Genomic DNA, 144179 nt, shown 5'->3' on the forward strand with positions numbered 1-144179 from the left:
TGCTCATGGGCCAAGATGAAGTGCTAAGCTATTAAGTGCTTCCTACAATTTGCTCCTACAGTAGCATGTGTGACATGAATTAGAACTTGTTCGGCACACTATGATTACAGAGCAGCTGCTGAGTGTGGCTGGTGGCACATGACCACGGTCTGAGTCTGTGCTTACACATTCTGAGAAGCAGATACACACAAAACTAGAGAAGAAGACATCCAAAAAATCCACAACAGTGTGACATCACTGGACAAGCAGCTCACCACAAAGCACCACAATGAACAGAGAAAAGGCAGAGAGACTGAAATACATTTGAGTGATCTGTATGAAAATGTCATCTGTGCATAAGAGTTTCCTTGATTTACTTTTCAAAAGGACACAATGAGGCTTTGCTTGACAACAAATGACATGTATCTGAGTTGAAAATGCTGGCATGATCCTCTACAATTTTATGCAAGGATGGGGCACCTGAGTAGAGACAAGACCATTTTTTTTTCTCTAAATGGCTGTCTGCACTGAGAGGTATGACCTGTATGAAGAGGATGTCCCTTTAGCCCTTCTCACTGCTTAGTACTAGCTTGTGTGAAAGTGGTATTTTACCAAAAACTGACTTTTAGGCTGCTATTTATTTGGATATTTTCTAGTTTTTCCTATGATTTTTGTTTAACTTGTGTACCAGTTGAGTTAACAACGCTTAAATGCTTTAAAAAGTGTGTTAATAGTTACTTTTGAATAACAATGTAAAAGTCAGCTTGGATCACTTCCATTGACTCCCCTCATTTTTTTTACCTCTTCAGCTCTGGACTACATTTCCCAGGCCACTGTAACTCACACTGAGGTAAAACCAAACAGTTGATCCTGTCCTCCATGAAAAACCTGGCTCAGAAACCAACAGAACGCTAATATGTCCTACTCATTACAAAGTGTGCTGTATTATGAAACTGATTAAATTAAGATGTTACCAACATTAGGTATACAGTTTTAATAAGACCCATATAAAAAGAGAATGAAACTAATTATGATCTATTAATTAAAAGCATGAGTAATTCTCCAAAAAAATATAATAATAATAATATGTTAAATGTCCATTAGAACAAAGTGATGCACAGATGTTGAGAATTTATTTCAGGACACAAGAGTCAAAATCATTTGTACCGTTGTGAGTCTACTTCAGTGCCAAATGGTTGTGGTTTGTCTGCAGTGACAATAGTGGCTTTTTAACAAAATGCTCTTGAACACCAGCTATGTGCAATGCAATGGTTGCTTTTGATTTATTTATGAGAACTATACTGAATATGCCGTGGACGGAATATGAGACCATGGGCTCCTGGGCAGAATAGTGTCTTCTTGGACTTTTTTAAGCCATGTGTTTATTGTTTTTTAGTTGTATATTTTTATATTCCTTTTACTGTCTTGGGTAGTTTTTTGTCTTTTGTAGTAATTTTTGTAGTTGTCTCATATTATGCCTTTTTGTAGTATTGTTGTGGTCAGTTGATTTGACCGTTCACTGGAAAGGTTCACAGTTCTCTCTGTTCAGTAATCCATCCAAGGTAAATATAAAATAAAAACTTGGTGTATTGCAACATTTTTTTTTTTTTTAAAAGCCATGTTGGGTGTGAGACAGCTTCATGAAATTCATATGTCAAATGTTTCTATGAGAGTGAAAAGATTTGGAAAACCATAAGTTTGTATTTGTTACAGCTTAGTTCAAATCTTAACTGCCCTGATTTAGGGATCATTTGTTTGGTTAGGTTTCAGTGTCTGCAGATGCTGTAGTAGTGTTGACAAGGAACCCACATCTGGATGAAGCCATTCTGAGCAACAGCAACACAGTATGAGGTTTCAGCACTTCTCTTCTTAAGATCATGGCTGACCAGGACCAACAGAGGTATGGTATGTTTAAAATATTGAACTGGAATGGTTTTGAGAAGAGTCATGCTTCTTTCTGGAGTCAGGACATATAAGCTTTTGAGGGTGATGAGAAACAGCATCCGTAAACCTGGGTCCAAAAAATACGTACACATAGTTTGGTGGTTTGCTTTAGCTTATAAGGGGAAAATGATTATCAAAGCACAAGGCTGAAAACTGTGACTGCATTCTGTATGTTTAAATTGTCACCCAAGTCATTAATGTGCCTTGAGATGATTTGTATTGTGATTTGGCGCTATACAAATAAAATTGAATTGAAATTGAATTGAATTAATGTCACAGTAGGGGCTTCACTTTAACAGCGATGGAACCCTGCTCAGGCATCACTGATTGGAGCGCGGACACAAATAAAACATGCTTGCCACATTAGATTGATGAGTTCAGTGGTGCAGATGCAGTTCGCTTTCCATATGAACTGTCTGTTGAATTGCTCTTTATGTAAAAGTACTGTTTAAATAACAGAACAGTACAATGGGTGTCAAACATTTATCCAAAAAATCTGATGGGAAGAATATTAATAAACATTTCTGTAACTGAGAGCATGTCAAATCTGACCTCGGATGTGGCACACCCTACTTTTTCAAACCCACAACATCCAGTTGATATTTAAACCCAGGTTTGCTAAGAACACATTCACTACTGTCACTGTATGACTGCTACTGCAGTAAAACACAATTAATCTAATTGTCATGTTAAGTATATACATGGCAAGGCTAAAAAAATAAGACTCTCTGAGGTACCAACCATGCAATTTTGTTCAGAAAAAACCTGTTTGCAAGCAAACACATTTATGTTGGGAAGAAACATGTTGAGGATGTTTCATGCATGACATGATGATCCATTTACATTAATGTTGCTGATGTAGTTGAGTTGAGCTGGTGAGCTATTTAGAGTTGTGGAGACATATGAACAGGATAAAAAGGTTTTCGTCCACTGTATACCTCCCTCCTAACTAAAATCACCTGAGAGAAGATGAGAAATTGTGTACAATCGGGTAGGACTCAAACCTTTGGTCAAATGTCTCAATTTTTAAGAGGATGCTATAATTATTATAATTATAGTTGTTGATCCCAAACTTGCCAAAGTTTCAGGGTTGTACAGGTGTATGACATAAGACTATGTACAGTTTACATCACAGTCATAGAGTAATACTCACCTTTTATTTGCACCATAAGTGAAACTAGTTAAATTAGTGTTAGCATCCTTTCTGATGTTTTAGCACCTGATGGAACCAGCTTGTAACGAACCTACACAGGCAAAGAATGTTGCTGTGATTTTTTTAACACTTGTGTCACCTATAGGCAATGAGTTTTACGCTGCGGGCACCACTGCAAAGTGACATTGGGTCATCCGACAGCTTGGTCAGCATGTGTCAAAGTTCACCAAAGTTGAATGTACATATAACATTCATGTTGATTAACTGTTGATTAGTTTTGTCACCTCGAGTGGATCCTTTAATCATGATAAGTCTATTGGAATTGATTCATTATGGCATGATTTAAAATGATGATGTGACCATGCATTTAAAAGGGAAGAGAAAATGTATCCTATAAAGCATCGAAAAAATAAAAAAATAAATAAAAATATTCAAAAACACTCACTGCCCGCAAATGACACAAGTGCCAAAGTGCAGGAGCTACTCCTTCCTTGCTTCTAGTTGGTGTGTTTGACTGAAATTGGCTGACACTGGCTAGACTGAGTTTCAGATGATCTGCATAAGAGTCTTCAGTGTTCTTTTCTATAAGGTTAAACAGAAACCTTAACATAATACTCAGTGATACAATCTTTCAGAGATCTGAGAGGAAGTTACAATGCACTAAAGCGACATAATACAACAACATACAATCAATGTAGGATGATTATTTCTGCAAATACCAAAGACTGTAAAATCAGGTTAAGAAAATAGTTTAAAAAGGTGCTAGTTACATAAAACTAATAAAACCACACTGAAAACCATCCTGAAAAGAAATGAGGTAGTGCTGTTGATAAGGAGTAGGGATGCACCAGTTCCCCTTTCACACTGCCAAAAATCAGTCCTGACTTACTTTGCTTCGTGTAACGGTTAATTAGGAAAAGCAATCTGATCCAAAACATAATGTATTGAAGAGTTTTGAGACAATGTAAAAAAAAAAAAAAAAAAAAAAGGCAAATTTATTTATTTTTTCTCATCAAATCTTTGTATTGTTCAGCCTATATAGCATTGTGGAAATTTTGTTAAGGAGCTGGAATCAGTTTTTTAGACTGAAGATGAATTTTCCTTGATAATAAAACCAACACAAATGTTTCACATAAAAAGAAAAAAAATTAAATGGATAGCAGTATGGACATTGGTGCATCCCTAATTAGGAGGCAAACCAGAAGAGCAGTCTACACATTGGGTGTTGTGTCATCTCCTCTAGTTCCCCCACTAAGATAATTAAACCAACATGAATATATAAATACTTTGATTCCAAAATGATATATCCACCATGTTTAAAACAGAAAAAAGTTTTACTCTTCAGCTATGTCCCTGGTTTTGAAATGTCAACACCTGGATATATGCCATTCTGGAAAGGAATAGTTCATATGTACCAAATTGTATACTCCATATTTTTAGTTTTTTTTCCTTCATGTCAACATGTGTTTTTGTACTTGTACTGTATGTAATAATGTATAGAAATATACAGCGGTTAAAAACACATCTAGAATAATTAGGCACCTGAGACCTCTACACTCCAGTTAGGAAATATGTGTAAATGTGTGTTTTATGTGTGAGTTTGCTATGCTTTTAACTTTGTGTCTGTGGTTTCAGTGTGTGTATGTAGACCCTGAGACGACAGGAGGGTGGAGAGAGACACAGGTGTTCTGCACTCTGAGTGTGCAGATACTCTTTAAGGCTTATTCCTTGGTGCCACATTAAAGTAGCTTCCACACAATGCCACCCAGGGATCCTTCCATCCACGCTGATCACTGGTCCAAGTGCTCACCAACTTGGATAACGTTCCAGGCCTTTTCTCTATCCTGAGTGGAACAGAGCCACGTGCAACACAGTGGGAATAGCCTCCTTCACTCTACTTCCATCTGCTTTTTTTTTTTTTATGGATAGGAAAGAAACCCAGAGGAAAGTGTGTTTTCAATCCTAGAGAAAGCACAACTATATACAGTACTCTAAAAATATACTGTATATGTATATACAGTGTACTGTACTGTATATACACACATGAAATGATGGATTCAAAGTACCTATAAAAACTTTGTAAGGAAGATAAAGAAATCCAATAATGAGGTGCTTAAAAATAATCCTTAGGGATTCTTCCTGGGTGTGTAAAAGAAAGAAAATCAGTCTGATGTCTGTGTGTGTGTGTGTGTGTGTGTGTGTGTGTAAAGGTTGATGTCCTACATGCTGAGGCTACGGGCACAAATAACTGTGTGCTGCTGAGGTAGAGTGGACAAAGCCGGAGCTGACAAAGGGGGCAGGGGACAGTCCAACAGAGATGGTCTTCCCCTGCGCAGAAGGGCAATGTCTGGAGTCCCCTTTCTCCAGATGCTCTGACCTCAGCACAGACCTCACAGTCTTAGGGGAGTGGAAGCCATTGGTTAGCCCCATGTCCTCCAGTGGCTCGATGTCTGCAATTGCCTGGTCTCCTGTGCCTTCCAGTTTCCCATTGTGATTACACACCAACTTAATTGAGGGAAGACTCAAGGGGCTTTGGGCTAGTGATAGTTTTTCTAGAGGTTCCGCCTCTCCTGGAGGGCTTGGCTGGCTCCAAGGGGAATATCTGTCCTCTGATAATGACGGTCCCCTGGTGGTGTCAGAATCCTCTCTCTCACTGCCCTCCTCCTCTTTGTCCCTCCTGGGATCTGACAGCTCTGAGTGAACGATGACTTCTGCCTCAACCTGGTTACTGCACATGGATGTACACAGACGATCTTCTAACCCCTGCAACAGAACAACTTCTGTTTTTTCTTTTTATATTGAACCACCAGAATAATTCAAACATTAATTGGCAAACACAAGTAATGCTTTTCTCTTGTAATGCTTATTAGTTAGTCTGATCTTACATTTGTTCTTCAAATTGGTGCTGTTCCTTCATTTCTGTTATGAACATGCTGATTTTAGCTTGTAACATGCAACTTTAGCAACAGTCTTTACACAATGTCACATATGTAGCCCCACAGTGCATATTTAAGATCACATTGATAGTTAAATTTGGTAATAAACTAGTCTGCTGGAAATCTTTAAAAAAAATCAATTTCATTCAAAAGTGGAAGTCAGTGCATTTAGATCATTCACTTACCGTGCTATCATCGGTTATTAGCATGTTGAGTGCTCCATTAATGAGTGTTGGAGAGTCTTCTGTTATGGTGTCTCTGTATCTAGTGATTCTGTTGGCCCAGTTATGACTCACAGAGCCATTCCAAGCAGCCTGCAAGATGAAAAACATGGTGGATGCATCAAAAATATTATTATTCCTTATTTCACATTTGATAAAAAATAATAGAATATCCAGAGTATCCCATCTGGAAAAGAGATTTCCCCTTTCAGGTTTTGACCTTGGATTCGGGTGCAGGGGCATCCTCCCCTTCCCCTAGATTAGCACTTGCCATCAGGCTCTGCTCCTCTAGGCCCTCTGCTAGAGGCTGACCAGACTCTTGGCTGCCTGGAGGCATCAGCGTCTCCAGCTCATGGCTCTCACTGGACTCTGGCACACTGGAGGGAATCGCACAGCCACCTCTCCTGTACTGAGGGGTCACAGCTGTGGTGTCCATGCCAACCGATATCTCCCTGTGTGGTGCAAAGATGGGAGAGAGGGATATTACTGGAGCTGATAAATTGTGAAGGTAGATGAATACAAAGGTACAATACAAGTACTGACACTGCAGTTACTGTACCTGGATTTGCCATTACGAAAGCTCAGACACATGCAGAGGAGGATGCACATGAGCCCCAGACACACACCAACTATGATGCCTGTCACTGCATGGATATCCAGATCTGTTTCATCTGTCAGACAAGATGAAAAAGGAGGAAAAAGAGTTTACACATGGCAGAAGTGGTACCAGAAATACACCAGCAGATTTTTATATTTTATCTAATTCCAGTACATATATTTGGCTTATACCTATACCTAACAATTAGTCTGAAATACTAGTTGGCTCGGGCCTAGTGTAAAGAGATTCTGTGAGAATGTACTGATGTCTTCATTTAAAACAAAGTTACAGAAGAAAAGAAATATCATGTAACATTCAATAAGCAATTGTTATTCATTTATGCTGGGTGTGTTTGGCAGTCTGGATGTGAAGAGGAGCTGAAACAGATGGCAAGAGCTCTCACCCACCCACCAACCAGCTCAGTCCCATTCACATGGCATACATGCAACACTATTAACAACAAATAAACCTGTTACTGTCATTTCTTTATTTAGGGTTTTGGTAAAAAATGAATTGCCAATGATCGAGGATCATATATTGGGGGAGTTTAGATGAATGCTGTATGTATGAAGTACTACAGGGGTTGGTGCATAACATGTACATAATATTCCTCTTTGGTATGTGTGAGAGAAATAAAATGCTTAAAATGTACAAAGATTATTTTCAAGGTGATAGGGCTGTTTGTAAGCAGGTTGTAAGGACAAAGAGGTTAACAGGCTCATGTTGGATAATAATTCACTTAGGAGTTAATGGTTCTATGTTAATGACTCCCTCTTTATAAAGGAAAAAAGTAATAATTACAAATAAAAGTTAAAATACATACTGATGGAATTAAAACATTTATAATGAGGGTGCATGGTTCCACACCAAGTGACATGAGAGTAAAGAATTGCTTCTCACAACAATTTTGCCAAGTACAGAGATCAGTAATTCAAAGATCTCCCTTTGGGTGTTGCAGATGATGCCGCCCCTTTGATATTCACAATTAACCTTTTAATGAAAATACACCAGAATAGGAAAAAAAGAAATAAGTTAACTACACAGCTACATGTTTTGCTGCCAGGGATGATTTACTTACTTTAATAGGAAAGACTGTGTGCTAGGGTACTGATGTGTTTGTGTGTTAGCATGTCTTGTTATTTTTGTGAGGAATAGTTTTAGTTTTAATCATAATGCGGACTTTGTCAAAGGACTGTTTAAAGGCAAAGACTTGATTTTATTATTATTTTTGGCTTGATATTAGAATAAGGTTTAGCTGCTATTGTTCATGAGGGTTCTCAATTGCACAGAAAGATAGAAAAAATAAATAGAAATAATAAATACCCTTCCTATTTCTTGAATGTCAAACATTATAAATAATAATTCCAAACTAAATGGGAAATTAAATAAAAAGAAAGTAGAACAAAAATTTAAATACTCGGTCAATTATGTTTTCAATCAGATTTTTGCAAAGGAATGTAGAAGTCTGCTTTAACCATCTTACTGTCTTAATATGAACCTTACACAGCGAGTTCGCCACACATGTAATAAAAAATAAAACCTTTAATTTTTATGTATTGACATTTAAACAGGGCCAGCACAGTGGTGAGCGGTTAGCACTGTTGCCTCACTGCCAGGTTTCGAACCAGGATCCTTTCAGTGTGGAGTTTGCATGTTCTCCCCATGCTTGTGTGGGTTTTCTCCGGGGACTCTGGTTTCCTCCCACAGTCCAAAAAACTTGTATGTCAGGTTGATTGGTGACTCTAAATTACCCATAGGAGTGAGTGTGATTTTGTGTGGTTGTTTGTCTCTACGTGACCCTGTGATCTCCAGGTTGTACACCTGCCTTTACCCTAAAGAGAGCTGGGATAGCCTCCAGCAGATCCCTGTACAGTGGGTATGGAAAGTATTCAGACCCCTTTAAATTTTTCACTCTTTGTGTCATTGCAGCTATTTGCCAAAATCAAAAAAGTTCATTTTATTTCTCATTCATGTACACTCAGCACCCCATCTTGACAGAAAAAACAGAAATGTACAAATTTTTGCAAATTTATTAAAAAAGAAAAACTGAAATATCACATGGTCATAAGTATTCAGACCCTGTGCTCAGTATTGAGTAGAAGCATCCTTTTGAGCTAGTACAGCCATGAGTCTTCTTGGGAATGATGCAACAAGTGTTTCACACCTGGATTTGGGGATCCTCTGCCATTCTTCCTTGCAGATCCTCTCCAGTTCTGTCAGGTTGGATGGTGAACGTTGGTGAACGTTGGTGGACAGCCATTTTCAGGTCTCTCCAGAGATGCTCAATTGGGTTTAGGTCAGGGCTCTGGCTGGGCCAGTCAAGAACGGTCACAGAGTTGTTCCGAAGCCAATCCTTTGTTATTTTAGCTGTGTGCTTAGGGCCATTGTCCTGTTGATAGGTGAACCTTCGGCCCAGTCTGAGGTCCTGAGCACTCTGGAAGAGGTTTTCTTCCAGGATATCTCTGTACTTGGCCGCATTCATCTTTCCTTCAATTGCAACCAGTCGTCCTGTCCCTGCAGCTGAAAAACACCCCCACAACATGATGCTCCCACCACCATGTTTCACTGTACGGATTGTATTGGGCAGGTGATGAGCAGTGCCTGGTTTTCTCCACACATACCGCTTAAGAGTTAACGCCAAAAAGTTAAATCTTGGTCTCATCAGACCAGAGAATCTTATTTCTCATAGTCTGGGAGTCCTTCATGTGTTTTTTGGCAAACTCTATGTGGGCTTTCATGTGTCTTGCACTGAGGAGAGGCTTCCGTCGGGCCACTCTGCCATAAAGCCCCGACTGGTGGAGGGCTGCAGTGATAGTTGACTTTGTGGAACTTTCTCCCATCTCCCTACTGCATCTCTGGAGCTCAGCCACAGTGATCTTTGGGTTCTTCTTTACCTCTCTCACCAAGGCTCTTCTCCCACGATTGCTCAGTTTGGCTGGACGGCCAGGTCTAGGAAGAGTTCTGGTCGTCCCAAACTTTTTCCATTTGAGGATTATGGAGGCCACTGTGTTCTTAGGAACCTTGAGTGCTGCAGAAATTCTTTTGTAACCTTGGCCAGATCTGTGCCTTGCCACAATTCTGTCTCTGAGCTCCTTGGGCAGTTCCTTCGACCTCATGATTCTCATTTGCTCTGACATGCACTGTGAGCTGTAAGGTCTTATATAGACAGGTGTGTGCCTTTCCTAATCAAGTCCAATCAGTTTAATTAAACACAGCTGGACTCCAATGAAGGAGCAGAACCATCTCACGGAGGATCAGAAGAAATGGACAGCATGTGAGTTAAATATGAGTGTCACTGCAAAGGGTCTGAATACTTATGACCATGTGATATTTCAGTTTTTCTTTTTTAATAAATTTGCAAAAATTTCTACATTTCTGGTTTTTTCTGTCAAGATGGGGTGCTGAGTGTACATTAATGAGAAATAAAATGAACTTTTTTGATTTTGGAAAATGGCTGCAATGACACAACGAGTGAAAAATTTAAAGGGGTCTGAATACTTTCCATACCCACTGTATATGGATATGCGGGTATAGATAATGGATGGATGAAATTGTACTATCAGGCTGCAACGTAACAAAACTCAAACAAGTGAAGGGTGTCAAAATACTTTCTGAATGCATTGTGTGTATGTGTGTGTGCTACATGATACATACCATATGGTGATAGGAGAGTACGAACATCTTTTATGGGTGAATAAGGCCCTAGCCCCACCTCAGTAGATGCTCCCATTTTAAAGAAGTAACGAGTGCCACTGGATAAACCCTGGATCTCCACATTGGTAACACTACCTGAGAAAGAGCACCAGATAGAGACACATTGTCAAGGTCCATCACAAGTCATACAGTTTCAGTTGTGTGCGTTTAACATCTTAATCCATATTACTAACACAAAGGACAAGTATATATACATGAATCATATGAATCAAGAACAGGTTCTTTTTTCAAGTTGTGTCCTGCCGTCAACACCCACCATCCTGAGAGAGGTTTTTCCACAAGTGCTCAGGGTGGCTGAGGTTGCCACTGTACAAGATTCTGTAGCTGACAATGATACCATTAGGCTCCAGTGGAGGGCGCCAGCTCACCAGCACAGAAGAGGAGTCCAAAGCACTCAGCTGCAGCTCTTCTGGAGGTGTGGAGGGCCCTGAAGGAGAAGGGAGGACTGGGTCAATAATTAGAACCCAGAAACAATGCTTCACAGCTGGGGAATATATATTGTCTTGGTGGGGGATTTTGTCATGTTGTGTGACAACCATCTGTGCCCTGGTGTCCCCACCACCTGTGTACAGGAGAAAGGGGACAAGCAGGGCAATGAGGGAATAGGCTGCGGCTCAGGTGATGATACATGTTAGCAGAGAGCGTGATGGGGAGCCTGATGATGATGATGTCATTATAAGCAACTCACACTACACTCACCACCCTTACGTGGCTGGCAGATAGAACTGCTTACCAATTTATGAGCAACTACTACTGGGTATTTAATTCCAACCAGTTATCAGCCATCAATCTGCATCTGAAGAGTTTAGAAAATAGAGACAACTTTGCCAGCTGGAGTTCAAGACTAAAATAATGAAATAAAACTGGCACAAGCTCACCATGTTAAATGCAGCTTATCAGTTAAAAGATTTTTTAAAAGCATACATTTGTATTTCAAGAACAAGATTAAGTTGTATATTTTAGCATGCACAAAAGCAGATGCGTGACATGTTAAAACCAACTGTAATGTAAGTCCTGGTTCTCTATTAGCTGTAATTTGAACAGCTTTTCAAATTACAGAGTGACCACTTTCTCTTAAGAGTGACCATTTTCTCTTCCTGCTCTTCCAGAGACAATTTATCACATATCTAAACATCTCTGTACCTTGTCGCTGTCCACTTAGCCGTTTAGGTTAGGTGCCTTGACCCAGTGGCAGTGCAAAAGGTTTTCATTCATCATTATCAAGTGGGTGAAAAAAACAGATCTGCAGTCCAGACTTGAGTAATTTCTCTAACAAAGTACATGCAAAAACTGTGTGTCAGGAAACTCCCACCTGCAGTAGGTGGACTGTTAACTATTTCATATATTTTAAAACCTGGGAAAAAAAAAATCAACAGGCTCTTTGAGCGATCTAAAACAAACAAACAAACAAACAAAAAAATAGAGATTAGATTGACAGGAGCGCAGAAGAGACTCACTGTCAGAGAGAGTGGACTCCTCCACAGTGCTGCTGAAGGGTCCCACCACATCCACTCCATTGGATTGCACTGCAAGCTCGTACTGAGTGAAGGGCCTCAGTGCACTGAGAAGTATCTCCTGAGCAGGGCTGCAAAAAAAAAAAAAAAAAAAAAAAAAAAGTTTAGTTCATGTTTAAGTGCAGAAAGATCAATGGAAAGACAATATTACATGCTGCAAGCTGGTGCCATTTAGACACTTCATATTCTTAAAAATGATGGTTAACAATGGAGTTGATTGAAGCTATTCAAAACAGAAATAAGAAAGTGGATTGTTTGGTGGTGGACAGAACACTTTATGAAAGGCAACACAGACCCTATTTTGCTCTTAAAAAAGCAGTCAACTAAAGAAAATGAGCAGAAAAGCTATTTTAAATGCCCTTATTTTGTAGAACAATTTACCGACTTCAAAAGCCAACTGATTTTGATCTCACCTATCTAGTTGAAGGCTTTAAACACAATTTCACTTTGCTCTGGCTACATGTGGCTGAAAAACATTTTCACTTGCTGACCAGCTTTTCAAAGTGAAATCATGTTATTTTTAAAGGTGTTATTAATTCATCCTACATGGAGGGTTATGCAGTATTGTATTACTGGTATTCTAACCTGGTGTGATAGGAGACCAAGGAGGCGTTGGTGGTTCCTGCTGGGCTACAGCGCACTGTGTAGTTAATGATGCGTACGTTGCTGAACCGTGGTTTCTCCCAGCGCAGCCAGATGGAGGTGGAGCTGTTGGCAGTGGCTTGGATGTGGCTCGGGGGCAGTGGAGGAGGGCTCATGGGCGGTGGCAAAACTTTAACACACACATAAAACATTACTTGAAATTATAAATACTGCCGTGATGTCTTTTTTTTTTCTTATTTAGACACACACAAACACACGTCTCAATTCTTTAATTCATTAATTAATGCATGAACACAAGCAAAAGGAAATCTTACTTCTGTCAGGAGCCTTGTCTGTCCTTCCCTTCCACACTGCGGCTGCTCCATCTATCTGCTTGTTGAAAGCCCAAACCTTTATTTCGTACTGCTGGTCAGAGCCTGAGAGAAGGGTGAGACAGAGTGAGAGAAACAGAGGGAGGAATAGCAAAAAGAGGAAAAGGGAGGACAAACTAACAAGGTTAAGAGATAAATCAATGATTTTTATAGTTCTGTCTCATTCGTGCGCAGCCCTCTGGTCTATCGCTATGGGTCATATCTCCTCTTCGCGCCTGCGCACTGAAGAGAAATTTATTTATGCCCACCCGGGGTGGGCCCCCTCACCTGAACCGAGTATCCACACGTCCGCAACTCCCATATATAAGGCGGTGGTTTGGGCGAGTTCTCCCCTTTCTTTTATTCAGCCTAAACACTGAGAACAAGATCTTCGAACGACATGACTTCGGAAGACTGCAGCGTCACCAGAATGTGCAGCGAGTGTGTTACCGGCTACATCTTCGGGGACGACCTGCACCCCCGCTGCGTGGGCTGCATGGGAGCAGAACACGCTGTCAGAGCCCTCACCCCAAGGATGAACTGTGCGTTCTGCAAGCGGTTGCCCCTCGAGGCACTCAGCCAGAGAGCGGAGTTTTTCATTCTTGCCACCGAAGAGTGCTGGCAGTGCTGTCCTCTGCTCTGCCCTCCACTCCCACGGCTTTCCCCTTCTCTCTCCTCGCGGAAACTCCCTGCCGGGATGACAAGCTTGAACCCATCCTGGAATTAGCCTTGGACCCAGAGTCAGACGACTCTGCCTCCTTGCTATGCCACTCACTGGACGTCTACCCGCATGTCTGCCGCTAGCATGCTAGCTGAGCGGTCTACGCCGGCCTCTTCTACGCCTCTGGCGGCCATGGCTCAGCTATTACAAGAGCTCCCGGGCATTATCACGATAGCATCTAACAGGTGTAAGCTCCCCTCCCTCCTGAGCTGGTTCAACCGCTTCAGGATGCCCACTTCAGCTGGTACAACCCGCGGAAGGCGCCACACAGTATACCTGTTCAGCCTCGATCACCTACCATCTTCGCTCACCTTTCCCCAGGACCGTTGGAGCCAGCCAAGCTAAATGCTCTGATGTTGACCTCCCCCCTTCATCATGCATGTAGCTAACCTAACGGTAAGGGATTTTCACAGCCCCGGCGCTGGAACAGAGCTGTCCTCTCTTTTCGGAGTAAAGTGCGGCCTGCCACCCCGGCTCCAAAGGACGTGCTAGCGCAGGTCCCATCAGTGCGCCTTCCAGACCGCTGCTGCAGCTAATAACATCGCCATCCTGGCTCACTCCCTGTCTGGGCTTGCGCCGGACCCCGAGGATCTCCCGCCCGATCGCTCAGAGGAGGTTAGCAAGATGGCGGGCGCTATTCTGGCTCTCTGCGCCCCCATTGCTGTAGGAGCACTCGTCTCCACGTGGCAGACGAGGGCACACCAGAATATTTGGTTGCACGTTTCTCCCATCCCAGAGATGGTGAGGAAGGATTTGTTGGAGGGTCCCATTAGCCGTGACAGCTTATTTGGACCACACTTTGGTCCAAATGAGGACCAAGGCCCCCCCTCGCACCCCTTGGGCAGGGCGTGGGCGCCACGATTATCGCCCGAGGGCAAGACGTCCCACCAGGACCCAAGCTCCCGCTGCCGGTCACCGCCCTCAACCAGCGGTCGCTCCGGCTCCGATCCCTTCCTCCTCAGACCAGATGCCCCCTGCTCCTCGATTTTTACGGTTTTGAGGAACCATGTTTACATCCCCCTGAAGGTCAAAAATCGGGAGAGATGAGGCCCATCCTAGATCTGACGTGTCTCAACAAATCAATGCAGGTCAGGAGATTTCACATGTTAACAACGGCCCAGCTCCTGGGTCCAGTCATCAAGGTGACTGGTTCACGTTGATAGATCTGAAGGACCGAAGGCGTATTTCCACGTCTCCATCATTCCCCAACATAGGGAATGTTTCCATTTCTAGGGGACCACCTACCAGTACAACTGCCTGCCATTCGGGTAGTCGATGGCTCCCCACACTTTCTCGAAGTGTGTCGAGACGACACTGGAGCTCCTTCGGAGACAGGGATTGACAGTCCTATTCTACCTTGACGACCTGCTTCTGCTGGCCCACTCCCCAGAGGAGTCGTGGCAGCAGACGGCGAAACTAGTGGATCATTTGAGCTCTAGATTTCACCATAAACTGGAAAAAGAGCACGCCAAAGCCCACTCAGTTCATAGTGTATCTGGGGGTGGAACTGAACTCATTTTATATGAAGGCCCGACTCCCAGAGGAGAGGTCGACAACCCTCTCATCCCTACTGCCTCACTTCGCTCCACGCAGACGTGTCAGGGCTTGATCTGTGATGCGCCTTCTGGGGATGATGGCAGCAGCTCACCAGCGGCACATACTATCCCTCCCACCGTCAGTGGGCCTGGATCTGCTTTACTGGAAAAACCCCCACGCTCTGACGCAAGGGGTTCCCCTAGGCCTTCCATCAAATCACTTGTCAGTGTTCACAGATGCTTCCCTGTCTGGTTGGGGAGGGACGTGGCTCTCCCGGACAGTAAAGGGGGACGATCAGGGAGGCGGCGCATATAAACAAACTAGAGCTGCTCACAGTGTTGAAAGTTCTCCGGCACTTTTCTCCACTGTTGAGGGGTTGCCACGTTCGTGCCACAACACGACAGCTATGGTATATATGGGGGGGGGTACGCTCGGCACGTCTCCTCTCCCTCGCTGTTGCTGTGGACTCACACGCAGCTTCTCTCCGTGAAAGCGTTGCACATTGCTGGAGAATGCAACATGACCGCGGATATCATGTCATGCGGCTGTCCTCACGCAGGGGATTGGCGTCTCCATCCAAGCCTGGTGGCTCAGATATGGAGCCGGTTCGGACACGCAGCAGTGGATATTTTCGCAGCTGGCGAAAACACGCACTGTGACCTGTGGTTTTCTTTGCGTGCAAAGGACAACCCTCATCGGCCATGGCCTCGTTACCTTCTCTATGCGTTTCCCCCGATCTCCCTGATCTCTCAGCTGCTGGCCTGGGTTCAGGAGGAGGATCTGCAAACTCCACTAGAGGAGTGTCATCCTCCATGGCTCTTCTGCACGGTTTCTCGCATTTCTTTTGTTTTTCGGACTCTTCTCCTGGATGGCCGGGCCCAGTGAGGCATAGAGCATTTCTGACTATCACTTTGACCGATAGCGATAGCCCAGAGGGCTGCGCCCAATTCACAGAATTGAACCAACGATCTTTATGTGTGCTTCTGGTTAGACATGTTTTGAATAAACAAAGGCAGACTCTTACAAAGACAAAACTTGACAAGAGTTGGCATTAGACACTAGATATAATCTAAGTATAGTCAAAGACAATAGTGGTACAACCTTTGTTTAAATGTTTTAACCTGTGAGACTACATTTGAATTAAAGGTAAAAATTATTAGAGAGGTGCTTGTCTACATCTACTTATTTTTCAAAAGCAGTATTATTTTTTTTAAAACAACATTAAGTGAATTGCAGCAATCTGTCTGCCAAGGACAGCAGTAAAACAGCATATCCCTTGCTCAAACTAAACACAGCTGTCTCAAAGCTTGTCATACTGTAAATTTGCAATTATAGCTGAATCAGTTTCATCAAATATTTTTATTCAATTTAATATTGATTAAATATTGAGTGGAAGTCAAGGTTAGAAAACTAGGATTTATTTTTGTGTGTATCTGAAAAAATGAAATTCAGACTCTTAACAGCTTACCGAGCCCAGTGAGGAGATGATACCTAGCCTTCTTGCGGAGCCTGATGGTGTGGGTTTGAGTAGTCTTTCCTCCATTGGCTGACTCCTCAGACTCAACCTCTCTACAAGAGAGCTTGTAACCAGAGACCAGTGTGTGATTGGGTGAGGGATGCCATGTCACATTGAGTGTGTTCACTCTGGCTCTGACTTTCAGTTCAGTAGGGGCAAAGATCACTGAAAAAGATTGGAAATGAAAAAAATTTCTGACCAACCAGTGCACATGACATAGATTTGGCTTGACTTTATTTTGTATTTTGACCAGTCGTTTCTAGAAACATACAGCTGAAACATATATAGTACTGCCAGCTGACTAATTATCATACGTCACATCAAAAGGTATATATTTTGATAAATTGATATTTAATGCTTCTATGATGATCATTCAGTCTTGATTAGTTGATCAGTAATATCTTGTGCGAAAGGTTTCATGCAGATTGGATTTTATGTTTTAACTTTCACTAACAAACACAAATTTAATCTTTCCTCAAATGTATCAAACATTAACTAATTTGTGATTCATTTACTATCAAGGCTAGTTTTTTTTGTTTCTATCTTTTCTTCCATTTTAAAACAACTGAATACACGTCTGTACACCTAGAAAATAATAAGTAACATAATTATTGACACATATTAAACTTCTTCAGTGGTTATAATATATAATATTATATTATAGTCATTGTAACAGTAAAGCTATTTAATTTCATGCAATTCTATATCAAACTGGTAGCCTGTGTAAAGAAGCTAAAACGGGGGTGATATGTTCAAATCCCCTAATTCTAGACAAGAGTCTAGCAGCTGAGTTGTGAGTGTTTGAGATTTTTACTAAGACAGGTTCAAAGGCATTGCACTAATCAAGACGTGAAGAAATAACAGCATGAATTATTGTTTCAGTGTGTGTAATTTAAAGTTCTTCTAATTTCAGCAATATTTCAGGGATGACAGTGGCCTTAGTGACGGGATTCTCAATAGTCGAGGCAGCTGTAGCTGGTGCTATTTGTTCAGTAAGTCTATGAGGGCCAATAATGAGAATTTCAGTCTTATTAAAATTTAATTGAAGAAAATTAGATGACATCCAGTCTTGAATATCATTCAGACACATCGGTAGAGAACTCAGTGAGCTGTGGTCAGTGGGCATAACAGGGAGGTACCATTCTGTGTGGCATCTGCATAGCAGTGAAAAGAAACACAACGTCTGACATCACCCAGAGGAAGCATGTAAACAGAAAATAGTATTGGACCAAGAATTACCTTGATGTCACCAAAGTTAATATCAGAAAAGAAAGACATAAACGTATTTACTGAAACACAAAACATCCGATTTGAAAGGTCTTATGAAAACCATTTTAGAGCCACTCCCGATTCACCTTCCCAGTGTTTCAGTCTGTCTAAAAGAATACCATGATCTATTGTGTCAAAGGCTGCGCTCAAATCCAGCAGCACAAGAACTGAACACAGGCTGGTTTCTGCTATCAATAAGAGGTCATTGAAGACCTTCAGGAGGGCTGTCTCTGCTGTGAAAGGGACGAGGAGCAGCATGATGGAACAGTGTCAGAAACAATACTAGATCTTTTTGATTTAATTTGGCAAGAAAGTACAATACATTTTTTTTACAGTCAGCATCACAAAGAAGCAGAAGCATGAGTAACAGTGTGATTGACCAATCTGTCCACAGTTTGAAAAAGAAACCCGCTGATTGACAGAATTAAGGTTGCTGGAAAAGTGGCGAGCTCTTGCGACCTTAATCATGGTATTATAAAGGGCCAATGATTTCTTTAAAGCCAGTAAATGAACATGAAGACCAGATTTCTTCCATCTACATTAAGCTCTTCTGCATTCTCTTTTTATATTTTTAGCCATGGTTGTCTCCTGGTTGATCTACCAGGCTCTACCTTTATAGGAGCAACAATGTCTAACGTCCTAGAGCATAAAGAAAGAAAGGAATCTGCAATATTGTCTGTCAATACAGGAACAGGGAACATATGATCACTAGACATGAACTCAGTGCAGAACGTCTCTGCACTCTGTGAATTAAAACCACGAGTAATCCTGGGACGAGGGAAAACAGAGGCGATTGAATGAGTTTCACAACTAAAAATAATACATTGGTGGCCAGATACAAACCTGTCTATGATCTCCTGTCTAAGACCCACACTAAAAACCGGTATATAGGCTGTGATTGTGGGTACTACCTAATATGTGTAGATCAGAAAATTCAAAGAATTTGTAATACTTTGTAATACTTAAAAATTTAGATGCCAAGGAATTTGAGGGATTGTTGATTGACAATGTGAATATTAAAATGTTCACAAAGAATAATTTTAATATATAACAGAGTAAGACCAGATATAGACCAGATTCAGGAAATTCCAATAAAGCTTACTCAGTTACTTAACTTTTTCCATCTGAATATCTTTCAAAAATGAATCATTCTAGAAATAATATAGGTTTTAGAAATGAAAAAGGTCTGGTGTCTTTCTTACCCATGCTGTGGTCACTGTGGTTGTAGTGGGCTAATGTTTGGTGCTGGGCCCACTCTGATGGGACTCCAAAGCCAACGCCTGTTCCAGCTGCTATCCTCAGCCTGTAGGCCTGGTTGGGCTGCAACTCTCTCAGTGTAAACTGAGTCTCATTACCTCCCACCTCCACTGAGAACACAGTGTCCACTGTGGGAACACACAATATATAAACACAGACACAAAAATACATATATGACAAGTATATATCTATATATACTGTTATGCATATGTATATATACACAAATATATAAATATATATAATGTTCTTTACTGTGTTGTTTTTGCAGTAATTCAAATATATTATTTGTGGTTTCTCAAGGACAACCTGCTATTAAAATGGCTCTTTTCAGAGTGAGCTTGATCTCCCTGAACTTTCTGGAGAAGACAACATTTAGGATAAAAGATTTTACTCTGCAAGTATACTTTTGCATTGTCTAAATATAATTAGCCTTATCATACAAATTACAAGCCTCTGCACTTTTAAACTATTAGGAACTACAGGCATGGCTTTGGCTGGGAAATGCAGTGTAATTCTGGTGCACAATTACAATTCCATTAAAACCCTCTCAGAGCTCCTCTTTAGGAGGACAATTTCTGCAGCTTTACTTGGCAGAGGTGCACACACACAGACCTCTCCAAAATCCAAAAAACCATTACAGACAGTTATATCCAGTGTGCCATCTTGATGTTTGCTGCCTTTTCAATCCAGACTTCTTGGAGATGAAATTTTTCTTTCTCTCTGAGACCTTAACCTCTTTCCCTCTGTTGCTGTTTTTAAAATTGGTTGTTTGGCCATTATATAAAAACACCCAGACTCCAGCTGCTAATAATGCATTCCTTCTGTTAATAATGTATTCAGTGCCTCTTTTATGTTGTGCCTGGTTACATTGTGTCCAGTATTCTCCAAAGCTTATGGTCACCAAATATTTTCTGGACACCCCTAAAGTACCTGAAGTTTTCACTTGCATTTACAACTGTCCCTTATTTAAGAAAACATAGAGCCCTTTGTCACAATGATGCAACTGCTTTCATTGGCAATTAAAATCAACTTCTTGTCAGCATTGTACTGTATGGGTTACTAACCCTGATCCAGGGAGCTGTATTCAATGCGGTAGCGGGTAACAGCTCCTCGACTGTGCTGGGAGGACAGTGGATGCCACATCAGCCTGATGTCTGTGGGGGAGGTGCTGGCAATAGACAGCTGAGGAGGTGCACTCGGCACTGTAGAAATGAATGGAAAAGCCTGTCTGATAATGTCCATTTAAAGCATGTCCTATAGATTTGGACATTTTAAGAACATACTACATATATATCTAATCTTTAATTTGCAAAGCAAACAAATAATGTTTACTTTGTGAGTCTATCACAGACTGGCCTTATTTCATATGTGAGTTCTTATTTTTACCAAATTGTTAGTTTGAAAACTCACCGTCCTCTAGCATTTCTACAGTGACTGGCAGGGATGGGCGACTGGCACCCATAGGAGAGTAAGCCACCACGAAGAATGTGTAAGCAGTATGAGGGAGAAGCTCTTTGACATGATACTCTGTGGTGTCATTGTTCATCGCAAACTGATACTCCATGTTATCTGAGCCTGGAAAGGATAAAAATTCAAATGAAATATCTTTTTTTTTTTTTAAACATGGGCATGTTACACACGTTTAACGACAGAAACACACCTGCAGCGCGCTGGCAGTGCACAGAGTAACCAATTATTTGATCTGAGTTGTACTCAGGTTTCTCCCAGGCGAGCAGAGCAGTTGTGCTGGAGTAGGGTGTAACAGACAGGTGACGAGGAGGGCTGGGCAGACCTTCCCTTACGATGACAGTCAGCTTGGCAGTGGCGCAGGCCGTGCCCAGCCCGTTGTCTGCTATGCACTGGTAGTAGCCTGCATCCTCCAGTGCCAGTTGGTTGATGAGCAGGACTCCAGGGCTTTGGGTCTTCACCCGTCTAAATGACCTGATGGGTTGGCCATTCTTCAGCCAATGCAACACTGGAAGAGGCTCGCCAGAGCTGTTGCAGACAAACCTGGCCGTGTTTCCCCGGGAAAGGGACACTGTCTCTGGAGGCTGGAGAATCACTGGAGGGGCTGTGGGAAGCAAGAAACAAAACTTTTAATGTGTACACTATAAAATTATTGGCATCAAATTATATTTAGATTTAGCTTTTGTTTAAAAGCCCTTGCCCATGTGAGATCTAAACCTACAATGAGATATTAAGCATGATCACCGAAGGCACTAGCTTTCAAAAAGATATAGCAACTGGACTACCCACATTTTCAAACAGGAGTAGGCAACTTGCCTTGTTCATTAAATTACAATGAAGTACTAAGTAATAATATAGTCTTTCTAAAACAAGCATATTAAACTTATATTTTCCATCATGCAGGGTTTTCAGTAGATGTTGCAGTGTTTTGGCAGCTCATATTACGGAGTAGAAGTGGTGTGATCCACTATAGGGGTGTCTGATACTGTGTTAGATGTTTACTTGGGAAAATATTGTTTGACAATTATCAGTGAAGTTATGATGAATGTGTAAATAAGTTAACCACCCCTCTCCCTCCCAATACTATTTTTAATGTCCAATCATTAACTACATCATCTAAATAAAGCATGTAAATGCACCATCTAAATAATCATCTAAAGACTTCATAAAAATAAGTCATTTAAATATGTTATACCCTGAAAAATCCATCCATCCATCATCTATACCCGCTTATTCCTTAACCAGGGTCACAGGGATCTGCTGGAGCCTACCCTGAAACGTAGTTCTCTTTATCTGTTTCTTTCTTCCTCACAGTATCACGCTGTATCCTCGGGAAGCTACTGAAGTCTGAAGGTTCCTATTTGAAACCCTCACTAACCTAACTAAAAGCTGCCCAGATATTCTGTTTCACAAGGACGTACTGTTTATCTCATTATAGAAGAACAAGTCTCTCAGTTCATGGTGAGTTTAACATTCACAGAAAGATAGTTATACTGTATCTTTTTTAAATGTGTTTTTTAGGGCCCTAGCAACAGAAGAGACATGACAGTAAAGAAGAGAGATGCAACAAAGGCCCACAGCTGGGATATGCCTGAAATATTATGATTCATGGTTGGGATTGTAACCCCAAAGCACAGGTAAACTTGGCATTATAGATGTATTAAAACAAATTACTTCAAAATGGTGATTTACACTGATAACATCTAGGACACACTGAAATTTGTCAGATTTTTTTACATTACCATCTGACCCTCACTCACTTGGTAATTTAAGAGGAAACTGGTGACAGACTAGTCTCAGCGAACTAGCTCTCAGAAAACAACTCTTACCAGGCACATGTAGCTCAGCGGCAGCAAACACAAACTCTCTGGTCTTGGGCTTGTTGGCCCGGCAGACATAGACACCGGCATGATGACGCCTTGTGTCCCTGATCACCAGGTTTGTTGCAAGGACCATAACATCAGTGGAAATGGGCTTTCCATCTGGCCAAAGAAGAAAGCAACACAGAACAATAGAGGACAGTTTGAGATCATACAGATGAAAATAAAGACACTGGCCTTGAGAAAAGTGGAGCTCATATCTTAGGCTTTCAGTTACCTGAGAAACAGAGAGAGGCAGCACTTTGAGCAGTGGGAAATTTAAACTGTAATCCCACAGGCTGACCAATAGGTGGCTCTGTGACTCTGGGTTACCTGAGGCATCTGCATTGGCACTCCTATGCTGCAAGTGAAATCATTCACTGTTCTCCATATAGATCACTATTGAGTTGGTCTGCCATTTTGTAGCAGTCCGATTTTCGACAGACAATGATAATCCTAATTTTGTGTGACATTACTACCAAAACTTTACAAGTATGTGTGTGTTTGAATGCATTCATGTGTTTCTGTATCAAAGTTGTGGAGATCTTTTCTGAATATTCCTTGATTATAAATCATCATTTGCTTAAAGCATCAAATATAAAGCATCTATAATCACTACAGCAACAGCTACAATGTTTGCTTTTTTGTGTGTAATAGACATACAGAAAAGTGAGGCACAGCTAATTAAATACTACAGGTGTGATAAAAGAGAAAAATAAATAGGAAAAGAACTAGCAAGGTAAATCAGAGCATTTGAAAGTATTACCTTGTCTGCTCCAGGATACCAGTGGTTTTGGCTGGCCTTGTGCCATACACTCCATCACAGCCGGACGACCGAGCACCACTGTGGCGTTCTGAGGTGGCGCAGCGATCAACACTCTATTCAAGGCTTCAGTAGAGCCTAAACCACCAAAAGAAATAATTACTTTAGCATTATGGTTCAGTAAACATTAGGTAAGTCAGTGCTTGCAACTGGAAAGTTTGAATTCTGAATTTATTATTAACCGGCAGCCTGTACAGGGTGTACTCCTGCCTTTCACCCAAAACTGGGATAGGCTCCAGCAGATTCCTGTGTCCCTAATTAGGAATAAGCGGGTATAGATAATGAATGAATGAAAGAATTATTAAATGAAGTATGTAAGTAAATTGAAATAAAACTAAATGACATTGAAGTCTGATTATCAGGCTTTATACCAGGGTTCTCCAGTCTCACCAAGTACTGCTGAAACATTCTTTGAATGTTCCTTGTTTCATCCCACAGCATGCAAATGTTTTATTTTTGTATTAATAATCTGGATCTGAACAGTAACAACCAAATATAGCTGTCAAAAAAAGTTAAATATTTTAGCAAAAAAACTATGAGTACCTCAAAATTGTATTCAAGTACAGTATTTGAATAATTTGGTAAATATACTGAAGTTGCTTTTCAACAGTGAGTAAGGCCTCAAAAGCGTCCTCACAAACTGCAGCATATTTATGTGAACTGCCTTTCTCAACAAAATATTACTGCTAAATTACTAGGTTAAAAAAAAACAAAAAACGCTGAGCTGAATAAAAGAAGGTGGCCACCATTAAGATACTGGTCCATAATTTTTCTCCCCGAGGTCTGATAAGGGTTATTACATTTAAAGATGTGTTGCTGGTGTGAGAGTGCCTTACATCCCTGCAATTCCCAGCCTATCTCAGCAGCACATAATGCTAATGATCTCCAGGAAGAGACTCGGCATTTGGTAAACACATTATAAATGAATCAGTGGAATTACATACAGCAAACCTTCCTTATGCATGAGGCTTTAAAGTGGGTCAATCTGCCTTTGTGAGGACTACACTGCATGATGCACCTTTGTAAGGGTGCTGTGTGTGAATATGCTTGTACAAACCTTGTAAAAAAAAAAATGAAGACGATTAAGCAAAGAAAAATAGAAAGTTGAGATTTAAGGCAGATAAATGTTTCATATTTTCATATCCTCTCAAGTATTTAACTTGACATTAATATCAAACTGTCAAAGCTTGCTTTCAGAGTTGAGGTTCTATGCATAGGACTCTGAAGTGAATGATGGCATTATATCTGTTCTTTAATCTGTTTCATCTACCGGCAGCAGCAAGACCACTGAAGAAAAATAACCTGAAAAAAATCAGCCTCTTTATCTACAGATCTATGTAGGGTGGAGTGGCTGTTGTGCAACAAAAAAAACAAAAACAAAAAACTTTCCTTTAACTTTATAATTTGTACTTCAATGATGACAGAAGTGTGAGAATTCAGATTGACAGACTGTTTCCACTATAATATTTTTTTGCGGGACCACGTCACTGAATTTTTCAATACGTTAACACCAGCGTTACTATGTGTCAGTAATCAGTGTCATTATAACAGGTTAACATAAGTGACCACTAAATAATCGCCACAGAGTAAATGTGTTTTGAAATGAAGATCGCATAAATGCAAGAAGCTTTCCCATAATGCAACTAATAACACTTTGAGTTCAGTTATAGTTTTACTATTTGATACATTTCATTATGTGGATGTTTATGTTTATGTTTTCATTTGTTTATTTTCATTTATCTTTCTTGATGATGATTAAAGATTTTGTTTGTTCTAACTTCATTGACTGCGAGTAATTGGTACCCTTGACAGTTATTTGTGTACAGTAAATACATCTCATTGATATTCTTCTTGTTTACATGGAAATTACCAACCATAAGTTATTAATGTTGCATGAGAAATAAATAACCAAAACTGTGTTAATTTGAATTTCTTTTTGTCTTTCATTAAAAAGACACAAAGCGGTGTCAAAAGAATACGAAGACTAAAAACACTAAACACATGTAAATGCTGTTTATCCATTTCAAATTCTGGGAGCATTCACTCAGACTTAACATCTGTTAGTGCACTAAAATCATAGACCGCCTCTCTAAGGTTCTATAAATTCCAGGATCTCTTGCTGTTTTCCACTGCAACACTGCATCCCCACACATCAGCACCACTGTATCATCTAACACAACGCAACTATCAGTTCACCTCCCACTCGTGCTACAAGGGGCTTAAAAACAAACTTTGTGCTGAAGCAGCAGACTATAAACACTGCAGGGGCAGCTTCCATGGGACAGACTATAACAGAGTTCAGTGGAGTGCAAGAAAGAGTGCAAGAAACTCTGAATGCTCAGGAGTTAACTGATGGAGACAAACAAATTGAAAGAGTGCCACTTTGTTAGCCCTGGTCGTTGTTGTCTTAAAACTCAAATGTGACTTATTTAGATTTGCCTAACTGCTCCCAGTGGGGCCTAGTTAAATATTCAAATGCTGCAATGTACAACAGCAGAACCTACCTGCGGTGACAGTGAGCCTGGCTTCATGACTGATGTCCTTCCTGGCAGAATTGGATGCAACACAGCGGTAGGCGCCCTCATCCTCCTTTGTTACCTCCAGAATCTGAAGCACCCCATTAGGAAGGGAAATGAACCTGGTACACAGAGGGCAAAGGAGAAAAGAGGTGACAGAGGGAGAAAGAAGGTGAATGAGAGAGAGAGAGAAAAAAGCAACTGAATAAATGACACAGTGCGCCTTAGCATGAATCTCTGCCCATCATTATTTAGGTGAGATACTTTTGTGTGCAACCACTACAAAGTGGAATTACAATTATTACAACTACATCTTAAACCTGACTTAAGTACTGCAGGGAGTTAATGATAAATGTTTTCAGAACAAAGACAAGGTAACTACTTTTGACTGAATCTGTATATAAGCATAAAAATAGTGATTAATTTGTGTTCATTATCTTTTTTGGGGGAACACAAAAGTTATTTGTACTGAAAATACTTACTGTGTGTGCTTTCAATCTAAATTACTCTACATCTCACTCCCATGCAGAGGTCATGCTTCAGACAGTATTACCCCTGGCTGCAAGTCAGGTCCACAGCTCCTTGGCAATATAATGCCATCTGACAACCTCTTATCACATTTATCATAGCCTGTTAATCCCACCAAAATGTGTCTAGCGGTAGCCTGTTCAGGAGGGAAGAAATGAAATGGAGTGGAGATGAGGTGAGGAAGAAGAAGGAGCAAGAACAGAATAAGGTAGTGGATGGGAAAAAGAATGTGATAATGAGAGGAAGACATGAAAGAAGAGAAAATAGACAAAGAAAAAATACTGAAATTGAGATGGGAAGGGGATAATAGTGAAGAAAAAGATCAAGAGGTGGCAGAGGAGCCAATAGAGAGGAAAAGGCACATTAGAGCAAGAAAGAACAGAGGGAGAAACAGCCAGTGATGCATCAGCTTTGGTTCATCTTTGTGAGAGGCCATTAACAGCGCCTGAGGTGGGAGAACGACATCCCTCCAATAAGACCTTCTAAGCAGCGAGCTGTTTGTGGGTCATGCAGGGCTACAGTAACCATTACCACTTAGTCCTGTGTAATAAGGCTGGAAACAAATTCAGCAGGGCCACTGTGAAATGTCAATATTGTTAAGTGGCCTAGTAAATGAGGAAATTTGTGACAGAACTGGTAGAGACATGGCAGCCAGGTCTACATTTTGAAAATGTTATCTAGAAAAGCACAGAAGGTTCATACTGAGTAACTTGCACAGAATATAATGTTTCAGTGCTCTTCTTACAGCTGATGAAATCCTGAGTATTTACATCGAAATTAGCTTTGCACCTTTCAGACCCACTTCCTGAAAGATGTCAGAAATAAAAACAGTAAATATACTTGAGGTGAGTGTATATTCTGTTAATTGTTAGTGTTATTAATAATTCTTGTATTGTATTGTTAAACTGATGTGTTTTGCTAATTTTGCACCTTGACCCCTTCACTAAAGCCTGTAATTGTGTGCTCCAGGGAAACACACAAAGAAGCGATGAAGTAATGGTGACCCTGCAACTACAGGACATTACAATGATTTGCATGTACATGTATGTGTAATATCTTTATTAACATAGAAGGAATATTTATGTCAAACTACAAAAATAAAAGGTTTTCTGATTTTCCCAGTTCACTATGTAGCTACACCACACTGTCATTCACCAAAGAGTACAGACAGTTTGAGGGGCACATAAGACATTTTCATTTTAAGAAACACAAACATAATTAAGTCTGTGCAACAGCGCAATGCTGAGCACATGTATACGTGGCACAAACAGGGTTTCAGAATAGAATGAATATAAAACAACAGGTCATTTTAGTATGGCATTTGCATCTAATTGAGATCATTTGTGGAGCTCAGCATGTTGAGTGTTTCCATATGAACTGTAAACTGAGAGTGGCAAAACATTTGTTATTGTTAAATTAACCAGATGATTACATCAGTGCTAGAATTCATCTCTACTGGGATTCAGGGAATAGAAAAAAAAAACTTTAAGAATTTTGATTTAACACATTTGATTGACACCATTTTTTTAATTAACCCAGATTTTAAACCCCAATGTGAAACAGCTTGTGTGATACAGTAGTCTTTACAACACAACACATTCACTGAAATTAGCTTGCATAACAATTCACACTTTGCTTTCGACAAATATGTGTTTTCCAGGTTAAATATGTCACACACCACCTAATTTAATGGACATTATACTAATGAGGCAAGACATAAAGACAAATGTGTTAGGTTAAAAAAAAAAACAGATCAACAAAATAAGACTATGTACTGAAAATAATTGGGTTGAAATTAAAAAAATTCTGAAAACTAACCAGAGTAAACATAATGCTCATTAAGTCTGATGATATAACGTAAGAAAACGACAAGACATAAGAGAGAAGATGGAATGTGAAGAAAATGAAGAGCAACAATAACATGTCAGGAAGGGTCACCTTGTCTCCTCAGGGACAGCCACTTTGTCCTTTTCCCAGGTAATAACAGGTGTGGGTATTCCCTCTATCTGGCACTCAAAGCGGGCAGCTCCCCCAGCAGGCACTGTTTGGGGTGATGGCTCCTGATGGAACTTAGACAGACCTGGGTGTACAGAAGTGATAGAGATCAGGGGGTTGTTTTTCAGAGCAGACATGATGATTTCCCAGTGGGCACACATCAAACATGGCTGGTATCTAAATTAAGTGTGTGCAATTGACCTTTTTTAATGTTGTGAAATCTGAGTGTCATCTTTTCCACCTCTATAATGACTGAGAGGACACAGTTTGCTTGATGTAGGTCACGCATGATGTAACAGACTGCAATTACACTGGAGCCATGATCCACAATTGGTCGACATCTCTCTTTCCGTCAGTACATGGACAGCTTTTTGAACACATACCAGGCACACTGACCATGGCGCTAATCCCATTCATAGCTGTCATTTAAACAGGCCAATCTTTATTTAATTTGGTTTACTTTAAAAAATCATCTTGGGTAGATTCAGAATCTATTTCAGACTTCTGGTTATGGTCTTTTAAATGTATCAGAAGTTATTTCTCTCCAGCTACAGTCTTGGCCAGGCTCCAGTTTTCACATCTTCAACACATTAACATAAGGGAAAGATCCCTACTGCAGGCAAATCCTGAGTACTGGAGGCAGCAGTGAATATTCTCGAAGGGCCTCTGACCTCTGACCTCAACAGACAGAAGAGAAGAGAATAAAACTAGTTGGCTGTCCCAGTCACTTTGCCTCTAGCTCTGACTGAGGAATAGAGTGTGTGTCTGATCAAAGGAGGGAACAGAGAAAGAAGACAGAGAGGCAGTAAAAGGCAGCAAGAAAGCAGTGAGCTAATAAAAGAAATCAAATCCCAACCGATAAAACTGGGATATAAAATAAACTACGTATTTTGTAATAGAAAAAACTGTTTGGCAGAGTCTATTTGGTGTATTAGTATAGTAATATTTCCTTACTAGCACTGAACACAAAGTACAGCTGAGGCTGATGGGAATATCATTAGTTTTTAGATAGTTGGTTATAAGTTAAACATTAGGCAAGGTGAAATTTTTTTTTTTTATCAAATCATGGCACTAACTGAAAGGTTAGGGGATCAATAAATGTATTACAATTCATCATGAAGGGGACATCAATGTCTGCACCAAGTTTCATGGCAATGGATTAGATATTAAGATCAAAACCAGAAATGTCAACCTAATTGTGTAGCTAGAGGAAAAGTCTGGGGAGCACCAAATTTATTAGGACAAATCATCTGGGAATCATGAGTGTCTGTACACAATTCTGTGCCAATTAAATTTAGTTGACATTGAGCTATTGCATGAGTTAAGTGAAAAACTTTGGCCTGCTAGTGATGATGAAAAATCAGGACACAGTTTCATCCTCTGGGCACAGGGCGCTGTGTCACATTTAACACTCCACTAATAACCAAGCATGTAAAGCTGCTAGTGCTGCTAGAGGTAAAAAAAAACAACAACAAAAAAAAAAAAATCCACCAAAGTCAGTAGGCTTCATCCTCTGGGGCCAGAAATGGGACCATACAAAATTTGATGGTATTCCCCCTGATAACTGTGAAGATATTTTGTCCAGTCTTCAGAAACTGGCACAGTCTCTATAACTTGTAGACAGGAGTAGCAACTTTCTGATTTGGGCATGCTTGAATGAAACCAAAACACTGTGTACTCAAGAAGACACAGCTTTAACCCATATCACACCCACTATTACTCATGGCAACAAACTGGTCATACGTGGTTTTCCTACTGCACCGAAGGAATTAAGTTTCTCAATGAGTACACAGATATGCACACTTGACCTCAGTAGCAGAAAGCATTTGATTCATTTCGGAAAAAAAAAAAAAAAAAAAAACTTGCAATAACTGTTATGTAGTCAGCTTTGCAGTGGGAGTTGATGATTAACCTCTGCCACTTCCAGCCATTAGACATTGTGATCTCCTCAAATAAACACAGAGTGCCTGACATGGTGCCAGACTCAGTGAGTGTGTGTGAGAGTGTGTAAATTTGAGGACATGAGTGCACACAGATATATACACACTGCTCTTCATTATGGCACCACAGCCTACATGTTGGGACAGAATGTGTATGAAGGCAGGCAGTCTGTCCATACTTAAAATGATCATAACTCATTGAATTTACAACTGATTTAACAGTTGTTACAATTCCTTACAATGCATTTCTAACACATGATTTCAGTTATGTTAAAAATCCTGACTCTTTTGGGAGTACTCACCACATAGAAAACAAGCCAATCAAAAAACACAAATGTTTTGCAATTTTATTCCACCTGCTAATATTGATAGTACATGGTGTACCCCTGCCTTTTAGCTGAGGATAGCTGGGATAGGCTCCAGCAGATCCCTGTGACCCTAAATAGGAATAAGTGGGTATAGGTAATAGATGGATGAATAGCATTGATAGTCACCTGTTAGATTAAAGGTGCAATGTGTAAAATGTGAAAGAGTTAGCAACATCTTGTGGTGAGATTACAAAATGTAATGCTGCTCTTTATGCAGATGTAAAAGGCTCATTCTAAGATTCAAATGCAAATCGTTGGTATTTTCCGGTAATTAGAGCCAGTCTATGTTTTAAAGGCACACTTTCAGGTAGCTCATTGGGCACAGTTCCATTTGAAGTGTGTAACTCTTCGATGCACTACATAAAAGGTTCCCATCTTGTCTTTCTAAGCTCCCTCCCATTTTTTCATTGTGCCTCTCTGTCTCCTGCCCTTTCCTTTTCCTAGACTCTGTCTGTCTTTGTCTGTCCCTCTGCCTATGCCCCACACTTTGGCCCTGCAGCTATCAGATTGCAGCGTTTTTCCCCTCCCCTTGTGCAAGCAGATAATTCCACTCATGACCTCTGCTGCCCAGCTTTCAGACAGAACCATACCCGAGTCACAGATATTTGTCAGAACTACTGGCAAATATAGGAAATATAAAATTGTTATTTCCTTTTTGCAATATACTAATACCCTATTAAACTGCAGTTCAACAAAAATCTAAACTGATGCAACAGTTTTGCATAAAGTGGATGGTTATGACATCAGCTCTTTAATTAAAATGTGTTGCAAAAGCTGGTAGAAATGAGAAAATATTGACAGCCTCATAATCAGAAAGGTTAATTAGCCTAATTAACATCATAAGCTGTTTTTTTTTTTCAGTATCATCATTTACCCATGGATGTGTTTGGGAAATGAAATATGTGTGCTGGCATTTTGGCAGGAAAACAGTAAGTTAGAGAGTGAAAGTAGTAGTACATTTTTAACCTGTATTTAAAGCTGGGGGCAGATCTTATTCATTGTCTCTCACACACCAACACACTTGCTTTAAGACAAGGCCACATGCATTATACTGTGCGACAGGAAAACTGGAGCAGTTGGCTTTCATAATGTGTTTTCACAGATGTGATCTCTGCTACATTCTCTCTTTAGTCTCATTTCTGATGGTGAGAACACAGTAGGAAATGAGAATGTCTGCTCAATGTCAACGTTGAGGCAGATCAGCTTCGACCTCCTGCACACTGGTCATATCTATCTCATAGACTTTCAGTGCTTATTTTATTCAAAACCTAGACACACATTCATGCACGCACACATACACACATGCAAACTGAAGGTCATTCTTAATGGTCTTTGAAGCCCTTCCTTTCACTATCGCCACAAACTCTCTTCAGCCTTTTGCGCTTTCCAACCATTCATCCCACAACCCCCCCTCCCTCTCCTTTATTCCTTATTGTCCCTCAAACAAGAGATCCTCCTAAATAGGCATGTGATGGCTGACAAAAGCTGGGGCATCCACAGAGGATACTGTCTCATTTTACACAAAGCTAATGACTAAATAAAGACGAGCACTTAGGAGTGTGAGAGAAAGAGGCCTCCTTGGAGGGGTGATTAAAAAGCTACAGCCTGTTCTCTGGCCCTTCACACCCAAATCTTCTTCTTTCCTTTCTCCTGTTTCCACCCATTCTTTCCTCTTTACTATGTGCCGTTTAATAGACTGTTGTTTAAGTGTGTACCTGTCCCCAGGACAGTTGTTAGGACCCTATCAGAGGATGTCTCCTATCTGAGGCAAAGCAGAATTAAGTTCATCTCCATCCATGCAAGGAATTTCCCTTGACAAACCTGACAAATCACATGGTCTGTGTGTGTACTGTATGTGCGTGTCCATACATGCATAGCAAACTGAATGCTTCGCATGAATGAGCCAAGCTTCTTTCAACCATATTACAAACCATTATAAAACATTTTGGCCATGCAAACACAAACACACAAACACATGCCGATATATACATACATATATATATATATATATATATATATATATATATATAATGGAAATAAACAGCAGTAGTTAAGCTAGACACAGAGACCTACTTTCCTCAACATTTTTTTTATTTATACAAAGAAAGCGTAGATTAGCATAAGCCCTGAAAACTGCTGAAACTGTAATCCTGGCTCTGTCCAAAGGTTAAGAGTACATTACAAATGAACAAGTTACATCTTCATTGTGTAACCCATGCAAAAACTTGACATGTTTGTTAAAAGTACCAGGAGTAATACTATCTAACAATGAACTTTCTACTCTATCCTGTTCAAGGTCATGACGATGGGAGCCTATCCAAAAAGGCACTAAGAGAAAGTTAGAGCTCACCATGAACAGATCTATCACAGAGCTAACATACCCACATAGAGAACTACCTACTCAGACTGTATCTATTCACATTTTTGTGTGTCCGGCTCACCTAAACTGCATATGGAACACGTGTGGTAGAAAACCCAAAACCCAAAAATAAATCTTGGTGCTCGTTCTGCTGGACACTTACTTGCCAAGAGCACATTTACGGCCCGGCTGGTCAGTGCTCCAAGGGCGCTGGCGCTGACACAGCTGTAGCCCCCCTCTATGTCCTGGGGAGGCTGCCCATCCTTGGAGTTGGCCAGCAGGAGAAGAGATCCATTGGCCAAATACTGCTGGTTGTCATTCCCCTCCAGAGGCAGGGGCTGACCATCCTGAAACCAGGTGACATTGAAAGGTGTATCACTGGCCCCCAGATTGCAGTCCAGCAAGAGGGGCAAACCTGGCTCCAACACTACATGGCTGGGTCCAGCCCCACAGCTCAGCTCCACCGAAACTGGCTTTTCTGTGTGGAAGAAAAAACAAGTTTGATTACTATGCAATGTGCCTACAACAGTATGTTCAGTGAGCTCATCTTTATTCTAAAAGGTATACCTATATTGAATTCTGGTCCATTTGTCACTATAACTTTTGTACAACATACACATACTTAGCCTCACTGCAGAACCTTTTTACTACTTTGGGAACTTTATCACAACTATAAATTAAATACTACACATATTTTATTCATTGATTTGATTATTGTTATTTTCTTACACCTGCATCATTTGTCAAACATTTTTTGCCAGTTTCAGTCCAATTTGTTATTTTGTGCCATAACTTCAACAGAGTCAATATCGTTGGCAGCACAGATGGAGAGGGGTGGTGCATTCCAGAGGCAGGGGGTTTTTGGGGACAGAGAGGAGGCCAGATTCAGAGGAGGAGGAGCTCTGCAAATGAAACGGCTGTAGCGGCATGAAGGGATTTGTATGTCAGCAGCAGGACATTAAAGTCAGTGAGAAGGAGGGGAAGTCCTGGAGTGAAAGGTTGATGAGCTGGTGTGCAATAAGTGTTACATAAATTACAGTCAAAGGATATGTCTTACCATGTAGAGACTCTGTAGTTCATAGCTGTTTTTAATTATGAAATAAGTCTTCATTAAATACGCCATAATTTTGAAAGAAAGTTGTAAATGACATGAATGCAAATGAATGCATTTGCAAGGCTTTTAGACAACACAAGAACAGTTAGTGCTTCAAAAGACCGTATTAATTTCTTTCTGTCAAGATTGGATAGGAAAAGGGACAAAAATAGAGATCTTAGAAGAAATTCAAATTAGTAAAAAACAAAAAGAGAAAGACCAAGTGAGAACTGGAGATGGGACATAAAAAGAACTAGACATCAAATCTTGACTGACAAAATGGCTGTTAAATTCTCTTTCATGGCAAGGCTGGATGGCATTAAAAGGGAAAAATATCCCAGTTTTAGCTCTCTCCAAGGAGATCACACACACATAGATAGGCATACACAGTGTCCACATTTGACATGTACATCATGAGCTACAACCACCCCCCACCCCCTCCAATAGATGATTTAGGTTTACTTTTTACCTCGTACCTCTACTGATACGGTTTAGCATCTTTGCATCATACCTCATATTGAAAACCGCTCTACTGTACGTTTATCATCTGACCTCCTCTATAGACAAATCTGGAGGCTGATTTATGTGCTCTGCTCTCAAGCGCAGCTGCTGTGGTAGGTTTCAACTGAAAACATCTACAGTGACAGTGAAAGTGGAGATATTTGGTTTGTTAGAGTTACTACTGTAACAGATGATGTTGGTCTGTGTGACTGTTGAAGTTACTGAATCTCAAATCATGAGTCTGAAGTTAGTTTTGACAGAACGTTCTGATGGGGAAACGTTAACATACTGCCTCTGTCTAACCTCCACATTCTCAGTGTAAAAGCACTGTGTGGAGTAGCCAATGAAATCCAAGGAGAATGACTTGCTACCTTATGTATTCCAAATAAACGCATCATTAAAAAACATCGGCCTGACATTGTAAGGGTAAGACATTGTAAGAGATGCTCCTATGGGTCGTATCAGAGACAAGGAACGTGTTCGCTAAGGTTGGTGGACTCATTAGGATGGCTCACCATCGGCCCTGTGTAGGCAGATTGCTCAGTCTAACTGCGGGTGTCATTGTGAATGTGACTACAACATGCGGGTTTAATGGAGTGTGTTGGGTTGTTGAAGCAGTTGATTACAGTGGACCCCAGAAAAGACAATGATTTCAGTTCTAGCCTTTATTTTAACTTGAAAGCTATGTTTATTGTCATTACTTGTAAGTTTACCAGTGCATAAACCAAGATTTCTCAATAGCTGACAAATACTGTAAACTAACATTAAGTCACTTCACGTCTTTTCAATAAAGTCATTATGTGATTTTAACTGTACCTGTGTAAGTCATCTTATTTAAACTTCCTTCCTATGCTTGAAAATCAATTTCCTCACACACACACACACGCACACACACAGACACACACATTATTGGTTTCTTGGTTGCTTTCTTTCAGCTTCTCCTTTTGTGGCATTAGATTAATTAAGTTAATGGGGGATGGATTTTTTTTTTTTCTTTGATTAAATGAGGCCTGCACACCCCCATCACTTCTTGATATAGTGGCTGGGTAAAGCTGAGAAAAGATGCTGTACTCTGAAACCACATAAACATGCCTTGCACTGTACACCATCTTCATCCATCCATTATCTATACCTGCTCATTGTTATTTAGGGTCAGGGGGATCTGTTGCCCCTGTACACTATCTTTTAGGAACAACCTACATCAACACAGAACGGTTCTATGAATCCAGTCTTCCGCACTCCCATTTCAACTAATTGGGTCTTATTAAGTCATTAAAATGTTAGGAGCCGTTGCCCAGCTCACTGTCAATAGTTTCTCTTGGCAAGAGATGAACCTCATCCTGTGTTGGACATGGAAACCACTACACCTCACAAAATTGGATAGAGGTGTGATAAGACCCATTCAAAACAGAAAAGGAAAGTAGAAAAACACAAATTTCCTTTTACTGAGCATTGGACAACTTGCTTGTGTAAAACTAATTACAAAATAAAAAAACATAGAAACTTAGGACTAGCATGACCTACTATCCTACCTTTTGAAAAAGTAGACAAGCTAAGTATATTATATTTCAGGTTTTGGTTATTCCATTTGGGAATTCACACACACATTCACACCAGAAACTCTGACATGCCCTAGATTTATGGCCTTGGGCACCACATGTACACATATATTCACACATTAACATGTACACACACCTACACACTCATTACAACACACAGAGACACATGACTGTCAGTGTTTCTTGAGGACACGGTGTGGTGAAGAAGGGGGGATCTGTGAAGTGGCCATTTTGGCATTTTACTACACAAGTGCGAGCTGCTGTAAAGGACAGTGTGCACTCTGGCATATAGTAGTGGCTGTGCAAACTCGCTGAACTGTAGTGAATGGATTGTGCTGGCGCTGTGCCAAGAGGTTCATAGCTTACTCTAAGTATCAAAAAGACAGCGTTTTTGAGAAGAACGAGAGGATGAAATGAGAGCAACAGCCAACGGGAGCCCCTCAAAAGCAAGCTCCAAAAAAGACAGAGGAGTGATGGAAAAACTCAAGCTTTCAGGTTTAACCATCTTCGGGAGGAGGTAGAGGTGACAAAGAAACAACAGGTAATAAATACCAGGTGTGCTATAGGGTAGCTGGGATTAAACAGGCGATATCACAAGCCTTCACAGCTAGTGAGAGTCAATAAGAGCAATGGCACATTCAAAGACAGTGATCACATTATCCAAACAACTGCAGAGCTTTAGAAGCAAATAGACCTGTGTCCAGGGAAGGTTTATATCTACCAATAGAAAATGCTTCTTTTAGCAACAGTACGTCCCAGCATTTATGGTACACTTATTAACTATTTGAGCATTATTGTAAATTGTCCATAAATAATATGTGCTTTTCATGAGTTTCCTCCATTTATTAGGAAGTTTCTCAATGTCAATTAGAGGTTCAAACACCTTACAAGCTGTCACATGTTCATATGTAACATTGTTATGCCCTTTTTCCAAGAAAAAGAGAGTAAAGCCAGTGGAGATGGATAAGTGAAAAGGGCAGATCTCTCAGTACCATCAACACTTTTTAGTTCACTGCTGTTAATAGATCCCCTGTTCACAACGGGTTTGGGAAAACAGAAGGAGAAAGAGGAGGAGCAAGAAAAGGAGAGTCAACCAACACTGCAGCCAATATTTCACTGGGCCCAGCTCACTGTCAGCAGAGGTTGGACACCCAGTGACCCTGAGGGCACAGCTCAGATTTCCACAGACTCTAAAGTGAATACCCCAGGCCTTTTAGAAACTACAGATACGCTCAGCTACAAGAGATCAAAAAACAGTGCTTTATGTACTGAATTCCCTTTTGCCCAACGCTGACACCCTAGTATAACATAGAGCATATCTTGTCATGCGCTACTCTTTTCCATTGATTTTTTTGTTTTGTTTTGTTGCTGGTACTACTTCGATTTCACAATAAAAATTTCATTTACCCAGCGCTTTTACACTCCTACTCCACTTAAAAAGTACATTTCTGTCAGAAATATGCCTTTTCTATAAAATTGTGTTTCTGTGTTCCACACTTATTATCTTGACTTGATGCTTCACACGATGCATTACAGCCACGCATGCTGTTAAAGATTTTTATGTGTATATTATCAAGAAGGCATCTGTCCAGGATGCACCCCGCCTCTCACCCAGCGTCACCTGGGATTGTCGACAGCTCTTCCTGGGACACTCTACAAGGATAAGCAGTATAGATTATGGATGGACAGATGGATTTTAAAAACAGAACAAAGTTTCAAAGCCATGCTTGTAGCTCTATGAAGCTGTACCTGTGTGCGTTAAACTAAATGGTAACATCAGCATGAGAACATGTTCACCATAACAAAGTCAACATGCTGTTTCGTAGGAAAGGTATTAAAATCTTCACAAAAATAAAACCACACTACTAGCTGGGCTTGAAATTGATGTACATTTAATGTTGCTTGTACAACAACATGGCCTATAAGAGAGGTCACAAATTGAAAAAAAAAAAGGTGTAGAAAGTGAGGTGAGAGAATATGAGACAAAGTAAGAGACTCCAAATTACATGGAATAAAGGACTGAACAATTCAGATAAGATTAAGGCAGCCTTGAGACTCAATTGAATGAGAGCAGTGAAATGTGATTACAGTTTTGTGAAGAGGGACCAGTAAAGCACTCAAAAGCAGTGATAACCAAATTGCCTTGTGCATCTACTAAATTGACACAGCGGCAGTAGATAATTGCAATAAGTTGTACCTCAATCATGTTAGCTACGTATTGTATCTTGTAGGTTGTACTTGTCTTGGAAAAACAACGTTGTAGAACATCACTATGCAGTGAAACCAAACTACAGGCTGGGTGGACAGGGACAGATGGTCTGATTGATAGCACTGAGTAGTTTACAGCAGGGAAGCTGTGTGTGTGTGTGTGTGGTGAGTCTGAACGCTGCAAACCAAACTCAACCAGCACTTGGCTGTTGCTTCAGTGGTGCCTTTGTTTGCTAATTCAGTTATTTCATATCGATAACAACAAGCTTAAGCGGTTACATATGCCTGTGGCTAAAAACTATGCCACAAATAAATCGATATTTTGAAGGCCCAGTCGTGCTAATTTGAGCAGAGAGAGAACGAATGCTAAAACCCTGCAGGGAGATGGAGGCTCTCATGTTTCAGTATTCAGGTGGAAATGCCTGTGCAAAAACAAGAAAACAGAAAGTCTCAATGGCAGACTCATCTCATTGCTGTCTAAACATTTAGCCTTTTATCTCATCAGCTTTATCTCTGGATTTCCATGTTATAGATTTCCCTGGACATTGAGTTCTTTTTGTTGAAATGTAATGCACCCTCAAAAGTCTGAAGTGTGCTATATATTCTACCCACTTTATGAGCCTTAAATTCCTCTGAAGCCACATTAAAACTCTTGGTTTACTACTTAAGAAATGCTACAAAAAGAGGGCTCAACATTTCACAAAATTCACAGTGAGGCTGTGAGTCACTCAACAATTTGAACAGCTGCCGCATCAGGTCTTAACATTTCCAGCTGTGTTTCCTCTCATGACAAAACAACAGGGTTCTGCAAAGTCTCAGTCAACTTAACCACAAACACTTACTCATGTTCACTGTCCAAAAATGGATGTAAATCAATCGAATATATTATTCTGATTTGGGGCATTGGAGGGTTGTCTAAGTGTATGCATAAAAACTCACTTGCTTTGTTTTCTTTAAGGGCAGCCAAAGCATATTACTAACATTTTTTAGTGTAAATACATTTTAAATATTGATTAATGTTGCAGTTATTTTGTCCAATTAAACTGATTAGTTGTTTAGCCTGGAAAATATCAATGATAATTCTCTGAAGCCCAATCAAAACTTGTCTTTCTCTATTTGTCAACCTGCCAGTAACTGACATGAATGTGTATGAGAGAAAAGAGTTGTTTTGATAAGACAAACATGGCTCCTGTGTCGGACTATAATCCTGTGTGTGTTTGTGTGTAAGAGGGAGAAAGGCAACTAAACAGAGAATCAGATACAAAATGAGAGAGGGGGCGTACCGGTGCAGTCCCTCATGCCTCCTGTTCTATGTACACTGCTCATTCATCCCCGTCTGCCTTCCTCCAATCACAGAGCAGCATTCCTGCATGAGGGGTCTCCCAGCAGCATGGGGCCTCCACATGGTAACGTCGAGTGCCAGGCCCAGTTGCATGAATCAACAAAGTGAGCAATAAAACTGCCATGATTATCATGGGAGGTCTGAATCAGAATCTGTTTATTCACACAGGCACTTTTGCTGGGGACACTGATGCATGAACCTGGCAATGCAAAGGTTCCCAGTATATGAGACAAAAGAAAAAAATGTAAGAGATACGATGAAAAAGTGAAAAAAGAGAAGCAAAAATATGAGCAACTTTGAAGTGAGGCACATGTACATTATATTGCTTGTGTATAAAGATCAGGGCTGAGCAGCTTGCGCAAGGTTAGGATGATGAATGAGACTGCTACGACACTACCTGGTACATGCACCCACTAAGGGCATACTGCAATGAGCAGGCTTCACACAGGTTTTTCATTTGCTGATATAAATGTGCTGTGTGTTATGACCTTTTACTAGTCTAATATCCATGTGAATTCTATGCATGTAAATTTCTTAAACTGCCTTTCCCCTCTGCAGCGTGTACTCACTAACATACCATACATTTACAGAAGTGAGACTGCAGTATTTATTTCTGATTTAACCTACACCTACATGGCCATTTCCAGTGTAACTCCTCTGCTGACATGTGACCAAGCAGAGTGCAGGGAGGAATCAACGGAATTTTAATGCTGGTGAGATGAATGACACCAGACTGTTGCTTCTGTCAGAAAAGGCCACACACCAAGAAAAAATACTACACCGGTAGAATACATGGCAAAGGAATGAGAAAAAAATGTCACAATGAAATCAGATTGTACCAGGTATATTGAGCCACCCAGCTGGAATGTTTCGGAAGCCCATTTGGGCTTTTTATGAAACTACTGATATGGTTCACTAGATCCCTACTCACCTAGTGGAACCTACTGGAAAGATCAGTAGGTGATTATCTTTCCATAGATCTTCATTGTCGTCATTATGTAAGGTACATCCTTACATAGCAACAGCTGCTTGGTTATGTTTAGGTATTCTGGTACCGTTGTTTTTATATAAAAGGTCTTTTAAAATGGCCCTTGGTTCAACAGGTTAAAATGCCTCAATTATGTCCAGGCATTAAAATATTTTCGTTAGGTTTAGCAACTCAAACTATTTGTTTATGTTAGGCAGAACTTTAGGTTTAAGAAAAGTCTGTGTGACTTGCATTAAATCCATCAATAAATAAATCAAAAATGTGGGAAGTATAAGTATATAACCATCACCAAATGAAATTAGTTGCCTGCCTCCCTTTAATGTTTAACATCATTACACATAATGTTGTAGCAGCTTCACTGATTGTTTAATGTTTATATGGAGATGATGTTTAAGGCTGTCGGTGAAGTTGAAGCCATGGATAAAGCTGGTGCTGGGTTGTATATGAGGTTATGATAAGACATTAGACTACACAGGATGACAGCCATCCGAGTTGCTTCATTGCAGTTTTACTATCAATTGTACTCCTGGGATCAAAGAATTAACAGAAAGCAGCGTTACCAAAGTGCACCATCTGTATTTGAGTAGGCCCATTCTTTCATTAGTAGTGATGCAAAAGCTGGTATATGTGCCCTTTAAGGTAAACATGCTGTGTTGTGACATTTATGAAGTCGTTTCTACGTGACTTACGTGCCAATAATTTAGCAGGGAAAACACACACAGGATTACAATGCTAGCTAAGAAAGCTGCACTACTTTTGTAAAAAAAAAAAAAAAAATGGTTGGAAGTTCTTCAGATGGCCAAATTAGGGAGCTGTTCACCCTCAGATGCTGAAATAAAGGGAATGCTTAGCAGCATATTGCAATAATCTCTCACCTTATACATGTCATAAAATGTAATATGACTCCCATGAGTGAAATTCCAAATACCATTCGCACACAGAGGCTGTAAATGCATGTTTATGTGTTTGGAAACCTAGAGATGTTCTCTCCCTGTGAGCGGTTCATATATATTGAAAAACAATACAAACCAGGCCTGGGGTGGTCATAAATACACAGTTATGCTTACAAATATTAAATACTCATTAGATCATAATGCCTTATTTTTAGATATTTTTTTAAGAGGCTATGCTATTGAAAAAAGAAATGACAAAATAAATTCAACACACTTCTTTGAGCATCCCAAGAGAGGATATTATCTGAATTCATAGCAGACAAAATTGAGCTCAACACAGCTTCTCCTTCCAAACACCTATGCGGTTAACGCTGCCTCCCTGGCAGCATGAATAGGCACACACAGGACACCATAAAAATCAACATATTCACTGCACAAATATACCCAGCTGAAACTCGGCCCAGGCCATCTTTAAATAATGTGCATCCTAAATTAGCATGGGCTCTCTTGGGAGGGGATCAAGATGCACTCACAAATCGCAGCTGACACACCCACGCTTACACACAAGCAAGCAAGGAAATAAGCACACGGGGTGTATGAACCTCTGCAAACACACACACACACACACACACACACACACACACACACACACACACATATACAGGCAGATACTTAATTTAACACTAATGTGTAATGAACTATTCTCCACAGGCACTGATGTCCTACAAGCTCTGGCTTTTAAGCCTCAAGAGAGCTGAGTATGTATACTCAACACTATGAGTGCAGTAGGTTTGTGCACAAACAATCCTAATAAGAACATTGTGATTAAAAGCTCTGTTTACACAAACATGTAATTTACAATTACATTTGAAAAGCAATTACAATTATTTAGGATAGTGTGCCCATAAAGGGATGATCTCTTAACTGGCTACTAGATATGGAAGATCAGAAGGTGACTCACTGTACTATGAAAAAAGTATCTATAATGTCTTTTTCTGTATATTTAGCTACTGCTTTTACTTGTCAGATTAAGAACTACAGATGCAGTCTATACACAGAACTATTGTTTACTGATGTGAGAGCAGTTTACACACATTACATAAAGGAACACTACAATATAAGGCACAATGCAAGACACCCTGCAGACCCAGTGGTGTAGGCACAATAAAGTGGAGCTGCAAACACTCAAAGCAAGTTCAAGAGAAGAAGTGGGTGGCAGATTGACCTAAAGGTGGAGATAACCCTTTGACTCGTTCATAAAAAGGACCTAGCACAAAATACACTTCCTGCTGAGAAAGTTCAAGCGTTTATTGGACTTTACTGTACATGCACTGAGCTTCATTCTTACTTGCCTGTAACTTTCTGCAATTGCAATTCCAGTTCTGATAACAGTTCAAAATCAAATCTGAAACTGGTACAACAGAAGCAGGGAAATGGAGGAAACCTAGAGCCAGAAACCCAAAACAGGTTTGAAAGACAAATTTAAAGCCAATTCTAGTTTGATAATTGGATTTGCCTCTCTTAGCACCAACAACAGCCAACAGATGAGAAAAACATTGGGCTTACATTCAGAACATGGTGTGAAAAGATAACCTCCCCTGTTTCTGCTGTAAATGTTATCCAGTGTTAGCCATATAATTTTGTCAAAAAGGACTTGCTGCTGACCATAGCTTTTGTTGCACTTTATATGGCAATATCAAGCTGCTTTAATGATGTAAATGCATGAGCTTGCAATCTGACAGGTTTGTGTTAATATCTTGTCAGAACTGTACAAGAATCATAACTACACACATAAGTACATTTAATATTTAGTCTCACAATGCTCTGGTAAAAGGAGACCAATTTTAAAAAAATATGTTGGGAAGAAATTGGTGTTTTGCACAATATACAGTAATTCAATTTAGCTGATGTAAGGTAATGCAGAAAGTCATCCCATTATACCACGATCAGTCATACAACCATCAGTCAAACCTGTCTTCATTATGTTGAAAATAGGAAATTAGATTTTTCTATTTAAAGCTTTATATTTAATCTAAATAACTTTGTTCAGACTTTAAAAACGATATAATGTTTGTAATGCACCAACTTTACTAAACTCAAAATATCTTTCTTTGACTCTATGCTCAGCCCAAAATGTGACCCCTTGTACAACTTTACATCTGCATGATATTTAAGCTAGAGAATGGACTTTGTCCCACAGTACTCTGCTGCAGTGTGTGGAATAAATAGTTGACTCAAAAAACATTTCCCTCCCACTACCATGCCTAACACTGTACAGGGTCACCTCAGCAAGTAGCTTTCCTACAGGCTAACTTTCCTGTTCCATGTATTTGTACGAAAGCTGCTGAGATGACACCATCTGACTTAGAAAGTTGGAGGAATAACAGTGTTTTTGTCTAGAAGAGAGACGGTAAAATACAGTAATTTAACCTGTTCTATAACTAATCACAGAGATGATTTTAAAGCATGACAGAATAAAATATCAACACTGTGGTGTCAGCTGATGGGCTGGCTCACACCTTTCACAGGCATGTCAAGATCATGTGGGCAAACACATTTATATATTTGTCTGTAGGATGTAACATAACAATGTAGTATGAGGATGATGAAGCAGTGTTGAAAACATAAACCAGTCTAAACTTGCTACCCGATGGGACCTCATTTCCTCTTGGCAATTAAGTTGCAATCCATCAATTGAATTTCATGAAATGAAAATAAAATTGAAGTAAATATAATTAGGCTTTAAAATGCATTGACATTAAAATCCACCGTATGAGACAAAAATGCCACTGGGACATAAAGACATTTCAGAGGCAGTTACAACTAACTCATTCAGGCTTAGCATTATTATTATTATTATTCTTATTATTATTAAGAGTAACATGTTAATAATAAAGCAATAAAATGGCACTCTGCTTGTTTTTAAGCCAGACTATTACTTTTTATTGCATATAATATACTGAGCTGTTTGTTCATTTCTACCTCACCTTCATTCTTACTGCTCTCATAGCATCGTTTCTGGCTGACAAAGTGACAAGTATTACTGTAGGCTTAATGTGGTTATCATTTCAGTCATATTTGTGTTTGATCATGTTATGGCATAAGCTTCTTCATTATTTCTGCCATCAACAGGAAAACTTTTATGGAATCTGTTGCAGTGCTCATACCTTGTCTAAGAGTATTAAATTAGTGCAGAAAAGCATTATGTGAGCTCAAGAAACACTTACTGGTACACTAAAAACAAGTGCAACCCCACAGAGCTATTCAATAAGAGTTAATGTGAACTATTAGCCTGTTAATGCAAAAAAAAAAATCATAGCAGTACTGAGAAATTTGGTGCATGAAGGGTAAATAGACTTGTGACAGTCTCATATCCTCTCCTGTGCTTCATCATGCTACTGTTGTGTTCACAAATTTTGTGTGCATATAAAAAGGCCAAAGGCAATGCAATAATCAGTAATTGCTCATAAAGTCTTGTAGGCCTGCAGATGTTTCCTTTATTATGTCCATTAATAACTTCAATACCGTATGGACTGTGAACACACAGACACTGAGGCACATTTCGTTTCATTCATTTGATTGTGTTGTGTTAAATGAGGTTGACATGTTTTCATTTGATCCTCAGAATGGACAAAACAAGCTCTTTGTTTGTAGATGTAGCGACGGCCCTTGCCTTGTATTCGCCCCACTAGCACCCAACCAATTCATTCCTGATCCTTAATCACCCCAGCCCCTGCTCACAACCAGCCTCAGTTCCCACAACCACCAACGCCCACAGCCATTATGCTGCACTTTCAGAACCAAACACACACATACACACACCAAGTCACCCTTAATGACTGTGTTGTTTACTGGTTTTGGTGACTACTAACATCCTTCCATCCATTATCTATACCCGCTTATTCCTGATAGGGTCATGGGGATCTGCTGGATCATATCCCAGCTCTCTTTGGGTGAAAGGCAGGGGTACTCCATGGACAGGTCACCAGTCCATTGCAGGGCTGAAAGGGCTGCAGTGTAAATATGTGATAATAATACATGATAAATAATAATTTGTTTGTTTGATCTTATCACTCCTGTCAAGAGAGCTCATGAATATAAATGTGGCTCTGCCGTTCCAAAGCAAATGACTTTAATGTCAGCTGTTATATATTTCAGCTAATTTTAGCCTGTTGTTTTATTTTCGTTCAATCGTCATACATGTGATACTTCATACTTCATAGAGTCAAAAGCACTTCAAATACTGACTAGACTAGTATTGCCACTCTTGTGTCAGGAAGATCTGTGCTCCAGTCTACAGTGCATTATAATCTAACTCTATATGAACTGTATCCTCTGACCTTCTACCACTACAGTATATCAGATGGAAGGAGGGATACTTCTAGTTCTCTCCCTTTAACAGCCTTTATATGCATAATTGAACAACGAATAATAGAACTAATGCGATAAAATTACAGCATATCACAAAGGGACGTGGTGACTGCCCAGATGTGCATACTTCTAGTTTCTGATATATTCATCCCACCATGCTGTACTTTTTCACCATTGTGCAGCCTTGCTTTATTTCTAGTCACTGCTTTAGCAGTAATCACTGCAGAGCCTGACATACTAGCAGCAGCAGCAGCAGCAGCAGCCCTGTGGTGCATAAGACAAGGATAAAATTCAAAATAAAAAACAGTGTACCTACTGTGTTGACTAAACACAACTTCTCTGGCTGATGGAGAGCAAATATGTATTTTCTATTTATGATAAAGTCTATGTTTACAAATAGCTTGTTTACAGTAAGACTAAGGACATCTTTAAGTAGAAATTTTGGCCAGGAGATGTGGTTTTCTTACATCACAGAGCCTCACTGTGAGACAGAGTGGAAATTATAGCCCAGTGTAGTGATGATAAGACACTCACAGATACATACCAACCTGGTAATAACGTGTTTATGCTTAGTTTGTCAAACTTGAACATTTTCCTGTCACAGTTAAAACACAAGAGCTATGTGAGACTGCTTTAGAATACACTGTTCTGTCTCACTCCCTAAAGGGTTGTCCAAAGACCTGTGGGTAATGTGCTACAGGTACTTAGACTCCTTTCCTTTGCATTACTATCATATATGTTACATACAGCCATGCATGTTTTATGGGGCTCCTTAGTTATAAAGAGGTTTACAGACAAAAAAAAAAAAAAAAAAATCAAATCACGCTCAATGCTTGTATTTCTCATATCTTCCTGTGACATTTAACTATATAACATCCACTGATATTCTGCACAGGTCTTTGTCATGTAAATCCTGTATCCTTCACCCACTCATCATCGCCTGTGTGGGCAGAATTTCCTCTCCAACCAGCCTGCTTCCACTCTTAGGAGCCACCAGCAGTATTTGGAAATAAAACAGCTACTGTTGCTCACTATCAGCTCCTAGACACAAGTTTCATGCATTTATTCATGTAAGATGAGGCTTTCATAAATATGCCCCTATGAATGACATTATTACTCTTTTCACACAGCCTCAGCCAACTTTATGAGCCGGTGGATAAACCAAACGGGTCATGCGCACAGTAGTTCAAGGTTATTAAACAGTGATTACAAAAAAAAAAAAAAAAAGTTCAGATTTTTTTTTTTTTAAACGTGAAAGCAATCAACACATTCTAAACTGGACTGCTCCCAGTGCGCTCCGCTGTTATTAAACACCAAAGGAAAACCCCACGTCCTAATAATGAGCCCCGTATTCTGTTTGATCCCAAACTTCTCCGGTCGGTTCAAAGCCCCTCTGCTCGCCTTGTGGAAACATTCAGGGCTCGCTTGGCTTGTTAGGCAACGTGCGGCCGCAACTTCGTAACGCCAAAGCCTTCCAGCGCGTCCTGCGAGAGACACCCGTGAAGTAACAACACATCCCTACCGCGTGAGCACCCAGAGGGAGAGGCCACATGAGGTGAACCCAGAACACGGAGAGGATAGTGCGCGAACCGTGCAAGGTGCAAATTCACCCCGTAGCTCTCCCCTATGTTTTAATCACAGCACCGCTCATGTCCTGAAGTAACTGCACTTTCCAACAATGTGTGTCTGGGCCGATGTGCTCGCACATGCACTCCACTGAAAACACGCAGAATATTAAAGTGAGGGCTTTACCTTGCTTGGATGGACCACAAAACAGCGAAAGAAGACAGAACAGCCAAATTGTGCTCTCCACCGCCATGTACAACCTTTGATTTCCACCAGCGGGGTAGCGGCGTGCGTCTATACAACCAGCTTTACCGTTATAGCGACATGAATATGCTGGAATCCGCTATAGTCTCCGCCGGTGCGTAAAGGACTCTGCTTAGGTCTCTTTGGTTAACACTCCCCTGGCTTTCCTAACAATAAGGCTGCATTAGTAGGGGGGAGAGCCGTCGTGTCTCTCGGCGCTTCAACGCCATGTTGCGAACGAATGTTAAGTGTCTGTTGGCTGCTAGTCCAGGCTCGTGCGCGCGAGCTCACACTTGCGCGCACATACGCGCACGTTCGCCAGACACTGGCTGGCTGGTCGTCGCTGGAGTCCTGAAAAGCTCTCGGTGATTATTACACACCCCTTTTTTTTTTCTTTTTTTTTTTTTTTTTGTTCGGCTCTTTGCTTTCCACTAACACTTGGAGGAGCCATTCAGATCGGATAAGCTGTAGAAACACTTGCAATACCAAATTAGTTCAAATGTATTTTACCCCGGGCGCTCTGTCCCTCTCTGTGCGCCTGACGTGATGAATTCGTTTGGGTAAATGCTTCATTCTCTGCTTAGAGCAAAACGAAGTGTGGAGAATGGTCTGGCTGAGCGGTTATCTGTAATGGCTGCTAATGCGTTGCCCTGAATGAACCCAGCTGCTGGAGACACTCCTGAGGTTTATGAGCACTCACACATCTAGACACGCATGTTTTCACTGAAAACATTGTCTTCCAGTGATGTCACAGCCACACTCATTCATCTCTGTAATGTGATCAATGTAGCATCGTTTGTTTTTTAGGTTTTCCTCAATGCCTCCGTCTGAGCGTGCACTTTTGTTTATGCACATGCACGTACATATACGCATGGATGCATGAACGCTTGCGAGTGATAAAGCAGGTCTGGGTAACAAAAATGGAGCGCAAGAGAGGGCACATGTGCTCCCCAAGTAAGAACAGGCAAGGGGAGGAGGAGGAGGAGGAGGAGGAGGGATGGGGGCGTTGGTGGTGTGCATCCCAATCAATCAACCAGCTCCTCTCCTGCACTGGGTGCTGAGGGACCCACTGACTTTTGCATGCAGACACATAGCAGGAGCCAGCTGGAGCCCAGCCTTCCCAGCGCAGACAAAAGACTCGCCTCATGCAGCATTCTCAGCATCACTGATACCAGCAGCATCCCCACATTCACCATAAGATCTGATATAGCAGTTGTGAATTTGAAGTTCCAAAGTGCAATATCCACTTCTTGATGATGTGATCTGTGCATACAGTAGGTTTCATGTTTGGGATAAATGAAAGACTATTCCTGATTGGTTATCCTGAGTTATCTTTCACAATTTGAATTATAGTGAATTTATGCTTTTAAATGCACAATCCTTTTTATTTTTAATAATGGATCTATAGCATGCAAGAGTAGAATGCTTTATATATAACCTAGAACATGGAGAATACATGTCATAAAATGCAATAATGAAGTAGTTCCCATTGGTAATAATATCTTGTCCAGCCAGATTTCTCATCTTAGCATACTCATTTAATACTGATATGAAACTGATTTGGGCTGATGAAATGGAATGGGATGGATGCATTTCCCAGGTGTCTGATTAAAGCAAATGTCTAGGCCATCAGATTATGTGATTGCATTGGAAAACTAATAGCATTACTGTGTCCTCTGCGATTGTGGTCAAGCTGTAATTTCCCTGCTTCTCATTTTTCCTCCCCAGCTGCTGTAAAATAATGAACACAAACTACCAGCTGCTCACAAATCACTCTACAAAAGCACTATGATATCTACCATGTATAAGAATGAGCTTCAGTTCCGTTTTGTCATGTTGACACATCACTGTTTGCTGGTGTTTTGGCTGTGTGCCTAGTGTTAATACTAGTGTGCAATGCAGAGCATGATTACACAATGTAACTCTTAAGTTTATGTCAGTCCAGTGCCTAGAACTGAAAAAAATATCTTTACAAAATTTTTATTTGTGGTTCTGTATTATCAGAACCACAAAAGCCGACTGAACGGAATGACCTGCTCCAAACTATGTTCTTAATTATGACTAACCTGATTCCCATAGACTACAATCCAGCTCTGCAGCAACAGTTGAAACCCAATCAGCAATTTGTTACCCCGCACAGACATGTCTGGCCATGCAGTCTAGTGGGTATTTATGACGAGATTGGTGACTCTGTGATTGAACATTAATCTCTCATTACTATATTTACAGCAGGTTTGATAAACAATGCGTTCCAGGACTTACAGCACAGAACACTGTTCTAGCAGCTTTCTTTCCACAGTCAAAGAAGAAAAAAATTAGTGGGCATAGAGCAAGCCAATTGCTGAGAAAATTATTTACACATTTGATACTCCACTGAGACCAATTAGGATAGTAAAGTTGTCTGGCTTGAGTCAAACAGCGAGAGATTTTAGTACTTTCTCTTGGCAGTTAGCGATAGGTTGGTGTTGCTGTTTTTCTTTGACAACAAACTCGATTTTCCTATTACAGACAATATTGTACTTAGTTGGTAAGAAACTGAGCAAAAACACTTTTTATAAATCACTGCGTGGGATTAGACACATTTGATTGCTCTGCTGTTTCAGTTCTTGAGTCAACTGACAAATACAGTTTTATTGCTTTTATTAAAATACATTGTGTTTGTCAACATTACTCTGAAAGTCAACATTAAAATTCAATTAGGTAGGAATATAAAAACTCACTTGCATATTTCACACAAAGGTACTAAAACTTTGATTTCATAGTGGATATAAACTTAGAGGATACACAGAAAACAGACAACTAATGATTAAATCTAAGTATAATTGGCAATTTCTCACAGAAGTAAACACGATGGAACTCTAAAGTTCATAGTTTGCAACAACAAGGTTTTCTGGTATCTTTCTATAACCTTATAGGTCATTGTGTGATTAATGATGATGACATACCTGACCTTTGTGAGCATATTTCCAATGCTTATTGATATTTTGGAATCATTGCTGTATGAGAACTACAGGTGAACTTGATAAATGTAAGCATAAGAATTTGGTGTCAGAACATAACCTCTGAAAAATAGTGAAATGTAACGAACTGGAATCAGATTTATTGCCAAGTATGTTGAACAAAGGGAATTTGGCTCCGGTGCGGTGGCTCTCAGTGTGCTTGTCGTGAGTCACAATATAAACACCAAAATGAAAAAAATAAATAAATATAAATAAATAAATCCAAGTAGAAAAAAATAGAAATAAGTTAAGCAAAGAAGAGTTTGTGATTTTACAGTTATTGCACTAATTAACAGTTGATGATTTTATTATTAGCTACTCCATAGTGCAAGAATTATAATGTGCTCAAACTGTGTGCCAGAAAGGTTTTGTGAATGAAAGATCGCTAAAATAGCTTTCACACGGTCAAGAGAACATATAATCTGATTTAGATTTAAAGTAAAGGGCATGAATTGAAATACTGAACTAGAGAGCTAGAGAAGAGCATTTCAATGATTTAAAAACACTAATTTTAATATTGTCATCCTCACAGTAGTCCTACTGTTTGAGATTCAGGGCTGGATTATATAGCAATCAATGTGACTGGGTGGCAGTCAGTCACTGCCACAATTACCCCAGTAAAATATGTTAATGACCATTAGCTGCCATCTGTTTCTTTGATTCCATTATTATTTGGACTATTATTTAGTATATTTTACATTTCACAATTGTAGGGGAGCTATCATGTTTTCTGTTATAGGCTATTTTGGTAGCGTTTATCCCTGACAGATATGTAGTTTATTGGCATATTTTATAATAGTATTTTAAGAAAGTTGTCCCAAAATGATAGCAGTTGTAATGTGGCCAGAAAAAAATTGAATGCCTCTTCGTGTCTATGTCCTTGTCTCTAGGCCACAACCATTACACTCTTGAGTCTGTGAGGTTTTTGAATTTGAATGCTGAGTACAGTAGCCTCCATGGTCGCTGGCTTTCATCTTCCTCAAGGTCAGAGACACCCAACTCCATCTGACAGAGCAGCATCTCCTGAATAGGTAAAGGAAATACCACAGACTGACTGACAGACAAGACTGAACAGTGCCCCCAGCTGGAAGTGCCGAGGAGTGACCAGATCAGGCCCAAATGCGGACCCACATCATTCATGTCAACAGTACAAAGGGAGCAAAGCTGATCAGCGTGATGAATGACCCCAAAGTACAAAGAAAGGTGTCTTTTCAGTCTTTACTGTAACTTTCCCTCATGTGGCTCCTTTAGCTCTCCTGTGTTCACATGACTTGAGAATAACCTGCTCTGTTGCTTAAAAATAACATTCACATATCTGTCCTCCATTTCCAGCTGAGTTTAATCAACTACTGTGAAATGTTTAGTGAACAAACACTGCATGCTACGGTCCATGGTTCATGTTTGGATATGTAGATGAGGTGGGTGTATGATTGCCATGCCACAATGTTATTCCACCTCCTTCTGCTGGAGGAGTGCCCTCCACATACTTGGCCTGGAGGAAAGCGTCTCCATAGAAACTAAGACAACGGTGGCACATGGGCTTAGAAGGTGACTGGGCAAATGGATTTTCTTTTGGAGGACAATGACTCTAGGGTGCACCAGTGCTGGGCCGCAGTTGAGAGCATCAAGCAGGGATATTGAGTGTCGAACAAGAGACAGACTTATTTTGATCTCATCTAAAGTGTATTTACTCACTCACTGATGGAGATAAATAAAAGTATTCAATATGAAGCAAGTGGACTAACATATGTGTGTGCCATGCCATTGTGTGAATGTGTGTGTATGTGTGTGAGAGCTCCTGGTATTACACTGTAGGGACCAAAACCTGTTTACACGCTCACACTGTGGGGACTCCCAAGACTACTCACCAAGTAAGTCTTTAAATTTTAGGGTGAGGGGTTAATTAAGTAGTGAGCAGCTAAATTTAGGGAAAGGAAATGAATGTAAGGCCGTGAAAAGTGCCCGGAGGGATGAAAACAAACATGTGTCTGGTAGTGCCTGTACATTACTCCTCCTCCTGCCTGTACATTACATTTTCAGTAAGGATTTTAAGCACAAAGTGGACGCATTTTTTTTCAGAATGCTAACAAAATATCTTGAATGTAGATAATGAAACAATGTTCATTTTACTCTAACTTAATTACTTTTTACTTATAATGGATTAGTGGTGGATTAACTGGATCAGAGAGTGAATTCTGACTGATCCAAACAAAATTCAAGAGATAATGTTGAATTTCTGTTTCTAATGTTCATTAAATGTTGATATTAAAATGTTCTCTCACCCTTCTTGCCTCTCTTCACTTACTCATTGTCTTTTCAAAACTTAATATCCTGCTGTCTGTCTACACCCCATCCACGATGACGTTGAAGCGAGCAGCAAAGAGGGCCCAGAAGAGACTCATTGTGTTGCACCAGTGCTGTGTTGGCAAAGCTCTTGGGGGAAATCTGACTTTCCCATTCTAATCTATGCAGAGTGAAGCACTGTTGGTGAGCTGGAGTGGGAGGGGGGTAGATGGGCTGTGGTAATACAGAGGACCATTACTCCCTGAAAGAAGCTGTCCTCATCCTAATTAGCTTTAAAAGCTGAATCTAAATCAGAATCTCAGCTGACGATTGGGAGGTGCTGAAGAAAGGAGCTCATCTGAATGGTTGTGTAAGAGGTAGCCTTGATGGGTGTAGGACAAGAGCAGCAGTACAAGAGCGAGAAACAGACAAAGAAACAGGAAAGAGAGCATTTAAAGTCAGCTCTTCTATAGAATTTAGTTGAAGGCTTATTGCATGTTTGCTTTAAAACAACCTGTCAGAAGCTTGTCTAGATTGAAACTCATTCTGATAAATCATAATGGAGACAGGAGAGGGAAAATGAGATTGTCAGCAGTGACAGTGTGAGATGTGAGGAGTGACAAGGGAGCACTTCACCAGCTTCTATCTCCAGGGGCTTTGACATGATGGTTAATTTGACAGATTATAAACCCATGTATTTTTTACTATCTGTTAATCTATACAGATGTATATACTTCTGTCCAGGGTGTACCCTTGCCTTACACTCAAAGAGCGCTGGGATAGGCTCCAGCAGATCCCTGTGACCCTGACTAGGAATAAGTGGGTATAGATAATGGATGGATGGATGTATTTTTATATTTTTTCACTGGCACGGACTGTGCTGTCCTTAATATTGACATCAGGCAGATCTCTCTTTGAAGCTTCTACTACTCAGATTTCTAGTGGTGCCCTCAGTGTGCTACACTGCATTGAACTTAAAAGTCAGACTTAGAAAAACTGTCTTTCTGTACTTGCCCCTTATTAGGATAAGCAGTTTAGAAAATGATTATGTTAAAATTAATACTGTTACCTAGGCACCGCCCCTGCACAGCTGAATTCACAAATTGGTGTAAAATCAAGTTAAAGCGTATAGAGAATGTGTTCTTCATTAAAATGACAAAAACAATCTTAATTTCTAATAAATATCTTAGAGTTGTATAAAAAAGCAAGCATGTCCTCCCAGCAATAACATATTTTTGAATAAGAAAATTTTGCTTGTGTTGCTTGCTTTGTGTAAAATATCAGGTTACGTCCATGTTACCACCATTTTTACAATATAGTTCATAGAATATACAGACTCAAACAATTTAACATTGAGTAATTCTTAATTATATATCCTCAGTTCTTTGAAAAAAGATTTTGTAATGAAAGTAAGTTTAACATGGTTTAAAGTGTGGTTTAAAAATCAAAGAAAACAAAACATCCACTGGTGTTACTAGTATGTTAATTTGATAATAGAGAATTACATTATCCTTCATATATGCTGTAATTACTGGCAACAGTAATAGGATAGGAAAGGATAAGTGAAATTTTAAATGAACAAATTAAAGTAGTTTGTCTTGTCTTCTCCTACAACTACAGCACTGCCAATCTGTTTGTACCAGTTAACTATAAATGCAGAAAGTATTTATCACAGAGAAGAAGGTTCTGGAGAGTCAATTATAATCCAAATTGCCTTCCCCTGCTCTTCTGTCTGCATGAGAGCACTTCGCAGTTACAAAGGATTTCATGGTTCAGGTCAGTTATTACCAGTTAAATTACTTCATTAGCTCTTATTTACTAGTGAAGCAAAGACAAAATATGATCAACTTAACCCCAAACCCTCCATCTATTCATCATCTACAGTTTATTGCTGTTAAACAGGGTTGCTTGGATGCGGGGAGGGGGTGGTGTTGGAGCCAATGCCAGCTGACATTAGGTGGTATACCCTGGACAGATCACTAGTCTATCACAAATCCTATCAATTATTTTTCAACTTATTCTAGCTCAGCAACCTCATATATATTATTTGCTAAATATTTGCATCCATTCATTCATTTTCTGCTGCTTATCTGAAGGCAGGTTACAGTGGCAGCAGGCTAAGCAAAGTAGTCCAGACATCGTCTTCCCAAGAAATATTTTCTAGCTTATCCTGGGGCATTCTGATGCATTCCCAGGCCAGACAAGATGTACTGTATAATCTCTCCAGCATGTTCTGCGTTTACCTAGAAAATCACATAGAAGATCAGTGTCAAGGGACATCCTCGATGGAGACCAGCACCAACTGGAAACGTGTTATTATATAAGGATCATATATAAGCCCTAAATGGCTTGTAGTGCCCCAGATTCTCATGGTGACCCATTCAAGAGTCTGTACACAAGCAGAAGTCTTCTCCAAGTCCACAAAACACATGTAGATTTGATGTGCAAACTGCCTGGATACCATGTGATATTAGAAAGGCAAGATTTTCCACTGATTTTTCATTGTTACCTAGCCACATACATGTTGGCCCCAAGCAACACTATAGTGGGAAGCATTCTTTTCAGGACCAAGATACGCTAAACAGCTGCACGATGGGGCAGTATGCAGGATGCATTATCCTTCAATCATATCATGAATTACAGTGATGTGTGTCCATGTGAATTGGACAGATTAACAGCCTAAATGACTGATAATTAATTAATTAATTCATTATCTATAACTGCTTAGTCCCATTTAGGGTCACAGGGATCTGCTGGAGCCTATCCCAGCTCTTTTCAGGTGAAAGGCAGGGGTACACCCTGGACAGGTCACCAGTCCATCACAGGGCCACATATAGACAAACAACCACACACACTCACACTCACTCCTATGGGCAATTTAGAGTCACCAATTACCCTGACATACATGTTTTTGTACTGTGGGAGGAAACCGGAGTACCTGGAGAAACCCCACACAAGAACATGGAATACATGCAAACTTCACACAGAAAGGTCCCTGCTAGGTTTCGGTCCAGGAACCTTCTTGCTAACCACTAATCCACTGTGCTGCCTACTGATAATTTATAAGTTACAAATTGTTGTTACTGTATATGATAGTCGCACCATCCATAATTGCAATAAAATGTGCCTTACTGTTTGATGCTATTATTGATTGGTGGATATTATTATTTCTCCTTATTTTTTTATTAGACTATCTCTTGTTAATTAATTTACTTCATTTAGTAGAATATTACTAGATAATGAAAAAAGTGAAAGCCAAGTGAAGATTTGACCAAAAAAAAATGTGTTTAAAATGTGTCATAGTGCTGTGGCATTAATCAAGTTACACTTTACTTCCTGACTCACTTCACAGCAGTAAAACAGAACACCTGGTATGTGGGTCAACAACAAACTCCAGTCTCATATTCAATGTTGGACTGCTGGTGCAGGCAGTGACATGCCTGATGGTACTGTGCTATAGTGGAATTTGCACAATATAAAGAAAATCACTTCCAGGTTCTCTTCTGAGAATCAGGGTTAAATTACCAGTGGTGGAAAGGGTGTTGAGGTCCTTACCTTTAGTACAAATAGTGATACTTTACTACATACTCCATTCTATGCAAATGTCATGCAATGAAATTCTTTACTGCAGTAAAGTACAGCCATACAGGCAACAAAATGCACTCAGAATAGTAATGCTCAATATCCAGAATGTTCCCCATCAGTGTTATATTACTGAAGTATCAATAATAAATTAATATGTAAGTAATTCACTGTACCTCGTTTACATAGAGCTTTATTTTTAAATGACCTTTATACTTTTGGGTAGCTCTCACAATCTAACAATGGCCATGTAACTTAAGCCTTGGAATAAATGTTGTTGAATAAGAAGTACAATATTTCCCTCAGAAATGTAGTGAAATATACTGTTGGCTGTTGTAGCATCTATCAGACAGTAACTATTCTAAGAAATGGCTGAAAGCATAAATGATTTTGATATATATGCTTCTCACTTTAATATATAAAACATGCAAATCGAGCTTTTTCGAGTTACACAGTGAGGGGAAATAGGTAAGCGTAAGTGCATTCAAAGAGCTTTACAGTGTTTTTCCCATTTACACACTCATACACCGATGGAACAGACACCGGGGGCGACTTGGGGTTCAGTGTCTGGTCCAACACGTGGACACATGCGCAACATGTGGACTAGAAAATCCGGGGATCGAACCATCGACCACATTGGTTAGTGGACGACTCGCTCTACCTCTACAGTGGTCCATATAAAATAGTCCGTTTGTTTTATTTACGGTTATCTTAAATGATAAACGAGACTGATAGTTGCACACTACACTTTGAGTCAGAAGGTGGGTCGCTTTCAGCACCATGGACAGAGAGTCAATCTGTGATTGGGTCAACAATACAACGTCAAGGATTAGAGTAATCCGCCTATTGGTCTGAATCAAAGTGACAGGAGATTTAAGCACGGTGATTGGTGGAGAGCTGGGCTAGTCGGGATTTATTATACCAGCCATTCTGTTCAGAAGCAACTATCAAAATCATTTAATAGTTTGTAGATATCGTCTGATTGTGAGTCCTTCGCCAATTCATCGCATCTGAAGCCTTTAATTAGAGACTGTGCCCGGTAAAGGAGGAGCGGCTGCTCTCCGGAGGAGGTAAGCAGATTATGTTTCCTGTGGAATCGGTAATTCCAGGCTATAATGGCCAGCTCTCTGTCAAACTGTGTTTCCATGTAGCGAATATCGCCGGCTCATTTCATCCACCAAATGCAGCATGCATGTGATTACAGTTGTTATGGGTTTCCCGATCTCCTGCCATGTGTGAACATTTTGTGTGTGTGTGTGTGTGTGTTTTCATTGGTTTTTAAAATCCTATCACAACCTCTGAGACGTGCCTGCAGGGCTCTCACATTAAATCCCCCGACAGAACATCTTAACTAACATAAAGCACCGTCTCTTCCAAAGTTTCTTTACATAAAGTTCTGTATAATTATTTTGGCAACAGTGTAGTTGGATGTTCTCCTACCTCGATTATTGCATCTCAAAACAAACCGCAAATTGCCACATATACAGGGGCTGTAATAATAGATCACCATTTATTTTTTATAGCAGCTAAGTCCTGACCTGTATTTTCTCCTTATTTGACAGGCTCAAGAGACTGAAGGAGTAAATCTAAACTTGGCACTGTATCCACATGGCAGGTGAGTAATTATGTAGTCGTGTACTAAAAAAAAATAAAGAAGATAAGTCCTGAAAGCTCTTCAGGTCTAACCTATCTAAAATGATTTGTTGCAGAGCCAAACTTCCCCCCACTGCCTGGATTCATTCCAATCAAGCCCTGTTTCTATCAGGACTTTGATGAGATCCCTGATCAGCATCGCAGCATGTGCAAGAAAATGTACCACCTGTGGATGTGTGAGTGGCTTTGTGACATTATCTTTCAAGCTACTATATAAAGTTTGGGGCTTAACATACAATCCTTTCAATGACGCTCTTTTCTGGAGACGCTCCGTGAATATGAAAAAGAACGGCAGAAGCTCTTAAAGAACACTAAAATCATCTGCGTTTTCCTGGAGGTCTTCTCCTCTGGGGTTACCATATAATAAATACTATCTAACAGAAGGGATATAGTTTACAAGGATTCTTTTTGGTAAAAAAATAAAATAAATAAATCCTTTATTGGCTGTGGCTTTGATACCCTGACTGGTTTATTTGTTAATGAGTCATAGTGCTGACCAGATGGCCTTGGTTTGAGCTGAGCAGTTAATGTTGAAATTTTGTTAAACAATTTTTGCCAGAGGCACTTTCATTACACTATAAACAAGCAGTACAATGATGTTTGTGATATTGCTCTGCTCTAGAAGGTCCCTGCCCATCCATGAAAGCATGCGATGGAGCCAAGGGTAGGGAGTTTAGGAAGGGTCGCATCCTTCTGCAATATTGACATAAGTGTTATGGCACGAACTTGGGCGTTAGAAATAAAACAACTAGCCAAAAAACAATAAAAAAAGATAAAAATAACTAAAACGAAGTTGAATGGTGCAACTGATTTTGGCCAAATGAAACACTTCCAGAAGTACCTCTCCACTCCAATTAACCTGCTGTAAACTACAGCTTGTGTTTGCAGTGTACAATCAGCAAAGCCAACTATGTATAATCAAATAAACATGTCAGGAAATATGTATCTGTCGCTCTATACTATCTTTCATTGGAGTTAATCTCTTTTCTCTCTACAGGTGTCTTCTTTTTTGTAATCGATAAACATAAGCAGGTATTCAAAGTCCCAGTCTGCTCTTGGATGTGCATTTATTTTCTTTCCTTCTGTTGCAAATGTCTTATTGATCCTTCTTGTGTTTGAATTAAAACGTGCATGTACATTGCTTCTTGCGCTTGACTGTTATTCTACACTGTTACTTCAAAACATTACTGAGATTTAATACAAAAGGCCAGTTTGCATGAAACTCAAGTTACCTTGTGAGCCAAAGTATTGCAATTCCATATTTCATCTTTTTCCTGTTATTTTCTGCATGTGCATGTGTGTGTGTGTGTGTGTGTGCGTGAGACAAATAGATGTATTTTTGTACACCAGTTTCTGAAATGTCCTACTGTAATCCTACAGTGAACAGTGCTACCCTTGCGGTGAATCTCATTGGCTGCTTTGCTTGGATGTTTGGTGGAGGTGGAGTGACCAACTTTGGTTTGGCTATAATCTGGCTTCTCATGTTCACTCCCTGCTCATACGTCTGTTGGTTCAGGCCAATCTACAAGGCCTTCAGGTATAATATTATATAATATTATAAATCACTGACATTCTTGTTATAAAATTGTGTCTGGTGTAGTTGTATTTTCACTGCTCAATGGAGACAACAACTGTGTATAATATAAGTAAATATATCAATATATGTTATTATAGCTGGGAAGGATGCTGGCTCTACTGTTTGCCTGCAGCAGTGTGTACTGGATGCCTGGGCCTCTGAGCTGATGCCTGAGCTATTTATGCCTATGCTGTCATCCACTACAGATGGCAGCTGTGGGAGAAGTGATGTCATTGTTACAGAAGCATTTGATTGAATAGTTTAATCATGATTAGATGTGAACAAACCTGGAAAAATTTCAGTGTGTCGATTCCCAGACATGATTTGTATAGCCATAGATCCAAAATGCATGGGAGTGATTACCTTGCAGCGTTGAAACCAAATTCAGATGAATTAAATAGAATGACACAAAATATAACACGAAAATACAATATTATATCTAAACTAGTGTCATTTGTCATTTTCATTTTTTTTTCTTTTTCTCAGGACTGACAGCTCCTTCAATTTCATGATGTTCTTTTTTGTGTTTATGGCCCAAGTTGGCATCAGCATTATCCAGAGCATAGGCATCCCTGGATGGGGAGTATGGTAAGTAGACAGAGATTGAAAATGCTTATAACTTATATTTTACTCACTCTATTCAGAATATGAAGAAAAAAAGATTCAGCATCACATTGTTTGCATATATCAGCATTTCATTCAAATTATCTTTTATTCCTGACTTGAATATACTTGTTTGGGAGGATTTTATGAAATTTGCTAACATAAAAAAGTTTAGCGTCAATTGCGTCAACGTAAAGGGTCTATATTCAGTGATGCAATGTTCTAAAGTAACAGTAAATCATTTGCCATTGCACAACACAAGTACCACAGATATAGTTCCTACATGTTTCTAGCAGCATTTATGGGTGATTAATTCATAGTAACAAAACCTAAAGCTGAAAATCAGTTGTTTTAATAAGACTACAAAATCTAATTTTGAATGAAACATTTTGTGCTCAGGCAATAAATCCAGTCAGGTAGCCTGTATTTTTAAAGACCTGCTTTCATTAACATGACAGTGATGGACCATTAGAAATTGCCCTCATAACTTTTATGATAGTGCTGTTATTAGATTTTGAGAGGCCATTAAAGAGATCCTCAAAATGTCACCTGACTCAGGCTGATGATCAGAAATGAATTTTATGACATCCTTCATAAAGTTTATAAATGTCACCATGTGCATGTACGAGCTATAAAATTTTTAAACTTTATATTGCAGTACTTAAAGTCCACAGAATCATTGGTGTTTAAAATCCAGATGTGCAGCTGTAGTATCATGATGAGGAATACCAGATGATCCAATAACACATGACACCAGTTCCATTCATAGTCTAAACTAAATTTTTTGATAAAAATTTCTTAGTGGTAATTTCTTTCTTTTTCAGCGGTTGGCTGGCTACCATCTCCTTCTTCAGCTATAATATTTTGATTGCACTGATCATGCTCGTACCTACCATCATGTTCACTGCTGTGGCCTCACTGTCCTTCATTGCCCTCACCAGGGTAAGATTTTAATCTGTGCACTTCTACAAAGAAATAGTCATTATATTTGAAAAGTAGTGAAAAGTTTTGGTATCTTTAATTCTAATAATGTTAATGTTAATATAAAACACTTATTGAACTGTTTGAATGAATTTAATATTATTACTGCTATTACTACTATTGCTAGATATTATAGACGCTTGATGGACTTTAATCAGTCTGGGATTTGAGGATCATTTTTTAAAATTTCTTATACAAAAGACAATAGTGCTGCAGAAGATTTTTTACTAAACATAACAGAATTCAAGTTAATCATTTAAAGCAACTGCAACACTGCAAATCGGCCTAATTATATAGATGTGATAACATCAACTAAAGTAATTAAAACTACTTACTTTTTACCAGTGTTGGCTTGTTGATGATAACTTGTGATCTCATCTGATCTGCAGATCCATAACTTCTATCGTGGCAGTGGGGCCAGCATGTCCAAAGCTCAAGAGGAATGGGCCACAGGGGCCTGGAAGAACCCTCATGTCCAGGCAGCAGCCCAGCAGGCTGCCATGGGGGTCGCCGCAGGACCCATGCATGATCAGTACTCCAGCCCACAGTATACTGAAAACCAGATGTAACCGCTTCAAAATGAGAGGTGTCAGAGGAATGCCTGACAGTTATTCAGGTTTATTAAGATCGCACCATCTCCCAGAAGATTTTTGGTTATTAATTAAAAAACATGTTTTGAATTGTTTTCACAAGTTTTACAGCAGAACTTGAGCTATTTCAAGAGGTTTCATCATTTGGCAAATGGTTTTCACCTTCCTAAAATAAAAGGCATAGTCTTTTGTATTACTTTTATGTTGTTTTTCTGTTTGAGTGGTTAAAATGCAGCTAGCTGTGAAGATGAATTACTGTGTGTTGATTTTTATTTATTTAGACACACCTGGCTAGGATTATCAATTAGTCAGGATGGAATGTTTCCATTTTTCTTTAATTTCAGCCAAGCAAAAGGTAAATCAAAGATACATTGCAATTTTATACATTTACTTTATGTGATGCTACTTTCTCTGAATTTTCCACAGTGTAATATCATTTCTATGCAATTTATCAATAATTGCACTGTGAAAGGGTGTTGCCATGTGTAAAATGATGTCTGTTACAATAAGAAACAGTATTATTGTAAGTCTTATAGAAAGAAAAAATGTAACCATACTCTTTGATGGACTTGAAGCTTCCTGTTGACATGTTTGTGTTACACTAAAATCATCAAATTTATGCCACAGTAGAATGAAATCACTGTTAATGAACTCTGTGGTCTAAAACAAGCAGAACTTCTCTTTTATAAACTGTTGTGTCAAATTAAGACCTACCTCCTGCTATATGGTATTTTGACCACAGAGAGGCGCTGATGGTTTTGGTATGAAATAAAAAAGTCCAGATTATCTCCATTCATCTTTCACTTAGACTTCTTTTATATAGTAGCTGTCATTTGTATGTACCACTTTTCTGTCAGTCTCTCTGTCTGTCACTCCTTCGTCAGTCTTCCTCCCCATCACACCCCATCACACTTTAATCACTAAACACTCACAGCAACAACATGGTTATTTTGAAATAGTTGTGCTCTAATTTAGCAGTTTCGCAGAAATAAATAAAATCACACTCACCCAAAGACAAAAAAGGGGGTGCCAACCAAAGTCAAAATCCACAGCACACAAAACTGTCTGCATGCATACCCAAATTAACAAGGTAAGAGCACAACCAAAAGAAGGCATAGCCAAAACATCTGTGCACTCCCCACACTGTGCTCATGTGTAAAAACTTTAACTAAATAAAAAGAAACTTCTTAATGGTTTCAATGAGCAAACCCTGATTTTTCCTCTAACAAGCTGTGTTACCAATAGATATGTCAAGGTACTTTACATAATATTTTATATTATCTACCTAGCTGCTTATCTCCTTCATATTTTGGCAGAGATTAAGTACCAAAGTGCATTAAACATTCTCATTTGAATAAAATCTTAAAACAAGCTGCTATGTTTAATATCCACAGATTGCAAATAGTTTGTTATGTCATTATTATGCAATTACTCGTGCAGGTTGCTTTGCATAAAGCCTATTTGTTTCTATTTTAAATGTTTTGTTATATTTGCCCCATTTAATCAAGACATTGTACTCAATCATTAAAATGTGATTTTAAATTGTTTCCAATACATTACACACAGCAAATGGTACTGCAGCTACATTTAAACTCTGCTGAAGTATTAAAAATGTTTTCCTCCTGGTGGCAGTATTTTCCCTCTACTGCTGTCTAACACTTACACTGACTGTCCACCGGGGGCACTATATGAGTTCTGTTTGTCTTCCCTATTATTTAACTAGTTACAGTCAGTAAAACAACACAGGAAAACTGAAATAATTAGGGTGACTACTTGATACTACTTGAGCGATGAAAAATGCATTTTTTAAAAATTACATGTTATGCGGTTTCTGTCTTGATACTTCATGAATATCATAGATTAGATTCAAAATATACTTTAAACTGATTTATCACTGGATACCACCTTCCCTACTGTCTGCCTTTCCCTGTGTTGTGAGAGTGATAGAATTACTCTGTGGAGAAGGGGACGAAATTATACAGTGATATAAATGCCCAGAGGACCCACCAGAAGCCACAAACACTGTAACTGCCATACACAATCTCTTGTGACAAGAAGTGAGAGTAAATACTTATACCTTGAGGGAAACATGACTGGTTGTCAGTCACAGAACATAATCATTGTCTTGTATGTACATATGTTTTTAATCTTAAAATGCTATTTTGTTCAACACCGAATTGCGTACCTCTAACAATTTCATTCTGGTTAAAAAAACCTGAATACCTGATGTCTCTCAGGTGGGTTGTAGGTTATAACAGACCCTTACAAACCGATGTACTCTTGAGCAACATCTTTTACAGTCTCTACCTGTGTTGGGAATATTGCAGTGGCTTGTTAAGAAAAAAGGACATATATATATATATATATATATATATATATATATACTAATATAAAAAAAATAGATAGATAGATAGATAGATTGTAATGTTGTTGTAATGTTGTTTAAAATCTTTAACATCTTGTTAAATTTGATCTTGTTAGCATCCAGAGGCTTTACACAGGCATGGAAATATTAATTTCAGCAGAAACAAGCTGTAAACACATCCCGGGCATGGTGTCATTTTTCAACTTCAAATGACGAACTTGTGAGCAAATGACTACATGTTTATATATCAAGCAAATGCAGAGCAACCTTAGAATTTATTGGAGTTGTGTTTCTGTCACCCTGATGAATGCAAGTCCAATATTCACTCTCATTTTTGCTCTGTTTCTCATCTTGGCTCACTCCACTTTGTTCACTGGCTCATTGCTAATTTTGGTTGGCTGCTTCTTGCTTCTAGGTAGACTATTGTGGTTTAAGAGCTTATTTATTTTAATTTTGGTCTGTGTTTGGATAGTAAACCAACACAGAAAGGTATTGGCACTCAAAACCGGAACATTAAGCCTAAAGACACCAACATGCTACAATAGGTGTGTTGTGTCTCACTGTGGTTTTGCCATTGCAAGTGACCCCTTACTCTTATTATTCAATTCATTGTTCATATACTATAAAATGTTGATTATACCAGCTTTAAATCATCTATACAAGACAATGTAGTTAAAGTTTAGGTTGTGAATTTATCTCTGTTTTGGAGCAATATTTAAAATGTGTCAAATGATCAACTGTAGGTGAGATATTAGAAAGGATTTTAAGACCTAGTGTTGTGATTAGAATAATACTTGCAAAGATGATATGCAACAATATCATCAGTCATACCAACCACAGAGAACAGAGAAGTTTGGAGGAACGAAGGAGGATGCGAGGTCTACATAAAGGGCACAGTATGACCTAAAGTTGACAGAGCACAGAGGGCCTTTTTGTTTTATTTCTCAGGAGAGATAGAGATAGAGTGCCCTTTCATGCTGTTAAACACACACACATACACACACATACACACACAGCCATGTTTTCATCACTTCACAGGACATCACATTAACTTTCATTCATTTTCAGAACAGTTACCCTAACCTTGACCTTAACCATAGCTTGCCCAACCCTAACCCTCATTTTAACATTTTTCCTGAATTTACCCATATCTTAAATCATGTCAGCACTCTAAAATTTAATCATTTACATTTTGTAAACTTGTTTGGTCCCTATAAATACATCAAGTCCACACAATGTGACTGTGCAAACAGATTTATGTCCTCACAACAAGAGTAATACCAACCTCCCACCCACACACACAATATTGTTTGGACAATGGTGTACAGATGTGGAGTCATGCACTCACACAGGTATGCGTTTATGGTTGTCTATCACAGATCCCCATATCCAGCATGTCTCCTACAAATCTGTTCTCTGAGGTTACAGACCCACTAAGACATGCAATATGTAAAATGCAGCAGAGTGAAGAAGAAGGGCATGAGCATGGCAAATCACAAAGGACAGGAAATTTGGCTAACTCATTAGACATGTTGTCATCCACTACAGGCAACTTGTTAGGACACTCCTCTTTTAGTCAAGGAGATGTTTAAGTTTACTAAGACTAATAGCCATTATACATGACAAGAATTCAGAACAAATGTTTAGACTGAGTTTACTAAATTACCTAAAGAAACAGACTGGAATCAATGTGTGGGAGCAAGTCATTTAAATATGCATCTGCTGCCTGAGGTGTTGTAAATTAGGCAGTTAATGATCAAGCTGGCTTTAAATAGAATAAAAAGTAAAACGAAGAAAGATATAATTATGTTCATAATTGTTTGCAAAACTGTCCATTTGCATCTCTATGAAGTTGTTATTGTTAATTATAGTTCTTAGAGCTAGTGACCCAAGAAGAAAATAAAAACCTCTGCCCTTGAGCTATGACTGATTACACTGCAAAATGTCATTTCAGTAATGACAATAAAAAATATTTCACTAAGATCATCAAATGTTTTCTGTGACTTGAAACAGGAAACAGACTTTAATGTTTCTTTTGTGGTTCATACAATATAGCAGTGTCACTAAGAATTTTGCAGCTATCTTATTGTGAATATTTCTTGAATTTTAAATTATGTTTTGCTCTATCAGACCCAGACCTGCATAACACATGACTGCTGTCTGTGCTTACTCACACAGTGTACATTTAAAACATCCAGTCCTTTATTTGTGGGCTGCACGTGGTTCAGCAAGCTGTTCAGATCAGCCTCCTGTTGTTTTCTGATAAATTTGTAAGCATAATAATTGAAATCATGATAAGCAATGTCTGCCAAGTATTTAGCTTTGCGAGGACCAGCAGCTATCCTATTGGGCCACAACCCACCAGCTGAGAAGTCACATACTGGCTACTGTAAGCTAGCATTAGCAACCTATTTTGTAAAATGTACCATATAATAAGGCATAATTGTTGACTGCAGTTTGCTAACAATGGTGCTAACAAGTGCTAATGGTGCTAATAAGTCTGGTTACATAGCTTGTAAACCCAGAGCAACAGTATCCTTCTGCCTCCTCCTCCCTTGTCTTGTTGTAATGGGTGATGCTGGTGAGTTCTGATGTTTTTGTTATTTTCCACAAATCCCATAAAGATATTAAAAATAACAATGATCTTTAGCATTTTAAACTTGCAGTTTCTGTACTGGTCAAAGTGCCTCTCTAGAATGCAATGAAAACAGCTGGAGGGGAGGCTTACCTTCCTCAGTCAACACAGAACAGTGAGATGATGCTGTAAATTCTCGAAGAGTGCTTTAAGATGTGTGGTCCAGTAGAAGTCGTCTGGGTCTATACTCTTAGGAGCTTTATGTTGTTGTCCCTCTCCATAGTAGTGGCCCTGGCGGTCAGTAGTATGTGGGGAGCATGCATCTTCCTCAAGTCTACTCCTTTGCTTTCCCAATGTGTCATCAACTAGTTTCATCAGGACTTGGAACTGGATGATGCAGTGCAGCAATAGTTCAGCAGTGTAAATAAGAGTGGGCTGAGCACACAGTCCTGGGGAGTGCCAGTGCTGCATGTTGTGGTCTAGGTTTAGGTGGAGGGCAGATATTACTACATTGTTTGTAGAGAAGTCAGGAAGGTCAAGGGAGGCAAGTGTGAATGGGAGTCTGGTTTTATATGCTGGAGGACCAGCCTCAGGAAGCGGGATGATACATGTGATGATGTGTGGTCGTCATTCACAGAGCCCATAAAAGACTTTTTAGGTACTGGGAAGATGGCAACAGAGTTGGAGCATGTCAGGATAAGTGGTTATGCCAGAGAGATGTTGATAATGCTTGCAAACACATTTGGCAAAATCCTTGATTGTGTTTAATCCTGCTGCTTTGTGTGGTGTGACCTCAGACAGGGTCTTTCTCACACTGTTACTCTGTCAAAGTATTTCAAGAGTAAATCAGTGACTTCCTCACCAAGACAGGGCAACAGAGAGGTGCTGCTCTAGGTCAAGGAATGGTCTGGATTTTGTTTTATTTGCATAATGATAGTCTAGTTGTCTCCCTGTCTGTAGCCTAGGTTAAGCCAAGCTATCCAGCTGCTGCCTGCAGCTACTTGACATATGCTTTAAAAGAGTAGTATTGATCTTCTCATTTTCTCATCAACTGCCCTCCTGCTTCAAACACGCTACAATCATTCCAGTCCCCAAGAAGCCATCCATCACAGGATTAAATGACTACAGGCTTGCCGATCCCGACATCTGCGGTCATGAAATCTTTTGAAAGACTGGTGTTGAGCCACCTGAAGGACATCACAGACCTCGTGCTGGACTCCCTACAAATAGATCGGCGGATGATGCTGTCAACATGGGACTGCACTACATCCTGCATCACCTCGAGTCCCCAGGGATGTACACGAGGACCCTGTTTGTGGCCCTCAGCTCAGCATTCAACACAACCGTCCATGAAATCCTCCACCAGAGTCTCAGCCATCTCACAGAGCCTACCTCCACCTGTGGATCACCAGCTTCCTGACTGACAGGAGACAGCAGGTGAGGCTGGGAAGCATCACATCCATGACCTGGACCATCAGCACTGGTGCCCCCCAGGGGTGTGTTCTCTCCCCACTGCTCTTCTCCCTCTACACTAAAGACTGCACATCAGAGCGATATCCTTCTGTGAAGCTCCTAAAGTATGCGGACAACACCACAGTCATTGCTCTGATCCAGGACAGTAATGAGTCTGCATACAGGTAGAAAGTGGAAAAGCTGGTCCACTGCTGCAGTCAGAACCAAGACTGTGGAGGAGTATATATTGTATATATAAAAAATGATCATTTTCTAGTTTTCTAGTCTTTATTTTTTATTCGTTTCCTTTCTTTATTTTAAACCTTCTGCCTTCATTCCTTCATCCATCATCTATACCAGCTTATTCCAAATTAGGGTCACGGGGATATATATTATATACCTACAGTACCTTTTCTTAAAAAGTTTAACTATTTAATTCTTGTACATACAGAGAGCTTACTGAACCGGAGTCAAATTCCTTGTCTGTGTGCACAAACTTGGTCTATAAAGATGATTCAAAGAAATACACAAATCATAAGATCACAAAAGCTACTGGCATCACGCAGCAAAAAATCTCCCTCCAGATCATGTTTTAAATATGCATGATGAGAGTAATCGGAGCATCCAGCCAGCTACTAAGGAGGGGTCACCCAGCTGTCTGGAGTGGGGCCACATTAGTCAGCTACAGAAAGAAGCGCTGCCACAAGCCTCTGAAAATCACCAATCTGATAATGGGAGTTGTCCCCCTGACAACACAGGAAACGGTGACAGTGGAGGTTGAAGAATGAGTCTGATGAAATATGGGGCTGTCAGAGACAACAGAGGCTGAGCACAGTGGCATAGGGACGTAGAAGGGTGGGTGGGGGTTTTGGCGCAGACCCGATTAAATCTGGATCTTCCCTCAACAAGAACTCCTCATTTGTTCCAATTGCCAGTGACCATAAACATGAATATCCCAACTTCAATTTCTGCCTTTCAAGGAAGGAAAGGCTTAATGAGAATTTATTACCCTGTTGTTGTAACCGTGTGGACTCCCAGGGATGCTGGAGAATTTGTCCATTTGCATACTCCTGATAATTGATGAGTGGATAAAGCGAGGGAACTAAGGTGTAAGAAAGAGTGTTGTTTTGCAGCAGACACCAAAGACAAGCCAGATGTTTCAGTGATGAGGCAGGCGGTATTTAAACTGTCAGGCAGTGTACTCGAGTGTGTCTTATGTCTATGACACAAGCTGCTTCTTTGTCTCGTATAACGCCCATCGCTTTCGATGTGAAGTGTTAACACAAGAAGTGGAATGTTTAACTCAGATATATATGGTAGAGTCAGCTCTGCATAAAGCGTGTGCAAGATGAGCTATTATCAAAACAAATGAGCCGGTAACTGCAGCTGCATGTAAATCTGAACACAGTTTTTTTTTCCACTCAAATGTCTTCAACCATTCACTCTCTCTCTGCCAGTGGTTTCTCATCTGCCTCTATTCTTCCATTGCAAAGCCTGCTTTCCTCTTACCTTTCTCATGCAGCAATGTGTTCATCCCTAAGGAAATGACGATTTCTTCACATCTTTATTCATTTAATTAGGTCGCAAAGCAGAGCTACAGCCAGAAGATAAATTACCTGTGGCCTTGATATTGTGCCACAGAATATCTACACAGTAGGCTCTACAGAAATTAGACCTCAAATATGGAGGTGGGCTTTTTGGCGATGTCGGCTCATAGACTATTCCCTATTTTCTCTTTCCACTAAATTCAATTATCCTCACATAAACCTGCTGAAGTGAAATATTGAGGTCTCAAGTCATGTCTTTTAGCCCTGGTTTATAGTAAGCCAGCTGGTTAAATTAGGGGAGAGTGATTTGAATCTTTGTCAACATTTAGTCTTTTTACTGACATGGGGAAAAGTCTAACTAACTTTGTAACTATAGTGGCCCAGGAGAGTGTCTGTAAGTTGAATACTTTTGCTTTTAAGATTACAGGATTTATGTCTTTAAGATTACATATAAAAACAAATCTTGCAAATTACCATAAAATATACAAAACAGCCTGAGAGATAGCCCAAACCATTAAAAAAAGATATATGTATTCAGGTTAGGCTTAATTAAGCTCTTGTATATACTCTATGCAGATTATGGAGGCAAAACGCCCCAGACAAAAAGTCTGATTAAATACAAATATTCATTATAATTTAAGCACAAACACTAACTCACGACGTGTCTTCATCACAAACTAGCACACACACTGACTGGCTGAAAAGGTATGGCGGCTGGGAGGGTGCAGTGGGGGTGGGCAAATTACTGAAGCTGAATGTTGCCACCTTGTCATCAGTGTCACTGCAAACTTATGATTATGCACTTCATGAGTGAAATAAATGTCAGATCAACTAAACTATCTGGTGTACAAGGGAGTAAAAATAGAAAAGACAAGAAGATTCCAGGAGGGATGGCATTTTGTAGTAATACTTTGTGGAGTAAGTAAGGGGATAGTTACAGGTCATTTATTTGATGTAATTATTTTGTTTATATTTACTGTCATTTTCACAGATTTCCTATAAGTATAATCTAGGCTATATCATAATCATGGTTTAGCTAAAGATGGTGATTATCACTTTGATTAGATGATTATGGACCAATGTTTCGTTATCACAGACATCAAAACCTCCACGATCTGTCTGTGTGTATCACAGATCACTGGAATTAAACCTCTGCAAGCTTCATTACTGTGCAGACAATACAACTGTAATGGACCACTGTCATCCTGCTTCAATGGCAAGGACAGAAATTCAAGCCAAAGGCATTCACAATATCTAGACTTAATTTGATCACAACTGACAACTTCAAAACCTGAAAAAGGTGTTTCCTCATGTCTTTTTCTATTTTCAGCATCAACAGCATTAAACCCATGGCTTCCATTCCTGTCTGGGTTTTGTGTATTCAATGGCATCTTGCCGCTGAGAATGCTGGAAGAGCTAATCAGTCCTGCTTCACTTCACTTGATCTGTTTCCTCAATTAGGTTGCAAACTTGCAGCTGCAAAATGCTTGTTGCTTTACATAGGTTGGTAAAGTAAATGCTGCGTGTTGCAATGGGAACTATGTCTTGGGAATTTTTATGGCTCTCCTTATAGAGCTTCTCCTTGTCTATGATCAGACATACTGTAACATTTGTTCCCCAAAGCATAAGGAGCATTTTCATGTGCAATGTACTTTCCTTATCATGTTGCAACCTGATCTTTATGTGGTCTATATATAATGTTTCCTTTTTCTCAAGAAGCTAATACACTATTTCTTGCCAAATGTTCTTTTGATCATGTGCCAGCATGTTTCCTAAGCTCACGCATTGAATGAGAGGGGGCTTGCAACATTCGAGTGTAATTACAACATGAACTCTGCTTCAGATGGAGCGAGAAAATGTAGAAGATGTAGTTTCAAAATCTTTTATGGTACTTGAAGTTCCTCAGGAGGGAGGCAAGAGCACAATGCTTAACCCTGCATAGGGTATCTTGCCCTGTTTTAAAGTGTTGGATCAGGAAGAACAATGACGTTGCACATCCTGTCAGCTAATCAGTAACATCTGACTGCAATCACTGCCTAATCTGACAAGCTGTTATGTTCATTTATACCAAACCTTCCTCCTGCTGCATGTTGCTAGTTGTGCTAATTTGTCCCTCTATAGTCCTCTTGTTCTATTTTCTTACTACCATGCCTGCATTAGCATCTCTGACATTGTGCATGAGGTACACAGCAAAATTGCTGTGTACCCATGCTGTGTTAAATCAACTCAGTGTTAATTTAACACCAAAAAGTGTTATATATGTCCACTGTTCATATATATATATATGTGTGTGTGTGTGTGTGTGTGTGTATCAGACCAAAATTACCAACGTTAAATCAACCCCAAAAAATGTTTATATGTGAACAGTGGACATATATAACACGTTTTAGTGTTAAATTAACACTAAATTAACACTGAGTACAAACACACACACACACATATAAATATCTATCTATCTATCTATCTATCTATCTAAGTATGTATATCATATCTAAGCAATACAATATGTGTTTACTGAGTTCTGTTCTGTACACTCCTTCGGGTATTTTTATGTGCTCCACTCAGAATCTCACATTGTTTGGATTCACTTGTAGGAAACATCCTCTAACACATTTCTGATAAGTATGATTGCATATGCATTTGTTGTAGCAAATGGTCCTAAATCATTTATGACTCTAACTCAATTGTTTTGACAGCCACTGCAGATGCTGCTGTTAGGAATGTGCTGCAGTATGTCCTTCTCATTACCAATAATAAAAACACGAAGCCAACTCTGGAAAACAAGCACCTTGCAGATATGTACATTACAGCCTAGACCTACTTAACCAGCTGCTGCATGAAAATGTGTAGAAACACAAAACAGAGGCAGTCTCATGAAAAATGAAAATCTAATGTAGTGATGAAACTTTTCAACAGGACAGCCAAAGTCTATAGAGTCTTTTTTAGAAAGTAATACCTCTCAGTAAAACTCGTTATGAGTGATCCAGCTGTCTCTCTATATACATAAACAACCAAAGATACAAAAAGGCACATTCACATAAACACAGTCAAAGTTACACACATGCCAGCCAAATAATAACATGAGGCATAGAGATCTGGAACAGTGATGTCGTGTGAATAGCCTGAGCAAACATCCCATACCAAGAGGAAGTCCCATCACAGGAGTCAGCGTTTTGTTAGCACAGACAAAATATGAGAGTGAGAGCTGTGTATCAAAACAACCAGAAAATGGATTCTCATTCCTCTGAGGGACCGGAAATACTTCAACAAGGAATGTCTATGTGTTTTCCAAACATCATATTTCAGGACTATAACTATACTGAGTTTATCAGGAACACTACACAACCGAATGCAATAAAACACAATACAGATTTTTCAACTGATTAATATCTGGTCAACGCCTTATGAGAGAGAAGCTGTTTCACTATAACATAAGTTAGTTACAGTTTAAATTATTTTTTTGCATAATATTGCAACTTTTTTTTGTTCCTATCCTCTTCAGAACCCTTTTTGCAAGGTGAATCCTCATATTTTTATATAAGTTGGCTATATTTTTTACAGTTTGCACATTTAGTTACAAGTGAAAAAATAAAAGCTTCTCACACCTTAGTGTTTATTTATAATGTAATGACTTACTGACATAATTTGTGCACAATGTATAGTTACTGCTGCCAAATAATATAATGCCAAATGCTCATTTGCTGCAAAAAAAAAACTTTGCAGAGAGTAAAGTTGCAGAAAGGAATGGCTTTATGGCTGAGGGGTGACAATGATGGAAATATGACCCAATCAGATTATTTCTCAGGGTGTCTACACACATCTCAACATGTCAGATTACAGAAACTCACCTACAGCATGAAAACTAGCACAACTGATTAATTTATGCTCACCACCAGTGCCACCACACAGCTGCTTATGCATTCACTATTTAGTGTTCTTCTGCATCTTAGGGTATGTGCACTGTGTGTTCTGTATTTGTAAAGGTCAGATTTGCATTCCTGTCTGAATCATGCGAGACAAAATCACATATAGAACCTAGTGCATGGCTTAGTGCATGCAACGTATCACACCTAATCTTTCATGAAGGGGATAATTTCACAAACTTAGCTCTGCTGTCATACAACATTTCCCGATACATATTTTGTGCAAACCTGCACATGTGGGCTCATGTGGGCTCATGAGTGCAGCTTGGTGAATTCCTGCTGTAAGAGTGGTGCATAGCATTCACATTCTATTCTAAGCACACAGCAGATGTGTAAATGTATTTATTGCATATGACATTTTTGGCAGGTGTTCACTGTTAGAGAAATACAAATTTAATCACCACATGTCAAAGATGCTGTATACAGTAATTGTCACCTACACTTCTGCTGTCATTCCACTGAATGCCAGAATCACAATGTTGCATCATTCTCAGTGAGCATACAGTTTAATCATGAGCTACCATAGTAAAAGAAGAATCAGTTCAAATTAAAGTACTATTTACAGTACAATATGAAAGACCTGTGTATTATGGTCAAGTAATCACATTTATAGAATTGAAAGTAATAATCCTTAAGATTTTAATGCAATCAAACACCATTTTTGCTACTGTCTTATATTAGGTGATTTTCGTGCAAAGCCAACCATTGTATTTACATTTAGTCGCATGGTTCATGAATTGAAAGATTCAAGCTGCCTTGGAATGCTTGAGGAAACCATGCTTACATCTTAATGAGAGTTATTGTTTGTAATTATATCTCACTGATAACAGCCTCACTGTTTGCTATTCACTCTCTTTAAACTATGTGACTGTGTTTTGAAGTTACTGGTAACAGAACATAACTGGCAAAACATGGGTTGGTATTTTATTGTAAAAAAGTCACAGGAGATGTAATATTTTTGTTTCTGCAAAACAAGACAATGATCCTTTTTTTTTGCATTTTTGGATAGCAGATCTGTTATATCTGAAATATTGGAGTGATTGATGGGACAAGAAGGACCAGCAACGGTAAGGTAATAGATGAGGAGTTGCAGGCAGCCTATTACTATGTCCTGTCATTGTGCAGCATGAAATGCAGTTGCTATAGCATGGAAGAAGGCCAATTATTGATTGACTTTGTCAAAACATCAGCTTGTCTGATTGCCTTGTAAACAGGTGCACCATATGCTTACATCTAGTATTTCCATAACAGAGATTTTACAGTGTTTGCTGTCCCCACAACCTGTGGCTTTCAACTGCACTTCCTGTTATCACCAACAAACACAGGTGTCACCAATTCTACCAGGGCTGAAATCTTAAGGATTAAGACTCTTCAAGTGTTTTAAAGTATGATTAAGAAATCAAATTGTGTTTTCTTTGATATATTCAGCAGATTTGAGGGGTTTACCTGTGTGCTGCAGAGTTGTAGGAGGCCACAGTCAGCCATCACAGGGATTTACAATGGAAACTAAACACTTAACAGGAAACAACAGCTCACTCAAATTGAGAGGTAGGTACAGAGAGCTTTCTGGCACACTGCATTATAATACCAAATCTGTAGTAGTAGTGTGTTTTCTAACAACACATACAATTTGAATAAATCAGATTGGCAAGAAAAGAAAATATATAGATGTGTTCACTGAATTTCACAAATTACAGTAACAAGTCAAAATGGATAAAGAAAGTACAATCAGTTACAACAAAATTATCTCATCATTAAAGTCATGCATCAGTGGACTATTTGTATATACATTCTTCAAAAGGTATAGATGACCTATGTGCCATCTGACCAGTGTTGGTAATTGAAGAAGAGACCTCAAGGCAGTGTAAACATAACAGCTTACATACTGTGAGTCTTGTTTTCTGGAAAGCACCATTTTCTGCCAGTTGAGTTTCCTGTTTTACTGAAATAAAAAAAGGACAAATGGGGACAGGGTGCAAATATGCAAGGATTTGGAGAAGTACAGTGCCTAGTACTGACAGACTGTCTTTATGCTGACTTACAATTTGATGGAACTGACAAATGCAAATATGACCTGCTGTCTTCCTCTTGCTGTTAACACAACATTAAACAGGATGCGCCCAGAGAATCACAGTATCCCTGTTTGACCCACTGTGGCAGTAGAAAGGAAAAAAAAATATCGTTCTTCTGAGTCACTGGGCATCTCTGTATGTCCCCACAATGCACGGATGAATGCACCTGGGAAGACTTTGTCCCTTAATTTGATTTGTTGGGTTGCAGCTAAACCCTAACTTGTCTGGAACCGCTCATTTCAGCACTGGCACCATTTCACGCTTTATTTATAATTCCAACAGAACCACTCTGTGGGAGGTGTGCACAGATGTGTGTGTCCAAATACAGTAAACACCTCCTTTGAAAGTAAATTCTCTTTCATATAGGGTAAGCAAACCAGACTTGAAGAGTTGCAATATAAGAAATATAGTTGGTAGGACAATACTATGAAGTAAATTGTAGGCATCTGGACTGTTGGTTCATTATCAGGATTTGAACATGCAACGATGTGTGTCTGTGTGTGTGTGAGTGTGTGTTTGTGTGCGTGTGTGTGTCTACCGTAACCCCTCACATTCTCATCAGTGCCAGTGGAGCTCATGTTGCCATGGACCCACATACAAAAACAACACAAACTATTAGGGACAAACATCAACAATGAACCAACAGCAAATGGATTCCATTCACATTTTAATGGAATACCAATCAGGGTCACTCTAGCGTGGCAGCCTTCCAGTACCTGATCAAGACCTAAAAACAAACAGACAACAACAAAAGACCACTTATGAGAGAGGAATTTAGTGATATTCATGAAATATAAGATACTGCACATGTAAGATGTTATTTTCTCTGTCCTCTTTTTCAATGTCTTTAGTGTATTTTAGAGTAATTTCATGTTCATCACGTAATATCAAAACTATGTAAAAATCCTGAATCTCAAATATATCATAAACAATGTGGAAAAATTGTGAGTTACCATCATCAAATGGTAATGGTAATAAAGCATTGTCAAAAATAGTGTTCATTTCAAAATAGCTAATTACACATTTTTACTGGTATATTAAACTATCTTGAGGCTGTCCTCACACACTAAATGACCCCATACGACATTATTGCAAGTAGCTTATTACAATGTATTGTTACATTTTATTGTTGTCCCAGAATAGCAGAACGGTCTATGTTCAAGTGAAAAAAGCCCTCTAGTGGTCGCCAGTAATTATGACAGGAACAATGGAGGAAGTAAAGTTGTTCGATAGCAATAAAGGTGCTTGGGGAGAAAGCTGGGATGGCCAAGTGGGTCGACAAAACATGCTTGTCTTGTGTTTTAAACCCAGTCAATGTTGTTTCTATTAATCATGTTTGAATTGTTCTATAATCTTAAACACATGTTTATTATTGGAACCAATGATGAGATTATTCTAACACAAACCATGTTTTTTTTCCCCCCTAAACCTAACCAAGTTGTTTTTGTGCATAATCCAAACCAAGCCTTTACCAAAGCTTTTAGCACACCATGAAAGTTATTTATTTGCCAAATGCTACCTCCCATGGGTCGTATCTGTTTGCTAAGCTGATACTGATGCTCCGCCAAGCTTCACATTCTTGTATGATGCTAGGTATGATATGTATGCATTTGATTTCTCATTTTTAGCCCATGACTGTAGATTTTGCCTGCACATCAGTTATCTAAATAGCCAGTTAAGCTAATGGAAGTTTCTTAATGATACGTTAGTTTTTTGTTTTTTGTTTTTTGTTTTTTTTTGCTATATACAACAAACAAAATTCAAATCAGAAGGTTTGAATCAAACCTTGCAGACAGATTTTTTGATACAGGTATTAACACAACAATTTAATTACAATGAGAGTTTTGTACAGCTGTCTAAGAGTGATTTGCATCTGTGATATTTACAAAGAGCAGCACAATAGTTTCGGTAATAATCAGTTGAGGAACTCACAAGCAAACATCAATCCATCAGATTTACTTGTTAATCCTGAAGAAGATCGTGCAGATTTTGGAGTTGATCTGATATTAGGCAAGTGATGGCCAAGGCTGTCAAGGCTGACACTTTGAGACAAACACTCACATTCACATATACAGGCAATTTAGAGTCACCGATTAACTTTACAGGCATGTGTTTGGACTGTGGAAACAAAAAACTGACACAGACACAGAGAGAACATGCAAACTCCACAAACCTTTTTTTTTAGAAGACACAGATAGGTCCACCTTTCCATCCACTGCAGCCCATAAGTCGAGTAATTATGGTAAAGTAGAATATTTAATTTATTCAATATTTATGCTTTTTTTTTTGTGCGGTGCAGTGGTTAGCACTGTCACCTCACAGCAAGAAGATTCTGGGTTCAAATCCTGTTTGAACATGGGGCCTGTTTATGTGGAGTTTGCATTTTCTTCCTGTGTCTGTGTGGGTTTTCTCTGGGTACTCCATCTTCCTCCCACAGCACAAAAACATGCAGGTTGGTGACTCTAAATTGAATACGTGAGTGTGAGTGTGTGTTGTTTCTCTCTATGTGTCAGCCCTGTGATCTGTCCACAGCCCTAGCGATCTGTCCACAGTGTGTACCCCGACTCTCGCCTAATGTCAGCTGGCATTGGCTCCAGCCTAATGCAACCCTGAATTGGACTAAGCAGTACACAGGATGGCTGGATGGATGTTTTTTTTTAGCAGTCCTTAACAAACATCACTTTATAGGATGTCAAAGGCCTAACAGATAAGAGCATTGCTGCTTGTAATTTTATTCATGGGAGTTGCAGTTGCTCACAAAGTAACATTTTCATAGTTATTTTGCTTTGAGAAATCACGAATACTTTGCGTTCTTGGATTTCTTTTTGTTGACGATGCTGATTTGTCTTAGAACACAGACAGTAAACCTCAAGAACATGCATAATATTTTTGAGAATGACTGATGGAAAAAAACAAAAGACTGCTCTGAGTTACAGATGCTGATGAAACTGAGGCCTGAATGTGACGTCATGACTTCAGCTCACTATCCTCTGAATGCTTCCGCCTAATGTGGCAAATACTACACAGTGAATGTGCTACAACATGTTCTTTAATGCAGCATCACAAAATAAGCTAACTAGGCTTGAGAGTGATTCATACTTGTTTATTATTTTAACTGTACATAATGCTAATGGCTGCTGTTTATTTTGGAGCAGATAAAGGCACTGTTTTATCCATTTCTAATACTTTCCTCTGGGATTTTTTCTCTACTTTATTGAGTTTTTTAACCAAAGCAGTTTTTCATATTGTCATAACATATTAAATGTAGAAACAGAAAATTATACCAATAACAAAACCTCTCTTTTGTAGTCAATACATCAGAAACAAATTTCAACCCTATATTGAATCTTAATTATATTTGAAGTTAATAATTACAATTAAGGTGTGCTCTTATGTTTGAAATGAGAAGAAAATGTATGTTTAAATATAACTATATTAGTGTTGATATCAGAGAATGATTTAAGCAAATTGCTTTTCCCATAAAAATGCTAAACATCAAACCTAAATTATGGTAATAGTGCACTCAGCATCTGCACTGCAAGTAATTATTATTTACATCAGCTCCTTAAAAACCCACCCATTAAATCCAGCTTTTATTATCTTTGCAAATACTTTCAAACATATTTTTAAATGTATATTTCACTGTACCATTAAAACTAAGGGAGTTTGGCTAGAGCACTTGAACTTAATGATACTTTGTATCCACTCTCCACACAAAGTCATTTCAAGAGGATATAATAGCAATTCTGAGTGCAATGATATACTCCCTAATTGTGCTATTGAAAAGTTCAACACCCTCAGAGGGAAAATATGAAAGTTTCAGAGGCTTTTAATCTTAAGTGGAGATCATAATTCATTAGACCATCAAACATTTCTACCAAGAACCCATTAAGTCCAAAAAGTAACATTGTGAGGTTCTTTGTAAAACTGCATCCATTTGCCAGCCTGTCATGTTCTTCCTTGCAACTTATAAGTGGGAAAATGACATGTATATTCTGTCTTACTTACTGTGTTGTCTTGCAGTTGGTTGCTGTAACATATCGTCCCGTGTAGTGAATGTTACACCTGACCACGTTGTTGGTAAAGTCTGATTCCAGCACCAGAAACTTGGGATTTACTTGGAGCTGGAGACAGGGGACAGAAGGCACATTACAAATCACCATAATTACTAAATCTCAATAAACAGCCATATTGAAAACATTTGCATGAAAATGAGATGTCTGGGAAACCTGTGCCATTGAGCCATGAGGTGCTACACTCTGGACCTAGAAACTTTGAATTTATAACCTGATCCAGTTGGTTTGGGTGACCTGGTCCTTTGCGGTCTTCCATAAAATTTGAGCCTGTGATGTCCATGCACAGCAACTCACTTGACTCTTACCTTTAGTATGTAGTTTCCAGGTTGGACGTCTGTGATATCGATCCACTGGCAGTCAATATCAGCATTGTATGTATCATAACAGCCGGGACTCAGACCCTGAAGAAACAGAGTTGGACACACAGTCCTAAGGAATACCAATCGGAGTATAGCTTAGAGGCTTAGAGTTTATAATACTATAGTCTACATATACTGGTGGAAAAATTCTCCATTATGCAGAATGGCACATTTCACATTAATGATAAAGCAAGAGATAGTTTATTAAAGTTTATACTTTTACTTAACATACTGGTTAGTGTGTGAATTTCTCAACAGGGACCAATAGAGCCTTATGATTATACAGTATTTTGTATTATTAATCTGAATGTGAAATGTAAGTAGTAGAGAGTGAGACAGAGAGAGACAGAGAGAGAGAGAGAGAGAGAGAGAGAGAGTGAGACTCTATAGCATTGTATATTGTAGCATAAGGACAGCAGAGATACAGCTTAGGGATATGCAGTGGATAAAAGCACTGGGTGAAAGAAAGTGATTGCCAGAATTTCCAGTCAGATTTTCACTGATCCATGTTTGCTGAATTACCTGAGTGTGAGCGGTGCAGGCGTAACGCTTCAGGTGACCAAAGTCACAGGTTGTGTCCTCCAGACAGAAGCTAGCCTTGTGTCCCTCTGCCACTTTACGTCCAGTACTAACTTCCAGTAAGTCATAATGGCTGAACTCATCCATACTGTGGTAGTGCCTGTCCGAACAAGCAAAAGGCTGTGTGTGTTTAAACTTAAAATAGAATTTAAGTAGAATTTGAAGTCACTTTATCAAGTTTATATTGGTTTTTTTTGTAACACCGTTATCCAAGTGACTTTTAAGACAAGTAGTGGATTTATCTACTGTATATAAAACCTACTGACCTCATCTGTTACCATTTCCGCAAGTAATGTTCCACCTAGGCTGAACACATTAAGTATCAAAGGACAATGGATACTAATTAATAGCAACAACAAAGTATTGCTGAAGCACGACACTAACACCCTAATGATGTACAAATGCGGTTAATTAGCTTGTATCAGCCACATCAGAGGTGTTTGTGTGTGAAAATGTGTGTGCTGGTGTGTACGTATCTGTACGTGGCATTATTTGCAAGTGTGGATATATATATCTGTGTGAGCGGTATGTTTAAGTCTGTGTTTATATCAACTTGAATGTGTTTGTGCATTGGTTGCAGTTTGTTATTGTGTGTTTGCGCAGCTTTAGTAGCTTAGGAAAGCCATGGGTGCACATGGCCACTGATCAATTGCAACTGAACCGAAATATGATCCAATCGCATCTGTCAATGATCTGGCCCATTAGAAATCATCTCCAGTATTAACTGCTATATGGCTACCAAATGTCAAAGTGACCCAGGATGCTATTACTTTTTTTCCTAGCGTAACTAATTGTGGTACATGTTAACAAGAACATAATGTACTTGAGTAAGATGCTAGAATTCTGTTAAAGGGAAAAGCTCTATTTTTAGTCATCATTTATATAAACCAGTAAAAACAACTCAATTATTGACATACCTGACATACAGACATACCTGAAATTCTTATAAATATAAATCCAAAACCCTATGTGATTGAACGATATTATGCAGTTGCTTTATTGTTTTAACCTCTTCTGCATGTAGTAAAAATACTGCAAATGCAGCAGAGACTGATCTCCAAACCACATTAGTTCAATAAGCTCACACATTATCAAATATCTATGTGAAATACACACATTCTTTATTAAAAAAAAAAAAAAAAATCTCTAACACAGTAATCACACTGTGATGGTGTGTCAGTGTCAAGTACAAACTGTACTGTACCTCCCTTCACAAATCAAAGCCACATGTGTGATTCATTCAATCATACTGTACATTTGTGCATTCAGGTATTGCAACTAAATAAATGTCCGTAAAACAGCTTAGGAATCACATAAAGAAGACTCTTAAAACTCCAGAATTTGTCAAAGGATCACTACATTTTTAATTCAGTAAACTTATTTTTTTCTAGGTTGTGGCACAGTGCTGAACATGAAGCAGGGCTGTCAGGTTTCTGGCCATAACATATTTGCCATAGGCACAACAAATACGTTATGTCAAGAGTGAGGATTCAAATCTTGTATGAGGATTTTAAAGTTTCTACAGTCTGAACTATTTCTGTGTACACACAGAATACATTTTTGCTCTATTGAATACTACATCAACATTCTAGTGTCTAATACTAATGTCCTATAATAAGAGCATATGGTTTGATATGTTTAAGTTGACATACATGCATTTTATTTGGATTTCTATAAACTACCAGCTGCTTACTCTGGGAAAATAAAGGTTTTCATTATTTTTATAAAGCTGTGTGTGTGTTTCATTCAGTGTAGAGTGAAGGGATGTCACTAACCCTGTGCTCTCTCTCTCCCCTAGTTTGTGCTCTCTCCCTCTCTCTCTGTATCTTCTGCAGGTGTCCCTGGTCCTGGAGCTGTATATTGCTGATGTGCAGTTACTGGCCCCACCAACCTGCAGTGTCTATTTGTTGTTTATTGTTGCTGTTCTTTTCTCTCTGCTCTATCCACTCACCCCAACCGGTCGAGGCAGATGGCCGCCCAAACTGAGCCCGGTTCTACTGGAGGTTTTTTCTTCCGTTAAAGGGAGTTTTTCCTCTCCACTGTCACCAAGTGCTTGCTCATAAGGGATTTGTTGGGTTTTTAGTTTTTGTAAAGTGCCTTGAGATGATTTGTATTGTGATTTGGCGCTATACAAATAAAATTGAATTGAATTGAATGTAAGTTAGTTAGGATATCAGGATATCATAGAGAGATTTTGCCTGCCCAATATATAGTGAATATATATGTATTACATATATATAATGTGGATTACAGCAGTTTCATGTTACCAAAGTTTCTTATAACAAAAAACACACATGTACCAGCACAGTAATTCTTCCTAAAGTTGTAGTGACACTTGCAAGCTGATGAGATATAAATGTTTTTAATCCATCATTAATGGTCAGATTAGAAGGTAAAACCTTTTGAATATTCAATTCAATTCAATTCAATTCAATTCAATTCAATTCAATTTTATTTGTATAGCGCCAAATCACAATACAAATCATCTCAAGGCACTTTACAAAAACTAATATCCATCCATTCATCCATTTTCTATACCCACTTATACCTTAACCAGGGTCACAGGGATCTGCTGGAGCCTATCCCAGCTCTCTTTCGGGTGGAAGGCAGGGGTACACCCTGGACAGGTCACCAGTCCATCACAGGGCCACATATAGACACACAAAGACAAACAACCACACACACTCACACTCACTCCTATGGGCAATTTAGAGTCACCAATCAACCTAACATGAATGTTTTTAGACTGGGAGGAAACCAGAGTACCTGGAGTAAACCCACGCAAGCACAGGGAGAACATGCAAACTCCACACAGAAAGGTCAGGTTGCACACCCACAATGTTCTTGCTGTGAGGCAACAGTGCTAACCACTCATCCACCATGCTGCCCACTTTTTGAATATTTAGATGCAAATACAGAAAGATACTGAGAATACTCTTAAAAGCAACACCTATTTGAAATGATAGGCTACGTGATACATTTCAAGTATTTATTTTCATTACCCCTTCATCCTTATATTGCTCCATACAGTATGCTTAAGTGTTGATTGCAGTTGTTTTAGTGGGTGAGGTAAGCACTGGATCTGTTACAGTCAGACAAACCCAGACTATATAAATATTGCCCTTTCGCGTTACTTCATGGCCCATATTTCAACATAGCAACGGCTTGTACTGGAACAGTCATTAAAGATTGAAGGATGACTTGGAATGGAAAGTGGGTACTTTCCATTGATGGAGGAAGTGACCCGGCTCATTTTTTCCATAGGAGACACAACCAATTAGAAGTTACACTCAGGTAGGAACTGTCGTCTGCTGTTATCTGAGGCTGAACACTATCTTTATTGTATCTGTGGGGATAAAGTATTCTCTTGCACCTGTTGACATTTAAAAGTATGTGCCCATGTCTGTTTATAGGTTTATTTTATATGCAGCAAATGGGTACACTATCAATTTCTGAAATACACATGTGAATTTATGTACTGACACATATGAATGAACCAGGACAGGATTTGGAGGGACTGGAAGGTTAAAACAAAGGCTTTGCGTTGCCTGATATTATCATCTACAGTATATGACTGTATGTGTCTGTGTGAAATCAAAAGAAGAAATGCATAAAGCAGAGAAAAAGAGTGGGAGGTACTGGACTACAAGGTGCCTGGAATGGTCCCCTGGCTCCTTGGAATCCTGGATCTCCTTACTGACTATGTCAACTTTAGAGAATGTAGTGTTGGAAGGACATATAACGGATTTAACAAGAAAAGCTTGTAATCATCATCATGTGCAATACATTCCAGTCCTTCTTCGTAGTCATGAGTCATTTTCCACTTGCAACAAACAAGACTTTGAAGGTTTCTCAGATCACACCTTGGGTTGTAAGAGAACTACAGTAGACCCTTTGAGATCTATTAAGCATTGACATGCTACTTATGAAGACATATGTTCAAGCACCTGCACAAATACCAACCATGATCTTGACAAAGGTCACAAATGGGATTACAATTCAATGAGATAAATAAAGCATAAAATGAAGAGCTCTATTATTGACTTTTGCAATATCAACAGTAAAAGTTACGTCGAACAAATCAAACACTGCATGCATCCCACTCTGACTGGAAAAAAAAAAAAGATCCACATGGAATTCTCTGTCCTCATTTGTCTAAAAAATACACCGAATTCCAACATTTTCACAATGCACGATACTCAAGGGGATGCTTGTTCCCTTCCTTTCTTCAAATACTCAAGTGAGAATGATGGGAGTGAATGTAATGGAAAGCGAAACTGTCAACTACACAGCTTTTTTTGACAAAAATATAGTGGAGTACGGTTTTTTGTGATAGTCTGGCTAAAGATTTTCTTCCTTTAAAGTGATTTCTTTGTAACCAAGCACTCTTGTCCCAGTAACCCATATCCATGCCATCATGCTGCGTGATCTGGTGTCACAGATTGACAGAAAAAATGGATTGATTTGTCATTCTGATCACAGAGCCAGTGGAATGATTGCTTTGGCTTTCTGCCTCTTGGGAACCGCTGTGTAAATGCAGACTGTTGTCAGACAGCAACAACACAGCCAATCTCCTAACATCCAATCAACATTCCTCTAAGATGAGGATAGTAGAGTAAAGCCTGGCACTAGCATCAATCAGTGGACTCGCTGAAACTCAGATAAGAGCCAGACTACATGGTATATAATATCATAAAACAATGATAATACACTCAAAAATCACCTCATCAGCAGCCCCCAAGAGATATTCAGTCTGAGCCACTAGTATCTTGTTAAACCAACAAAAATCTATCTACTAGCAAAGAAACATTGAGAAAATGGCCTTCTAAACTGATCAAACCCACACAGCTACAGTACATACCACTATACGTATTGTGATGTAAGATTTAAAGTGTAATTTCATGTACAGTATTTCATGTGACACAGGCATGTCTCTCTAAAAAACTCCATAGGTTTGACCCAGCCAACAAACTGATAAGTACTTAATCAACATAATGGCCATGGACTCTGTGTCCTCCAGCTCTTCCAGGCTGCTGCAGAGAAGCAATTGTGTGCTGGTATGGACTAATAGACTTTCATCACCTGAAGGGCCAACAAACCACAGATTTAAAATATTGCTGCAAAGGTCAAGCCAGTGGAGGCAGCCATCAACAGAGTCATGACAGCCGAACCCTGATATTGTGAACCAGGGCTACATCCAAAATAATTTACTACTTAAGCATTTTCTTCTTCTGGTGTTCACCTGCATAAAATGAGGTCAGCTGGAGTTCTCTGGCTGGATAACATCCAACTCCCAGTGTTGTTTTGAACACAATTCACCATTGTAACATAACTGAATCAGAAGCTTTTACCCCTGGTGGCAGAGAGTGCTGCTGTCGGCTCATCTTTGGTTCACAATACTTTATTTCAACATTATAAGCTTATGAGGATCACAAAAGCCAGAAAAGCAATTACAATCATATAATTTGGTTGTGTAAAATAAGCTACTGATCTATTAACTTTATGTCCACTGATGATATAGGCTAGTATAGTACTGAAATGAACATGGCAGCTTGGACTAGTATCAAATTCAACATAGCATTGAACTGAAGGTGCTCGGTCACTAAATGTCAGGGCTGTATAAATGGTGATGTGTTCACTGACTGCTGAAAGTACAAAAGTGCCTTTATGTGTTCAGTTATGATGATGCAACCACTTCGCTTTCTAAAGTAGTGACAAAATTACATAGTCAGTGACTGTGAAGCATTAAGTGAACAAAGTGAAGTGAAGCTGTAAAATACATTGTAATTTCCACTTCTTGTTTGAACTGGAACTGGACTATATCTTCCCATGCTTTGTGATAGCTTGTCATGTTGCTGTCCCAGTTAAAAAAAAACAGTCATCTAGCCATCAATGCCAGTTTTATGCCAGTGAAGTAATTTAGATGGAAACACCTCAGTAGAATGAAATCTGTTTGTGTTAAGTACTTACTGATGACAGCTATGCCATTCCCAGGTATGACGTGGCCTGTTAGGCATAAAATCTGCAGTGCCTTTGTTCTTCACCCTCTGTGGGAATCGCAGCAGGACCCTTACATCATAGTCGGTGGTCTCAGGGCTATAGGCAGAGCTGAATGGCAGGCACATACATCAAGACAAAAAACAGTGAGGGGAAACTGCACAAGTTGCTGCAAAAAGAATGTAAGCATGTCTGTTTCTCATAACTAAGACAAGAAAAAAGAGCAGAGCTGGAAAGGCTTGGAGGCAGGAACATATGTACTAAATAATTCATTCTACAGATTACAGCCATCTCCCCAAATACACAGCTTCAGCATGGGGAGAGAAAAACCTCTGTTGCAGGATTCACTTTTTTTTCTGTAAAAAGGAGGCACAACCTCAAGTTCACAACACCACTGAAGATCTAACCCATTCGTCTTGTGGCTGTTGTTGACATTGGAGTGTATGGCAAATTATAACAGCCCATCTGTCGGTGATTGCTGCAAACTCAGACAGGATATGAAAGGGCTTTGAGGGATGGCTGTGCTTGTGATGGGAAAGAGGGCAAACAGAGCGGCCATGGGGACAGCACACTTCCATCATTTCAATAGTGTCCTTAGTGCAGAAGCAGTCAAAGGGCGCAGGTCCAGGGCTCGAGGGGATGCAATCCACCAACACCAAGAAATGAGACTAACAACAGCCTGTATCCCCAAAGGTGACCAGGATTTAGTTCACTTATGTTGTGCTGTTGGTCAGTGTTCCTCATTATTTCTTCCCGATATTACACAGAATGAGTACAATACTGAAGGCTATGTAAGGATAGGTTCACTCACTGGTTAATGCTACCCAAAGGTGCAGAATCTTATAGGAAATATTAATCTTTCATAAAAATTAACATTTCATTGATCCAAAGCAGAGTATAACCTGTACAGAACATCAGACCACCAAAGTATCACACTAGGGCAGGAAACTCAATTTATTGTTTCCAATTTACCAAACTTTACACTACCACTACCACAACACTCAGCCATGATGCTGCCATTAAAGAAGTTGCAGAAGCCATTGAAATGAGAATATCTGTCACTAACATAAAAGCAGAACCCATATGAGCAAGAATTTTTGATATTATGACATTACATTTGATACTATGACATTACAATGAAACCACTAAAAAGAAGAGAAACATGTAAATAAACAAACACACGCCAGTAGAGAACATTCAGAATAGGGTTTACCTTGACAGACATTTCTCCTCTGCAGCACAGCGGAGAGAATACATGTGGGCTCTCTGGATGTATGTGGATGCCTGGACATAGTTGGGATCAGGAACCAGGTCGGGCAAACCTGAAATGATAGATAGGCCGCTCACTATATTTTCATTCATTCACTTTAAATAGCACACAGTCTTGTTACAAAAAGTAATTTCCTTAACATTCACACAAATCTGCTGTTATTGAAATCAAGAGTATTTACCTGTACATCATATTTAAACAATGTTGTTAAGTGCTGTTGACAAATGGCAAACATTTAGAGCACTGTTGCTATGACTTCATTTATAACTAAACTTTTCTGACACGTCAACATTTGATCTCTCTGGGTTCCTAAAACTTCCAAAGAGCACTTTTGCATATTTTTCACCAATCTTTTAATTCCATCATATGATGGTGCTGATGGATAATAGGATGGAGAACAATGCAACAGCACTCTGATGTTCAAGATTGGTTAACAAAGAGTCACTGACCAATAATCACTCTGTATTACAAAGTATGGCATATTTTCCTAATAATATACTTTTGTCCATATGCCTGTCAGACAGGTGAGTTTTCTGTGAAGGGGTTACATTTGGTTCTTTACCATAATTGCTAATGTGATGTGATATTTTATGACACAAATCTTATGAATGAGTCAATTTGGCTTTTAACCTTTACATGGCAAACACAAGCTGACTAGTCATATCTGTTGGGCATAAGGTTAAATCTTTCTTCAATATCTGAGCTACAGAATCACATGGGTGCTTATTACGATGCATTCTGTGTTCCTAATACTTTGGTGTCTGCAAAAAGGTGAAAAGATGTAGAAAAGCAAAGGTGCACAGAGATACAGCAAAAGAGCCAGACAGAGACAAAGAGAGGAAGAACGTGTGTGCCAGAGAAAAACAACAGTGATCTCAAACCACTGCTGTTTTTAAAGTGGGCCACCGGCCAGAGTGTCTGCCAGGAAACCTGAGGATCAAGTGAAAAATAGCAGGCCTGACTTGTCAGACTGAGTGCCTGTCCTGTTCCCAGTAAAGGCCATGTAAGCAAGGGTCTCTGGCACAGCTTATCACCCCTCTCAGTTGAACTCACAAAAGCCAGACATGCTTTAATGTGAGCGTGTTTAAGCAACTGAAAAGTCAAGCCGTCTGACCTCTAAGCCTGAAAGCATAAATAAAATAACAAAAACTATGACTAATCTTTAATTTCTTTTAAAGTACGTTTCATTCATGGAAAAAAAAAGATAGATTATTAAATAAGGCACCCCTTATCTTTACATTTTGGACTAGTCTGAAGGGCTTTAGTTATGGTCTGTTTGTAGAAACCACATAGGAAGTTTCTTCTTTTATATTTGTCAAGCGTTTAACACTTATGTGAGTCTTTTCTCCCCAGCTGCAAGTTTAAATAAGGGTATTGCCATTGCGGCTGCTGTGCAAACATTCATCTGACAACTCTGTCTGAGGCAGTGGTATAGGACATGTGGAAGCTTCCTGGGCCAGACCAAGTAAACAATGTAAGACCAGTGTGAAATGCAAGTTTTCCAACAGCACTCCCAAACCCATTTTTTCACCTCACCCTAGGAAGGCTTTGTTCTCTGCCCTCTAATCTTTTGAAATGTGAAAGTGGGTCTCTTTCACAGGGATAAAGTGCATTGAGGAGCCAAAGCTGATCAGCTCTCGACAGCATGTGACAAAGACACACATTGCACTCTAAGTGGGGCACAGAGAGAAGAAACTGAATCTTGTCAGGTTTTTTTTTATTATGCCATCTAATACAGCATAATAAAAGACAAGAGGGCTTCCTCTCTAGGTACTTTAAACTATAGACTGGTTAGCTGCAGAGAACTGTTAGACTGGAATGCTTGGGACTCACTGAGGTCACTTTTTAATGAAAAACAAAAATGAATACCCTTCAAAGCTTCCTTTGTCAGTTACAGTCTCTACTTTTAGTCTTGCAATAAACACTATTCGCGTACATCATATCCATTTTCATGATTGTCAACCATTTTTGTTTGGTGGTCAGTTGATATATTCTAGATTAATTTCAGAAATTTTGAGGCAATAAAAATATTTCTTTTAATTTGAAGATATGGTAAAACTAGTGAGTGAAAAAAAACAGTGGTGTTGTCTTGCAGCTGCCTTAATTAATTCATCTCCACCAATTACACTCTAATTATTTTTACCTACAACTGCTTGTGGCTTTGTCAAAGAGTGAGAGAGTAAAAAAGAGAGATAAAATTACACTGTAAAGGATTTAATTGCATCAAAATGCAGAATTTGTTAAACACATTTTTGCCACAACGCTTTAATAAAGACATTTTCTTCACTCACTGCATGTTTCAAAGGAAGAAAACATGCCGTCACCAAGGCTGCACAACCCATGCCAGATTCCCTCAACCATCAACTGCGTGAGGGTATAGATAACACTAGGTAAACTTCCCTTATGAATAGATTTTCTCCATCTCCTTAAAACAGTTTGCAAATTACACTCCTAGTTGATCAGAATGCATCCTTTGTTCTTGGTCTGGTATTAGAAATGGACTTTTAGCACCCGTCCTTGTCCCCTAAAAATGACATTTATGTAGTCTATAACTAATATGCCACAGCAAATACATTTGGTGCCAGCAGGATTCCTCTGTCTTTTGTACCAAATTAAGGAAATGTTGGAAATGAAGGTCTCTTGCAAGTCACAAAAACATTCAGTGTGAACATATCCGTACAATGTGACAAGTATAGCATTTATTTTTGGCAAAAGATTTGATCCCGCAGTACGAAGGCAATGCAAAGACTGTAGTCTTGGATTAACAGACACTCTATGCCTTATACAGGTAGAGATAAGCGACTTATATAGTATGCCAGTTTAATTTAGAGGACTTGCTTAACAATAGTCTGGATGCATACCACAGGCTCTGGTATGACAGTGCTTTCTATCCCCACTGTTTACCTGAACCACCACCCTGTGATGTTGGTGGGGTGTAGCCCTTCATTTACTCCAAAAAAACCTAGCCTGTGAGTATAACCCTGGCAGTGGACTGTGTTTGTCCACACAACATAATTGTAAAAACAATTTAGTGCTATGTGGTTAGCATAATTTCTAAGAAACAGAGTTGGTTTTACATCTCAGGTCAAGAGGAAAGAGGTGGGGTCACTGTTCCATTACAAACTCTAGGTCTTTAAACCAATGCAGAAAAGAAGTCACTTGTAACATCAATAAACTGCTCCGATTTTGTGCAGGTGGTCAAAGTATTTGTTTGGTTAACACTTTGAATACACACTACAGGGAGTATGCCTTGAAGAGTTCATGCTCTCTTAATACTACACTATGCTGTGAGCGTCAAGCCCTATTTACAATGTGTTAGTGTGAAAAAAAAAAAAAAACTTGTCTGTGGAACCACATGGGCCACTAAAAGCAATGACTGGGCGGTGGTTCTGCATTGAAACTTGTTTCATGATCTTAATCATTGCAGTTACTGTATCTACCTTGGCTGCCAGCGGTAATGCTTGCCGCCTTGTTCACTGCCTATACAATCACATTATTTGTGCTTGATATAAATTTATTTATATAGTTGATTGTTCTTTAAAAATAGTGGTATAAATAGGCTAGTCTTCTGACTTCTGTTTTTAGTAAATTTTGAACTTGTAGATCACAATAGTTATTACAGTACTGTAACAGCTTAATCCTGTGCCATGAAGCAGCGCAATAAAAATGTCAGCTTTTCAACAGCTCCCAGCGGCTGAATCTTTATCACAATGATTACCGAGAGCACTAAGGCATCTGCACACATGTTGGCTTTTTGTGCTGTAGAAATAGCTCCCAGCTCTAGAGTGTCTAATGAATGATAGTTGCAAGGCATACGGCACACCAGAGAGACGTCTGCACAGTTAGACAGATCACTGAGTAAAGCAAAAGTTAAATCTGCATCTTTAAGTGTCTGAGTAACTCATTCGAGGTCCCCATCTCCTCTCAACTCAGACCAGACACAGCCTTCAGCAATCAGAACATAAAAAATACTTCACCTTTGGTTTACATTTAGCTATCTTATTTTTTTTTTTTCCTCAGCTTTAACAATAAACTTAGGGAGAACTTATTTCTCCTTAGCAGGGTGAAATGTTATGGAAATAACCATGATGAATTGCTAATAGAGTCAAAGAAATTGCCTGCTTAGTCACAGAAACCTTTACTAAGCCCGTGCATTGTATTTTGTGCCACTCCACACTTCCCTCTAGAAATCTGGCAAAATATTTCTTTGATTTCCTGTAGCTGAAGCAATGGACCCCATGTGTTACCGGGACTTTCCATGCTCTCCCTCCCCCTCAGAGTGGTGAAGTACTGTAGCCCCTTTCCCTGTTTACCCTGTTCTTACCTCAGGCCCAGGAGGCAGCCACTGCCCACCAGCCCCCATATGAGGTCACCACCGCATTACCGAACTGCTCAAGCCTCATGAACCAATCTACTTTCTTGTAGCACAGAACTCTGCACACAAAACACAGTGGTTCTTGTGTGTGCTTTCTGTGCATTGGCAGCGCTTGTTCTACACCTGGTTTCAATAAGCACACAAGTGGGAAAAGATGAACCTTGTGTCCACTGTACTTTGTTTGTCAACTGAAAAAGAGGCTGGAATATAGGCAGCTATTTCATTCTGATTACTCCAGGTATCTGACAAACATAAAAGAAGAATATTTAAGAAATATGTTTTGTGTACTTGAGGTGGTGGTGAGCTCTCTACTCTCCGGGGTTTTACATATTTCAAATCCTTACGTCCAGCAGCAACAGAGATCACACAGCAAGGTTTTCATTTGCTGCCTCGCAGTGAGAAATACCTTGGGATGAATGCTTACATGCTACCTTTTTCCACTGACAAGCTGAAATATTTGAAATGTTTAAGAATTAGAATGAAAAGCAAAAAACACAAACCTCCAAACTTGCGTTTACTGCCACTCCATTCAGGTGCCACAGTCTCCCTTATTATTATTATCAAGATTTGGACAAACTTTCTGAACAAAATGGGTAAAACAGATTACACTGTGCTCACAAACACACAAACAAAAAGCTTACTGTACCTCTTTGTTCTGCGCGGTATACACTTCCGACATTCACACTGGGGTTCTCAAGGGCCGAGTTTGGAGAATTTCTGCCTGGTTGAACGGGCTGTCGGAAAGGAGGCTGGGGTCTTCCAAATGGAGGAAATTGTTCATACTGAGGGCTCCTAATAGGTGGCTGATTGGCTGGTCCTGTCCTCTCCACTGGCATGGCCTGGTTTGCATCGGGGCTGCTGACGACAGGAGCGGAGTCCTCGTTGTAGATACTGTGGGTGTATCTGTGGTCCAGACCATCTGTAAATGGTGGTTGGGCTGCACGTGCAGGCACCGCAGGATTGGGCCCATAGTTGTAAGACTGGTAGTAATGGTAGCCGTCATCAGTAAAATCAGAAGGGGAGCCTGGGAGCACTGGGGCCAGACCAGCTCCATATCCTCCTCCAGTATAAGTCCGACCACCACCATACCCTCCACCAGCAACTGGCTGAAAGGGTGGCTCAAAGCTCCTGAATTGTCCCTCCACAAAACCAGGGTCATAAGGTACTGGCTGAAAGGCAGGTTGTTGTGGAAACGGGTACTGTGGGTAGGATGGCACATTATATGAAGATGAAGAAAAGGATGATGAAGAAGATGAGGATGAAGCTGAAGAACCTATGGATGGTCTCAAGCGAGTGCTAGTGGATCCCTGGAACTGGCCACCCCCTGCGCTGCCTGTGGTTTGTCTCCAGTTATCAGGTACTTGGCCAAAGCCAAAAGGATGTCTGGCCTGCCCTCGGACAGTTTCAGAGGATCCCCTTGATGGAGCCTGTCGGCGGACATTGCCTCCCTGAGGTCTGCGTGAAGAGCGTGAACGAGCATCCGCCACGACTACCCTGGGACCTCTGTGTTGGGCCTCTGCCCCAGCAGGGACGTATTCAGCTCCACTGTTCAGCAGGCTAAACACCCGGCCATTGTTTTCCCATTGAATCACCTGCCTCCAAGGGTTGGCAGAACTGTCTTGCCCCTGTCCTTGACTCTGGCTTTGACCCTGAGATTGTGTGGCAACCTGAGCTTCACCCAAGCTCAACAAGACAAATACCAAACACGCAACAACAACAGGCTGCATACTGGCTCCAAAGATGTTACAGCTCCTCACAGAGGCAAAAAAACCCTTCCAGTCAACCAGAAGCTCAAACTTAAACCACCTGTAGCTCTGTCAACATGTGACTGACATGTGTATCCTCTTCCTGCGGGTACAGCTTTGGTGTCAGTGTTGAGGCAGGGTTAAAAAGTAAGCCTGTGGATGAGTGCATCTGCAAGTCTTCACTGCCAGCAGTAGAGGAGGTTGAATATGCATTCAGGACCAATCACACCCAAGAGAGTGAAAGTGGGCTTCAGAAGACTCTGTTAGTGCTATGAGAATATGTCCTGACTTCTTGTCGGTCTGCTGGTTTGCCTGTCAGCAGACTGAGCATTACCCTCTGCCTTCTGGAAAAAAGTGCCTGTTCACTGCACAACTGCAAGCTTCTATTTGCCTGATTGCCTACAATGGGCTGTGAAAAAAATCTCAAACTTTTTTTTAAGGAGAGGTCCCACATGGCCCTAGTGCTAGTGATGTTTCCTGGCCTGAAGCAGCCAGGGCTCCAGAGTCAACATTACTGTCTGCAAAGGCATTCAGATACAACACATCTCACTTTCAAAAGCTCAAATACCTTTCTCATCTTGTACAAGCATTAAGGGACGATATGATCTTGGTTTTTCCCCAGGTGTTTATCACAAACTTGTTATATTGTTGCCCTGAGCTTACAACTTTAAAAATTACAAAAATCACATGCTGAGGGGAAATTATCTAATTGGTAACAAAAGTAAAATGTCACTGAGCAGTCCTCATGCAATCCACACAATAGGCAACAGTTTCCTTTACACATGATTCTACTGTCAACTACAACACAAAACACTTCAGATAAGAAGTAAGAAATATGTTTACTCAAACAATGAGAAAAAGTTAGAATAACTAGAACATACTGGTGTAAAATGTGCTATAATGTTGCCTCTTCAACAGGATTTTCTGTTTATTTGCTAGATATGTTGGGAAATGTGTTATGCACGCCCCACCCTAAGAAATATCAAACTGTGGTCAATTAGGAAAGTGTTCAAAGCCCTCCTCCCTCCAAAAAATACACACTTAGAAAGACACACCGCCTTTCTCCACTCCTCTATTCCCTCGCTGCTTGTAGTACACTGAATGCACAAAAGACATCCATACACGCTGAGCTCCCCAGCAAGAGAACACTATGTGTGTTGTTGTCTGTGAATACTGTGAAAGCAGTGTTGCACTCTGAGACCCTAATCTACACAAATGTTCTGATAGACAAGTCATTACTAAACACACTCATGTGGGATTTGAAACAGCTTGGTTTCTGCATGCCTTGATAGAGTGCATGTAGACAGAATCAGATTTCCTTCTATTATCAAAGTCAGTATTTTCCTTGGCATGGCCAAAAAATGTCAAAAGACTGAAAAAAGGACAACATTCCTAGAGCGCTGGAGCAGTCAATATTCACGTTTGTCTCACTGAAACTCAATCCTGAAAAACAACCTGAAACACATGCTGATTTCAATACATATCTTTCCCGACAGAAAGGCAAAAAGCATTGGCAAAGAGACGCTTCAGTGTGATCATTTTAGAGGAAATGGGTGGATGTATACAGATATATAAACAACACATTTACTTGGTACATAATGGAAACTGTGTGATCATGTGAATAAAGTCACCCTTTTTCTAAAATTCATCCTGCTCACTGGTTTCACTTGCTGTGCAAAAAAAAAATATTAGATCTATATGAGAACTTCTCCGAGGTCAACAAGACCACTGTTTTGCTTGTACTGTATATTCATCATCAAGAGTACACTACCAGTGACAGCTATTCTATTCTATTGTCAAGTGATAGGTTCGATTACATTATAGTATATTCACTTTATTTTATCTATTTATTCTTACTACTTTCTTCTTACTACTGTTTGTAGACCTTTTTGTTGTGATGCCATGCGAGGGGATTTTGTGTCAAAGTGACAACAATGGTGAAATTCCTTGTGAAAGTACATAGTCAGATTATTCAGAGTTTACACTCTCACATTGTTTTGTACTTTTTAAAGCCAAGATTCTGTCAATCTTTTGGCTCAGCTTTGTTTTCATATCTTGCATCCATGCATGTCCATAAACATTTCTTTATATTAGGTTTTTGAGTTTGAGGTTTTGTTTTTTTTTTTTCTTTAATTTCAGATTAATCCCAGGGGCTTTTCCTACAAGCCAGAAATATATGCTTTAAAAAGATATAACAGTAAGGAGCCTCAAAATGCCTTGAAATCCTGTGACTGAAACATTCCACAGAGATTAGTCTAAGTTATAAGGCAAGGTTGGTTGTTTTTTGTGTGACTGCTGTGTGTGCCTGCTGTCTGCTGGAAACACCATGTACTGTGGGAAGTATAGTGAAAGAACACATTGATCTGAATGACTATGCAGCACAGGAGGAAAACCCAGGGAGTAGTCATCCTGCTGAGAGAAACCTTCAGTTGCACAAAATCAGAGTTAGGGATGTTCTTATATAACTTAGAACTATAGCCATCCTCTGAGTCTATTTCTATTTAGATAAAAGATACATATATGACAACATTATCAGTGTTTTTTGTACAAGATTCTGTTGAATAAAGTTTTCAATAAAGAACTGAATACAATATTTTGGTTCATTATAAAACAACAGTTCTATACAAACTAGTAATTTGGCCTGTGTTCTGTGTCCTATAAAAGGAAACTCAGGTCTATGGCATAGTGTTGATTGTAGCTTGGCCCTGATTCACCTTGAATCAGGGCCAAAACTCAAAATGACAAAGATGCCACATTTTCCTCTGTAAAATGAGATGCCTGTTCACCATGGAAACAGGTTTAGCATATTGCAGATTTCATGGTAATTCAGATAGCTGACAACACAAGATCACATAAAGAGAAGAGATGTAATAATTACAGAAACAAATATACAATCTTACAAGAAAACACTCTTTCAATTTTGCAGCTATGAGATGTTAGAAGAATTGCATTTTGCAATATACTTATTTCATCCTCCCTTATTACAAATAGAAGATATGCAAATAAAATATACATCAAGAGTACACACAAAAACTGCAACGTTTATATTGACTGCTAGTGTGAAAGTTCTCTTTTCCTGTATTTACCTAATACATGGTATATTTGTGTTACATTTTTTAAAAATGGAATAATGCTGTTACATTTCAGCAAACATATTGTTAAAAAACTGAGACCTCAGTAAAGGCTAAATGTGGTGATTCAATGTCATGGTATGATGATAAACCACTTCCTGAAGTTGGGGAAGAATTTGACACATTCAGCGCTTTGTTGGCCTACAGCTTCCCTTCCCATCTGTAATCTGCTAGAAAAACATTAAAAGATTGCCATAGTTGCATTTTCTGTGGAACATTTCCAACTATTTTGCAAATGATTTTTGGGTCATGGCGAGGAGTTGTTTTATTATTATTAAATATGAACAATAAGGAATATTGTGCCTTTGTTGTTTAAGAGCATTGAATTGATCTGTGTGTTAAAATAGGTCAGTGTTCAAATACTGCTGCAGTAAAATTATTTTTAATAGTGCTGTGAAAGCAGGTTTGTAAGTGCAACAATACAACAGACATCAAGTTCTCTGACTTTAGCACTATATCCTTGTTGGAAAACACAAAACATGGACACAAAAAGACATGAAGAAAATGATTGATGTGTATACAAAAACGCCTAACTGTAGATATTCAAGAAACACATTTTCATCTGAGAGCTAGCTAGTAAGCACTTTGTTATTGTAACAGTCATAAACAGGGACCAGAGGCAATGATATACCACAAACTGTATCTGTATCTGACCCAGTAACAATCTTTAGTTCCTGAAAAACACATCATATTTCTTTTCTTTTATGTGCTTTGTGCTGTCTCTAGTATTAAATAATTACTTCCATGCACAATCCTAGCATCAACTCCTCCTTGGCAGAGATGCAGCAGCTGAGGGTGGTGATTGCAAGCACATTTGGTCATACCACTGGAGCAGACATACCCACCTGCTTTCTATTAATTTCATTTTCATTCAAGGGGAGTCAACAGGCACCTCAACTCTGTGGTTCAGTATCAGAATATTCAAATAAACACAGATACAAGGTCTAATTGTTTAACAGCAACAATGTGTATTCAGGAGTTACTTATGAAGCTCTAAATGCATAGAATGAATATGCGTAATGAGTAAAAACCACTTACACACTACAAAATACAGTAAAACATAATAATCCTGCAGCTAATGAGGCTGAGATCTAGAAAACACACAAATAGAGAATGCCAGCTGCTTCAAAGTACATCATAGCAAAATACATAGTTTTGCATATACCAGGCTGAAAACCCCTGGTGTTTTATATGGTGCTCTCCTGTTTAAGTCAATTAAATTGGACCTCCAACTCTCTCCCCACAAAGATATAAGCGCCAAAATTGTCTTGATTGCTCCCAGTGGGATCATTTTGGACAGTAGTCCCACATCATTTAGATTTTTCTGGAAAGCAATTGGCTCATCAAAGAGGAACAAATGTGAAGCAACAAAAAAGGTTTTTGGGCAAAAATTCTTACAAAGTTAAAGACATGTTGCCATATTGTCATGTAATTAGGACAACAAGGCAAGTTTATTCATGTTTATTCAAGTTTATTCTTGTTAATTCTTGTCATTAATATGACAAAGGTAAATGAAATGGGCTTAAAAAAAAACCCCACACAGGATGTACATACAGTGCTGTGAAAAATTTGTCCCTTTCCTGAATTTGTAATTGTTTTGCATATTTGTCACAAATGATTCAGATTATCAAACAGATTTTATTACTCAAAGATAACTCATATAAATATAAAATGCAATTTTGAAATGATGATTTCATTTATTAATGTTCATGATTCTGATTGTTGAATCATAAACAGTGACCATTAACCATTGTGTTTATGGAGTCATTAATCTGGGAAGGTTCACCACTGTTCCAAGTTTTCTCAATTTGTGGATAGTGTCTTTTACTGTGGTTTGTCCCAAAGCCTTAGAAATGGCTTTGTAACCTTTTCTACACTGATACATGCCAATTATTTTGTTTTTCATCTGTTCTTGAATTTATTTAGATTGCGGCATGATGTGTTGCTTTTTGAGATCTTTTAGCATGCTTCACTTTGTCAGACAGGTTCTGTGATTTTGTGACTGAACAGGTCTGGCAGTAATCAGGCATGGGTATGGCAAGTGAAATTTAACTCAGCTTTCCTAAAAATGTGGTTAATCACAGAGTTCATGGTTACTTTTTCAGACAGGATTATACAGCTTTTTTACCTTAATAAATGAAATCATCATTTAAAAACTGCATTTGGTATTTACTGGAGTTATCTTTTAGTAATATTCAAATTTGTTTGACGATCTGAATCATTTAAGTGTGATAAATATACAAAAAAGGGGCAAATACTTTTTCACAGCACTCTATGACTAAAATCTATATGGAGATGTGAGAAAAGGGTATTGCATATAAAAAAGGACATGAAAAATTAAAAAATAATAATAAATAAATAATTAATCTGAAAAAAGTTTTACCCATTAACCACATACTTCAAGGTCACATAACCTTCAAAACACATTGTACCGAGGAGGTAAGAGTATTCCTCCCCTGTATGCCATTGACCTAATAAAGTGTACATGTACAGATACACAGCTTTGACAATGGCTGCTCTCTCCACTGTGCTGAGGGAAGCCAGGGGAACCAGGAGTTGTGGGGAATATTCTTGCTTATTTTGTGCCAATGATTATGTTAATTTAATCAGTTTAATAGGCTGACAACAAAGACTGTAATTAAGCAAAGCACAGATGTGCATTAACACTCATACTGGACTCTGGGTTTGATACACATAATACAGTTGGTAGTATGCATTTAAGGATCCAAAACCAGATTTCCTGAGTTATAAGCACTTTCACTTCCCTCGTCCAGATGGATCTTTAGATGGTGGTGTTTACGCCTCACACACTGTGACAGAACTCAAATGGATATTAATCTACTCGTCTGATCTGTCTGTTTAAGGGTGAGGTTGTGACCTGTAACCCTTCATCTCAGATGCAAACTTCAGGGGCAGGTACTACATTGAGCTTGAATCCTCAATCACAGGGGCCTTTTGCACACACAGCTCAAGGGAAGAACACAGAGGTAACATACAATCTAAATCAGAGATTATAATGCAAACAGCCCTGAGGGCTCACTAATGACTAAGGTGAGGCTGAGATGCAGCTCCAACTCTGCTTTGGAATATCAATTAGGTCTCTCAGGGACATGTAGATAGAAGGAAGTGACTGGCATAGTAAGTGCCTTTTTCTGTGGGCACCTCTAGCAAATGCTGTGCACCACAATAACTGCCGGGAGATATTAGGCAAAAAGGAAAAGAGGAAAAACAAAATCGAGATGGGTAAGGTGGTGAGGGTGATGCAAAAGGTAGAACTGCATTATCATGTGTTTTCCAAAGAAAGAGGAGTCTGTAAATTTGTTGGAGCAGCCTATTCAATTAGCTCCAGAAATCCACAGCTGGTCCCCAGAGAGTCATCTCCACAGACGTGTTCTGTGCTGTTGTCTCTACACCCCAGAGGACTCCCCCCTCTCTCTTTCCTCCACTCTTTGTTACATTCTCTAGACAACACAACAAGGTCCTAGTAATCAGATGCTGGCTGAGCCAGGATACAGAGCATAGAGACAGACAACAGGCTGAATCTGAAATCATTTCACACCTCTGCTTGATATTGTTCAAGGAGAAAGAGTCATCCAAGGCCCTCCTCTGTACAGACCCAATGAAAGCACACTCAAACACACCTACATTCAGAATAATGGAAAAATAATTGAAAAGCCAACTTTCACCTGATTTGTCAGGTGTGGAGCGAATTATCTCTTACTGGGCAGGGTCCCTACCTTCAAATATTACCCATAGAAGTCTCCAGCAACATACTTACTGGACCTTTGTCAGAATTCTGACAGGCACAAGCAAGAGAGATCATATTTCTCCAATATTAGCCTCTTTTCAGTTGCTCCCTGTAAAATCCAGAATAGAATTTGAAATCCTCCTCATACAAATCCCTTCAAGATCAAAGTCCTTCATACCTTAAAGACCTCAGAGTACCATATCATCCCAATAGAACACTTCACTCAAAGAGCACAGGTCTACTTGTGGTTCCCAGAGTTTCCAAAAGTAGAATGGGAGGAAGAGCCTTTAGCTATCAAGCTCCCCTCCTGTGGAACCAGCTCCAAGTCTGGGTTCAGGAGGGTGACACCCTCTACACTTTTAAGGTTAGACTTCAATCTTTCCTTTTTGACAAAGCTTATAGTTCAAACCCTGAACCAACAGTGCTGCTATACAGCTAGACTGCCAGAGGGATTTCCCATCATGCACTGAGCTCCTCTCCTCTCCTCTCCTCTCCTCTCCTCTCCTCTCCTCTCCTCTCCTCCCCTCACTTCTCTTTTCTCTCCTCTCCTCTCCTCTCCTCTCCTCTTCTCTTCGTCATATGACACCATTGAATGTCACTAACTTTGTGCCTTATTTTGCCCACTGAGTTTATACTCTCTCTCTCTATACCATCAGCAAGTATCCATGGTCTTGGAGCTGTATATTGCTGATGTGCTGTAACTGGCCCCATCAACATGCACATTGATTATTTGTTTACTTTTGTTTTTGTCTTTTCTCTCTCCTCTATCCACTTATCCTGACCAGTTGAGGTTTTTTTCTGTTAAAGGGAGTTTTTCCTCTCCAATGTCACCAAGTGCTGCTCATAAGGGATTTGTTGGGTTTTTTGCAAAGTGCCTTGAGATGATTGCTTTATGATTTGGCATCATACAAATAAACTAAACTGAAAAATTGAATTGAAAATTTAATTCAAGGAAACAATTATAAACACATGGGTACAGTTAAGGAGCTGTCATGGTTTGATTAGGCTTAGGCACAAAACAATTTAGTTAGGTTTAGAAAAGTAGTGGTTTGGGTTAAAATAACTACTTTCATGAGGTTACAGGATTTTTGTCGTCATGACAACAATACTGAACATGTCAAACACTAATGAATAAAAAATGTTTTTCATGTAGCAATTGAGCATCAGTCCCCTGTGTCAAAGTCCTGTGTTTTCTGGCCCATCTACACACTCCATACACTCCTGCTTGTGCTGACTTTGCTGTTCTATAAACTACACCACCTTATTTCCTCTCTTGGTTGTGTCATAATTACCACAATGACTAGAAGTCACTTGACTATAAGACTTTGGCCATAATAAGCTGTGACACAAACAAATAATGGAATAATTTTTTATAGGAAGATGTTCCTGTTAAATGATGCTACCTCTTCTACCTCTTGGCCTTGGAAGTAATGCTGTATGGTAGGAAGCTAATTAGCTAGACATGGTAACATTTTTGTTAACAAGTCTAGCAGTGGTTTGCAGTGGTTTTATTCCTTCACTAGGCTTAAAAAACAACAACAAACAAAAAAAAAAACAATGTGCAGTTTTCCTTGCTGCCACCAGGTGTTGCAAAACCGATTAGCCTGTTTCTGGATGCTCAAATATACATACATGCCACAGATAGAAAAAAAATATATAATCTGTTTCACTGGGTTTCATGTATCTAGTCAATGATCTATTAAGCATGGAGCAAAATGCCATAAGTTAATAAAATAGTAAACACTACAGTTTGTTGGAATTAAAATATTGTGAACACCTAGTTCAAATCTGATATTGCTGTTGCAACCATATGTTGTCTTTAATTTTACCAGCAAAAATATTGTCAAATGGGCTTTGTTAAAACACAATATAGCTGACCACACAGACCACACTATACTGTCTTGTTTTAATCTTATATGGTAAATTCACCGATTATACCTTTTTGACTATGTACATTTTTATTGGAGTAAACTTTTTTCTACATCAGTAAAGTCTCCCCACTTCATTCCTCTCTCCCCTTCTCTTCTCACCCAGACAGAGTGATTGATCTGATACGCCATTGAGTCAGATTACATTATGCAGTCTTCACTGATAAGAGAATGGCGAAACAACTATTTTCCTTCCTCTTATCGCCTCCAAGAGGCTGTGTTTCTAAAAGGAGATCTAGCCTCCCTGACCAGATATCATTCATTTTGATCCAAGGCCTTCAGTACTGATTATATTTTATAAGGCTCATGAGTTTCACACATATTGCCAATAGTAAGATGCTCTTTTTGAATGAAAAAAAAAAAAAAATCCAAAATATAACATGAAACTGAGTTACATATGGAAAGAATCTGCTCACAAATTTGAAGCATCTAAATCATTTCAGTCAGGTGTTGAATGTTGAGGTTCCTCCTGAAATTCTTCCTTGTTTAAAGTCACGAGTACATGGAGCGTGGGAATTTAAGCTTCGTCACATTCTCTCACCCTTTGGGAACAACCCAAATCCTTACCCCGCTACTCCATAGAGAGGTTGAAGTCATCTTTTGTTCATTATTCTGAATGATTACAGAAAGAAATAAGCTTCAGCACAAACAAGCCACCACTAAGTCAGTAAAATTACCACGTAATATAAAAATCTAATTTCACATTGATTTAAGACTCAAAATAAGAACATGTGGAATCAATCTTAAACTAATAGATGCTGGATAGTCCCAACAGTATGACAGAATCTCTGTTACATATACTGCAGTGTGAAGCCAATGCTTAAGTGTGTGTGTTTTTTTTTTAAAACTTATTTATCCTGGGAGGTTTGTGTTGAGAACATGTGCTCTTGTGCAATAACGCCCTGTTTCACAGTCACATGCAGTCATGCCTAAAAAACCACCCTGTCCTCTACTATTGGCTTCTGAAGCCGCTCAGAGGCCAAAAGCAGAGAAGGGATTGGTGCTTTGCTCAAGATCTCTGAAGCTGAAGCAGAGGTATGTTTCTCATTGTAGAATATATGTAATAAATATTTCACAAACACATGCTGCCTTGGACCAGTGGAATGGCAGAGTATTTCTGTAATGTATGCTGCTATGTGAGGTCAATGCCAAAGTACTTCAGAGAGGAGAAAGAGAGAGAGTGTGTTGTGCAAACCCACTGCAGAAGCAAAGCCAAAAAATGACTGGAATATTTGTTCTGGGCTGCCTGATTTAGTGTTCTGGCATTCTGGATTAAGATGGGCAGGTTAAAACACTTCCCAGACACCTCCTGATGATTACATTGTAGGTGAATAAATGTTGGCTGCCAGTCAGATCTATGCACATAACCTGACAGATACGAAGCTGTGAGGTCATGTTCTCACTTTTAGTCTTCCACTGTACAGGACCTTAGAGAGGACTCCTACATATCCATTTTTAAACCATTTTTTGTTTTAGATGATTGCTGAATTAGACTGATGTATGAAGGTGACTTTCTCATTGTATCCATGGCATACAATGGCATCAGAAGGTGCTGTGTTGTATTTAATTTGAAATGGATACCACTCTACATTCAGTAACTCATAATGATGAAATGAAAAGATGTTTTTAGAATTGTTTTGCCCATTTAATAACAACCAAAAAACTAAAATCTCTCTTATTGTTCAGACCATTAATTCAGTACATTATAGAAGCTCCTCTTGCAGCAATTACAAATCTGACCCCACTGTGAGTCTTCTACAGACACTGCACACTGCCATGCTGAAAAGCTGAGAAGCTCCCCAGCATGATACCGCCACTGCCATGCTTCGTCGTAGTATCCAGGTGATGAGCAGTGCCTGGTGTTCACCAGAAAGTCTTTGGAGTTCTGCCCAAACATTTCAATTTGACCAGTGAACATTTTTCTTCATGCTGTCCTTTAAAGGATGTTTGACAAACTTCAAGAAGAATGCCATATGCCCTTTAACTCAAAGTGTGTTTTTGGGGAAGCTATTTTACCACAAAGGCTGACTGATGGAGAGCTGCTGGGATAATTTCCCTGTAGCAGGTTCTCCCATGTATTCAGAGAACTTCGAAAGCTCTATTAGAGTAACTATTGGGTCCTCGGTCAACTCCTTGAAAAAGGCCTTTGTTATACAGTTACTCAGTTTGACTGAATGGTCAATTCTAGGAAAGGTCTTGGAGGGTTCCATAGTTGTTATATTTTACAGTTTTACAATTATTGAGTCCACTGCAGTCCTGATTCTATACCCTAAATTGTAGGATCTTATGTACACAGGTGTGTCCCTTTCTAAAATATGTTTAGTCATTTCAATGTTTCACAGCCAAACAGGATACACTTTACCACAGTGTCACAGCAAAGCTCTTGTAAATGAGAGATTTGAGTTTTTAATTTTTAATCAAATTGCAATAACTTTTAAAAACATGTTTTCATTTTGTCATGGTGGGTTATTTAGTGTAGGCTGATGGGCAAAAACGGAAATGTTCTCAAATTAAACTTGAATATACAATATACAATAAAGTGTGCAAAACCTTCTAAAGCAATATGTGGTGAGACAAATCTTCTCAACTTACATTGCTCCTTGTCTTTACCCATTTCTGGTGCAGTATTATGCTCCTCAGGATTAACTTTCTCCTACAGTCTAAACTGACAAGGATATTAACAAATTATTGCCCCCTTCTGGGTTTCTTTATGCATAATGCCCCCTTCACATCTTAATAAGTGCTTGACAGACAAGGTCGTCTGAATAATATTGGTTGTAAGCATTTTTAAAAATCAGAATGTGGTTTAGCAGCTTGATTGGTTCCTTGAGTTACCTTCCAACACAAATACACATACTTAACCTTTTATGTTACACAGTTATCTCATTTGTAAAAACCTTAGTCATGGATAGAAAAATCCTATTTGTTATCCAAAAGATAATCTCAAATAAGTGAACAGAATAAGTACCATTATTTTCACCTTAAAACTCAGATAATGCAGAAGCTTTATCCGTTAGAAGATAGTATCAATTGCAGTGTATGCTTAAGGACAATAAGCTCTTATTTTTGCTGTTGGTGAAAGGTAGGCACATTGCCATGATGACGTGATAGCATGCTGCCTAATGTGGCTCCAATGTGGTGGGGGTAAAAGTACATACTGAGGCTTTTTAGTGTCACTGAACACTTAGTTTTTATGTGATAGCTATTAAATCTAGTTTATAGTATACTACTATACAGTATGTAAACACCTCAGCATGGAGATGGTGTACTACTTTAAAGTTTTATTGCGTATCAGCTTCCCTTGGCAGACACAATAGCTGGAGAATGCTGACTTGAGATCTGTTTTGCCTGACCTTTTCCGTGTTGTCAACTATTTTGAGTCCAGGTCTGAATTAAAAAGCGGTTTCAGCAAAACGGCGATTCTGATGATCCATGATCTCTGTTTCCTAAATACAATGATATTTTCAAATATCATTTTGACATTTTTAAGTAGGTCCAGTTGTAAGAGTTTGGGATATGATCAGGATTCTTGTGCATATCCTCAGTATGCCCTTTGGAGGAGGCGTGAATCCTTAACCAAATAATAAATATACAGACAAAGGGATCAATGTCAGGAGTGACTTATTATTCTTGTCATGGTGTACTTCTTGCTTCTTTATCAAGCTGCAACCTCCCACCCCTATTTTCCAATACCGTACCTCTCAGCCCTTTCAGCCCAAGTGGCTGGATTCTCCTCTTTTTGTTAGATAAGTAGACTGCACTTTTCACGGGGGAAATGTGAGAATAGGAATGTAGGATTTGTCCTCTGTGTAATAAATAAATAAATAAATAAATAAATAAATAAAACGGGACCCTGGATCCTTGTCCTGCAGCTGAAAATGTCATCCTGGCGCTGCAATAAATCACATGGGGTTGTGATGTGTTTACTTATTACAGTGAGGTGCATCACTGTCATCCACGCTCTTATTTACTCCCCTGGCCCTCTGTACGCCCCTCAAACACACTTCCATTTCTGCTGTTCTACAAAACTGTTCCTCTCTCTCTCTCTCTCGTTTATTGCAGATCAATCCTTTCATCTATATTATCCCACACATTTGTTTAAAATCACTAATGCATACATGCTCACAAAAACATTTTGTCTGAAAAAGTCAAATCTAGCTAATACTTTGAAACACCAGACAATAAAACGAAAAGCCTTTACCTATAATGCCTCAATGAGAATTTGCTGCCATTAAGAATGGTGCAGTCACTGTGTAAGTGTTGTAATAAATTGGTACCAGACACCAAAACCAATTCACAGTAGAGAGAGAGAGAGAGAAAATAAGGCTGCTCTCTTTTCTGGGACACAGACACTTTTGTCAGAGCAACACAAAACAAAATGTGTAGTAATAAGCACAAAACCATATTTCCAAAAGAGCAACTTCTAAAGAAACTTTGCTTTGTCCCACAGACCAGTGCTAGTTGGCAGAAATGGCATTGAATATCAAAGAATTACATAAGCCCATCAATGGCAAACACAGTTTCCTTAGACTCTCATTAGTCTAACTCCAATGGTTAACCCACACTGCATAATGAGTGTGGAATAATAATAACTAATGCACTTTCCTGTTGAGCTCCCTTTAAGCAAAAGATCTGCATTATCCTCGCATTTTTAAGGATAGGTCTGAATGTAAGACATGGCACTTGGTAGTGCTTCACAAACTCTTTCCCTGGGTAAGAAAACATAAAACGACTGCTTTGTTCATGTAATTTCTGTTTACACTGAAGATGTTCTCAGGGGTTAGAGCAGGGCAGCAAAAGGAAGTCCGACGTTAAAGTGGCAGGAGTTTGATAAGAGCACCAGAAGGCAATTACAGTACAGCAGCCCACCAGAGAATTGGAGGCTATAACCTGTTGTTGGGACAAAGCCATCATTACATCTGCGGCAACGGACAATGCTCCCTGATCTCCGATTTGCAGTTTCTTGCTTTTAAAATTTTTTCTAGTCTAGTCAAACACTTCTCAGGTTTAGCTGGGACATATCCTCTATCCAATCAAGACTTCTAGCTTTGTACTTTATCTGCAATTTATTTGATCAACATATTCATAGATAAATCTGGTGCAATCATCACAGAATTTTTATTTTTTTTTCTGCAACAGCAGGTAATTTAATGGAATTTAATCTTCCACACCCTCATGTCTCATGGAGAGATTTCTGTGTAAACACTAGTGAATAATTGTGTGTCTGTGTATGTGTATGAACAGTATCTGCTCTCTCCATTTGAAGTTAGTCTAGCCCTCGTGCCCTCCCTCCAGCTTATTTCATCTTGGATTAGTCATGGCTGCTTTTGCTGAAAGATGCTGGAATACTAAGTGAACAGAACATGTGATTCTTGTTTTTCTTCATTTTAATATTAGAAACTATCAGATTTTGCATTTTGTCAATTACCCACAAAGAGGACAGCCTTTTCTGTTCCATTTTCTGCAAAGTGCCTATTAATGGCATACAGAAAGAGAAGGAAGGTGAGCCAAATCAGAGAGACACTTGGTTATTGCACTCCTACCAACATTCTTTTTTATTGAACTAAGATACGCTAATTTCTATTATATTTTATTTCTGATATTTCTGGTGTGTTCCCCTGTTGCATTTATAGCTTCGGGGGTTCATGTCTCTGATCATAAGAGATCTGTGTGATGAAGGTTAAGATCTCTGGGAACAGCTGATAGCCCCTGGGTTTTTGAAGAGCAGTGACAGCCCTTTGTGGCTCTATGAGGTCAATATAAATATAACTACCAGCTGGTGAATAACTTGCATTAGTATCTAATGTCCAAATATTCTGGAGTGTGAAGTGAAAATGCAGGGACAACAGAAAATTGTGGAAAGAATGCATAGCTTTCTCTGATTAGTCCAATAAGAATAGTTTCCTTTAGGGAATTTTATTGTCTCATGCACCAACAAAATAGGTAATAGTTATAAACAAAGAAATTAAAACAAAACACTTGTTTACAGCATGACTGATGTATTTTAGGGCACTGCAGCAAAGAATAAAACCAATTCCCTTGATGATAAACTACAAAAAATTAATTGATAACTATTTGGGTGCTCCTAATTTACTCATTTAGTGAAATGTAAATACTGCAGTTACACCTGATGAGCTGTACCTCCTTTAAACTATGCAGACTACATGGATCATCAAGCGTGAGCTACAGTATTTGAATTAATACTGCATATGCCTACTGCAGCAATTTAGTTCTCTTACTGGATGCTTTATAAGATCCTAAACACAATAATATGCTGTGTGCTGTAGTCTCTCTACTTGCAGAAGGTTTGTTTTAAACAGGTTGTACAAAGTGACTGAACCCACAAATTAATAGTATATTTAATGTACTGTGGCAGAAAAACTTCAATGTGTGTAATTAAAGCAAGGCAACACTCATTTTTCAATACAGTCATATCTGTCAAAATGCTCATGCCTTTTTCAATGTCATAATTATTTCCTTATTATACCTATATAAAACAGATTGGTCAGCAGTTTCTATTTGTGTACATTTCTGTCTGGTGTTTGGTGTTTCTAGAAGATGATGTAGTGCTGCCAGCAGATGAGAGATTGAAGGAGTGGAGCAGGGATTTCAACACTGGCTGATGGTTACACTGTGTGTGTCAGCAAGATGCCCAGCACAAGCAAACCTGTCTTTTAGACGATGCCTTGTCAAGAGGAAGGTCAGATGAATGCAGAAAGGAGACAAATTACACATCACCACTGACAAAGGAGCAGAAGATCAGGAAAATAGCACTGAGGTTCCCAGAGCCTGGATTTGTCTCACATGACTAATGATACTGGCTGATGGTGGATCATATATGTCGTCATTGTTCAAAAGCTTTAAATCCAGTCTCTGAAAGGACTGTTAGTTTTCCTCTGCCCCTGGCCCTCTCCCCTGGGTGGTCATTAGTGGTGGATAAAATCCCTCCTCTAATCCACCAGTAGATGGCGTGGGCGATCTGACTGTTCTGCCAGAGGTAGTGGCTAAAGATGGAGGCTCTCTGCTGTCTCTGACTGTCTTCATAATGATGTTGCTGAGTTACATAAGAGTGCAGTATCTCTCAGCAGGCTCTCAATAAGAAATTATATGTTGGATCTCAACCCAAACTCCCTGCTTTTATTTCTTTTTGTTACTGCGCAGAGCTGAAGCACAGTCACCAAAATGCCCCCCCCCACCCGCCCGAGTGATAGAGAAATCCTGCTTTGATCACTGACCTAATTAATGAAGCAATTGATGAATGTAAATAGAAGATTAGTTATGCAAATGATCACATCACAGAAAAAAAGAAAAAATACATTAAATAAATAAAAACATTGCCCCCGTTAGGAAGTTCTGAGGGTGCAGAAATTATGAGTGCATGAGACAAGATCTTGTTCATGATAAATTTTAAAAAATACAGATAAACAAAAATAAATCTGTGGATTAGAGACTGTGGCAGAAGGGGTTTATTGTACAAATGATCTGAATGGAGATGCAGAATGAGGGGTTTTACCCTCGCTCTTCCTTTCCTTATCTAGCTGTGTAATGAATCCATCTTGTTAAGACAATCTCTGACATTTTCAGCTCTGTATTAGGCAAAAGAGTTTATACTGTAGATCAGCATTTGTGATAGCCAGCACATAGCTATTTAGTATTACTGGCATGTGAGTCCAGCTATGCATGAGGACTACTGCACACATTGCAGTGTTTTCTGTATATATACACAGAAACTAAATGAATGACGTGACTGATGAGAGAATGGGATCTACTTTGTATGAGACAGTAGCAATGGCATGGTTTAAACATAAATATGTATAAAGTATATACAGTATTAACAAGACAAGTAAGATGAGAACAGCCTGAGGATATATTTGTTCTACTTGTGCAGACATTTACATAAAGTATCATATGAGCATGTTTGTTGATAAAAGGCATATTTGGTGCTCCTGTAGGCACATTAAATGGCAGCAACATTGGCTACAGCACTAAAGTGGCTAGCAATAGAGACTCATTGTAGAGACTCAAAACAGTGTTTTTTGTAAGAAATGTCATACATGCACATGCATGTTAATACTTCTTCAAGCAATTGTAATATAGGGCCAATTTGTTATTGAACAGCTCTGGAAATGTGAAATGTAAAAAGAGAGCAGCTAAGATCCAAGTTCAATTAAATTTGGTGCATTTCTGCGTTTGTTGCACCATAATACAGTAATGGATTACTGTATTATTATTATTTATTTACTGTATTATTTTGCACATGCAAAAGCAGTTTTTTCACAATAATGCAATTACATGCGTCTATCACTATTTGCCACTAAACACTAAGTTTAGCTGAGGCTGTTGGAACATAAAAATGGCCCTGAATTTTCATTCAGAAGCACCAGGACCAGCTGGATGAATCCGCAGGGGACAATGAATGTCTACATAAATTTCATGGCAATCCATCTTAAGATGTAGAGATAATGCAGTTTGGATCGACCAACAAACCAACTGTTACGCTGGTGGCAAATCAATTGCTGGTTGGATTATGCTCACAGGGCATGTATGTATTTTTAATGAATGAAGTGTTACATGGTAATGGTTAGTGGCAGCACACATGTCAGGAGGCAGACATAGACGTGCAGTTTCCCAACTGTCACAACAAACACCGGGGTTCACATCAATATGGAGCTAGGTTTAGGTAACAAAATGACTCTAAGGTTGGGGAAATATTCCTGTGTTGGTTAAATGTAAATAAACATGTCACCACCAACATTTTCTTTATTAACCTAGACCAAACCCTTACCCTAACCTTCACCAACTGCTTTGGATGTCTATAAAAAAACATAAAAATGCTTAATGATGCTATTGTCACTATAAGTGGATACTATTCTGTGCATGTCTGATATTTTAAGTGAACAGTTTACTGATAAGTTCAATATCAACATATCAGTGATTTGCCAAATACATAAATTGACATTCACATTATTTTTTATAATAATAGAACATATAATCTGGTCATAATTGCACAGTAATAATTACATTTCTAATCTAATTTCTGAGACAGATAGACCGACACTGTTATATCTAGAAACATGCAACTAGTATGGCAAAAAGTAAATACGCTCACTGGAAAGTAGGAACACAAGGTAGTTAAGCAAGTCCAAGTCAAGGTCTCTTTTTGTACATTTGTTCAGTCATCAGTCAAAACATGTTTTTTTTTGTTTTTTTTTAGCAGCAGGGTGAACCACTCTGACCGTTAGGGACAAATAATAATAGCAAAATATGTGATCTTGCCAGTACACAGGGAGGTAGATGGTGTTTGGGGTGCTGCATCCTATCCACTCAGACAGAGTGGAAGGATTTATTCCAGACGATGGAGTAATTTGTGCTTTGGGAGAATGCCTCACTAAGCCGGCTGGTCTCTCGTTTCAGAATTTTTACAGCTACATCATTAGGTAGAAAGTCAAATCATGCACCAAATGAAAAATGATAGAAGCAAATGAGTGACCGTAAGGTTGCTGGTACAAAAATCTGCACCAGTACTAAAATTCTTGACTTCGTAAGTGAATGAATAATCCCCTCTATCTAACCCCAACAGCTTAAGTGGAGCTATTTAGAGACCTGCAGTCAAAGACTGTGGTCTTAGTGGGCAGCTCTAACACATGAATGAGCACTGAGCATAAAGTAGGGCATTTCTACAGAAGAGAACACACACACAGAAAATTTCTCGGAACAAATCTGAGTTAAGTTTTTACATCTTAACTCTCCATGCTTGTGAGGTATATTCCTACATACATACATATATACATATTACTGCTTTAACCCTTTTGTTAAAATCTGAACAATCTAAACAACTTTACCAAACAAGGGTTTTACAAAAATAAAAAAACAAAGATGGGCCATGATGTGAGGAGAAATAATGACAAACTCCCAGAGTCTTAAAACCTTCAAAGAAGTCCAGCTTTCTAAAATTACCTCAGTTTTTCTAGCTGTCTGTGCCATGCACTAATAAGGATCAGAGGCCCTCCATATGCTCCTCATGTCCCTTTCTACACGGGAGACCCCAGGGATTAAGAGGCTTGTGCTGCAAATGAAGCCAAACTGGCCTCGGCTTTATCAGGGTATATAGACAGAGAGAAACTGAGAGAGCATGAGAATGCCAGATTGATGCTCATTCTCACTACTGTACTTTCTTGTTCCTTCACCAGAGATGTGTGTGTCACACAATTTTCTGTTACTGCATAGAGGATACCACAGTATGTATATATTGTTACCTACAGGATATACAGTTTTTTTTTGGTCTCTTGTGTTTATATGGGATGTTTAATTAATAGTTCATCTTAAACCTTTTAGTAAAGATCTGCACCAATATGATGGTTTTCAGGATTAACAATGTATTAAAGAAAATGTTGTGGCTATAACTACAGCTATTAATATCATTGTCTGTGTAGATTTGCATGGGTAAGTGGTACCTTTCTTGTATTGTTGAGGTGCTGTGCAGAAGAATCAAGAAACTGAGACACAAGTGGTCTCCCAGCCTGCAAAGACAAAATAAATATACAGTGAAATGCGTTTAAACCTGTATTTCAACAATAATTCATATTTATATGTAAAAGTGATTCCAAGTGGTTCTGCAGTTCATCGCAGTTGTCAACATTTTAGCATCTTTCAGCTCTTTGTTTTGGTTTGACAGCCTAAAAGTACCACTTTGGTTCATTCTCACCTGTCTACACAAACCTGCCAACCAACCTGCACAACAATCCCAGATAACTACTCATCACCGAACAGCAGACAAAGGAATTTGTCAACTAGATGGTCAACAAAATAAGTCATCTACCTGATAAAGAGACATATGTTTACACAAGGAGCTTGTGGGATCCATAATAAAGCTATGGGAGAGTGAATAATGGATAAATTCAGCAAGTGATCATAAAAACAGGTACCAAAGGAATGATGTTTGTCAGATTCGTAAATAGTCAACTTTTTACTAACCTTCAGTGTCAGCCAATTTGACTGCTGACCCACTATCGGCTGACCTACTATCGCATAAGCATTACCAGCATATATTAGTCCTATATTTATATATATAGGTCAGTAGGACACTACTACATCTACTAGAGGCAATGAGAGTCAGTGGTGACTAGCATTAGCAACTGACAGAAATGTAGTCGAGGAGACTGTTATGATTAATGTGCACACACAGTAGGTAGTGACCTCTAGTGGCTGTAGACAGATGTCATGCAAGTCTTCAACATAAGCAAGTCTTATGTCTCATTTTAATGCCTAAACCTAACCGAGTAGTTGTCATTCTTAAACCTAAGGATGTAACTTGCATAATGACGACACTTAAGATCTGTCGGATGATAATGACCTACTGAACCTTTAAATGGGTCCCAGTAGGTGAGTAGGGACCCACTGAGCCTTAACTATAGTCCTTTAAGAATCCCAAATAGGCTATTGAATCACATGACAACATTCCAGGGTGTCAGTGCTGACCGTGAGAGATACATGACAATATTGGCTTGGCTGAAAGCTATTGACACTATTGGCTGTTTATTTTTGCTTATATGACCCTTGCCTTGCACATCACATGGACAATCCTGTTCACCATAACAGTATATGAGACTGTTTCATATGTGTTAAATTTGTGCTTTCCTCACAAATACCTATAGAAAGGTTTTCAATTTTTCAAGGTAGTACAGTTAACTAACTCACATTATAATTTAGAAATATGAATTTGGATCGATTTTCCAGTAATCAAGTGGATTTATTCAGCCGTTCATGGATAACATTTGACTTTTCTAGATGCGATGGAATTGGCTGCACCCTTTCGTTAACTTCTCCGGGGTCCTGATCATTTAATGACTAAAAACAATCAAAGCAACAACACAAATGTGCTTCACTCAGCCATTCCAAAGTCAACAGGGGCTCATGACTTTAACTAACTCCATCAAGAGTGGCTGTGACTTAATTAAACCTCGCAAACAATGTCACGGACCACAGGGGCTGGCTTTGCTGTCTTGCCAAAACCCAAAAAGAGAAATGCCATTAGCTCAAGAAAACATCTTGCTCAGAGGAACTCACACTGCTTCTGCCTATGATCCTTCCACAGACAATCGTTAGTATTTATTGGCCTCTAATAAGGTGCTTTGTATTCCTTCAGTGTCCTACACTTTTGAAAATATAATGAAATAGACATTAAACTCTTTCAAACTTATTTTCCTTCTATATCATGTATATTTATTGACATTTATTGACTGTTATAATACAATTATATTCCAAGTGTAATAAAGTTTGGCAGCACAGCTCGGATTAAACCTGTTGACTGCTGACTTCACCACCTTAAGACTTACACGGTTATAGGCCATTATCAACTGATCATTAGAACCAGTTCAGCAACGTGGAAAATGGGATGTTCAGCATTTCTGGTTACAGGTTTGTGAAGCAAATTGCATTAGCACTCGCTGAGAAGTAACAAAATTCAATGCTTGCTTAATTAAAAGAAGCCAGCATCTGTTCAGTGAGCAATTAAATATGAGAGGCATTAACAGTGGTATTTAAACTGAATTTTGGTACTGTGGTTTCTTTAACAGATGATTTAGCAAACAGCTGTTGGTTTTTGTGAAATGAGCAAGAAGTTCCATCACTCTGCTAAGTCACTTTATTAAGATGCTATTTTCTACACTTCAAGTGCTGTAGCCCAGAAGTCCTGCTTGGCAGTGATGAGTAGTGAAGGAGTAGCTTCTCGGGTCAGGTTGGTCGACCCGAGAAGCAATTGCCAGGCTCTGGACTGCAACATAACTTTATAATCCGTCTCTCCATCTCATAGTGCTGTGCACTGCAAATCTGTTCTACTCCTTGCTAAGTGCTAAGCCCACGACAAACGATTAAGCAGCCCACAGGGAGCACCATCAAAAAAAGATGGGCAAACATAAAAAAGTAAATAATAATTGAATTGACCTGTTGTTACTAATAAAGGTCTGGCTACATAAGGAGTGGGATATCAATCAGTGGCCTTTGACTGATCATCCCTTTTCAGATGTAGTCAAGATTTATCACCACAATGGCAGTAAAACGACTAACATGAAGTAGGTAAAGTCATATTAGCAATTGGAGTGAAAGCTATAAGTTATAAAAAGCAAGAGTAGGGGTAAAGTGAAGCACGAGTCACAAAAAAAGAAAAAAGAAAAAAAAACATGGCAAATGTTTTCAAGGCCTTACACAACGTGCACACTTTAAGTGACCACTTAATAAGGATATTTTTTATCAAGACATTATGATTCCTTATTTGTTAGGCTAAACAAATATTGACCATTCTGGTGTGGAAATGAGCCCAATACAATGATGGGTCAACTATGCAACACTTCAGAAACAATTTGAATATTTGAACAACCTGAATTTGTGTTATTTTGCATGTTTGCATCATAATGTCGCAAAAGTGGTAAACCACTTACAATACTTATTTCAACTATAAAGCCAGAGGTTTTTGTGAACAATTGGAAAATGATTTCTAGATATTCTGCAGACACACTGAAATTAAATCATAGCATTTTATTCAGCATCTATCATTAATAGTCTATTATTAGTTTTTCAGTTGCAACAAAAAGTTTGTAAACCTGTTGGAATTAACATGCTACCTGCATTAATTGGCCATAAGATGTGATCTGATCTTCATAGAAGTCACAACAATAGACAAACACAATGTGCTTCAGCTGATAACACAATTCTAATTTCTGTCTTTACTGAACACACCTATTAAACGTTCACAGTGCTGGGCGAAAAAGTAAATGAATGCCTACACTAATTAACAAAATGAAAGCTAATTGAAGTTGGAGTTTGCACATCTGGAATCCAGTTAATGAAATGAGTATGTGAGGTGTGGTTTGAAGCTATTTTGATTGATAAAAGACATTATAGGTTTGCTGTTGGGGCAGCACAGTGACTTAGAGGTTAGCACTGTTGCCTCACAGGTCGTTTGTCTCTATATGGCCCTGTGATGGACTGGTGACCTGTCCAGTGTGTACCCCTGCCTTTCAACCAAAGAGAGCTGGGATAGACTCCAGCAGATCCCTGTGACCCTAATTAGGATTAAGCTGGTATAGATAATGGATGGATGGATGGATGGTTTGCTGTTTGTAAGACGCATCTGCTGATGTGGACCATGCCTTAGAAAAAGGAGATCTCTGAAGATGTACAATAAAGTGTCCATGGCAGAACACCACAGAGGAAGCCACTGCTCTGAAAAAATAAAAAAAGAAGGAGCATCCTGATTTGGGTTTGCTTCGTTGCCTCAGGGCCTGGACCACTTTACATCATCAAGGGGAAAATAAATTCCCAAGTTTACCAAAATATCCTACAGGATAATGTCAAGTTGCTGTCTCCCAGCTGAAGCTCAGAGGAAGATGGGTGATGCACCAGGACAATGACCCTAAGCATCGAAGTAATTCCACCACAGAATGGCTAAAAAAGAAAAAGAAAATGTGCCTTTTGAAGTAGCCCTGTTTGAGCCCAGATCTCAACCCAACAGAAATGCTGTGAAATGACCTCAAGACAGCCATTCACACCAGACATCCTAAAAATTTGCCTGAGCTGAAGCAGCTGTATAAAGAGAAATGGTCAAAAATTCTTCTTGAACATTGTGCAGGTCTGATCCAGAGCTACCAAAAGCACTTGCTTGAAGTCACTGCTGTAAAGGGAGGTTCGGCCAAGTGTTCACCTTTTCAGCTTAAGCACAATGTGTTTGTCTTAGATGAAGATCAGATCACATTTTATGGCAAATTATGGCAGAAAACCAGCTAATTTCAAGGGGTTTGCAAACCTTTTCTTGCCATTGTACATGGCATTTGCCTCTTTGGTCAGTTCCCCTAGTTGAGCACAGACATCACAGAGCCTGCAGGCTACGCTCCAAACATCCAGGGACACTAGAGAAGACAATGAGTAGTTGCAATGCTGTGACAGATGGGGACTGTAGGTCAAAAGCAGGACAGTGAGATTGTGCTTCTCTGAGTCTCACAGATGTAATATCACAATTCATAAAAAAAACATCCATAAAACTGCGCATTATTCTGCTTTTATTTTGAAATATTTAAAGAGATTGATCACCCAAAAATCTATAACTGGAAACGATGAAATGGTACCTTGTCAGTTGCAGCAGAAGTATCCTGTGAGTGGTTAAAAAACTGACCAACTTTCACAAAAGTACTTCCTGCAAAAACATTCAGGGTTGTAAAGCCCAATTTGACTCAGTATGACAAAAGAAGAAATATTTACTCATTTATATCAAATTAAATTACTAACAATGCCGTTTTAATCAATTAATGATCACTAAGGGAAAACATTTATCTTTATCAACTATGAATGGCAAAAGAACACACTGCATTCTGTGCGTATTTATAGTATATGCATTCGCTTGTGTCTGTGTGTCTTGATGTATCAAGTTGCCACCACTATTTCTGAGTGAATTATTCACAGTGAACATAAAGCAAGGTTTTTTCTCAGCTTTTCTGGCTGCAATGTTTTCAGGTACCCAATAAGTAATTTCACTGTGGATTGTTTTTTTTTTTTTTTTTAAAATCCATTTTAGTTATTTGAACCTTTTAATAGTCCAATCACAGATTGGATGCCAGAATAACTGCCAACATGTTGTGAACACTTCTAGAATGACCCATTATTTGTTTGCATAAATCTGCATATTATCATTGCCTGACAGGTCTTTTAGACTCAATCAGCGATGGTTTCAGTTTATTTGCCCCAATCTACCTTCTTCCCCTCTGACTAATATCACATTTAATCAGCAAAAGAACTGCACGTAGACATTCTCACACTGCTCTTTACAACCAATACTGTTGGTTTGTGTGTTGCAGTTGTACCACCAACACAGATCAATTTGTCATCATCATCATCATCATCTCGCTGCAACCTGCCAGCTGTGAACATGCACTGAGTCACTGGACACTCATGATGACTGATCCTATATCAGTTACTAAGCAAGGACGACAAGCCATCAGCCTCTCTGGCCTGGATATGGCCATTAGTGTAATATGATAAATAGAACACAGATTAAAGAACACAATTTGCCTTATATTTGGAGATATGGCTAATCTTTACACAGCTCTCCATCTCCATCATGGTGCCTCTTCTGAAGACCAGAGAAAAAGTGAGATTCCTCTTCTCCTCTAGTGACATCCCCATTAGCACAATCCTCTTGATAAATGCCAGGCAGATTACAAAAGGGTGGTTTCATTTCAACATGCTCCTTAGGCTGCACTCCAAGACAGGCCAAGCCTCTGTTCCCCACCCTTTAAATTATACCCTGCTTTTTCACACAGTCAACCAAGACCCACTGACTATGAATAATGCATCAGGGTAATCAGGGCTCCTCAATGGATGTGCAGAGCATAGACAGGGTTGATAAATATGGAAAACATTTAGCTACCACTTTATGCTAAAAATGTGACAAAAAACATTGTAAATTCTGAAACCATTCACCTTGTCAAGTGTATTAAGCAGGTTTGAACTTAAAAGAAAACTGGTTAATAAGTACATCCTGATTGGAGCACAGATCTCAATTATTGATAAGGAAACTTATAGACTTACCTCGGATCAATAGCGTACAGTTTTCTGGCGTTGAATAATCTACTGCGCTGCAGGATACAGACTGTCAAGAAAATGGCTGACCTTTTAATGTACACTAATTCTACACCCCATCACGTCTACTGGAAGTTACAGTGCAGAAGAAAATGTATTGTTATCATTGGGGATTGATCGTTCTGGAGCATTCAAGGGGTGCCAGTGTCATGTAGGAGGTCTCCATACTGTGAAGATCAATCAGAGACAAAGCCCCATCTGCCTGCTAGTGGCAATGGGACAGTCTGTTATCAGTACAAGTAGCACTTCAACTATAACAGTACCAATGTTCAGATCCAAGATAATGCTAGAAAAAAAAAAGTAAGCACTTTTAACACAGAGCTTTGTGTTTCTCTGTGGTTCTCACACCCTGAAACACACTGTAAAGAGCATCTCTTATATTAACTCCAAAGCTTCTACGGCTTGACTGCTTAGTACGAACCTTCCAACTTTCGCTGATGGTCATCTTCCACGTCACTCAAATCACCTCTCCAAGTTCAAATAACTTCAGCTTTTAGAAGAGGCTGCATTGTTTTAAATCAGTTCTTAAGGATCTTGTAGATTAAACAGTAGCATGACCTTTCTTTTCTGGTTACAAAAAAAAAAAAACACCAAAAAAGAAATACCCATGTTTATACAATGTGATGTGATTAAGGGGGAAAATGGACAAAATCCAAAACCCATTTACAGACATGCTGCAGATTTTTAGGTTCTTGGTTGAAACTGTCTTACATGCTATACATACAGTACTGTAAAGAGACTGACTGAGATTAAGCTGAATATTGTGATTATAAAGTGAGTACTGTATGTGTCACATTCCAATGCCCGATGACTTGGTGAGATGTCACACTATGTCTTTTCACCGAATGGTGTGTTTATGTTCATACCATTACCAGTAATTTTAATGAGAGCAAAAGAGAAGGTCAGGTGTGATGTTCTATAGAGACAAAGTCTGCGTAGAGGAGGTTGGGGTGGGTGGACGGGTTGACAAAACACTGAACTTTGAAACAGTAGTCTGCTATTCATTTCCTGCTTTAAAATGGACAGTTACTATTGTTTCTTTTAAGCCCAATTGAAATTTTTATGTAAATCAATCTATGTTTATTATTGTAATTCTGACTACAAGTTCCAATGTTTCACTGTTAAGCCTCTCAAACTAGATATAATACCTTATAAAACAACACTGTGTAAACATGACTAGTGAAAGGAGAATAAATATCAACTTGATGTTCCTCTTTACTTGTTTTATATCGCAAATAAATTCACCATTTTTTTAACAAAAAAACATTTAACAACGGCTAAAATAACATGATATGGAGTACAAGAAAGACTATGGGCAAATAACAGCATCTGACTTTTCATTGCTCAGGGCTATTTTTTGGCAATGAAACATGCTGGTGTATTTGGTAAAACCTGAATGGTTCAAAACAAAAAGCATATGATATCTAAAACCTAGGGCGTGATTCACTGCAGTGGCAAGATTACAAAGGTGATAATAGACCCCCCCCAACCACATACACACACTCGCACTGAAGAGCAAAATGCAATTTCCATGCAAATTTTGAGCACACTTACAAAAAAGATTTTCATATTCAGTGAGATTGTGACTCAAACTGTGTTTTCTCTGCTTAACCTTTTGATTTATTTATACTTATTTCTTTTCCCTTTCGCTCCATCTCTCACTTGCCTCTTCCTCATGTGCTGACTTAATGCAAGTCTTGTGCACTGACCAGAATGTACGGGCATGGGGCAGTTGTACCCTCCTGTTCTTGTTGCTTTACTTATTCATGTGACATCTTGTCCTTTTGCCTCATCCAGCTCAGTGCTTCACAGGGATACAGATGCTTTAGATAGCAGACACATTTGGGTTGCTCAAGCACTGATCGTATGCCAGCCACTCAGACAACACCATTAATCTCTCTTATCAGCATCTCAGTGGGTGCTCTGGTCCCAGAATGGTACGTTCTGCATTGGACTTCCATTACTCAAGAGATGCTAAATAAACCACATTGCTCCTTCTATTTTACCCTCAGTTCTGAATTACAACTCTTTAGCCGAAGAGATGAAAAGGGCCATAGCTCTCCCACTGGCAGTGACCACTTTGTTATTGTTAGTTCCTTCAAAGTGTTCCTGGCCTCTTACACCAACGGCTTGACAATTTTGTAATTGCATTGTGTGATAAAAAGCTAATTAAGTTATGGAAGATCTCTTATCTGTTTTATTTTCCTCGGCGCTATCAAGGGGGTGACCTTGATAAGATCAGTTGGAGGCTGCTAGTTTTTTCACTGTTACCCTGTGTTAATAGGGACAATGATAACTACTGTGGATGAAGATGAGAAAGGGCTCCTTGATGACAGTAAGCTTAACACACAATACAGAGATACAGACCCGGATAAAAGCCAGGGAGTGCCTGAGGGAATCACCCACCAATAAAGTTCTGTTTCTAGTGATCCCATAAACAACTGATAAGACTCGGAAACCTAATGAGTTGAATTATTTTACTGACACTTGGAAAATGCAGGCTGACTGGTGTCTTATGAAGCAAGACAATATGCTCATGCTTGCAAATTTGCACTATAAGTGACTGAAAATGACTTTGTGAAGCCCGTGGTGTTTTACAGCATGTGTTGAAGATGTGGTTTCACTGGGTGCAAGCATTAAGCTGAGACAACACTAGGAAACGGCTCCACTTCTCACACAAAAGGCGGAGATGCAAAAAAACCACCTAAAGCAAGCTAATTTTCACCAGGCACCATCACCCACTGTTACTCAAAAACCAACCAAGGCACAGCACTCATGCAGGCACGCACACACAGACATACTTGGCCATTTCCATTAGATTGAATCTCTTTTCCTCATACTGTACAGAAATTGCACAGATCTGATTGGATGTTAAGGCAAATTAGGACTGTGCTATCTGCGTAGGACATACATCTTAGTCTGGGATTTATTGTACCTGGAAGCTTGTTTATGGTTCAAAGCATGGATAGCTGAGCAAGAGTAGCTCCAGACATAAAACATCATTTATTTCAGTTATGGGTGCCCTGCTGGACATATATGGGAAGGGAATGGCACTAAATAGTTTTGTCAGTAACACACATCAGGGATCCTGTACTCCACCTGAGGGTGCATAAAAGGTAGAACCAGCCACATTTTAAAAGAAATATATAAGTAGTATTAATTGACATTCTTTGATGAATGCATGCTGATTCAAATGGCCATAATAAAACGGCACTTGAGACTGAACACTTGCTCCATTAAAATGAAATTAACACCTAATTTTTCCCTAAAGTAGCTGATCTTCAAGGATTTCAAGGCCCAATGGGAGCTCTTCACCATTAATGGTTTTGGCAATATTTCACACAAGTAGACAATATTTCTATTCTTTTGGATGTGTTGAGAATGTATCTAGGGGAAAATTTGACAGTGCTCTCACCATGCATTACCTAAATGAACTGTTATCCTCAGCGCTCACCCAGGCCTTGTTTGGTATTAAATAATTCAAAACATTCTCTGTTGCAAACTTCTGCTGCATGCACGTCACGTCTCTGCTTGCTGTCTCCCCTGTGTTTCAGAGGCGTAATATATTAAACCAACCCATGATGCAGTGGAAACTGTTGCACATGCTGTATGTAATATGTCAGCTTCCCATTCACCTGCCCAAGGGTGTGGTTATGGTGGTGATGGGGAAACAACTAAATCGTTATACATCATTGTCTACACTACTGTAGGATTTTGACAGTAGCAGCAGATAACGATAGTAACGTCGTTAGAAGAATACCTATAAAAAGAATTAGATAATTAATGTAAAGGATGAAACGAACAAATGAAAGAAAGAACTGTTGTGTCAGTCAAAGTTAGTGGAAAATTACCTCAAGCTTTGTCTTAATGACTGACTCCGTGGGCTTTTTGTCTTCATGCGGCAGGGGGTTTGCACTGTAACAAAACCTCTATCAGCAGGATTTATCTTTAACACCTTCCCTTGCAGAAATTTAACTGTCCAACAGGCTAATTACTTCTTTGGCATGTGGCCTTTCCATTACAGAAAACGAAAATCAGAGCTGTGTTATCACTGCTACAAGAAGACCTACTGAGACAGTGTCAGACCTTGTTGGGATTAGTATATTGATCAAATGGGCTAAAAACCCCATCACAGAGGGGATGGACAGTTTACATGTGAGTAGACCTGGGGGCATGAGTGAAAAATGTATATGGAGCAACAGCACTAGTCAGAAAGAGCCATTAGCATTTAGTAAAATCAACAAATAAATAACCTACTAAAATAAATACATAAAATGCATTTTTCATCATGCCAATTTCTAAATTTCACATAATATTATGAAAGACTGCTAATTTTTTTTTTCTAGTAACGAGTGACCAGTGCAGCAATTTGACACCGCATGGGAAACGTGCCCTTGAGTGACTGACCTGAGCACCCTGGCATTTGTACTTGACAAACAGGCTCATTATTGGATGACTTAATGAAAGCCTTCCATTCAGAATAGATTTTAGTCCAAGACAAATGATGCACACGTGGCACCAAGAAATTAGAAGTCTGCAAAGTCAGAGCACAGCTCTGTCAGCACCTACTCAATTGGACAGTTTCCTGCATAAGGAGTAATGACCCAGATCACTGAAAAGATTGTAATTATGATGTTGTTTTGATCAATTAATCCTCCGTGTTAGATGGGATTCAAAATGATGGATTTCACAGTCCTTTTTGGATTGAACAAAACCCAAATTTAGAGAGTTAAAAATGACCCTGCTTCTAAGTGTACTTCCAAAGGATTCAAATTAAATTAGATTAGAGAAGGGTATGAACAAATAGTTAAGAACTTAAGAAATAAGCAACCCACCTGAAACTAAAATAATTGTATTCACTTTGTCAGCATAAAAACCACTAAACCTCTGTATTTCATTCCCATTAGTCTGGAGTAAGTCAAAATTTGTAATATGTCTGTCTCTGCATTAGCAAATATTAACTGTCTTACCGTGAAATGATTCATACCTCTATTTCATAAGGAGGGATCTCCTATTTCAGATCAAGAAGTCATACATTTTAAAAAAATATTTGCAAATCATCAATTAAAAGCTTAGAACATAACAAACCACAATATTATCTAATATTATCTAATCAAAGGTCATAAAGTAAACCAACTATTTCTGAGCAGTTTACCCAAATATCTTCCTCTTCCAACTTCTACTTTGCCTGCCTTTGCTGTACATTTGCAAAATTGCCCTTGCTGTCTGGTAAGATGCTGGAGTCAGTAGAAACTCAATTTGCCCTGAGTTGGCCTTTTAAGTAAACCGCTGGATTTTGAAAGGTCTGAGGAGTGCCACATCAATTTCTCCACCATTGGCATCTGTCCCTTTTCCTTATTAATAATTTGCAGTTTAAAGTTTTCTCTTGATACATAGCTTGACATTAAGACATGTGTTTTAATGTTACCAGTGACAGTGAGTAATGCCAACACAGTCACAGCCTATTCATTTCAGATTACACAAAGACCAGTGTCCCCCTTTTTGCATTCCCCAGGTCAATAACGAAAGTGCCAACAAAAGTGATTACTAAAATCATTATTAAAATGACAGCACACTCATCTGAAAAGGCCTTCAAGAAGCTGCAGCTCAATTCAAAACAAAAAGCAACTACCGTCAGTGATCTTGCATGAAGGGCTTAAATGCCTGCCTTTTACAGGCATCGCCAAATACTATAAAGCTTCATGGTTCTTTGTGGCATTAAAATTTACTGTTCTGGCAGTTCTAGTTTTAAATTGCTTGTCTCTTTAAAATCTTCAAGAAAATTATTATTTTTGATCACGTGGGAAACAAGCTGTGAACATAACACTGATATTTATGTAAGTTGCCTACATGCTCTTCTTTTACTCTACACTAACTGCTGAAGGAAAATGCTGGTTCTAAAGCTCTTAAATGCTCCACAATGTTCACCAGTTAGTACATCTCTTTGTCTGCCATTTGATGCTGCACAGTTAAGGTAAAGGGAGCTTTTCACTGAAAATAGCTGAGTTTTGCTGCTGAAAACACCACTTTGAGAGTGGTGCGATTGAAAACAAGTAAAGTCCTGGGCCAGAAAACCAAAATAATGAAATATGCTATAAAGCTCCACAGAGCTGAGGGGAACTGCAAAGTAGGATAATAATTCTCTTTGGGTTCCTTATTACAAGCAACCTCTTTCAAAAACAATTAAATCCTGTGATCTGTTGTAATAAAAAATTACAGCGGCTTTAACTTTTAGACAGTTGTTGATCTAATGAGTTTGTTCAAAATGGTGTAGTTTGGATCTGGGCTATATTCACATTTTAGGTAAAAGGAGCAAAATAAAGTATAGCTAACCTGTCAAATTGTGTTTTAGATCAAACAGTTTCCTAATACTGATTAAGCTCTAAAGCTTAATTTTTATGGCTATTAACATTTGAGGACTTTCTAAATGAGCTGTCTTTTATTGAGGAATGCCCTCAACATACATTTTTTTTAGCCCTTACCAGGGAAACACACACTATTAATATTGTTGTGGCCCCAGGAAGTTAAAAAACTAATTTCTTTGTGAATAAAACAGTTTTGATGCCTTGGAGGCCCCATACATTTACTTTTTCTTAAATTATATTTAAATATTTCAGTAGATCTTTAGAAATATTCATGATTCAGTATCAATGAGATATGATTTTCACCAGGTTTCATATAGCCCTGTGCATGATACAAACCACACATGAACATGCATATTCTTTGCCTTTGGTCACACATGCTTGTAAGAAGACAGATGCAAATGCATGCAAATTATAGTATAAAATTTGGAACAACCACTGTCCTAGAAAACCAACATTAGCAACAGAAGAACTGGAAAACCTGAGTCATCTACACTATAACAAATGTATTTATGTAAGGATACGGCAACTTTACGTTATCTCTTTAATTATTTTTTCTTGATCTTTATCTCCTCTTATATCCACCTAAGGCGAAGTTACTAATTCAAATACAAATTACTTTTATATACTTGCGGCAACTGCAACACAATCTACTTCTAATTACATATAAAATGTTTCTACATTTAAGCCCTACTAATAGATCAGTAGATAGTAGATCAGATTGCTTAGATGACAAATAAACTGCATAATGTGGCACTTGAAACATATTTAAGAAGGCATCTCTTAAAGCATTTTGATTGAAGGATATAAAACAGAGCACAAAAGAAATGCCATCACAGAGTAACAATAAAAAGTTGTTGCAAGTTGCAGATGGAGCATGCATAGTGGGGCCAAAAGTCTGTCAACAGGGCCACACCTATATGCTATAGGGTGCTAGAACAAAAACAGCAAAGTCAGCACAAGATTGTGATTGATTTTTGATGCAGGACTGTGACTGTAAGCTTGTCAGCTATTTCTGATGACTTCTGATGAGTTACTTATAATGGACAAAAGACTGAAAAACATACATGCATTGCATTAAAAATACACATCTTATAATGCATTTCATATTAGCTTAATAGGTTTAACATAATTTTAATGCAACCACAGGGGGGCACAATGTAGGACTTAGAGTAGGGACTTTGAATGTAGGGACGTTGACAGGGAAAACTAGAGAGTTGGCTGATATGATGGAGAGAAGAAAGGTGGACATCTTGTGTGTTCAGGAGACCAGGTGGAAGGGCAGCAAGGCCTATAGATTAGGAGCAGGGTTCAAGCTGTTTTATCATGGTGTGGATGGAAAGAGGAATGGAGTGGGAGTTATCCTGAAGGAGGATTTTGCTAGGAATGAAAGAGAGTGTCAGATAGGGTGATTAGTTGAAGGTGTAATGTTGAATGTTGTCAGTGGTTATACCCCACAGTTAGGATGTGAGTTAGAAGAGAAGGAGAAATTCTGGATGGAGATGGATGAGGTTATTCAAAGTATCCCTAGTGGTGAGAGAGTGGTGACTGGGGCAGACCTCAATGGACATGTTGGTGAGGGAAACAGAGGTGACAAGGAAGTGATGGGTAAGTTTGGTATGCAGGACAGGAATGCAGAAGGACAGATGGTGGTAGACTTTGCAAAAAGGATGGAAATGGCTGTAGTGAACACATTTTTCCAGAGAAGGGAGGAGCATAGGGTGACATACAAGCGTAACATATAAGAGTGGAGGCAGGGGCACAAAATTTGATTGATCTTGTGCAGATGTTTCAACCTGAAAGAGATTAGTGGCTGCAAAGTAGTGGCTGGGGTGTAGCCAGACAGCATAGGATGGTGGTGTGTAGGATGACTCTGGTGGTGACGAAGATGAAGAGGACAAGGAACAGAGGACCAAGTGGTGGAAGTTGAAAAAGGAAGAGTGTTGTGTGGCTTTCAGGGAGGAGCTGGCTCTGGGAGGTCAGGAGGTTCTTCCAGATGACTGGACAGCTACAGCTAAAGTGATCAGGGAGACAGGTAGGAGGGTACTTGGTGTGTCAACTGGAAAGAGGAAAGCAGATAAGGAGACTTGGTGGTGGAATGAGGAAGTTCAGGAGTGTGTTAAGAGGAAAAGGTTAGTTAACAAGAAGTGAGACACTGAGAGGACAGAAGAGAACAGACAGGAGTACAGGGAGATGCAGCGTAAGGTGAAGGTAGAGGTGGCGAGGGCCAAACAAAGGGCATATGAGGATTTGTATGATAGGTTGGACACTATGGAGGGAGAGGTGGATTTGTACAGGTTGGCGAGGCAGAGAGACAGAGATGGGAAGGATGCGCAGCAGGTTAGGGTCTTTAGGACAGGGATGGAAATGTGTTGACAGGTGCCACAAGTGTGATGGAAAGATGGAAGGAATACTTTGAAGAGTTGATGAATGAGGAAAATGTAAGAGAGCACAGAGTAGAAGAGGTGACTCTCGTGGAGCAGGAAGTAGCAAAGATCAGTAAGGATTAATGAAGAGTGGAGAGGCAGTTGGTCCTGATGACATACCTGTGGAGGTATGGAAGTGTTTAGGAGAGGTGGCAGTAGAGTTTTTGACTGGGCTACTTAACAAGATCTTGGAGAGTGAGAGGATGCCTGAGGAATGGAGAAGTGTACTGGTGCCCATCTTTAAGAACAAGGGAGACGTGCGGAATTGTGGAAACTACAGAGGAATAAAGCTGATGAGTCACACAATGAAGTTATGGGAAAGAGTAGTGGAGGCTAGGCTGAGGTCAGAAGTGAGCATTTGTGAGCACCAGTATGGTTTCATGCCAAGAAAAAGTACCAAAGATGCAATATTTGCTTTGAGAATGCTGATGGCGAAGTACAGCGAAGGCCAGAAGGAGCTGCATTGTGTCTTTGTAGATTTGGAAAAAGTGTATGACAGGTTGCAGAGAGAGGAGCTGTGGTTTTGTATGAGGACGTCTGGAGTAGCAGAGAAGTATGTTCGAGTGGTGCAGGACATGTATGAGAGCTGTAAGACAGTGGTGAGGTGTGCTGTAGGTGTGACAGAGGAGTTCAAGGTGGAGGTGGGCCTGCACCAAGGATCGGCTTTGATTCCCTTCTTGTTTGCTGTGGTGACGGACAGACTGACAGATGAGGTTAGACAGGAATCTCAGTGGACCATGATGTTTGAGTCCAGAGCAACGGAGAGTGTGGAAAAGAAGTGAAGAGACGTGTGCAAGCAGGTTGGAACGGGTGGAGGAAAGGTGTCAGGTGTGATGTGTGACAAAAGAGTGTCAGCAAGAATGAAAGGAAAGGTGTACAAGACAGTGGTGAGACCAGCAATGTTGTCTGGTTTAGAGACAGTGGCACTGAGAAAAAGACAGGAGGTAGAGCTGGAGGTAGCAGAGCTGAAGATGTTGAGGTTCTCTCTGGGAGTGACGAGGATGGATAGGATCAGGAATGAGTACATCAGAGGGACAGCTCATGTTAGATGTTTTGGAGAAAAAGCCAGGGAAGCCAGATTGAGATGGTTTGGACATGTTCAGAGGAGGGACAGTGAATACATTGGTAAAAGGATGCTGAGGTTAGAGCTGCCAGGAAGGAGGCCTAGAGGAAGACCAAAGAGGAGGTTCTTACATGTAGTGAAGGAGGACATGAGGATAGTTGGTGTGGGTGTGGAGGATACAGAGGATAGGGTTGAATGGAGGCGGATGATGCTGTGGCGACCCCTGACGTTGAAAGGAAAAGGAGAAGAGGTTTAACATATATTCAGTGAGCATGTCCAATGACCGAAATGGGACAGATTAATGTGGTCTGGTCATGTGTTCGTAAAGAGATTACTGAAAGTAATATGAACTCATTAATGCTTGCTTACATGTCACCTATATATACGGTACTACTGTCTCATAAGTATCCCTGTTGTTCTGAATTCTGTTACCAAAGCTAAACAGTAATTCAACAAAACTGAGACAATGAAGAGTCTCACTGGAATATGAAGAGGGAGCAGTATTTCAGCCCCACTGCTAACATAGCTTTGATAAAAATGTGAAATACTGCTTGAACTTTGATTTGAGAATGACATTCACTGTGGTGGATTATCTATGTAAGGCAGGTAAATCAGGCAAAATATATGGCCCCTGAATAAGCTGTGGAGGGCAAATGACAATAAATCATTAGAGGGGATATAATACAGTCTTTCTTTTGTGGCCCTACAGTAGATGAACCATGAACTAATGTAGTAAATAGTTGGGAAAACAGCAAAACAGAAGTTAGCAGTGAGCACCAAGGATATTTCTCTATGGAAGGAGGGCTTCTCTCAGCAAATCACATGCTGACAATTCCAGGATGTGTGCACGAGGTAGATCAAAAGATCCAACCTATCTCATGGAAATACCACAACACCAACAATATTAGACATGTTTCGTACATTTCACTGTTGACCTGGTCTGAACAAGGCACATCAATTAAATGCAAAGCTTGACACTCCAAGTGATATTTTAGTGTTTGATTGCTAGTGACATGCCTTCTACTGTGCTTCTCCTCCCACTCTGGCAGTGAAGCTAGATTAAATAATCTAATGATGTAAAGAATCTTTAAATTACAGAGGGATACTTTTGTTAAACTTGTTTTATTTTTTTTTTTAACTTAACAGATATGATGTGACTGACCACTGACTAAAAATGCAAATATTTCAAATGTATTAGGTGAAGCCACAGTGAAGGATTCTGAGTAGCATCTATTATTTATTCACCATTGTGAGGAAATGGGATGCTGCCTTATTTTTTCTCCTAGAGTTAGACAATGAGATGAATGGTTGCATTAAAAGATAAAAGAAAGTGAACAAGAACTGAATACAAAAGGGAACACAAGCGTAGCTCCAGAGATATGAACTATAATTCTTTTCATGAAGCAAGCATTGACCTGCAATACCATTCTTTCAATGCCCTCGTTCTCCCTTTATTGTGGTGTCTAGGTTGTTACTCTGCAGGCACACAGACTGTCACACAGCAAATGAAATGCATCAAAACTGAAAAAAAAAAAAAAAAAAAAACTTCACATTGCTCTACTACATTTAACACAAAGTACATCTATTTGCTCAGCCTCACCCCTTAACAAATTGCATGTACTGTAAGTGTATCTGTGCTTAAGTCTAATTTCCGGAGTGCTTTGGAAAGAGTGATTCTGTGTGTGACAGTATGTGTCCACTGAGCCCTTCTCTCATGACACATCTGAAAAATGATGAGGTTTTCTGGGGATCTCATGTGTGGCTAAAGGGTGGTAACAGACGTGATTGTGATCTGCCTCTTTTGTTCTTGACCAAACAGCATACAATCATCATACACTGCTGGGCTGGCTCTGGTTGGTTATGTGACCTATGCCTTCTATATGCCTGTATTGATCTGGACAGTAACTTTGTGTCTTTGTGTTGCTGCCGTCACCTTGAGTCATGCCTGGAGAGCAGCCAGACTACTTGTGGCCAATTTGCGTCACACTAACAGCACACACTGTTTTCTTAATAGGATTGTCACAGTGCTAGTATAGGGTCCATCTAAACACAGTGCTTTTCAAACTGCTGATTACTCTTAGAAAAGACCCAAGTAGGGCCTAATGCCTTCACTTATCAGTATGGAAGTGGCATACTAGCTGGAGTGAAAAGCACTTATTAGTCTTCTCATTTGTCTGCACAAGCGTGGACCATATGACATAATGAAAAATTCAGTTCCCTGGAGTGGGGTACATAAAGTCTGAATATTTTTCAATCTGGGTCATCTACCACCAGTGCAAGTGTGTGAAACATAGTGTACAGAGTGCATGTTTGCTTGCACACGAATATACACATGCATGGGTATCTTACAAATACACTGACTGATCAGTAGTTATTAAGCTGCAAGAGCCTGACACATACAGTAAACTGAGCTATTATGATTTTGGCATGCTCATTTATTTTGTGTCAATTACAGAAACTAGAACCTTTTTTATTCAGAGAACTTCAATGCAGATCTTAGCAAACTGGATGATAACATTGCCTCCTCTCCAGTTTAGAAATGTAGAATGTGCCAAATTGAAAAAAAAAAAAAAAGTTTACAGTATATATTTGCTCTTATCTAGTGTTTTACTCAACAGCATGGTTTTAGTACATGTATATTGTGCACCGCTATTTATCTTTCTATGTGAATTTATATCAAAGTTTTTTGTTTTACAGAATGATATTCTAAAGCTGAGGCATCATATTATAGTTGCAGATATGCAGGTGAATCAATGCTAAAGCAGGTGTTAAAAACACTGCAGAATGCCACACTTGCCTTTTATTTTATGGTCCTGTAATCTGTTTAAAAATCTGAGCACTAAATTTCTTATGTATTCATATGCTGACACAAGAGCCAGAGTGGGTAGGTTAAAAGAAGTGGGTGGTAACACCATATGTCACAAAGATAAGAGATGGCTGTCTGCACTGCCTTTGGGCCAACACCTATGCTAAGTTAGAATTGACAAAAACTACTGCATAGGGAGAAATCCTTGGAAAATTAAATACAAATAAATTAAATTAAGGTAGAAACTTCTGCCAAGAGTGTGAGGATGCTGTGGACACTCACCTTCCATCAAGATTTAAAGTGCAGGTTGTTTCTTTAGCTGTAAATTCTGCAACAAAATCTAGTATCTTTTTGTAAAGATCCTTTCATGTTGTTCCCTTAGGCTAGGTGATCTTATGCTCCAAAGCCTCTTAAAAATGGACACATCATGAAACAGTATAAATAAAAATGAAAAATAAAAATCTTCAGTGATTCATGTTTGGCCGTGTACATGAATATAATACAATTAAAGTAGAATGAGAAGTGTTTCTATTATTTACCCTAGCCTCACTGACATAAAATGGGTGGAGAAAACAAACAAATGTTACCATACTGTTCAAAAGCAGCAGAAACTACTTTTTCCAAAATGACCATAAAGCTGAAATAACATCTCTCTAAAACCATTTCAACAAAATTGAACCTTAACATCGTCATGAACAAAGGATTTATTTCTGGGCTGTTATATTAGACCTTATTAGTTTTATCTAGCAATATTTAATACATTGATAACTGAATCTACATTTCCATGTCATTGGCTTAAAGTGTTTATTTTTAGGAGGGATTTGTCGAATTTTATAGTAGCAAAGGTTTAAGGGAAACATATTGTTTTTTGCAACTGCATACTTAAATAGGTGATTTGGATTCTGTTTCTAGACTTACATGTAGAAAGGAACAGAAGCCTGGTTTATTTAACATGCTGGCTAGGAAAATGTGAAGAAGACTTTTGATAGTTATCCATTACTACTCATTTTCAGCACACAGTTAAATGTGCCAAACAGTTGTGTATGCATTTTTATGAAGACACAGCACTGTATATATGTTTCATAATGACTTTTTGACCTATCACTGAGCCCTGCAGCGGAGTTTGTTCATATTAAGGCATGTAAACAATGTCTTGTACACCTCTGAAATAAAACTATGAACTTGAAAATGAGCACAATAATTCCTCATTAACTGGTATTAAAATCACCATTTATTGCTTGATCGTGCTGCCTCCCCTTTCTAAATGCTCCAGGTGAATAGTTCTAAGATCATATAAAAACAGTAAATTCAAAACAAATCTTGACCAAGGCACATAAATGGATACCATACTTTTAACCAAGCTCTAACCTCTTAAGGGCCATAATGCTGTTTCGAGATGCACATTAGATGCACATCACAGCTTTACTGTACATTTTGTAAAATGGTGACAGCTGCTGTTACTCAATGGTATATGCTCAACTTTTTTTTTTCCATGTTATGCTATTGCAGGCACTCAAGCATACACAGACTGGATCCATTACACACTATTGCTTGAACCAAGAGTGCTTTATATTTGTCACATAATTAAATCATGTTGCAGCTGATAATTACTCATATTTTTATATGAAAACAATGTTTGTTACTGTACAGAGGAAGAGGCTATGCAATAAAGCATGCAACTCTGTACATGAAATCTCTATACTGTACCTATGGGTATTCCTTGTTCCGATCGCTCATACCTTGCAGTAATGCTGACAGCTGTAGCTGCACTGACTCCCCCACCTGCCTACACTAATATATACATTATGCTCGATGAGTTGGAGTCAGGGAGCAAAATGTACATTGCATGGTTCCCCGATGCAATTAAAGACTGCTAAACCATGAGCAGCGGCCTAGTCTGTTCCATAACCATGAAGCGGAATATTAGATTTCCTGGCTCCCCCAGCTTGAGCCCTGTGAAAGTGATAAGAAAATGGGAAACTCCCTGCAGGAGTCCCGGGATCGAGTACAGTATGTATCCCAGTCTAAGGACCAACACCAGAAATGACTGAAATGACTGCCCTTATAAATTACTTTTTTTTTCAAATTTAAAACTTTTAAAAATAAAATTATACATTGATCTATACATTGACCTTGTCTTATCTACCCCAACTGAGATGTTGATAGTAATTTAAGAAACAGTGAGGAATTATTGTTTAATTTTACAGTCCAGACACTAAAAAAATTACACAACAACACAGTATTGTGGAGACCTGAGATTTTGACAAAAATGTGTGGTAGTTGTTAGATTGCCAACAAAGCCTCCTGCCTTCCAAAATGACACAGCTCTTCCAAAAAATACTCTTTTTGGTGGTTTCTTATCTACCATCTCTATGCCTAAGGTCTGGTTAAGATTAGGCAACTAAGGGGTGTACATTGAACCAATGTTCGAGGTTATTGTTAGGGTCGTGGTTGGGCTTTGGGTAATCCCCAAGGGGAAATTCAATTGTTACAGCAGTTATTCTAATGTAAAGTTACTAAATTTAATATTATTTAAATTATACAAATTAATTGTAATTAATAAAGTAATGTGTGTGTGTGTGTGTGTGTGGTGTGTGCGCGTGCGTGCGCGCGTTATTGTTTATATTGTCCAGTATGGAGTTAATTTTGTCCAACATCCTCCTCTGTGCCACAGCCTCCAGACTGTCCAGTTCCAGTCCAACAACAGATTTTGCCTTCCTGATCAACTTGTTTAGTCTGTTGGCCTCACCAGCCTTGATGCCACCTCCCCAGCACACAACTGCAAAGAACAGTTCACTCGCTGCTACAGACTGACAGAACATCTTCAGTAGCTTGTTTCAAACACCAAAAAAACAGAGTCTCCTGAGGAAGAACAGTCTGCTCTGTTCCTTTCTTGAAGAGTGCATCTGTATTGTTTGACCAGTCCAGTTTGTTGTTAATGTGTACTCCAAGGTATTTGTAGGAGTCCACAATCTCTACTTCGTCTCCAAGGATGGAGACAGGGACTGGGGTCTTCCTGCTCCTCCTAAAGTCCACCACCAGTTCTCTGGTTTTCTAGATATTGAGCTTTAAACAGTTGTTGTTACATCAATCAACAAAGCTTTTTATCAAGTGTCTGTATTCCTCATTGTTATCATTACTGATGCATCCAATGACTGAAGAGTCATCAGAGAACTTCTGGAGGTGACAGGTTCCTGAATTGCAGCGGAAGTCTGAGTTATAGAGTGTAAACAGGAATGGTGCCAATACAGTTCCTTGGGGTGCACCGGTGCTGTTCATCACCACATCAGATATGCAGCCATCTAAGCAAATAAACTGTGGCCGCCCAGTGAGGTAGTCTTTGATCCACGCAACTATGTCTGCGGGAACTTCCATATCCTGCCCCACCTGCAACTTAGCACTTGAAAAGTCAAAGAACATGACTCTCACAGTGTTGCCCTGCCTCTCCAGATAAGAGTATGTTCTGTGCATTAAGAAGATGATGGCATCTTCCACTCCGATGTGTTCCTGATATGCAAACTGCAGGGAGTCCAAAAATTCAGACACTTGAAACCTCAGGTGTTGCAGGATCAGTCTCTCAAACACTTCATGACATGTGATGTTAGCACTACTGGTCTGAAGTCACTAAGGGTACTGGGAAGGCCTCTTTTTGGTAATGGGACAATACAGGAAGTTTTCCATAACTTAGGCACCTTTTTGAGCCTCAGAGAGAGGTTGAAGAATTCTGAAAAACCTCTGCAAAATGTCTAGCACACACATTAAGTATTCTGGGACTGATCTCATCTGGTCCTTTTGCTTTGTTGGTCTTTAGTTTAGCTAGTTCCTTCCTCACCTGTTCTGTGGCAAAGGCTGGGCCTGTGTATTGTGTTGATGAGGAGTCAGATGATGAGGGCAGGGGAGGAGGTATTGGAGGTGAGGTATACTTCAATGTTGTATGGCTGCTGATAGAGGAGATGGCATCAGTGGGCAATGGGGAGGCAGCATTGCCAGAGATGTTGGGTGGAGGGATGTGAAGAGACCCCAAGGCATCAGCTAAGGTGGTGGAGGGAGGAGAGATGGTGTGTGAGGACACTGGGTCGGAGTAAGAAGCAGAGGTGGTGTCAAATCTATTAAAGAACAGATTAAGTTCATTGGCAAACTTTGAGTCTCCTTCCACAGCAGTGTGTGGCTTCTTATAGCCAGTCATTATTTTCATCTGAAGACAGAATACTGAAGAGGCTATGCACCTAAAGGTGTCATATAAAGCTGCCTGTTCTGCTTATGTTGGCAATTTAATAACCAAAAAATGGCCAAAGTATGAAAAGTCAGTGGAACTCAGTGGTCAAACACATAACAAATTCAGCAATGTCAGTAGTTGTATTAGGTCACCCAATACAATTAAAAAGCATAGGCTGTCAATGATGTGTCATCCAAGCAACAGAAGTAAAGCAGGAAATTCTAAAAAAATTCTGATGCCGGTGACTCTTATATTCAGTTGACTATGCTCCCTCTTGGGTATCTCAATATAATAAATAATCTACAACACATGTAGAGTTTTCGATGTTGGAACCAAATGCAGACACAATCCAAGGTTTTAGTGATGCTGATGAAGATAAATTAAGGTAAAATGGGAGCAGTGAGCTAATTGTCCCACAAAACCCAACAGTGAACATCCAAACACTCCAGTATTAACAGGCTGAATCATAAATGTAAAGACAATGAACAACTAATCAACAACAGGGTAACACAATCAGGGCAAATGCGAAAGCAGCAAGACAAAGTAAATCAAAAGAGGAAATGAGGTCAAAATAAGATACAAAAACAGGAAGTCTATGATACAACATGAGAGATATGGGAGATATGGTATCTGGGTTCTGTGGATAACAATTCATTGTTTAGATGCAAATTTTCAGGGGTATCGCTATATCATGCTGTCCATTTGTGATCTGACGGGGTTGTTAAATGAGCAGACCTGACTACCCATCTGATAAGGATTCATCTCAAAGCCAGAGCTGTTTGAAGACTGAAGCCAATTAGACATGATATGCAGAAGGGTCCAAGATTTACATTTTCTTCCATCAAGCGACAGATGGATTTATGTCACTAACGCCTGAGATCAGAAGAGGAACAGAGACCAAAGGCATGCGCATTATTCATTCAACACTGCTGTATGCATAATATTTACTCTGTATTCAAGAGAAATATTGTCTTTGAGGTCTGCATCCATGGCTCTTCACCATAGCGCATGACTTCTGAATTTGAGTTTCATTTGCAGGAGGGTTTAATTCTGTCTAAATGTATTAAAATAATCAATCTAATTACAAGCCTTCCATTTGCACAGAAAAAAATACATCATTGGGATTTTGAAAACATATTTACAGAGGCTGAGGCAGAGAGCGTATCTGCAAATATTGGATTTTGCTGTGAAGGGAGCAAGTGGGTCAGGGAAACATTAGACAGGAAAAACAATGACAAAGGGAGAGAAAAATATAAAAAAAAAATCAGATAAATAAAAAAGCAATAAGTCAGACATCAATAGAGTGGATACAAAAGTGCACACAGTTTATCAAGTGATTTCATAAAAAAAAGGCTGGTATAAATCAAATGTGTTCGACTTAATTATGAGAAAACTTAGGAGGGAACTGTTAATTATTGCTATAGTACTGAGATTGTTCTGAGAGTGTTCTGATATTACTGTGTCATGCTGAAGGCTAACACTGATTTTATTAGGAATCTGGTGTATTAAAAAGAAACACAGCCAAACAGCATATGGCACATGTCATGCTGGAACTAGAAAAATGTCTCAGGCAGAATCCAGAACGGTATAAGCAAGTGGAATAAGGGGAAACCATATCTGCATTTTATTTTAGAAATAAATCACCATTATATTTTCTTCCTGTTTTTAGGCAGTGATTTGTTTTAAATTTAAGAAGTGTGATATCCTTTTAAAACAGAAGTTTAGTGACAAGTATTGTGATAATGAATGATCACTAAAGACACAGATCTGTAAGACTGAGACTGGGGTTTTTGCCATGCAGCCCCTTTCGGTTTGGACTCTTTAAGAACCTCATCAGGATTGTAGTTTTGATTAAAAAAAAATCACTGGGTCCCCTCTCATGCTTCATGTCAGCTTTGACTTTTTCTGTAGTTAACCAAGATCCCAATCTTTCCCTAAGCTTAAGAAATGACTGTGCCAGCTACAAAGTGGCCACATCATGCCTGAATGCTTTGGTTGCCACCAAGAACAGAAGAATATCGGCCCTAAATGTCGCCAGACATGCACTGAGCCCAGTGTTGGTTTCAATTTGTTGAGGTTAACCAATAAGCAGAGACTGAAAGTAAAAAAAAAAAAAAAATCTCCACAGAGGGTTATCATGCATCATCCATCACAGTCTAACAAAACAGGAGCACACAACTCTCCTCGCTTCGTTCGCTACTCTTTGTTTCTTTAGCAAATACCATCTGACTATTAGTCACATCCTTGAAGATTGCCACGGCCGTACAAGCACACATCGCTGTATTCTGAATGTAAATAAAATGAAACAGCCAGGAACAAACACATCAACAATGCTGGGTCTACTTAGAATGTTGCAGCTCAGTGTGTTGTAGATGTAGTGTACAAATGGAACAAATATGGGAAAACCTCATAGGTTTAAGATGTGGGAAAATAAAACTAATTTTAATGCCTTTCAGTTTCAGAGCTGTTCAATATTCTAGTAATACAGTATCCAGAAGGTGTGCCTAAACAGTGTATTGGAACTCGTGCAGAAAGTGATATGCACAAATAGGAGAGCAATTAGAGGCACAGTGGAACGCTGAGCCAATACAGGCAGATAAAGAGCCTTGTGCCCACAGTTTTCAAGCTGTAATTATGTGTAATTGTGAGTTTTTTGTATGGCATCTGAGCTGCTCTCAGCACCATGTTCCAAATGAGTCTTGTGGGGCTCACCTTTACTTTCCATGCTCAGCACTTTCACACTACACCCACTGATAGCCTGATCCAGCTTATTTTTGTGGCCCCATGCTCAGTATGGACGGAGCTACATACCCAGAACCACTGCCACCTCGAACTTCATCAGTTCAATGTAATTACATTCCAGAGTCTGCCTTAAAAAGACCACCACTAAGTATGATTAATGTACAAAAATCCTGAATAAATCTATGACATTTTTGCACACACTGCAAAGAAAGTTAAGAAACACAGCAGTAAGACAAATGTAGGAAAGGCATTTGATTGACTTTAACTTAATCAATGCTGATCCTTTAAAATATGCCTACATCAACCCTTATCTGCAGGAAAAGGGCATCTCCACAGATCAGTTAAACATTTAAATGTTACAAGGGAAATGCAATGTAGTTGTAGCAGGGCTACAGGGCTTACGTTTACGTTCGTAAAAGACCACAGCTGATATTTATATGCACAGCTGGAAAGTACTTCTGGTACACATACTAAATATTACTTCCGATTTGAATACATATAGTAATAAAAACATTTTTTAAAGTATTCAAGCTAATAAAACAAATGAGCATGAATGGCACCTGAACTGTACCTCAACCCTTTTTCTAATCAAACACACTTTGATTTTTCTGCCTACTATGTAGTTCAGGGTTACACAGTCGCACACTTGGGAGAGAAGTCTTCACCTAACAAGATTGATATGTCATCTGAGTCTTGCAGCAAATTGCTGAGCTGTAGAGTAAATGCTTTGCCAGATTATCTATTCATTGCTCCTTTCTCCCTATAGTGATGTCTCTCATGCAGAGAATTGTAATTTTAAATTTACGCTTTTGATGACATTTGTGCTGAGGGCTCTGACATAATGTTTTTTCAGTTGAACAAATATGTAAATATAGACAACCACGTTATGTCTGACTGAATAAATAACTTTGTTAATTACATTATTTTTTTTTTTGTGCTAGCTCTCTGTATGTTTTGATGAACTTTTGTGAACACCCACACGAACACGGCGATCGCACAAGTGGCTGGTTGTACTTCTTTACTGCACCTGTAAATGATATGTTGAGAATTATAAATCTCGGGCCACTTCACATATGCTGACTCTATGTCCATAATATTCCCTATTTCCTGTGGTGCAGCAGAGAAAGTAAAGCGGAAACAGCTAAAATTTGTGAACTGAAAAAGCCCAGAGTTGTGGCAGAGCTGTATCCTGGTGGTGTGAACATTGAGTTTGTTCCACCAGGATGCCACCCTGTGAGCCCCAGGGTGGATGCCTTGGGTTTTTTCTCTACAGTTCAGGGTGTCTTTCATGCCATCTGTGCCTGGCTCTGGGGCATGGCATTCATGCAGGGCAGGCTTGGCTTCTATACTCTTGCTCCGAAGAGGCTGAAAGCTTTCACTTTGAGTGAAGAAACCTCAGGTCAGATGGCTACCACAGCAAACATAGCATTAATAGCACCAACAATGAGCATGTCATTCTCCACCCAGTCCTGGACATGCTGTTTGTTTTCATAACTGTGACTGACACTGCTACAGTTATTTGTACAATTTGGACAATGTACAAATACAAACACTGAGGCTGCCAGTTCAAACTATGCAAAGTGCCAACAAGATTTTACTTGATACTGTTCAAGGCATAGTTTATCATTGTTAAATCATATCCATCTACCCATCAGCCCTGCCTCATCCACCTTCTACTGAAAAGAGACAACAATTTCTAGATTTAGTTCTTGTTTAGATGAAAATATTGGAGTTAGAATCTGGTCTTTTCTTTAGACCAACAATAAAAGGACACAGCATCAGGTTTCCATTTAATCAGATGCTTGGGAGACAGAAACAGGATGGCCGCCAGCTACTTGTGTTTCTGCATCTAAAGCTCAGCTTGAGTCCCACTAATCTGGAAGAAATCAAAGATTAGCATTATTGAGAAGGTTGCGTTTGCCTCAAAGACTGCTGACTCAGACTTTCCACAGCCCTCCCCAGCACTCAAAAGACAAATCTGTCAGGCATAATTCATAAAACACACCACAAATAACATATTTTTTAGACAATGCATGTTCCTGCTGCCATGTGCTGAAGTTGAGTTGATGGGAATACAACAATTTTTATAACAAGACTGTGACTGATGGGGTGACTGATGTGTGTATCGAAATAGCTGAAAATCATTCTTTACAGGAAAACATTTAAACACTACTTCATCATGCAAAACAAATGGCCCAGTCTTGACAAAACAAGATAAATCACTGCATGCTCTAAACATGTAATAATAAAAAATAAGAGTGAAGTGACTGACAGCATTGCCTTGATTCGTTGAATTCTCTGTAGTTTAATCAGAGATTCCATTATTGCTAAATTCTGCTGATTCTCCAACAGTGAATAATTAAGTGTGATTCTTCTACCTCTTTGTTCAACAGCACCCTGGATGTTTCAGAGTTGGCTGCTGAGTCAGTTTGGGTGGCACTATGTGGCTTACTGAGATCTAGGGGCACATCTCAGTGCTGCTGCCTTCAGTGTGTGTGCCAGCTGCCTGCCAGAGGCCCAACCTCATTAGCTGAATTACAAAGATCAAACAGAGAGGACAAGGAGCAGAAGAAAGAGAATCCGCTGTCCCTCTCCAAGAGGATAGGATGAAAGGCACAAAGATAGTGAGGATGGGGTAAGAGAAGACATTGTGTGACTGGCCCTGAGTTCGAAGGGTGGGTTCTTTGATTCCCTGTCTATTATAAATGAAAAATGTGTAGCACTTTCATGAGCCTGCACAGGTCTGCTTACTGATGTATTCTGTTGAAGGACTGTTGCACTGTCTGCAACTACAAGCTATAAGCATGCTTTTCTTAAGGAATACTGGATATATATATATATATATATATATATATATATATAGTATGAAATAAAATTAAACTTTTAAAAATGATGCTCTGCATATCCACACATCCTGACTCATGTATTGGATTCACTTCAAGCCTAACAAGACTTGGATGAAAAACATATTGAAGATGTTCGTATATGCAGCAGATGCATCACATTCCTTTTTGTCAACTGTTAAAGCTGAATACTACCAATTTAACAAGCAAAAATTTCCTTTTGTACCATCAGTCGTACAGAGGTATATCCATACATTCTGACCATCAAGAATGGTGTCTTTCATCTTTTTTCATTTATTGCCTGGTTGTTCCACCGGTCAGAAACAGTTGAGGATATATAGCCAAAATTATTTTAGTCTTGAATTAGTTTTGTTGCCAACTGAAAAAAGTACTGATTTATTCAGGGCTGATTGACCCAGCCTTGAACTCTCCATTCAAATCAAGCTTGTCAGTTGCAAAGAGAGAACATGCATTAGCTGAAAGTTGAGACAGATATAGTCCCACACAAGGGTGCAAACCACAAAACATAGTGACATTAAGTATGCCACAGTATTACACCATTTGTTCAAGTTCTGAGCAAATTGACTTATTGTGAGCATGTATTGATTTTATCATCATACTACTCTATGTGTCATAACACGGGTGTGTGTATATATATATATATATATATATATATGTGTGTGTGTGTGTGTGCGCGCGCGTGTGTGTGTGTGTGTGTGTGTGTTTTACTGTCTGGTTGGAAGTTTGCATGCAATCTATTCACTAATTAGCCTGCTTTAGTTCTGTTTGTATATATATATATTTTCTCGAGATAAGATAGAGACTTCCTGGGCCCCTGGGATTCAGTAATAAAAACCCAGTTGAAAATGAAGAGCTTTCCAGTGCATAACTAAAATTGGTACTGTGATAGTGAGGCTTACGTGAGCAGCAGAGGAGACAGCAATGGATTTAGAGTGGAGTTTAGGATTTCATTGGGGGAGAGAGATGAGATGGAGGTCCAGATCTCTGGGGATGGGTTGAAAAGCCCACTGGAAGAAATCACCACTTGTAGGGTTGACAGCTTTGAGTTAGAGCATGTTACCAGTATAGACACTTCCCTAATTAACTCCTCACTTGCGCTTAGAAATTTAATTTATGAGAAAATTGAGAGGTGGTGGGGGTCTCTGGCTAATTACTGCTTTGGAGGGTTTTTGGATAGGGGAGGTGAAATTGCTTTTATAATAGCAGTCATATAGGCTCTAATGCAGACAGACCCTAAAGTTAGTTGATAAGACTGAGTTTAGGAAAAAGTGCAAGCGCATGAGTATTACAAAATGATCTCATGTACGTAACACTCCCAGTAAAATAAAATAAAATATATATTATATATATATTAGATCTAATAAAGAGAACATTTCACTGATCAAATATCATGAGACAAAATCCTGATTCAGTTATAAACATAAGAGTATATATATATTTCACCCAGAATCATGCAGCCCTACATACAAGGTGCTGTTTTTCTTTTTTTAATTGAGCATCAATCATATGACAAAATCAGTTAAATATTTGATTCACGAGAGGCTGTTGCCATGACAACCAAAACAAAGCTATTATATTTATAGGAAGATCCAGACATGTATGCTCCACATGGATTTACTGCACTGGGGAAAAAGCACAAACTCCATCTCCCTTCACATCTTGTCCCCGAAGGGTGTTGACAGTGCTTTGTGTCTAAGGAGCCTTAGAAATGATCAGTGCTACAAGACTGACG

The 144179-nt window shown here is 39.2% G+C and overlaps 3 protein-coding genes across 3 annotated transcripts; 1 reads left to right on the forward strand and 2 right to left on the reverse strand.

Annotated features, from left to right (window-relative positions):
* Positions 1 to 497: 497 nt before the first annotated feature.
* igdcc4 (immunoglobulin superfamily, DCC subclass, member 4) lies at positions 498 to 48184 on the reverse strand. Its single transcript, XM_026294006.1, has 20 exons — positions 47874 to 48184; positions 33330 to 33644; positions 28443 to 28584; positions 25965 to 26098; positions 23404 to 23538; positions 22608 to 22760; positions 20972 to 21382; positions 20722 to 20886; positions 20376 to 20513; positions 19257 to 19439; positions 16738 to 16950; positions 12977 to 13078; positions 12645 to 12831; positions 12003 to 12130; positions 10802 to 10972; positions 10486 to 10620; positions 6793 to 6904; positions 6454 to 6685; positions 6198 to 6326; positions 498 to 5839 (listed from the first exon to the last, which is right to left on the reverse strand). The coding sequence occupies exons 1-20, from the start codon at positions 47938 to 47940 to the stop codon at positions 5309 to 5311; spliced, it is 3783 nt and encodes a 1260-aa protein (XP_026149791.1). The 5' UTR covers positions 47941 to 48184; the 3' UTR covers positions 498 to 5308.
* A 9560-nt stretch (positions 48185 to 57744) lies between these two features.
* Positions 57745 to 62176, forward strand: LOC113122573 (secretory carrier-associated membrane protein 5-like). Its single transcript, XM_026294008.1, has 7 exons — positions 57745 to 57864; positions 58357 to 58409; positions 58504 to 58623; positions 59828 to 59984; positions 60510 to 60611; positions 61451 to 61568; positions 61997 to 62176. Exons 2-7 carry the CDS (start codon positions 58403 to 58405, stop codon positions 62174 to 62176), a joined length of 684 nt encoding a protein of 227 aa, XP_026149793.1. The 5' UTR covers positions 57745 to 57864; positions 58357 to 58402.
* A 12210-nt stretch (positions 62177 to 74386) lies between these two features.
* On the reverse strand, positions 74387 to 94916 carry loxl1 (lysyl oxidase-like 1). Its single transcript, XM_026293987.1, has 7 exons — positions 93434 to 94916; positions 88356 to 88464; positions 87116 to 87253; positions 81089 to 81245; positions 80513 to 80608; positions 80140 to 80255; positions 74387 to 76858 (listed from the first exon to the last, which is right to left on the reverse strand). Exons 1-7 carry the CDS (start codon positions 94512 to 94514, stop codon positions 76852 to 76854), a joined length of 1704 nt encoding a protein of 567 aa, XP_026149772.1. The 5' UTR covers positions 94515 to 94916; the 3' UTR covers positions 74387 to 76851.
* Positions 94917 to 144179: the final 49263 nt, after the last annotated feature.

Source organism: Mastacembelus armatus, chromosome 3 (assembly GCF_900324485.2).
Source record: "Mastacembelus armatus chromosome 3, fMasArm1.2, whole genome shotgun sequence".
In the NCBI taxonomy this organism is placed as follows: domain Eukaryota; kingdom Metazoa; phylum Chordata; class Actinopteri; order Synbranchiformes; family Mastacembelidae; genus Mastacembelus; species Mastacembelus armatus.

What these genes read in the sequence shown, in the direction of transcription:
- igdcc4 (XM_026294006.1), bottom strand. Translation starts at nt 47,940, where the DNA reads ATGGCGGTGGAGAGCACAATTTGGCTGTTCTGTCTTCTTTCGCTGTTT. An exon ending in CGTAAATGTGCTCTTGGCAA is followed by an intron (nt 28,585 to 33,329) that starts GTAAGTGTCCAG and finishes CTGTACACCCAG; the next exon opens with GTCTGTCTAAGTTCCATCAG. An exon ending in CAGGCTCACTGTCACCGCAG is followed by an intron (nt 23,539 to 25,964) that starts GTAGGTTCTGCT and finishes TTGGTGGTTTAG; the next exon opens with GCTCTACTGAAGCCTTGAAT.
- LOC113122573 (XM_026294008.1), top strand. An exon ending in AATGTACCACCTGTGGATGT is followed by an intron (nt 58,624 to 59,827) that starts GTGAGTGGCTTT and finishes GTAATCCTACAG; the next exon opens with TGAACAGTGCTACCCTTGCG. An exon ending in CCTTCATTGCCCTCACCAGG is followed by an intron (nt 61,569 to 61,996) that starts GTAAGATTTTAA and finishes TCTGATCTGCAG; the next exon opens with ATCCATAACTTCTATCGTGG.
- loxl1 (XM_026293987.1), bottom strand. Translation starts at nt 94,514, where the DNA reads ATGCAGCCTGTTGTTGTTGCGTGTTTGGTATTTGTCTTGTTGAGCTTG. An exon ending in GAATGGCATAGCTGTCATCA is followed by an intron (nt 81,246 to 87,115) that starts GTAAGTACTTAA and finishes TTGTTCGGACAG; the next exon opens with GCACTACCACAGTATGGATG. An exon ending in CCTGCACCGCTCACACTCAG is followed by an intron (nt 80,609 to 81,088) that starts GTAATTCAGCAA and finishes CTGTTTCTTCAG; the next exon opens with GGTCTGAGTCCCGGCTGTTA.